At 30.4% G+C, this 144179-nt stretch overlaps 1 protein-coding gene and 1 pseudogene across 1 annotated transcript; both read left to right on the forward strand.

The window, feature by feature from the left end:
* Positions 1-9810: 9810 nt before the first annotated feature.
* Positions 9811-29879, forward strand: LOC142325559 (ATP-dependent RNA helicase DHX8-like). The gene is made up of 4 exons (XM_075367448.1): positions 9811-9950; positions 13853-13938; positions 21340-21719; positions 29829-29879. The coding sequence occupies exons 1-4, from the start codon at positions 9857-9859 to the stop codon at positions 29833-29835; spliced, it is 567 nt and encodes a 188-aa protein (XP_075223563.1). The 5' UTR covers positions 9811-9856; the 3' UTR covers positions 29836-29879.
* A 558-nt stretch (positions 29880-30437) lies between these two features.
* LOC142325784 (activating signal cointegrator 1 complex subunit 3-like) lies at positions 30438-98939 on the forward strand (annotated as a pseudogene).
* The last annotated feature ends 45240 nt before the right edge of the window (positions 98940-144179 follow it).

Here is a 144179-nt window from a genome sequence, read left to right on the forward strand (position 1 = left end):
ATCTATCTGTGTGGCAATGCATCACTGTATAATTACACAGTAATTTTGAATTGATTCATCCATCTCCTTTTGGTGCTTCTCATGAGTAACAGAAACCCATATAATTTTATTACCTACTTAAACTGCTTCAATCAACGGTTTCATCACCATAAACAGCGTTTAAATGACAATGAATGTCATTAACAATGACATTAAAAATTCCATCTCTGCATGTTGTTTTATATGTGTTGACATAACAGGTACTCAACTTTATAATGGTGGCTGACAGAGAATAAAAAGGCATGGGTTAACGAGTATTGAGATGTTAGTAATAAGAGAATGAAACTATAAGATGGCAGCACCTGTCCCTTTATACAACATTTTGTTCTCTTATTATGTTACAGTGTGCATTACATTTCAGTTGTCCTTTGTATTAATCAGGTAATTCTAATTATAAATATACCTATTGTATTACTCATTTTTTGTTAACATTGATATTTTATATATGTTACTTGTGTAATTGTAATTTTATATATGCTACGTATATATATTATAAAATATTTATCTTTAATATTTAAAAAAAATAATTATATGTAATAAAAAATTATTCAAATCTAATTGTATGTATGCATGTACAGGAAATGGCAGAAAAATATGACAGTTTTGAAATGAGTAAAGTAAATCAGAAATATATAAAAGTAAATATATTTATTAACAAATTTTGATGTATTCATTTCCGTTTTTATTTGTTCCATCTACATACTAAAATATTTTTTTTTACGGACTTTGAAAAAAGTACACAAAGTACTGTACAAAAGTACAGTAATACATTCAGTCATGTCTGATTGGGGGGTGAAATTGAATTTTCTTTATGGTTTGAGGTATGAAAATATCATTCATTTAAAATGGAATTTCCTTTTATATATTATACATATATATATATATATATATATATATATGTATATATACACACACACACACGTATAAGCTCATATATAAAATTCATGGCTTGAAAATCTTCAAATCTAATCTATCAATTTTATTGAAATTTGGATATGCTGTGGTAGTGTAACTGAAGTTGTACATGTGAAAATTTGATGAACATTGGTCGAGTCATTCTTAAGTAACGCTCAATTGTTATAAAAAAATTAAAAATGTTGTGGCTCGAAAATCTCCAAAACTATTTGATCAATTTCATTAAAATTTAGATATTCTGTAGTAGTTTATCTGAAATTCTACGTGAAAAAATTTTGTGAGGATTGGTTGAGTTGTTCTTCAGTTATCCTCAATTTATGGTTGACAATAGATAACAACCTAACTCCAATCTGAGGTTTTGTTGACTTTGTATCGTATATTTTTCATATATGCCTATATAGTGAGTTTGAAATTTTTGCTTGAATATAGTGTGTACATTATATTTAACTATTTCATCAAATTGCAGTTGTAATAATTTAATTTTCTTATTAATAAAAAAAATATTTTAATATCAAATAAAAAAGAGATTATATCTCTTTTAGTTTTCTCATTTAATTTATGTTTTGCATATTTCTTGTGCTGAAGATTATAAAAAATAAAATTATGAAAAGTTGGTCTTCTTGCATAGAACTGTGCAAGAATTTTTATCTTTAAATTACATTCAATAAATGACCACCAATCGGTATATATTTATGTAAATGTTACTTCAAGTTTAAAATTGTAATTGTCATTTTAAAAGGTTAAAGTTTTAAATCACTTAAACTTAATCACAAAATAGTTTAAATTAAAATTTGTTAAAAGTTCCATCTGATTGTCACTACTAAAGCAAATTTTAGACGCTTTATTTTAGACGGTTATGTGTACCTTTTTATTATACAGGTGTTCAAAAAGTGATGCAACCTTACGGGAAAATGAGTAAGTTGCAGTAGGTGTTGAAAGTAACCTCCATTATGCGGGGTTCATGTAACCGACTATGATGTTGCATATTCTTAAACACATGTAATGTTTGTTGGGGAATTGCAGCAAGACATCGTTCAATTTTTCTCTGCAATTCAGGAATGGTGAGAGAATGAGTTTTGTAAGGAGCATCCTTAAGGTATCCTCACAAGAAAAAGTCAGGAGTGAATAAATCAGGAGACTTATCCATGAACTTATCACTTATCCGTGAACACCGATTCAAAAATGTCATAGTATTGTCCTGCTGAAACATATGTACTCTAGCTGGTCCTACAGATATAATGTTACACATTGTTCCACTATCTTTATGTAGTGCTCACTGTTCACTGTGTCTTGAGAGTGCCATGAAGATTCACCTATGTGACATCGCACACCAAACACCCACTTTTTGCCCGTGCAGAGGAGATTTGTGCAGCTGATGTGGATTTTCCATACACAAAATGCGTGAATTCTGTGCATTTACTTACCTATCAAGATGGAACCGTGCGACGTCAGACCAAAACCGATCATCAAGTTCTTCCTGATCTGGTGTTATAGATGATCTGAACTGCTGACATAAAACTACATGTTTTCCAGTTTCTGCAGTGAACAATGCAAATTCTGTATGGTTGCATCTTTAAGCTCTTGTGGAATGCCATGTGGGCACTACCAACAGAAAGACCAGTCTGATTAGATAGGCGTTGCAAAACTTCTTGGTACTAACAGAAAATACAGTTTGCACATCAATAACTTTTCTGGTATTAGCACTTTCAGCTGCATCTGCCATATTCCCTGTCTCTTGGAACTCGTACGGTCACTTGATTGAGTATTTATTTGGAGCATCCTCACCGTACTTTTCTGTGAAGGCAGTCTGGGTGTAACTGGTGCATTTAGTGTATTGAGAGACAATGAATATTCTCTACTGCATTGTGTAACCTATTTTTCCTCAATTAAACCTGCAACAAAAGAAGGAAATATTCTTCTATAAGGTTGCGTCACTTTTTGAACACTAGAATTTTAATTTTATTTACCCTCCGAGAAAATATTCACAAACCTGTGGACCAAGTAACCAAATAGTGAGTTCGTAATTTCTTGAAATAATGCATTCCAGAGACATTTTCCTTGCTATGTTTGTCGGTGCTCTTGTTTGTACATTGTATTCATCTTTTTGATATTAAATAACAAAATTAATTTCATGATAAGCTAATTCTGATATGAAGAAGTTATTAGAATTTTTGCATAACAAATTGAAGTTATTAAGACTACTTGTCTGTTCTCTTATAAAATACGGGCTTATCATTCCATAATTAGCTGCAGCACAATAAATTATTACAAATTCACAATAATATGTCCTGTCATGAAATTTACGGGAACTGATAACAGCCCAATAATGAAAATTTTGCTTTTTCTCACACCTGGAAAGATAAAACTTGGCTTTATCTAAGATAGCAATGATTGTTTCATCAGAGAATGTTCAGAATTGACTCGGCAAACTGGTTTTCATATTTCTGATCGTGTACGTTTAGTTCTTGCATTATTACAGATTTATTTTAGAAAATATGAAGAACTAAGTGATGAACCAGTGATATGTTGAATTACAGATTGATGTGGCTCCATTGTTTGACTATTTTTTTATTTTAATTCACCACTAAAGCTCGAAGCTTATGCTTGGGATAATAGAATGAAAATTTTGTAGAATATGAAAAATGCCAATAATGACTGGGATTTGGACCAAGGACTTTCCAAACGAAAGGCTGAGATGCTATCATTCTACAATAGAAGTTGTTAATCAACTCTTGCAACATTTTAAAACTTATGAGAAGTATATGAATTATTGTACATTCTTTTTTTAAAGGTGATTCTATTTCTCTAAAATTAACTCAGTCCGTAATTACATTGTGACTAGATATCTTAGTATGTCTACCAAAATTGCTTCCAAGTGATATAACTACCAAATTTGACTGTAGATTCCCATTATAACTATAATGGCATACAGTGAGGTGTATTAAGGTATTGCTTTAGCTCATCCTATTAAAAAAAAAGTTGATAATTCAGTTGTAGGACTTTGCCGTCACACGCAGCTACAGCCTCGTTCCAGAAAAGTCCTACAACTGTGTTGTTTCTGATGCACGGCTTATATACACAACTTAATATAAAATATTTATCATTTTATTTAAATGTAATATTTTTTTGTTTAATTCAATGATTCTAACTATAGCGCACACGCATACCGTATTTAATTTGTGGAGATGTGGTGGTACTAACGGGACGGTTGAAACTAACTAATGTAATTTCACAACTTACACAGAACAAATTTTACTTGTACGGTCGACAGACTGGTGAAGCTGCGAGGCTTAACACACCAGGTACCAAGTCAACCGGGTGATCAAGTTCAAGTCCTAGGCAGACCGAATTATTTTTTTACACTTTAAATATTATTAATTTATTTAATTCTACGGCTCACCTGTGACATCACAACATAGCAAATGACTAAAACAGCATTGTTTGGGGTGGGGTGTGACTGAAAAAACCTTTTTTGCAAGTATCGTTATTCTTTAATTGTTGCACAAAAATGTGCCTAACAAAAATATGACCTTAATTAGGTGAAATCTCAAGATAATGAGGGTGACCTTGCTCTGCCTCACCCTGAAAATTGATCTTTCAATCTGAAAATTTAATGCATAGAAGTAATCTGACCAAGTTTGGTCCAGTGTTGGAGATTTAGAGGCTAACACCAAACATACACACGTCCATACGAACATCCGGAAAATTTCGATCTGGTTTTTTGGGTTCCTTAGGTGTCAAAACGTCAAGATCCGGTGAAAACCGCATATGCCCAAATTGGACCAATTACAATACTTTCCCCTCTGGAGCTGTAGCACTATCTAGATGGGAAAGTAAAAAGGAGATGTATAGTCTGTTCCAAAATTGCTCTGTTTTTCTGAAATCCTTGTACTTGTTTATTATTTATAACCTGTAAACTTGAATATGAATTTGTTCTCACCAATTTAGTTATTAATTATTATATAAAGTCTAGCCCTTAATATCAACATAATTGTAACCATAATTCATTCTCGTAGATGAAAATTTGTAAGACCAACATCCTTAAGCAAAATTATGTTTGAGATTAGGTAGACATATTTTAATACAACTTCTATTTGTTTTAAATTTAAAAAAAATAAATTTGGTTTTACTATTCTCAAAGCTTTTGAACTTATGTTCTAATTTTCATTCGCTCTCCTCATTTTTATTCACTTCCACAATATCTGTTCACTTAATTTTCTCTATGCAATTTTTTGTGTTCTAATATAAAACTTTATGACAATAAATGAACAAAAATATGAATTAAATAAAATAAATAAATGTTTAAGAGTAACCTATAACCGTAAATACTATAAAATCAGTTCAAAAAAAATTTTTTTTCCAAAAATATCTCCTAGATAGTGCTGAAAACCATACGTACTTCTTTCTTTCTCTGTTTAGCCTCCAGAACCATTCTGAGGCATTATTTCAAAGGATGTTATGTATGAATGTAAATGAAGTGTAATCCTATACAGTCTCAGGTCAACTATTGCTGAGATGTGTGGTTAATTGAAACCAACTACCAAAGAACACTATCCACTACCTAGTATTCAAATCTGTATAAAAGTAACTGCCTTTACTAGAATTAAAACCCTACTAAAAAGTTCTAAATGAACCACTGAACAAATAAGTAGCATAGAAATAGATATTTAACCATTGTCTTATATTACCAATTTTAATAGAGATAAAAGTGTCTAATTTATAATTGTATTGCGACTGTATGAACAAAGTTATTTGTTGGCGTATAAATCTGAATTGTTAACTTATCTTGTTTCTGATTACGGTCAGATAATCGGGTGACAGCATTTTCATACAAATTTTGAAATAATATTTATTTAACCGATCAATTTAAATTAATTAAAAATAATATCTTAATAATTCATACATTGCCTATATGATATGACTGGTGCTACCAAATATAGTATTAGCTGATGTTATGAATGATTCCTTGAGTTAGAAAGATTTATTTTTAGAATACAATTGAAAATTATATCCAAAAAATGTATTTTTCTTCATGTAGTTTGCTATTATACGGAGGCTGTTCAAAAAGTAAATATAATAATGCTCTACAGAAAAAAATATTTATTCAGTCCAAATTTACATGCTCTTTTTCAAAGTAACTCCCCTCAGTTATAATACGCTTTTCCTACCGTTCCTGTCACTTTTTAAATACGAACGCCAGACCAACTTTCTCGGGCTCGTTGCAGCGCGCCTGCACAGCTTTGATGACCTCATGATTGGTCATGAATTTCCGTCCCCAGAGCGAAAACTTGACTTCAGGGAACAGCCAGAAGTCGCAAGGGGCCAAATCTGGACTGTAAGGTGGGTGGGGTACAGTTGCAATGCCGCGAGCGTTGAAGAAATCGACTACAATGTGAGCCGTGCATTGTCATTATGGAATAAAATTTCGTTAGTGTTCTTGTGCGGCCGTTTTTTCTTAAAATTACGCAACATCAGGATCAAAACAATTTGTAATAATCTGTCGTGTCCGTCTGGCCTTGAGGGACAGCATTTTGGTACAAAAAAACTCCAAAATCGAAGAAGTTTATCATCATAACCTTACCGGCGCTGCGACTCATCTTTGCTTTATTCAGAGGTGACTGCGCCCTTTTCTATTGGAAAATTTGTTGTTTCAGTTCCGGATCGTAGTTATACATTCAAGATTCATTTTTTTGTTTGCTTCCCCACCAAACCATCTGTTATTACTTCAGAGGAGGAATGAGAATGATATATATGAGTGTAAGTGAAGTGTAGTCTTGTACAGTCTCAGGCCGACCATTTCTGAGATGTGTGGTTAATTGAAACCCAACCATCAAAGAACAGCGATATCTATGATTTATTATTCAAATCCGTACAAAAATAACTGCCTTTATTAGGATTTGAACGTGAACTCTTGACTTCCAAATCAGCTGATTTGCGAAGAAGCGTTCACCACTAGACCAAGCCGGTGAGTTGTAGAAGGTCACCTGGTTAAAACATCTTCACCATAGTTAATAATTCATACGCGTCTTTTCGGTTCTTCCCGAGTTTCACTAAAATTTTACGTTACAACGTTGTTCTAACTTTTTATCTATGCTGGACATGGTAGGCGAGTATCTAACACACGTTAGGAGAATCGTCACATAGGTCCACACATGGCACCGATCGACTTGAAACTGATCGTTATACATGGCTAAAAGAATGGGATACATGATGGTGTGTAGTATTACCACCCTTTGCAACACATTTTCCCTCAAGGTCACTATTATCATTACTTTTTAAACAGCCCTTGTATTTATAAATTACTTCATATGATGTACGAGTAGTAGATATGTTTTTATGAAATACAAGTTTTTTTTTTTTTACATTTCAAATGAAGTTTATTAAATCAAATACACTGAAGTTATAGTAGGTGGTCAAGGTTGGAAGAGGTTATACAAAAGCAATATTAGTAGGTTGTGTAAATACACTGATGATAATGTCTGCCGAGGCATTTAAATCAGTGGCATCTTGACAGAGGCCAAACTGATGACTGTGTTGTGCTATCAAGTTTAGAGGATCTAAAAGACGACCTTTAGTTAAGTCCATCAGGGCTAGGAATGGAGAGGGTAGTTTGGCGACCAGGATTGTCACAAGGCGATCTTCCCCTACAGAGTTTTGGATGCCAACTTTTTTTTTTGTGGTGAATGTTCAATAGTATATAATGCTTCTGGTTTAACCAGTTTAATAATGCCTTATTTGGTACGTATGGTTAGTGCTATTTTACATGTATTCTAGCAGCTCTGATAAGCTGTTCTATCTTTCTTGCCGTTTTTTGAGTTGTAGTAGGTTTTCCTGTTGATGTTAACCGTTCTTCAGTATATGTATTTAAATATATCTACCCTTTTAATTTTTCCATAATTTGTTTTCATCTCTCTGGCATTATATTTTCTATCTTTAACTTTAGTCTTTCCAAAAGAGATTTATAATCCAACTTTACCAGCTATTTCCTGAAATATTAATATCTATATTTTTTTTGTCTCTGACTTCTAATAGAATTGCCATGTTATCTGCATAAACCAGATGATTTACTTCTAACAGAAATTTTTTTATTGTTATAATAAAAACATGCCCTGTTTAGTGCAAGCAGTTGCATAATTTAAAAGGGCAATGGATCACACTTATATTTCCAGAGATAGTAAATTCCCAGATCCCTTTTTAAATTTTAATGGAGTTTTGTTTTTGAAGTTGATTTTTTTTCATTTGGTTTGGTCAAAAACTGCTACTTATTTTTAAAAAGGCATTCGCAAAAAATTCAAAGGAAAGAAACTTGCCAAAAATATATATCAGGAAAAACTTATGATCAGGAAAAAAATGTAAAGAGACTGCTATCCAGAAATATGTATTATTTTTACACATTAATTTTTTTGAAATTTTACATGAAAATACCACTGTGCTTTAATAACAGGATAATTAACTGTGAAGTCTACAAAAAATGAAAAGTACTTAAAAATATAATAATGTAATTTTCAGTTTAAAAAATCTTTCACGTAAGTTGTGTGAAACCAGTGTACCTTTCTCTTGCAACAAAAGAATTATAAAAGTCAATTCATTTTGTTAAAAATAAGTCTTGAAAAAAGTATTTGAATTTTCAGGCGGCTTTTCCTTGCAGTGATCGATCTTTTTTTTTTGTTAATGGAATTGAAGTTTACTTAATTTTGGCCAGAAGCTCTTAATAAACCATCGGGTTTATGAAAGAATCAATGGTTGTGATGTGCTGCTGATATTAGCATATGGAGTCTCTTTGTACTGTTGATTGTTTTACCATTATGCACTTTGCGTATGTATAATGTTCTCTTTGTCTAGAAGTTATACATTTTCTAAACTAAAATGTTAGAAAGACAAATGTTTATTCAATATAACAACTATGATTCAGAATAAATGATTAATTGTTCCTTGATAATATCGGTTTTGACTGTCTGTTATCTAGACAAGAAATTTGTTAGGAATCGTGTAAAGGAAGTTCTATTTTTTTAATTTTCATCAAATATCTACCATCCAAATGTTATTCTTTTTTCTTTGTAAACATGCTTTTATCAATTTTCACTACAAAACTGCTGCCGCCAAATTTTTTGCTTTAGTTATTAATATAATAGAGAATTCAGGTTTTTTTTTTTAAAAAGAAGTCTAGTATTATTTAAAAATGTCTAATAAAACCAACAGAAAGTAGCTTGTTATTCAACCCATTTAATTTATGTCATCATTTCAGCCAAAAGAAGTATCTTATCAGTCGATAAAATATTTGGCTTGGCCGGCCTCTGGCGGGAATGTTAGCATCTTGGCTTTCATTCGAGGTCCCGGGTTCGAATCCCGGTCGCGCATGGCATTTCCACACGTTACAAAAATTGTCACTTATCTCATCCTCTGAAGCAATACCTAACGGTGGTCCCAGAGGTAAAAAAAAAGATAGTAAAGAAGTAAGTTTGAAACTAGTAAAATGAAAATAAAAACCATGTGACAATCTACTCAGGTATATACAAAAAAATATTAAGTAAGACCTTTTATTAAGGTCTTACAAAAAATATATATTCAATATTTTATATTTTTTCTGCTTTGAGTTTCGCGGACCAGATTAATTAAAAACGTTCCAACCAGTCAAATCACAACTAAGTGTAGGTGTAATTTATTGGTTATAAATTAACCCTACAATCGGTAACTTGATTAAATTATTTTCTCATAAGAAAATAAAAACTTGAAAGACAGAGGAGCTTAAAACTATGAATGAACTAACAGCAACCGATAACTTTTCAGTGTAACCTTTTTAATTAAAAAAATCGATATTTGGCTATCGATTCGTTTTTTGAACTATCGAAGATAAATTATCGTTATGTAGTGGTGGACTCGGGAATGGTTAAAAACGCACCTAATGGATGAGGTACAGAAGCTAGAACATCTTTCTTTAGTTTCAAAAATATGCACGGAACTGGAGAATCATTTAGGATTAAATGATAAAGATCTCGGTATGTAATTTGCTAGATATATTATTAAAAGTAATTGTTTTAAATATGTTTATTTTAGAGTAATTTATACTACAGTACTAACCTAATTTCTGATTGTTTACATTTATACTATATAAAAGATTATTTATTTATTTTCTTATCTGATTTTTGATAGTATTTATTATTCTCCTCTTTTAACTTTATTCTATGCAGTTTTATATATTATGTGGTTTATCAAACGTATTGCATTTTGTCAGTACTCTTCAGTTAACTAAAGTTTTATTAGCAGTTCGTTTTGTTGTACGACCTATCTTTATTAGGGTTTTTTAGTCTTTCAGATTTAGTTGTATTTTATTTTCACACCCCATTGTAAACCAGGTTTGCGTTATACATAATTAAAATTTTATTGGTAACCAAAATAACATTTTGTTCAATTTGTGAATTTTAAGATTAACCAGTTCGTTTTATTGATACAGTTGTTTTCTGAACTTATTTTTTCTATTCTATTTCATGGTTATAAAAATTTTACAGCAAAAACAACTTTGAATGAGTCTTGAGTTGATTAAAGCCTGTGTGTGATTGCTTCTAAAAGTAGCATATTCATAAATAAATGTAATTTTCATAAAGAATTTTTGATATATTTTATTTACTTAAAAAGGTAAATTTTATGATTTCTTTAAAAAAAACAAACTGGTCCTCTTGTCTCTTACAGACTAATGTCAGATGATCAGAAATCTACATGTTAAATTGCAATACCATGGTGGTAATCTTTTTTCCAATTTGCATAGGCTGTTATTTGCACCTCATTTGCAATTTGAAACGATATTCTATGTTGGTTATGGTTACAAAAATTGTGAGCAACTTTGTGTTGTTATACTTTAGAATTTTATTAGAGTTAAGAGATTCTTTAGTACTGCTTGGCAGAGCAAGGAAAGCTTATGGCAACTTAAGCAAAATTATTAACCTAAAAATTAACTCCTACGAAATCCAAAAATTGAATAATTTATTTTTATTTGTTAAAAGACAGAAAAAATGGTGATTGGTATTGTAACTTACTAAATACTAAAATTAAGTTAATTAATTTTCTCACTATGTTATTTCATTTCAGTTGAATATATAATTTGCCCTTAGCTTACACCCTTATAACATTTCAATGAATTCAGTAATTCGATTACAGTCATAAATGCTTGAAAAACTAATGTTCATTGTTTAAAAAGTGGTGAATTTTGATAATGTACAGTTTTTTTATTCAGGAGTTTACAAGTTGAGCTAGAAAATGTTAAGCGTATGACTAAATATGGATAAAAATATTACATTGTGCTTCTTAGATAGAAATATCGTTTCTCTGAGATAGAATTCTCATTATTGATAATATTATTTGTGTATTCCATGAAGAGAAATTTGTGGGTGATTTATTAGATGAGCAAATTGATTATTTTTTATGACAAAATCAAACCGTATCGTTTTGTTTTGAATCGCCTTAATAAAAACGCTAAGCACTTCATTGTTATTAAATATTTACTATGCTTACATATATTCTCATCAGAAGTATAACAACACCTATTTGGACTTAAGATACAAAATGGCTGTCAGAATATTTTTTGGTGACGATAAATATGCCGACCAATAATAATTAGAAAATTAAACTTGTTAATTTTTTCATGGGTTTATATTTATAGGAGAAAAGCCTTATTATATTTCTATTGGAATTTTTAGTTAATTACCAAATTATTTTAAAAAAACCAATGTATTTGAAACACAATTAATCAATTTCCTTTTTGCAGAAACAATATTACTCATAGTGGGTTTTAATTCGACTGACATAAGACTCCTAATCTTTTTGTATGATATGGTAGTTTAACCCCTTAGAAGTAATTCACAAAAAACTTAAAATCTCTTGGCTACTTATGTATTAACGCCACCGCAGCTACAGCTGCTGTTTAGGTTATGTTGACTTTGTACGTATATGTTGACTTCGTGTACTGACAAATCGTACGTATATCAAAATAACCTAACTAAATATAACCTATGCTCGCTTCGCTCGCTAACCTCTTATAATTAACATTAAATATGCATAATATATACAACTTATTAATAATATAACCTTAATGTTATAGCACTGAAATCCGATTGACCTACTTTATTTTTAAAGCTGAAGCTGCGGTGGCGTTAATATGTAAAAGGTTAGCAAGCAAAGCAAGCGTAGGTTATATTTAGTTAGGTCATTTTTATATACGTACGATTTGTCAGTACACGAAGTCAACATAACCTAAACAGCAGCTATAGCTGCGGTGGCGATAATATGTAAGTACCCTCTTGCTACCTTTTAAAAAAAATTGTTTTAAAAGTTTTTTAGCATGAATTACGCATATATTATTTTTCATTTCAATTATGCCCTATAATAAAACTGGTTATAATATTTTAATGACAGGTTTACTATGTAAACCTATTAATTATTCAAAAATACATTCGGTTTTCGATACTAATTGTTTAAAACATAATAGAGTTCAATTATTGATGTTAATTTTTCCACAAATAAAATTGTCTGTTGGAAACTTTATGAAAATTTTTTGTTTTGCAATCATGAAGATACTGATGTTCTTTATGTGTAAATTAATTATCATTATGTGCAAATTCAATTAGAGAAAGTAAATTATTTATAAGGAGAGAACACTGTTTAAACAATTGTTAGGAACAACGAGGTATTACTCATTTTAAATATTTCACTGCACGTGAAAGTTAGGTTATTTAATGAAACACTAATCAGTTTGCATTATAAATATATTAACCGATCGACAATACATTTATTTTGTATTTGTATAGTAATTTAAAATATTCAGTTCTATTGAAATTAATGTAAACAATTTATCTTGATTTTTTGAACATGAAGACTATTATATTTATTCAGATACAGATCGTAGCAACTTATTTTTATACTCAGAATGAGATGTTACTTTTCCCTTATTCAAAGTCCACTTGAAATCTGAATACACTGATTTGCTGGGCTGTTCGCTGTTGCTCCTGTATTAGTTCTGGAGCAAAAGTCAGCAACGTGGAAAAAAAACAACAGCTTAAACCTTTAGTGTTATGTTAATTTTTAATTTAGAATAACTTTTGCAAAAATTATTGATATTATTCATATAATCTGGCTTTATAAGGGTGGAAAAATGGAAATTGACAACTTCTTAGGAAATCTGCGAAACACTTCACAGATGGCAAACATTCTGCTCTGGTTTCCAATTCACTTGCAATAAATCAACTTTAACAAAGTTTTACCATTTTGATACGTTGTTTACGGTTAGAAGGAACGGTGTTTTTAGCGAATTTGTTAGCTTAATTACTCGTCAACCCCTTTGAGTAACAAAATGAATTTTATATGGGTTTAAAGTAGTTAGTGCTGTAGAAATTTCAGATTTCTGCCACCTGTCCCACATGTGGGTTTTGGGTTCCAAAAATTAGACATTTTCAAAATCTTACTATTTTGCAGTCCAATTAACAATCCTTTTTTTTTTATAAGTACTTCTAGTACCGAACAGTTAAAATGTAAAAAACAGGCCTGTTACCCTAAGCCTTTCATTATTTATTTTGGGCCCAAAATTTGAAAAAAAGCAACAATATGTAAACGTACAGACAACAATGCAGTGTGTACATTACTATTGTGGCCATGAACGATATAGGTTCGCCAACCTTATGCAGAGAAATTTCCCAGCGGTCTTTACTTTAGAGATATCCCTCGTGTATATATACATTTATTCAATTGAATTTTTTTTACTTGACCTGAAGTTAATTTATTGATAGCCTTGTATATGGTATTAAGGTTAAATTTCTTATTTCTTTGACAATTATTATTTTTTCTGTTAGTTTTTGTTTATAAGTTTATGCTTATTCCTGATTATTATGTTTTGCTTTTTTTTTTGTTACAGCCGAGTTCATTATCAATCTTGCTGAAAAAAATGATACGTTTGACTCTTTCAAGAGTGTACTTATTGAAAATGGAGCAGAATTCTCTGTTAGTATTATTTTATTATTATTACCATCTTTTTTTGATGTGCAATTATAATTCTTAAATATAATTTTATAGTAAAACTTGACCCCTTTTTATTTTTTGTTTTATAAGGATGTAAGCCTATGTTGGGTGATTGCTTTGTCTAGTAAATACTGGATGACTGTATTATTAGGGGGCTTTAATAAGTCTCTACAAAAATAAAGAAGACTTTATAATATTTTTTATTTCTCAAATTAATCTCCTTTCAAGTTTATACATTTAAACAAACATTGCTTTAGGTTTTTGATCGATCCTTATAATATGATTTATTAAAAATAGGCAAATTAACTTCATTTCATGTAAATCTCTTTTCATCAAGCCTCTTCTTCATTAGAAAGCGGTAAGTATGGAGACATGGAAGAACTTTGTAGTGTAATTCAATCAGTTTTTTTCTGTTACGGTTGCAAAAGAGTGAGGGGTACATTGACTTGGTGAAAAATAGACTTCTTTTATTTCAAATACGTTTTTTTTTCTTTATTTAAGCAAAATGGCTTAATATTGCTGGGTTATAGTTTTATTTTTGGTCTAGAAAATCGATGAAGATTATACTAAAAGCATCCCTAAAGTTAGTGGCCTTCTTCTGTTGAAGTTTTCATCTTTTTTTTTTTTTAAGTTTTCAGCAAGTTGACTGTTTTGGCTGTTTGTTTAGCTGATCAACAGCCAAACAGGCTTTCTGGTTGATAATAATATGTTCAAATTTCATTAACTGTTTAGAAATGTCCAGTTGTTTATTAGGTAGGTTAATTTTTTAGGCAATTTTTACATATTTAAATGTTGCTGTGAAATATGATCCGTCAATTCATTTCAGATTCTTATCGTCATAGTGAATTCACATGTTTTTGATCTTTTATCCTCTATCACCATTTCGTACTCCTAATGCAGAACTATTGTAACCCAAAAATTTACGGTTTAGGAGTCATTCCGCAGTACATTTTCGGTACAAAAATATCATATTTTTACAGTTATTGAAATTCACTAAAGCATATAAATATAAAATTATGTTCTGTAGTGTAATTAATAAATGAGCTATGCTGAACTAATGTTATTGTAAAAAAACTTCTATCCCTGTTTTCTCAAGATTCACTTGTTTAGTCTTGCATTAGAGGTGCTATATCTTTTATTTTCCTATATTCTCTGTTGTAACTGCAACAGACCATCCAGAAGTTCAGTTGTTTTTGCTCATATGATCGGTCTGAAAATAATCAAATCGCTTTTAAATTGTTCTGATCAATGGAATTGACTGATCATAATATTTATCTGAGTTACTTTTAGTTTTCTCTGCGGTTTTTCCTTCCATAAGTAATATTTGATCATCACACAAAGCTCTGTTTTGTCCATTTTCTCTTACCAACAATATTTTATCAACTCAAACGACTGCCAACAATAACAGAGTTATGAATGTACTTGACTGAAGCTTGGTGTATGCTCATTGCTGGTTGTTTTAAACTAAGAATGATTTCAAAAATGTACTATGAATGCTACCTCATAACTTTGCGCAGATGAACTTATCAAACCGTCTTTGTATGTATACAGTTATGGTGGATTGTTGCTGTATAGTTAAATAATCATAAGGAAATGTTTGCTCTCGTGATTAAAAATCTACTGGTGAAGCAAACGTATTTGAGCTAAGTAAGTGGGTAGTTCAGCTGTGCAACTTCCAATGATTCTACTTCCCATCCGAGGCTTGGAGAAAAAAAAAAGCTGAATTAGTGATGGAGCTGCCTGTGGGGTAAAAGCAGGTCTTTTATTCCTATTCCCAATTAGTCGATGACCAGTAACTAAATCTAGTTTAACTCAGAACCTCTAAATGAATTTGACCTGAAATCCAACAATTGGAAAGTACAGTTATCATAATTGACGGTTGTTTTTTCTGCTTAAAATGTAATTTGATCTATGATGCGTTTGAATTCATCCCTCACATTATGGCAAATTTAGACATTAATCCACATTTGTATGACTCTTAGGTGAAAATTAATTAATTATTCAACCTTCTAAATACTAAAAAGAAACATTTATTCCTAAAAATTAATAAAATTTATCTCTGACAAAGGAGACAGAACTGTATTTATGTAATACGGTACAATCCTTTGGATTGTGAAATTCTGTATTATTTTTTAAAGTAAATTATCCATCCTTTTAAAATGTTTTAAAACAATCTATAAAAGATTGTATAATTAATTATTCATTTATATAATTAATTTAAATAAATATATAATGTCATTTAAAGTTATTCTTATTTTAACATTATTATTGAAAAGTTGCTGTCTGATATTATGAATCACAATTTTGTTTAAAAAAATCCATTTCCTAAAGATAACTTCCTGTAGAGACTACCACTCATGAATACATATTCTTATATTCTTAAATGCAAATTTTCTTTATCTCGCATCAACATCTTAGTGGAGATCGCATCATGAAGCCTAGCTTTCAGTTCATTAGTGCTGTGAGAATGACGGTAGAATAATTCGGCATTTTAAAAATCTCAGTAAAGAAAAATTACATACAAAATATCTATTGGTTTCACCAAAACATATCACCTTTTTAGAATGTTTCTAAAAGATCTTTTAAAGCAGTAATGGATATTCTCACATTATGGGGTGTAGACCCATCCTGCTGTGAAACCTTATGGTGTCATTCATTGAATAATTTTTCAGTTTATTGTTGAGAAACATCTGATTTATGTTGTTGCATTATTCTGAAATCATAGTTACCACATGGCGGTTGTTATTGTCTAAAATATATTGCCCTATAATTCCATTTGATGTGATTACAGTGTTCACTGTATTATCTATTTTTTACTTTATAACTTTTTTTTTTCTTTGAAATAAATGGTTTTGTTTAAAACTTGTTTGTTTTGATAAAATTAATAAATATTTTTTAAAGTCTTTTCTTAATTTGTTGATGTGATACTAGTTTCTACCCAAAACTTCTATAAATTTGTATGAATGAGTGGCTAGTACATCCTGACTACCCCCCCCCCCCACATCTACTGCATAGAGGAAGCCTCTTCACTATCATAGCCCTATACCAGAGGTCATCTTTTAGATCCTCTAAACTTGGTAACAAAAAATAGTCATGTTTGGCCTCTGTCAGGTTGCCACCGATGCAAATGCCTCAGCAGACATTTCCATCAGTGTATTTACTCAACCTATTTTTGCCTTCGTATGATCTCTTACAACCACAACCTCGGTGGTCAGAACACCACTAATAGCGGTGTAATATGCCCTTCACAAGTCTGTATGTTTAGTGGCTTTTATCTAAGTGTTTGTTGTTGACAGGCAGTTTTCCATTGTCCATTGTTTAGTTGTGATTTTTCAGTGACCGATCAGGAGAGAACAATATATCTGTATCAAGTTCTATTTTAAAGTTGATAAAAACAGTCGTAAATATTTACAAAATATTAACTCAAGCATTTGTTAACCGTGATTTAGGCCAGGTATAAATGTATAACTGGATAAAATATTTATTTTAAAAACGGTCAAACATTTAATGTTGATTATAAACAAACATTCAGGATAACTGGTATTACACTGGAAAATGTAATTTCTATTCAGAATGTGATTATGAAAGATCATAGATTATTGAAAACATCTGTAATGTAGTGCGGGATTATCATATGGGATGTGTTAGTAAATTTTTTCACAAGAATTCAACATTAGGACGCTGAGTAATGAGAAACAGCAACGTATAAATGTCTGTAGTGAACTGAAAGAATGTTAAACTGACTTAGATTCTTACCAAGATCATTACAGGTGACAAAAGTTGGGTTTACAGATACGATACTGAAATTAAGCAGCAATCGTCCCATTGGAAGAACCCAGTTTCATTTGCGCCAAAGAAATCTCATTAAGTGAAATTACAATATGAAACCCTTATTCATCTGTTTCTTTGATACTAATGGAATTATCCCCAAGTTTGTACCTCCTGGTCAGATGGTTAATAGAAAATTCTCTGAAGGAAACGTCCAGAAAAGCGGTAAAGGATGGGCCGAGTCCTTCATCCAATAATGCAAGGCTGCATATTAATTTCATTGTGCCGCAATATTTGGTGAAAAAAACTTAGCGGTTGTACCTCATTCACTGTGTTTGCCTGACAGTTCTGTATGACTGCTTTTTCTTCTCCAGATTATAAATCAAGCTAAAGGAGCCAAGATTTGCCAGTAGACGAAATTCAAGTGTAATTGCAGGTGGTGCTGATTACAATTACCAAAAAAGAGTTTCAGGATGCATTATGTTTATAGCAGAGCTCTAGAATTTGTATCTGAGTTTCCAAGGGGACTATTTTGAAAGTTATGGCACTTTTAAATCTTATATACATTTTAAAGCTCTTTGTTCCATTGTTACAATTTTCTGGTTATGCTGTTATTTTAGGCAATAATGAAACATTTTTATGTTAGCCTAAGTTGGTAATGGTTTTTATGATTTCATTGTATATTTGCAATTATGATTTCTTCTTTTTCAGATGTTTCTCTTTTCTTTTCTCCCAATATTTTCTAAGCGCATGTGCTTTCTTTCATTCTTCACTCAATTTTAAATTTGGATTTGATTTTTTTCTGTTCAACCTGAGGTTTCATTATTTGTTTTATCATATCGCTATAATCTCTTGTGTTTTTACACCTTTAATTTTGATATTTCCTTTTCCCATGTCTTCCTTAACTACTTTAAACTGGTTTTTTTTTCTTTCAGAATTGTCCTCTAGTTTCGTCACTAATCATCCTCAATTTAATGTGACAGAATATTAATCTTTTCATTTTGAATATTGTTGAAATCTTTTCAACTTCTTTTGTATAAATTTTATTGTTTCTTAACTTGTATTCTCCATTTACTCTAATTAATCCTAGAATCTTCCTCAAAATTTTCCTTTCATTCTTTTCTTTTCAATCACCTCCATCACCATCTTCTTTCTTTGTGCTAAACATTCTATAGCATTATTTTAACGATGATGAAGAGTGCTTTCTTGTGTACACACAAGGTCTCCTCAGAAAATAATCAAACTTTATTTTTTTAATCTTTATTATTACTTTTACAGATTATTGGTTCTTGTCCCCTTCAAAGTACTCCCTTCCTTATTCACACTATTTTCTGAGTATTGTTTCTGCTTCATTCGAAATGGATTTTAAGGTATGTGATGAATTTGCTTTAACGTCATCAATAGTCTCAAAATGGCATATTTCATCGCTGATTTTAATTTTAGAAAAAAAAGTCATAAGAAGCCAGGTCTGGCAAGATGGGAGGGTGAGGGAGGACAGTCATCTGATTTTTGGCACAAGACTGACGAATTGACAAAGCTGAGCGTGCAGGCGATCATTGCAGTGAAGGAACCATGAGTTGTCTCGCCACCAGTCCAGTCTCTTTTCACGGATTTTTTCACATAACCATTGTAAAATCCCTTGATAGTATGCACGATTCACCGTTTCACTTTGAGGGAAGAATTCAAAATGCACACTTCCATTAAAATCGAAAAAACAGAGAGCATCACAGACATCGGAATGAGGCTGACGTGCTTTCTTGGTGTGTGGAAACTCTTTGCCAATCCGACCGATTGAACTTTTGTGTCGATGTTGTAGTTGTAAATCCAACTCCCGTTATGATCCTTTGCGTGAATGTTTCAAGGTCATCTACTTGTTCAGTAAGTTGCAGAGAAATGTCCACTCGATGTTCTTTCTGCTGTTCAGACATCAAATTAGGAAAAACCTTTGTTGCGACTCTATGCGCGTTCAGTTTTTCAGTCAAAATGTCTCAGTATGATTCGATCAAGATGCTAATCTCTTCTGTAAGTTCTCTGACGGTCAATAGGACCAGATCGTTGATGCCATCGGTTGAAGTTGAATGCCTTCCTGATCGACGATCATCTTTAATCGATTGATGATTGCTTTTAAATCGTGAAAACCATTCGTAACATCGCATACGATCCAGAACATCATTTCCGTAAACTTGTTTCAAAAGTTGAAATGTTTCTGTGAAAGTTTTCCCCGGTTTGACGCAAAATTTTAGGTTACATCGTTGCTCCTGAAAAACGCACATTACAAAAATCACTACTATTGCTTAAACACGTTACACTCAAATAACAATAACAAGAGAAGTAAGTGAGATATCAACAATCCTAGAACGTGTGGTTACAGAGGAGATTATGTGGAACATAATACTGCCAACCGCACATCACTAAATATCTTGCTTGGTGTGTTATTAAAAATGTTTGATTATTTTCTGAACAGATGTCGTATTTTGGTAGATCCTAAAGCAGTTTATATCTTTCTTACTCTTTCTTTCAAAGGAATAATAATAGGTTTTCGTGTTGGTATTAAATATTCTTCTAGATGTTTACATTTATCAATAATTATAATGTTTCCATAATTTATTTTCATCTCTCTGCTGTTATTTTTTCTATCTTTAATCATAACTTTTATCTTTTCAAAAAAATTTGTAATCCAACTTTACCAGCTATTTCCCGTAATATTTTATCTGTATTTTTGTTGTCTTTTAGTTTTTTTGATAGGATCACATCACCTTCCTCATCAGCCAAACAATTTACTTCTATCTCTGATCATCCTAATATTATTTCTTTAATTATAATTCTTTTCCATATGCTTTATTATTTACAAACCTTTTACTGTGAAATAAATATAATAAATTACTGGCCAAATGAAGTCTTATTCTTACTTAATTTTTTTTTATGTTTGTGTGTTTGTAAAACAGATAAATCAAATGAAAAAAAATAAAAAAATAATTTTATATATTTTTTTATTTAAAAAAAAAATTAATTTCTATTAAATTTTTAAATAACATTGAACAATTTATGTGTAACAATTGTTCGTTAAATTTTCAATTTCAAAATAGTACTCTGTACAACTGTTTTTCACTCACTGAGCCTTTCCCTATCATGTGTCCTTAGTTTACTAAATTTAACAAACTAAAATGAGAGTTCTACCATTTGCTCAGCTACTAGTTAATAAATGGGTATAACGTAATAGAATTATACTTTATTTAAAAGCTACATTTTAAAAGTTCAGGTTACACTAAAACATATCAATAGATATTGCTACTTTGTATTTGTATTTAGTTTCTGTTATATAAAGATATTGTAGTGAACATACATCTTGTAAGCTGTATTTCATATAGTTAACTTCATTTTGAGACAAAGTAGTACGCATTAAGAAATCGATGTTGCTTTTTAATAGGTGGAATTGAAAATATTTACCGTTGGTGCTTATAAGGTTGCGTGCTATTCGTCGATAAAGGAATACCCGACCGATCTCTACCGTAAATATATTTATTTTGTATCTTTATAACATTCTGAATTGTATATTTGAGATTGTATGTATACGTTTCATATTTTTATTAATGTTTGTTTTTTTTGTTGTTGTAGGATTCATTTATTTCAAATCTTTTACGTATCATACAACATATGAGACCAAATAAGTCATCATCAAATATTAATAATGATATAGATAAAACACCTCCATTAATGAGTGCCGATAGACTAGCGAAAAAGTTTCCAGGTCTTGCTATACCTAATGATTCATTTAAATCGATATTAGATAGTAAAGACAATGATAATAATTATGATGAAAACGATAACGATAAAAAGAGTAAAGGGAAACATAAAACTGATAAAGATAAGATTGAAGATAACGATGACGATGGCCATAGTAAAAAGAAACGTAAGAAAATGAAAAAATTATACAATGAAAATGATATGGTCGATGATGCGATAGCAGCTTTAGAGGCTCTGACACCTTCTCAAGTGTACGTATTAATTAATTTATTTTGTTTTTCTATTATAAAATTAAATTTTTATTTGTTTGCGTAGGTTGGTTTATATAAACATGTTTTTTCTTTTTAACTTATTTTTTTAAATTATTTACAGTATGCACCTTGGTTTTAGCTTTATTAAATTCTGATGTTATGTCTTGGTGACATTATAAAAGAGATCTCAACAGAATATTATTATTAAAAATGTGTCATAAGGGTGAGTTTTCAAGATACAAAATTAGGCTGTCAGATCAATATTTGGCACCCAAAAATATACGTGATTTACTATATAAAATATGTCTCTTATTGACACTTAATCGTTGACATTGAAGATATGATTAGGAATTTATTAGAAGAAAAAATATGTAAAGGAGAATGAAGAATAAGAGTTGCCGATGAGACGGTAATTTTAGCCGATAACACGCGTGTGCTTCAAAGATTTTAAGTCCTGGAGGAAGGAATGAAATATAGGAAAAACTAAAGTAACGGAAGTAAACGGTAAAGATAAGCGAAGGAAGAATAGAAAAAGTAAAAAAATTACTGACATTTGGGAAATATGGTGTAAGAGAACAGGAAAGCACAACAGAAGTAAAAGGAAGGATAGCAGTGGCAGTGGAAGCTTTCAATAAGAACAGGAAATTACTGTGGAGTTAAAAGTCTGAATTTTGAGTTAAGGAAGAGGTTAGTCAAACGCTATGTGTGAAGTGTCTTGTTGATCGGAAGTGAAACACGGGTGATAAGGAAAAGGGAGAGGGACTAGATTGAGTTTTTTGAGATGCGAATAGGAAGAAGGATGGGAAAAATAAGATGGACGAATAAGGAGAGGATATGCAGTTACAGGAAATGGAATCTTAACAACCGCATCAAAAGAATTGGAAGAAGGAGAAAGAAAGGGGAGGAAGAAGAAGGATGTGGTTAATAGGTAAGTTGAAAATCGGAACTACAGCAAGTGAAAGAGGGTTTGGGATAGATTTGGATGGAGACTGGTTGCAGTAAGGGACCTACACCGTTAGGCAGAACACCAGATGATTAATAAGTGTTATGTAAATCGATATTGTGTTTATATTTATAAATTTACATTCTTTGTTAAAATTCAATAATTTCTTCGTTTTAAAACGATTATCCACCTCTATCAAACCAGACAGCTGAACTGTTTTCACGTGATGAAACATAATACTACAGTTTATGTGAAAGTAGCTTATTATTCTTCGATTGCCAACTTTACTAAATTACTGAACTATCTAAAAAATCTTTACACTGATTTATTTAAAGTACAATTAAAAAAGTTTCTTTTATAGAAACAATATTATCTGCGTATGAATTTTAAAATAATAGTAATTAACCCTTTGAAGACCAGCTGATTTTTTGTTAAGCTCAGTTTTACGGTAAAGAAACCGACCGGCAATTTTTCGTCAATCTCATTTTACATGAGAAAGATGATTTTGCGAAATTTTGTCAGCATCAAAATGATGTTTGTGCTGATCACATGTTTGATTGTCATGTAGACATGGAAGTCTGCTTGATAGAGGTTACATTTATTACTGTTTAAAATCGCACGTGACATTACAATTAATATTCAGATGGTAAACAAAAATAATTATTATTTTGCACTTAACGACCGTTTGTGTTTTTATTTTAGAGAACATTTAATCGTGTTCGTCGTGTAATATGTAAATGTTGTTCATCGTTATTGTTTTACATCGGCCGTGAAATCATAGTACTTTCAGAGTGAAAAGGAATGCTTTATTTTATTTATTTAGTCTTTTACAATACTGTATTTATTGGTGTATCGAATAGTACGTAAATGAGCCGAGAACATTGTGCGTTTATCATTGTATACGTATTTCATCTTATTGTTTTATTTTCTTTTTCCCAGTAGTATTTATTAGCGTGTTGCTATAATACGCAAAATGTGCGGTGTACTTAGAACACAGAGTGAAATAGATCGGGAACTTAGGAAAGTTCAACCTGATAGTGATTTGTGTACCGACTTCTAAAAATTTTATAAATTTGATAAAAATTTATCAATTTCTCCCTAAAGATCATGGAATTTTCAGGTTTAACACAAAACAGGACAACAATTCTAAAAATTATGATTCCCATCGTAAAATTGTTTCTTGATTATGAGTTTTCAAACTCATTTTTTTTCATTTTTTGGTTTCTTTAATGTTTAGAAAACTTTTTTAATAAGATATGACCACAAAAATATTTCTAGTTGATAGTGCATTGGTTTTCCTACTATTAAAAAAAACAATTAAAAAGTATTAATAATAAAAAATTTTATAAATATTTTAGCACACGCTTACAAATACTCACCGTAAGGCACTGTGAGTTTTTTTAACAACAATAATATGAGCATGTGTTTTTTTTAACCATCTCCAAAAAAGGTCTGGTCCTCAAAGCGTTAAACAATGATCCCATTCAGTGTGTGCTTAAACAATTTTAATTAATACCTTCTGAACTCCGATTTCTTTTTAATTGTTTTTATATTTAGTACCATCATGTGTTTACTTTAACATTATTTAGTGTTTATATTTTAAACAATTAATATAGATTTTAATCGCATCTATAAAATAGATGCGATTAAAATCACATATTATTTTATTTTATAGTTAATATAAAATTATTATAAATTAAACATTTTTTAATTAACTAGTCTTATGATGGTGGTCTAATCAAGGTTTTACCATGGTTTCCCTTGATCCATCCATGCAAATATTGAAGAAGTTCTATTTTTTAATTTGTGAAGTAGCATCTACTCATTTCTGGTATGTTCTGTATAATATACTAGCTAGCCTGTCTAACCGGAACCTGGACCCTTGGATGAATCACGAGCTAACTTGGGTTTGTGGCTTTCGGGTAGGCCAAGGAACCTACCTCCATGGCCGCAGAGCTTGCTTCACTTGCCATTACCAATTTTTGAGAAGGACCAATTTTTGCCCTGGACACCTGCACAGCTTGCTTAAGTCGCCATTCCCATCTACCCAGAGGGCGCCACTTCCTGGACCCCTACACAGTACGTTATCCTCATGGTTGTTAGAATAATACCGATAAATAATATAGTATTCAGGCTTTAGATGCCTGTATGGCAAAGAATTCATAACTTATTTCTTCGTCAGTGTAGCAGAAATATAAAAATGAAGTAAAAGGATTAATCTACTTTTTCCTTAATGAATATCCTTAATTCACAACTTCACCCTCGTCGGGCGAGAAGAAATAATGAATATTTTTAATATATTTACCTTCAAAGGAGCTAGAGCCTCGGTCGACAGCTTAAAACCTTCCCTGGGATAACTCGAATACAAGTTTATTCTCAAAATTTGAAAGTAATCGGTCGGTTGGTTCTCATGTGATGAGAAAACAGACAAACTCTATATATACACATTTCCGAATAACCGTGATTTCTTAGATCAAGAGTGTACCTGGTGCATGCAAAAGTTAGTATTCAACATACTATCAAATACCCGGTTTAAATTTTGAAAATCGGATAATTATTTGCAGAAATATTATAAGAGCACCCTGTTGCACCTCCCAAAACAGGCACCCTGTTTGTTACAGTTGATGGTGATGATTGGTCTAGCCTCCCATGAGGTGCTTGCATACTTCACCTCTCTAGCCTCAGACACAGTCTTTATGGCATGCCCATTATTGTTAAACAGAAACTTTTAACATTTATTTAATATTATTTTATTTAACGTAAATTCTATTAATAATTCTGTTCTTTTTGTAATATTATTCAATCGATCGATTCAAATCATTCAGTTCCAACCCAGTTCACACGGTGATAGATGATCAAGTTCATAGTTCATTAAAGTTTACGCTTCAGCCGGCAAATCTCCACTACTATATATCTATATATATATTTTAGAGATTTTTTGAGATAAAATATATCGAAAAATTTTTTCAGTTATGCCAAGAAACATCGGTAAAAATTTGGTTGTGATTGATCGAGTAGTTTTCTCTTTTTGTTTATCTTGAACAAACAAAAACCCTCTTCCTGTCTATATAATAGTATAGATGTAAATATAGATATGTATTGGGACATATGGCATCACAGTTCTGTGTTTAATTTTATCGTATAGAATTACTATTCTATTGAATGTTACTACACCGTTATTTTATTTAAATCGATTATCCCATCTCATTCTCTCTTCTATAGAATTCTATAGATTTTTTTATTTCCTCTCTTCTTATAGATGTTTAATTTTTATAACTGGTAAAACATTTGTTTGCATTCATACATTTAGTATGTCTGAGCCTCTGTCAATGATGCCGTTTCATTATTTTAACATTTCTTATTTTAAAATGTCCACCTCGTGCGAATATTTATCCTTGGAGCTTCTCAAAGTTTCTCACAACATCTAAATTATAAAAGCTTATTTTAAGTTCACCAATACTTTGCGGTTTAGTATTGTAGAGACCCTACTTTTCAAAACCCCACAAAATAGTCATAGCACTTGAATCTGGAATTCATACCGTGTAATGTCTCCATTTCTTGAAGTGGAACCGATGCGTACTGTATCATATTCTTTTTGAAACCAAGGTAACCTACCAAATTTCTTGACTATTTTTTAAATATGTTTTTATCATATTGACTGTATCAAACTGCAGTAAAGGTTTTTGCGCTACTACTCTCATTTTCAAAGAAATGGGGTCAGTAATTCCCTGGGATTGGACAGCTTACTAACATGGTTTCCACAGGTAGGAAAAGTCAGGAAATATAAATTTAGTCAAGAAAAGTCAAAAACTTTTAGAAAATAATCAGGAAAATTTGCAAAAGATTTCAGAGAATTGCATTATTGTTACCGAATTAAGTTTAATAATATTAGTTATTAATAAAGTATTTTTTAAGTAATGCAAAATATATTTGATATACTTTCCTGTTGCGGGTGGCAACCCCATCAGCAGCACGTTGCAACTATGTGCATCAAGCGGTCATTAACGTGTACTGATCTTACTCACGTTCCGCAATTATTTTTTCATATTGAAGGAGGAATATTCCAAATTGAAGTTAATTTTTTCACCGGTAAAATTCTAACAAAATGTTACCGTTGGAGAAATTTAAAGGTTGTTAACTGTTTTGTTGGAATTTTTCTCAAACTACCAAGATTTTTTTGTATGTTAGGTAATTAATCGCTTTTAAATGTTATCCAAAATTTTTATCTCCCACTGGTACTTCAACTCGCCAGACAAAAATTTTGAACAACAGTTGTGAGAACGGTGGTTGTGGTACATCTGCGTGATCTTTCCTGGATCTTCTGGTCAGAATTGCTATAGCATTTTAGCAGAAAATGATAAATTTGAATTCTCGACTTCTTTTTGTTATAGACGATGTGTCTATGACGGCAGAGATTATGTGTATATTCTATGTTGTAATAATGTGTTAAACAAAGATGGTACACCGATTTATAATACGAAAGGCAAAGTCGATAGGCGGGTGGAATATGTTGAAGAGTTATACGGAGGAAATGAATTAGAAAATGGTGTTATAGAGGAAGAAGAGGATGAAAGGGGAGAAACAATACTGAGATCTGAATTTAAGAGAGCATTAAAAGATTTGAGTGGCAGGAAGGCTCCTGGAATAGACAGAATACCTGCAGAATTACTGCAAAGTGCAGGTAAAGAAGCGATTGATAGATTATACAAACTAGTGTGTAATATTTATGAAAAAGGGGAAGTTCGTTAGACTTCAAAAAGAGTGTTATAATCATGATACCAAAGAAAGCAGGAGCAGATAAATGTGAAGAATACAGAACAATTAGCTTAACTAGCCGTGCATCAAAAATCTTAACTAGAAATTCTATACAGAAGGATTGAGAGGAGAGTGGAAGGAGAAGACCAATTTGGTTTCAGGAAAAGTATAGGGACAAGGGAAGCAATTTTAGGCCTCAGATTAATAGTAGAAGGAAGATTAAAGAAAAACAAACCGACATACTTGGCGTTTATAGACCTAGAAAAGGCATTTGATAAAGTAGACTTGAATAAAATGTTCAGCACTTTAAACAAATTAGGGTTCAAATACAGAGATAGAAGAACAATTGCTAACATGTACAGGAACCAAACAGCAATATTAATAATCGAAGAAAATAAGAAAGGGAGTCCGACAAGGCTGTTCCCTATCCCTGTGACTTTTTAATCTTTACATAGAACTAGCAGTTAATGATGTTAAAGAACAATTTAAATCCGGAGTTACAGTACAAGGTGAAAAGATAAAGATGCTACGATTTGCTGATGATATAGTAATTCTAGTCGAGGGTAAAAAAGATTTAGAAGAAACCATGAACAGCATGGATATTCCGCATTTTTTTAAACTTTTCCTTAATAATTCTGCGGAAATACCTTCCCGAGCGTCTTTTATCCAAACACAAATCCGGTTAAAATCGGCGTTTGATTCTTCCTGCAGGCGTGAGAAAGAAATTTTCATCAGCCATCCGTTTACCGTACAGTTGTTTTAATGCAGATTTGAACGGTTTATTAATGCAGACATCTAGTGGCAATATAGATGTCAATCCGCCTGCAATTATTACTTGGTCTGTCATACCCTTTTTTAAAATGCCTTTCGCTTTATCGGTCGTATGCCCCCGATAACTATCCGTTACTAGCATTCCGGTATTTTTTTTATCAAGTAAATCTCCCGATCGCTTTATACGCATACGATCCATACGCCATACGCAGCTGATCCGATCTAACATTAAGAGTTTCGTCCATCCGACCCGATTCCTGTGCTCTGAAAATAACTCTACGGTAGGAAGAGCTTTTCTTTTAAAAACAATGTACGGAGGTAATTTTGATCCATCAGAAATAATGCAAAGCGTAACAATACACCTTTGTTTTTCATTACCACCGGTGCGAATCGTAACGCTTTTTTTACGGTTTTGTCAAATGGCATATCAGAATATGCGTTTGATCATAGTTTCCTATTTGAAAAGGCAAATAGCCTTTATCTTTTCCAAGATTTATTATGTATTTGTGAAAATGTAAACTTTTTGTTCATAAGCGTCTGGAAGTCGTTGATAAACGGTCGTTTTTCGTCTTATTGACAAATCATTTCGTGCAAAAATCGTGTTATCCATCCACGGCTTGCTTTAAAATCAACTTTATTCAACGATTTAGGGATTTCACGAGCATTTGATCGACACATTTCTGTCGTGACAGCATAGCCGCATTTCCTTTTTTTCCATAACAGAGTCGTAGAATTTTTTTAATTCAATAATTTATTATTATTAAATAAATATTCGCTACATTAGGTCGGAGGTTGTGTGTGGAAGTACGATATTGAAATTTTGAAATGAATTAAAATTTCAGGCCTGACCGGGATATGAACCCGGGACCTTTAGGATGAGAGGGAAGATATTAATACTCCACCTCGGCGACTGGCGACGTCATTAGTTGATACGTGCTGAAATAATAATAACATTAACTTACTCATAAACTTAAAAGAATTGTAATAAAAAAAAAAAACGCGCAATACATGTGAAATTTTATAGGCTATGATTTTTACTGACGATTAACAAAATAATTAAACAATTTAAATAAAAAAATTTTGCTTTCACGGGCTTATTTTATTTATTTAATTTGTTTTCTCATAAGCATTATACGTAGATGTAATTATTGAGAAAATACTAATTCTAAACCGAAAACTGAACCCGAGATTTTCAGTTTATTCTTATTTTTAATATGTGAAACCTGGCTAAACAAATTGTGATCCGGTGTCCAAATCAAGAATCAAACCCGTGACTTTTAGTATATCACTTGGTTTCTTTATTGCGTTACTGAGGTGACAAAATCGATCACAAAAATTAAATGAGACGCGAAAAATTACTTTGTGATTTCTAAGTATAATTTGTGAATAAATCCTTACTAAATGTGTATTTGTGCGTTCGAGTTCGCGCGCATATTTGTTTTATAGACGGCTGGATTGTACTGTGAAATACGGTAGTCTGCTTGAGATAAGTTTAGTAATAATCGTTTTATATCGTGAGTCCCTTATGTACTATTCATTAATATTTGTTATTATCTATATTAAAACAAATGTTCCTGTTGTGTGTTTTTTCTGATTAATTACTAAAGATTGTATGGATTAAGTTGTAAAATTGTCTTCAGATCCTGACAAGGAATCGAATCCGACGCCCTTGGCGTAGCAGGCAAGCACGGTACTTTCTGTGACACTAAACTGGTGACATAAGATTTTTATTTTTAATTACACTATTACATTTTTTAAACTTGTTTTTATATTAAAAGAAATAATAGCAGTATTTAGTAAAAAAGCAAAACATTATAACGGACGCTCAGTAGTGTTTTATTTTATGTCCAAGTGCAATTATAAAATATGCGTCAGTGTAAATTATATCGTAAATTGAATATTAGGTAAAACGAAATAATTTAAAATCTTATCATTACCGTTTGGGTATTGTTGGTTACGTTCCTTTGTTAACGTGTGCATAAGTTTAAGCGAAAATTTGGTTTCTATTATTATTTTAGATAAAAGTTTTCAAATCTGAAAAAAATTAATATTCAGTTATCGGTGTCGGTTGTTATTATGAGAGATGAAACGGTGTAGTATAGGAAATTCATTTTACAGGGCGCGCTTATTTTCATTTCTTTCTGTGGTAGTAGCATAGATTTGTCATTTGAACGCAACGCTAGTTGCAGTGGTGGGGAACGACAGAAAAAATTAAGTGTGTGAGAGAACGAAGCGTATGATATCCTGCAGTCTCGGGATAATTAGAAAGAAATTACAGATGGCCTTACAATACGCAGTTCAGTTTGGATTCTTGTGTCTGTCGTGATTCTTGTTTACCGTTATTATTTCTTAAACATTGTGTATTTTAGTTAGATGATCTCATTATTCATTGATGTAAGTCTTTTTTATATTAATATTATTGTAATATAGCTTAAAATAAGTGTCATTATTTTTTTTTGTTTTATCCATACTTATCACGTAATGAATTTTAGAATGCAATTTGCACTCTTATTATTTTTACAAAATAAATTATTACTATTTATCTCTTATATCCTAACATTTCTAACATTGTTTTCTACTTTTAATACCAGCGAAATAATATCCCAAAAATAAACAGAAATGAAACATTTATTAATTTATAGGTTGGTTATACATTTTAGGTTAATCGGCCAATAAATAATTAACCAAGGAAATAAAATTATTGTATTGTATTCGTGGGTTAAGCAAAGTATGAGCAAATATCAAACCTCTTTTTGCCCTAAATCATTATCAAACTAAAGAAAAATTTACGCTCGATATACTCGTAAAAATAATAGTACGCACTTTACATACTTACAATGTAGTATAATCATGAATTTGTAACTCGCCAGTTTGATTTTTGTATTGTGCAAAATTGTTGATTAGGAAAAAAAGATTACGATAACTTTTGTTTTTAATTTTGTAAAAGTACTTTTTAAGAAATAAATAATTATTTTGGTAGAGTAACTGTCTGATAGTCTTTAATTACTACTCTACATTCCACACAGACTGGAGGCTTGTGTGTATTACAACATAGTTTCTTGAAGAAAGAGCTCATTAATTTGTCGCATTCTTTCTTATGATTGTGATAAGTGTAAACCGTCTGCGGTGTAGGTGGCACTAATAAGTATTACTTTCTTTTATAGTAATGATGCTCGATATTGTTCAGATTCATTTGTCCGCTTGTTTAAATGTAAACATCTGTCATTTTTTTTCTTAATTGTTAATTAACGAACTTAATTATTAAAATTATTAATGTATGAATCTTTAATTTCTTTTAAAATGTTGAAGGAATAACATTAGTAAGTTCTACGTCTGTTCTAGCTAGGCAGCATATTTAATATACGATTAAAAATGTGAACTTAATTAAAAGTATGAAACTATTGCAACAATATAATGAATGATTAATTCAATGTAAATTTCAAGTAAGATACTTGGTTACCCGGCAGTTATTTAATGTATACACAACCAACGAATTACTCCGCGGCTGGAATTGTTGTACAGGTATATACAGCCTTCCCTGCGGTGAAAGAAGTAAAGTTGTCATTTGTACGACTGAACTTCATTTCCGTTTTCAAAAGGGTAGTTACGTGAAACTGCTTCTTCCTAATTCTCCTTAGCGAATTCGCCAGCCGTAACTCTATAACAAATTGTTTTCGGACATAAGTTTGTAGAACTTCTTAATTTCAAGCTCTGGAATCGGTTCCCAAGTTTTTTCACTTTCTTCCTATATCATTTTGTGTAGGTATATGTATATATAATTACATAAATTAAAATATAAAATTTATACTTTATATTTTTTATTGTTTTTAAAAACATCATTTACGGGAAGATATTTTCTTAACTAAAAGTTTGAATAAAGTTTATAAATTCAATGCGTCGATGAACTTGAACGTTTAAAAATATCTAGATGGGATTGCTCTCCTGTCACAGTGAGTAATATAATTTTTTTTATTTTACGAATTAATTTCAAACAATCGGTACACGGTACATAAAAAATGTGTCAGATTAAAATTAACTTTGATTTGGCTATATTTATTCCTTATAATATTTAACAGAACTATGATTAGGCATAAATATGCTGGAGGTCCGATAACGAAATTATTGCTGGGAGTGCATTTTTGGTAAGGAATTAAATGATCTTTCGACCACTCAAAATTTGCGCGCGCCCACACGCACCGAAGAGAGAGAGAGTGAGCGAGAAAATTCTCGCGCTGTCTGAGGTAGACTAATGTTTAAGAAAGGGGGTGATGATACTAACTGTGATGTTACTTTTACTTTCCAACAGGGACTCTTACTTTTATAATTGTGGTCTCTTAAGTAAAGTATACGTTTTCATAATAAATTCTTACAGTATTTTGTATTTCATTTTATTCGCTTGTAAAATATTAAATCTCGCATTTTAAAATATTTAAACGTACCAGAATGATAATGTTATTACTTATATTTACGAGAGTAAACAGTAAAAAAAAAATTTGTTTACTGTAGTAAAAAAGTAGTACTAAGTACTTACTACCGGGTTCGAATTCCGGTCAGAATTGGCTTTTTATCCGCTTTATTAAAATTTAAAAAATAAAAGTAAATGACGAACTGGATGTCGGTATATTGTCGATACAAATAAATATATAAAAACACGTATTTGATATTAATATATATAAGAAGCATTAATAAATTTAATATGAGATGACTAATAACCGTTAGTAGCCGCGTTATTATGGAGACAATACCGCCCTTCTGTCGGAGACTCGCGGACAAACTAATAGTAGAGCGTTAAACAGCCTTCAATAAACACATGCCTTACACGATGCAATATATCAACAAGTGTTCTTGTTATCGATTCTAAAATTAATATCAACTGAATTCGCACTTTGTGTAACTCTTTCATTATCTCGTGTTAATATTTTTTTTATATAAATATAAAATAAAAAAAAATAATATAAATAAAATTTATAAAAATAAATTATAATATAATAATAAACATTCTTTCTTTCTTTCTTTTTCCTGTTTAGCCTCCGGTAACTACCGTTTAGATAATTTTTCAGAGGATGAATGAGGATGATATGTATGAGTGTAAATGAAGTGTAGTCTTGTACATTCTCAGTTCGACCATTCCTGAGATGTGTGGTTAATTGAAACCCAACCACCAAAGAACACCGGTATCCACGATCTAGTATTCAAATCCGTGTAAAATTATCTGGCTTTACTAGGACTTGAACGCTGTAACTCTCGACTTCCAAATCAGCTGATTTGGGAAGACGCGTTAACCACTAGACCAACCCGGTGGGTTAATAATAAACATTCTTATCTACAAATATTATCACGGCACAGATGAAGTCCTACGCAAGTACTACGGCATGAAAATAAACAAAACAAAACGAAAGTAATGAAATGTAGTAGAAATAATGAAGATAGACCTCTGAATGTGAAAATACGAACAGAAAATATTATCGAGGTAGAAGAATTTTGTTATTTGGGAAGTAGAATTACTAAAGATGGACGAAGCAGGAGCGATATAAAATGCCGAATAGCGCAGGCGAAACGAGCTTTCAGTCAGAAATATAATTTGCTTACATCACAAAATTAATTTAAACGTCAGAAAAGATTTTTGAAAGTATACGGTTGGAGCGTAGCTTTCTATGGAAGTGAAACTTGAACGATCTGAGTACCTGAAAAGAAATGATTAGAAGCTTTTTCGAAATGCGATGCTACAGTAGAAAGTTAAAAATCAGACGGGTGGATAAAGCGATAAATGAAGAGGTGTTGCGGCAAATAGATGAAGAAAGAAACATTTGGAAAAATATAGTTAAAAGAAGAGACGGACTTCTAGGCCACATATTAAGGCATCTTGGAATAATCGCTTTAAATTTGGAGGGACAGGTAGAAGGAAAAAACTGTGCAGGCAGGCAACGTTTGGAATATATAAAACAAATTGTTAGGGATATAGGATGTAGAGGGTATACTGAAATGAAACGACTAGCACCACATAGGGAATCTTGGAGAGCTGCATCAAACCAGTCAAACATACCGGTGAATTTATTATTCTGAATCAATACGTTATAACCTAATCTGAAATTAAACTCTATGTCATCACCGATCCAAGTTCGGTCGATATAATAATTTGAAACTTAACGTTACTATTACTTAAGTAAAAAACAAATCCATCAAAAATTTTTCTTGTAATTTTTATATTCATATGAATTAAGTTTAGGGTTAAAATACAATCAAGGATTAAAATTAAAAAGATCATTTACTTCTACTGTATCGTAGCAGTCATTCGCTATCAAATCATCTAATTCATTATTTTAAGGCGTAATAGCATAAATAGTTAAGCTAACATCATTAACATGTCTCATGAGAAATGAAAAATAAACACAATAGCAATAATAACAACACAATTAAATAATAAAACTTAAATACCCGATTCCTGTCGGGCTAAAATTAATATATGTTATCTGAACAATCAATTAAATACGTAAAATATTAAATTTTCTGTTACCCGTTAAAAAATTAACGCCTACACAATTATAGTGAAACATAATGAAAAAGAGTATATCAGAATCAACGTATTTTATTCATCTTTTTTTACTTCGTTTTTTTAATCCGTTTTACAGTCTTTATAGGGGATAATACTATTTCGCTATAAAAACATCTATATCTGTTTATAGTTTTCTTCGGGTCATTTTATCAAATAATATCGCAATACTAATTTTACGTAACATTTGCATTCTATTTCTGTTTAACGTACGAGAAAAGATAAAAGATTTACTGAAAGTGAAAAGAAATGTAATAAAAATTATTAATTACAAATAATAATAGTAAATTAATAAAAATTACCCGCTTTTAATATTTTAAAAACCATCGTGTCCCTTCCACGTTGTACGCTTGGAAATACAAAAAATTTGTAATTGTTTAATCTAGAACATTTATAACACAATATTCGTATAGATAATCTAGTATTAAAATAGGTCTACAGTCTTAAACATTTTTTGCTTTGCCTCTGCGCGTACGTGTGTATGTATTGAGACATAATGGCGCACAATTAGACCTGTATAAATCATATACAAAAAACCAAGAGGGTTAAAGAAGTGAACAGATTTGTTAGTAACTCATAAATCGTTTCTACTCGCTCAATCACTCTTCCTTTCTCTTTTCACAGATATATATGTATGTATATATGTATATATATATATATATACACACACACACACATACATACATACATACATACATATATATTAAAACGTATTACACATGTACAAGAGATAGGGAATTTCAATCCGTCTTTTTTTTAAAAGATAATTTTTTTTGGACAGCTGTCATTTTGTGAGATGATTTATTATTGCATTTATGTCGAATGCTTTGTCTTGGATCAGTTCGGTTTCACTTCTTTTTTTTAACGGTTTTTTTTTTTGTATTACACTAGTTTGCAGCTGTTTTATATCTTTGCTAATGTACTTTACTATGTACAGGTCATATTCTTTGTAATAAATATTATTTATACCATTTCTATCTAAAATTTTCCTTCAAAGATATTTTCACTCCTATTTGAATTATTAAAAAAAAAACTACGTAATCATTTCTTTATTTTTTTTCTCTAAAATATATATATTTTTTCAACTTATATATTGATTTAGCTATTTGTCAATGCAAAAAATGCAAATACAGTATTATTATTATTATTTGATGGAACAGAACAAGTACTTAAGATAGTGGAGAAATTACCTATTATATCATCGATTGAACCGATTACAGATATTTAGTGAAGTGAATAAACTATACTTTTTACTTTAAAATAAATACCGGTCAAGTAAAGTAAACCCTTGAGACTAAGTGAATAACCTTTTACTTATACTTATAAGTAAACACTTGTAACATTCGTAGTTTTCCCATTTTGCTTTTACTTATCCAGTATTCTCTTTACTTATCAAGTAAACACTTATACGATTAATATCCTGTACATCATCATGTTCAGACACGTTTGTCAATACATCAAACGTTTCATTTGTTTTAATCTTTTCCCATCACAATGATCCGCGGTTGATTGGTATCCGCGAAAATATGTTGGTATCTGATTAATTGGAGAATTATTTTGCGCATTTCTAACGCGTTTTTTATTAGCGATTTTTTTTTTTTTTTGCTTTCTGTTATGAAACATAGTTTGCTGATTTTAAAAATAATACTTTCAATCAAATCGGTTGAAAATTGGGCAAAATATGATGAAAAACCCGTGTCATAAATCACAGATTAGTAACATATGTTAGTATAAGTGAACGTAGATTCAGAAAACTACGTTGTATAAAAATTCCCACCACTCAAAAGGCTATTCATATTGACAAAAACCTATTTTTACTGTATCGATATGTGTTACATGTTTACCGATATCATTTGTCAGAAAATATATTTATAGACCTCAAATAAAGTGACGTATTTATTTCTAAGTGCGTGCAATCCACAGCACCTATTACGCTCGGCATTTTAAAGCGAGAACTCCATTTTCTCTTGGCTTCATTTAACTCGTGAGCATTCTGTGGGAAGCGAATCCACTCAGATGCCTTTTCGTTTATTTTATTCAGAACGTAATCGAAAGTTTTGCATACTGTAGAACGGTGAATCCCGAAGTCTTCACCGACACCGTTTTGAAATCCAGGGTCTGATAAGTACCGCAAAAATACTTCCATCTTCTGTTGCGATGACAGAGCACCTCCTCGCTTTTCATTACTTTCTTCCAAAAAAGCGTTCGTCAAAAATTCAACTGATTCTTTTGTAAAACGAATTAGTTCTTCATATCTTCTTGGACTCAATATTCGCCTTTCTTTGTAAGTTTTTGGTTGACGAATGTTGACAAAGGCAGCCATACCAAGTATAAAAAATTAAATGAAAGTTTGATTTTTTTTTTTGTCTTCAGTCATTTGACTGGTTTGATGCAGCTCTCCAAGATTCCCGATCTAAAAAGTTAATCTAGAAAGTTTGATAAGGTTACTAAATAGCTACCTTGAAATTCTACCGGTAAATACTTGAATACTCTTCCGAACTTAGGATTTTATTCACTCGTTTTAAGTAAAGTCTGACCGGAATCAGTAATTGCGTATAGTTACAAGTAAACGCTTGATAAGTATAATTGCAAGTAAAAGTAAATACTGGTTTTTATTCACTTCACTAATAGTTGATAATCTATAGATCTCCTTATAACATATACGTACGATGGGTAAAGTTAGTTTAAAATATAATCAAAAGAATGATAGTTTGTTTTCAGATGAAGCAAAAAAAAAAACAAAACAAAAACGCGTAGTTGTTAGCCATAAATTATTTACGATGACCTAATGTGTCAAAATGTATTTTTTTTATTATTAAATAAAAGAAAACCTTTTATTTCATTTATTAATTTATAACATATCCGTGTGATTTTTTTCTAAATTCTTATTACAAAGAAATTACGCAACGTCAATGTATTTTTCGTAATAACGGTCATAAATATAAGGGGAAAGGAAACATTAAGAAAAAATTATTAAATCTATCGAATGAGATTACGTGTGTTTTGCGCGCACGCGATATTGGTAAAGAATTAGTTTTATGTAAAGAAATTAAATAATAGTTCGTTGTTAAAGTAATTAACTTAAAAAATATTTTTTCAGTCCATACGTGCATAAACCTTTAGGAATTTTTTTTATCGCAATTTAAATCGAATTCAAATAGGCCATTTCTTTCTAGCTTTAGTTTGTTCCATTTTTCAATAATATACAAATATATACTAGCCGCCGGAATATGCTAAAATGTTTTCCATTCTTCACTACCATCCACCATTCACAAGCTTTCGAGTTTTGTATTTATTATCGACTGAGAAAAAAACCAACAAAAAATCTCAATTTTTTCTTCGGTTGTAGAACAATTTACCCTACACTTGACACGCTTATTTCATGCCGTTTGAAAATTTAGCGTATTAGTCTTCGAACAGTCGTGGTAGGCAGACTATCGATTAGTTTCTATTGCGTATTTCCGTAAACGCATTAGATGTAGTTAATATGCCAAGGTAGATCTAGAAACTGTAAGGACTCTGAAATGAAAAGATTAGCGCAGAAACAAAAGCGTGTAGAAGAGCGTAAAACTAATAATATTTGATAAAATCAAATTATTTGTTATACTTCTTTCTGTATCAGATTTGACGGAAAAATTTTCACGATTATTCAGTAGAATAATCATTTTTATAGATTTGCTAGAGGGGGTAGGGGGCGATCGTGTTGAAGCTTATTTTACTGTATTAATATGAGTACAAATTAATCGGGGTTAATTATTTAGTTGTTTCGAAGGCCGTGAAAATAATTAAAAAAATTTTTAATTAATTCAGTCTAAAATTAAATTACTTTAAATCGAATTATTTAATAATAGTAACAAAAAAATTCTATTAATATTTAATTTATCTGCAAGCGGGCATATAAAGGATTGTCTTCACCCGTAAAAAGTAATTTCAAATGCGGATACTATACGACAAAGAAATTAAAGCCGAGTATGACCTCAGATTCGTCTTAATTACATAATATATCGAGGGAATCGTCCGTATAGTTTGATTTTGTGGTTTTAACCTAAAATATTTTGTCGATAAAGAATAATAGTTTTCTAGAAGCCTCCTTTTTGCGGTTACAATTTTTCATTCCTGAGCGTCTAATAGATGAGAAAATTTGCGACTTTCGTGTATCTTTTTTACCTGAACATGCACTCCACGAAAAACTATTATTAACATCATAAAATCCCACCGATCGTAAAAATCATTCTTACTCTTTTAAAACGTTTTTGTCCGTATGTTTTTTAGGTTATAATTTTCCTAATCGGAATTATTGGGGAATTAATTAGTTACATTAATTTTATTTATATTTTAAATATTTACTTTTTAAAAACGTAAATATCCTTCGGTTATTACAGCTAGTTAATTAAATTAAACTCCTTGAACCGTGATTTTTATTTCAACATAAACAAACTACGTATTTTCTACTTACGTTAAAAGTAATTTTATTTACGTCTAAGTTAGGAGTTTTTTGAAGTTTGAATTATTTTTGCTCCGAAATAAATCTATTGTGTTTTAAATAGCGCGGGCTTTGTGATATACCGGGGCGATTAACGATTCTAGGTTTCGTAAGTGGGGTTTTTCTCTTTTATATATGCTTTTTTGTACATCATTCGTTTAAAATATTTATAAGAGTCTCATTTTGACTGTTTTCTCCGGTATTGAATTATTTTTTTGTGGAAAGTTAAAAGGCAAATTGTTTAAAAGCAATAAGAAATATTTTCTGACTTCCTTAAAGTTTAGTAGAAGTTAACCGACTACCTTGAGCGATATTCTTTTTATTTTAATCGGAACGCTCGCTTTCGCTTCACTTTTACGTTTCTTGAGAACGGTCTATACGGACATTTTTATTTTTAATACTGCTTATATTACAGATAAAAATAATTTTTTTTTTTTTTAAATTGATGAACGCTTATAAAAAACTAATAAATAATCTCCGCCAAATAAACAATTTGAAAAAGTTTCTGAATCAACCGAATTTCACAAAGTCGAAATTTAAAGAATTTATGAATAGTATTATTTTTTATTTTGGCCTTTTTTAAAAAAAAAACCTTTCTTGAAAGAAAAAACTGATTGAATGTGTTATCGCTCTCTTGTCTCGTTTAATATTGCTATATACTCCGATAACTTCTTTTATTTTATTTTTTGCCGTCATCACTTCGATTGACTGGTGTGATGTTACTCTTCGCCTTTTTTTGGACCTTCATGTATGTATTTTCTACATTCTACATTCTTAATGAACTGTTTTATATATATATATATATATATATATATATTTATCTTCGTATTACTTTTTTACCTTCTACCTAACCCTATAATATTAAACCAAATCGGTTAAAACAAAATACGTATAAGTTCACCGACCGAGTCGTTTATAAGATACTGCCACAAAAATCCCTCTTCTGCCTCCGTTTGGTTTGGACCTCTTCGACCCGTCAAATTTTCGAACTATTTTCATAAAAAATAGTATCGTTGATTTTCAAAGCTTTTCGTCCAGCGACCGCATCGAGAATCAAACATTTTCTACCGGCCCCCAAATGTAAAAATAACAATTGTAATTGCGGGTTTTAAGATGCGCTATTAAAAGCGGCAATTGAACAGCATTCTCGGTCGTTAAAATCTCGGCATAAAAGTCAAAAGACCTCACGATTTTTCATTAAGCTAGATGAAAACCCGTTAATGTCCTTATTCGTATCGATACGTGGACGTGCGGCATTTAAGACAAAACTGGCCTTTTCTCATTAAAGCGGAATAATTTGTTTCAGAAAAATTGTACAGACATAAAAAAAAAGAAATTGAAGCTAAATTGCAGTAATGTACCGACTGGGTTACTCGATTTGTTACTTCTTACCGGTATTTGTATAATACTTTATCGTCTGTCGCGGTTTGTCAGAGTTGATGTAACCTAAAATATAGCTGCCGAGTAATCAATTTATAAATAAGTCGATTCGGTCGGCGCCGAATGAAAACATCAAATAAAAAAACGATTCGTTTCTACAGTATTTATTGTTATTTACTTTTATTAGGCTATTTATGAACCAAAACGGTCTTAAAAGTAATCGAATCGTTTGGACTTATAAGTCTAAAACTTTTACGTAATGTAGACAACGGAAATGTTACTCGCAATATTTGTCTTCCTGAGAAGCGGATTGCAAAAATTTTATTCGTATTTAAATTTAGGATTTGTTTGGTGCGGTTCGTAGCTATACGTAAGAATTCTGTTTCGAGGAGGTTTTAAAAGTTTATTTTGTTTTGTGTCCTTTTTATTTTTTTATTAATGCGTGTCCAATTTGCTTTATACAGTAGAACGTAAAGCAGATACTGCAATTACTCTCAAATCGATATCTAAATAGGTTTACAAGCGATAATACTTATTTTTAACAACGATATTACTAAGTTAGCGATCGTATAAAATTCCTGAAAAATGCTTTTCTAAGCGTTTTTGTAAAAAAAAAATGTTAAGAAAAATGTATTCTCTTTTTCGATAAAAAGGTAAAAATTAATATTTTTATTTGCGATAATTTAATGTAATTATTTATTCTCACGTAAAAAGAAAGAATAACGATTAAAAATTAATTAGGATAAAAACGAATTAATAAACAACAATGAAAATTGATATTTTAACATACCAAAGATATTATAAACACCGCTTCTCTATCGACGATATGAAGAGATCTGTCTGAAGAACACCTTTAAAAAAAAATAAGGACCTGTAAATAAAACAGTATTTCCTAATAGGGTTTTTATTCTGATGGATTTTTGTTAATTCACTAATTACTGCTAACAGTCGAGTTATTTTAACGGGTCAAATGTAAAGAAAAACGTTTAAACCGTGCAGTTCTATATCGGATAAGGTCCATTATATTTTATATGAAAGAAAAAAAAATTATTAAATAATGCAGTTTGGATGTAGATTAATATAACTGTTATAAGCAGTGGCGGCTCGCGTATAGGCACTGGAACTGGAGCACGCCACATTTCCCCCTGATATTTTCGATAACAATTAATATAATTAATCTTTTTTGATTAATTCTTTCTTTATACTTAATCAAACGGCTAATGTCAGTAGCCATCGCCGGTTTATGAAAAAGATACAAAATTCTTTGTACGGAATCGTGCGCTTCACAGTTCCAGCGGCGTGATGTTTTGCTGTTTCGCACGTGTGCGTATAGGAAGCTGCACGCGAGACCGCGAGGGATAAAGCAGTCTATACCGTAGTGCCGACCCTGGCGTGCTGAAGGTAGTATTTTTTTTTTACTTCGCGGGTTTATGTGTAACGATCTTTGTTCGTTTCCTTTTCTAATTTAGTCGGTGGAAAGAGTATGAAAGCGATTTAATTGTTTTTTCAGTACCGATGAGAGGATGGCGTAAACAAAGGTCTCTTCGATCGTCAACTCTACAAAAATACGCTGACAGGGCGAAAGAGAATGTAATTAATTACTACAAACCGCTTTCTGTGTACACAGAAATTTAAATTTAGCCGTCGGTCTATGGTGTTTTTAAGCTGACATTTTATCAAGTTATCTATTAATACCAAAAATATCTGTTTCTCTTTTGTCTTCGGTCATTTGACTGGTTTGATGCAGCCTCACCTACCTGCACATTTCATCCCGCGTACATGTCCCTCCAATATTAAAGCGACTATTCTAGGATGCCTTAATATGTGGCCATACGTCTGTCTCTTGAAGCCGTATTTTTCCAAACGCCTTCTCTCTTCATCGGTTTCCCGCTTGTTCTATAAAAACATCATTAACTGCTGGTTCTATGTAAATATTACAAAGCAGCAAGAATAGGAAACATCCCTGTCAGACTCCCTTTTTTGTGAAAACTTTTTCCTATGTTGTTTGATTATTACTGTTGCAGTTAGGTTCCTGTAAGTGTTAGCAATTGTTCTTCTTTTTCTATACCCGAATTTTAAGTTTTTTTAAATGTTGAAACATTTTATTCCGTTGTACGTTATCAAATAACTTTTCTAAGTCTGTGAAAGCCAAGTCCGTCGGTGTTTTTTCTTTAATTTTCTTTCTACTATTAATCCGAGTGCTAAATTTGCTTCCCTTGTCGCTATACTTTTTCTGAAACCAAATCGGTGTTCTCCTAACACTTCTTCCACTCTCTCCTCTTAATTGTTGTGTACACAATTCAAATTAAGATTTTTTTATGCACGAGTAGTTAAGCCGGTCGGTCTGTATTCTTCGCACTTTTCTCCTTTTTTCTTTGGTATAATGGCAATAACACTCTTTTTGAAGTCTGATGGAAGTTCTCCTTTTTCGTAAATATTACACACCGGTTTGTGTAGTCCCTATCTATCTTATTCGACCCGTACAGCGCAGTAATTCTGCAGGTATCCTGTCTATCCCAGTAGCCTTCCAGCCGTTCAGATGTTTTAACGCTTTCTTAAATTTAGATCTCGGTATTGTATCTCCCTTTTCATCATCCACTTCGGCCTTTTCTACTTCCTGTAACACCGATTTCTAATTTATTTCCTCTGTATAACTCTTCATTATATTCCGACCTTTATCGACCTTTCTTTTCGTAATTCCAGCGATTCGTAAAATATAACGACCTAACATCTCGGTCGAGTTTGTTAACGGCCAAAATCTGACCGTAAAAACTGGTAACGGGGGGGCTTTTTCGGAAAAAAAATTATCCCTTTAACTTCGTAGTTAATGTAAAACATCGAATCGGTTTAGAAGTTCCTACCGTTATTTGGATAAGGGCTTAAAAATTGTCTGATAAAATATTTTGATATAACCAACCTTCGGCCCAGGGGGTAAAACTCGTGGGGTTTGGAAGACCAATCGTATTTCCTTTATTAGGCGCAGTATCGAATCGGTTTAAAGTGGTAGTCGGTCTACTAAACGTTCCCTTTAACTAATTGTAACATGTTGGGGCTTCTCGTACGCTAAACTTGTGAGCCTTTTTTCACATGCAACCGTTTTGTCGTATCTAGTAAATTTTAAGTTAGTTTCTTAAGTTTAAGGTGGAAATATTTTTTATCTCCTACTTAGCAAAGCTGAAATTTACCTCCGCCTTCCGGTGTCCGAAAAGGGATTTTTTTAATCGACAGTATTCCTTATATATAAAACCCCAAACTAAAGAAAAGGACAACTGATAGTTTTTTAATAATTTTATATTTTTTTAATGTTTTGGACAAAATGGATTTTAGAGCAGTAAAATTGAATATTAACGATTTTAAGAACCGCTTATGTTTATAATCGAGTAATTGTAATGTTTAAAGGCATTTATTTATATTTTCTTTTAAATTCACAGTTCAGTAAGCACAAAACAGTGTAATTCGCTATTTTCAAAACTAAGTAACCGTTATTATGTTAATACAATATAATTTTAAAAAGTTATAAAGGTTAGAGTTAAAAATTTTAATTCAAATTTAATTAACTTGCAATCTTATTTTAATAAAAAAAAATCCCATTATATATTAGAAAAGAAATATACAATTATCTTATACGAACTAATTAACAAACACTGATTTTTAATATTGTACTCGTTGTTCTAATGAAACTGAATTACAATAGATAAAGAAAACATAAATAATAATAATTGTAAATTAATTCAAGAATATATTAAAGGAAAAAAAAGTAAAAACTCAAACTAAATTAATCTATACGTTTTTTTACAAACGTATTACATTTTAAAAATAGATTTGCATTTTGCAATAACAAACCTCTAACTTCCGTATAATATTATTGAAATGTGTAATGTAAAGTGGTTTAGGTTTTTTTATAGCTCCCTTGGGTTCGGTCCAACTTGCAGGTATAACGCGACCCGTGTGTGTGTGTGACCAACGAGCCTCCCCGCCATCCGGCATGGCAGGTCGGCTCGTCAGTCTTTCCTTGACTTTTATTGCCCGTATATGACATCTTGCCCGAACATATCTACGCTAAGGACGGCGTCTGATCTTTTTCACATTTGCCCTAACATTCCCCTGGAGTCCCCAGTCGATCATATAAATTCACATATCGGAACATCCCAGCTTTTACGACTGGGGCTGTCCGCCCTACCCGAAACTAGTAACCTCGTTGTCGTTCTTCATTGTCCTTGCCGAGCTGAATGAAGGGTTAGAAAGAAAAATGATAAGTTAGTTTGGTAATTAATATTCCTTAACGTTAAACGGATTCATTATACCGACTTTTATTCTTTTTTTAATTTCTTATAAAAGAATCATTTTTTTTTATTACATGTGTTTGATAAAATAAAAACTTTATTATCCGAAGGTTTTTAAAACTCGAATGCCGAGCATTTATCGTACAGAAAAAAAAATTGCGAATAAAAATTTCGGTTTAAACGACACATTTTTTTTTAATATAAAAATCTACGATAATCCATGAAAATTTTAACAAAATAAATGGAAAAATAGCTTAGTTTGATTTTGGAAGTCTACAAATGAACGATTCTAATATTCCGGCATTAAAAACAACATAGGTATTTATTTATTAAAGGAAAGTTGATTTTACTGTACACCGTTATAAATCTACGATTCAATAATTTCTCTTAAGTGTATGTCAACCACAACACAAAATTAATTATACTCGGTTTTTTTTGTATTTTTTTTTTTATTGTATTTTAGCATATACGTGACGTAACTCGAGCAAAAAAACTAGCAAAACCTTACTGCATTAGATTGAAAATAATACTTATATATAATGAGTTTTGATATAATTAGATGTAATTAATTAATAACGCAATAAGAACTTGATACCTTTATGAGCACAATTTTAAAGTATCTTAAAAAAACTGATGTGCAACACATGACTTCCTTATATGTCTATTAAATTACATATACACATTTTTTGTTTTTTTTTAAAATGAAAAGTAGATATTTTTTTATTTTTAATTTTTATTATTGAATTATAATTTATCGTAAACATTTTTACAGTCGGAAGTTAATAAATATTTACAAATCAATGTACGGGTATTCAAAATTAAAAAAAAAGGAGATTAAGTCGGATTCGGACCGATGTGCCTTGAAAGATTCAAATATTTCGTTATTAAAATTTCATTTGGCTATAACTCTGTAACCGATGCAAATAAGTATCATTTATGATATATCGTTGAAAAGTTCTCGGCAAGGTCTTTTTAATACAGTTTCGGATTTTGAGCTTTTTGGACACTTTTTTAGTCAATTGCAATCAAAAAGGGTGGTACACAGCCGGTTCTTACAACAGTCTTATATACAAAATTTCAATATCCTACGGCTAATAGTTTTGTAGTTAGTAGTTAGTTGCGAGATGTAAGTAGAGACGTTACACCCAAGCTAGTCGAAATGTATATTTTCGTTGAAATTTGAAATTCGAAATTTTTCGCGACCACAATAATAATACTTCCTTTACATCGTACAAGGAAGTAAAAATATACCCGCTTCTCTTCTATCATCGGTGAAGAAACATCTTAACTGGCAGAGTAATATCAAGATTGAGCGACTCAAACCTTGATGACAATTTTCTGAGAATTAAAAATGCCCCTGAATTCAGATTAGAGTATATACTTTAATTGAATAATAGCATCAACCAGGAAATAAAGCAGTTTCTATTGTCTTCCTTACTGAGCTGAATATTTTGTGTGTATCACCAAAACACCATTTGCCACTAAAATGTAGATGATATTCCTAGAAGTTCTAGAACTGAAACATTCTTTCATCAGAAGGACCGACTATATTATGAACATCATTAAAAACAAAGAAAGCATCTTTAATTAATGCTTATAATTCCTCAGTCGGTTTCACATATCACAGTTACAAGAAATACAGATTCAGATACCAGAAAATTACAATTTAATGTTTCCTTTTTTTACTGAAAACAAAAAGAGAAGAGATAAGAAAGTTTATTATACATTTGTATTTGGAGGAGGGGACACAGATAATGATATATACTGATTAATATAATTCAGTTATACTGAAGAGTGATAAAATTGAATGATATTAATACATAGCATGTTATACCAAATTTTACACATTTTTAATTTATAATCTAATGTTAAGAGTTGCTTTTATAAAATTTAATTAATCAGTTAACTTCTAAAAACAAATTATATTCCAAAATAAAACTAATGTTGTAGTTTTTGGTCTTATTAATAACTGCATATATTACAGTTTTTTTTTTATTAACAGGAATAGATAATTATTTATGTTTAGTTTAGTTTGAGTTATTACAAGAAAAGGATTTTTTTTATTTCAGAATTTTTGATTTCAAGCCAGATCAAAGTCGTCTCAATTCAAGGTATTTTCAATAGATAAAAAACTTGTGATACATATATATATATATATATATATATATAACCTTTTTGTATGTATGTAAAACTACTGACATTTTAAGAAATAAGTTTGAAATATGTATTATGAATATTCAAGAATTTACCAGTCTGTTTTTAAATTTTATCTATGGTATGGAAAAGTATATGAGCATACACACACACACACACACACACACACACACACACACGCGCGCGCGCGCGCGCGCGCACAAAATTCACGATAACAGCGTCACTATCAATATGCTTTTGCAGTAATGGATAAACACGCACTGTTATACTATGCTGCTTAAATTAAAATGAATTTTTATTCCCTTAGGTACATAAGACTGTACAGTAGTACAGTATGCACATCTTCCAATATGATGCAATGATATGTTTTGGTGATTCAACACACAGACAAGTATGTGTGTACTGCATGCACATACATGCAGTACTGTAGTGTGTCAGGTGTAAGTTGGTCGGATATGGGGGGTGCTACTGTAATACTAATTAAAAAAAAAAAACAGTTCTGGATCCTGTTAACGAGCATATATTGTAAATATGTCCTTCAAATTATTTTCAATAGTCCCTTCTGTAATGTGAATTATTTTGTAATAATTTTTCATGTTTAATTTTTTTTTTTTTTGTCTTCAGTCATTTGACTGGTTTGATGCAGCTCTACAAGATTCCCTATCTAGTGCTAGTCGTTTCATTTCAGTATACCCTCTACAACCTACATCCCCAACAATTTGTTTTACATACTCCAAACGTGGCCTGCCTACACAATTTTTCCCTTCTACCTGTCCTTCCAATATTAAAGCGACTATTCCAGGATGCCTTAGTATGTGGCCTATAAGTCTGTCTCTTCTTTTAACTATATTTTTCCAAATGCTTCTTTCTTCATCTATTTGCCGCAATACCTCTTCACTTGTCACTTTATCCACCCATCTGATTTTTAACATTCTCCTATAGCACCGCATTTCAAAAGCTTCTAATCTTTTCTTCTCAGATACTCCGATTGTCCAAGTTTCACTTCCATATAAAGCGACACTCCAAACATACACTTCAAAAATCTTTTCCTGACATTTAAATTCATTTTTGATGTAAACAAATTATATTTCTTACTGAAGGCTCGTTTAGCTTGTGCTATTCGGCAGTTTATATCGCTCCTGCTTCGTCCATCTTTAGTAATTTTACTTCCCAAATAACAAAATTCTTCTACCTCCATAATCTTTTCTCCTCCTATTTTTACATTCAGCGGTCCATCTTTGTTATTTCTACTACATTTCATTACTTTTGTTTTGTTCTTGTTTATTTTCACGCGATAGTTCTTGCGTAGGACTTCATCTATGCCGTTCATTGTTTCTTCTAAATCCTTTTTACTCTCGGCTAGAATTACTATATCATCAGCAAATCGTAGCATCTTTATCTTTTCACCTTGTACTGTTACTCCGAATCTAAATTGTTCTTTAACATCATTAACTGCTAGTTCCATGTAAAGATTAAAAAGTAACGGAGATAGGGAACATCCTTGTCGGACTCCCTTTCTTACTAGGGCTTCTTTCTTATGTTCTTCAATTGTTATTGTTGCTGTTTGGTTCCTGTACATGTTAGCAATTGTTCTTCTATCTCTGTATTTGAACCCTAATTTTTTTAAAATGCTGAACATTTTATTCCAGTCTACGTTATCGAAAGCCTTTTCTAGGTCTATAAACGCCAAGTATGTTGGTTTGTTTTTCTTTAATCTTCCTTCTACTATTAATCTGAGGCCTAAAATTGCTTCCCTTGTCCCTATATTTTTCCTGAAACCAAATTGGTCTTCTCCTAACACTTCTTCCACTCTCCTCTCAATTCTTCTGTATAAAATTCTAGTTAAGATTTTTGATGCATGACTAGTTAAACTAATTGTTCGGTATTCTTCACATTTATCTGCCCCTGCTTTCTTTGGTATCATAACTATAACACTTTTTTTGAAGTCTGATGGAAATTCCCCATTTTCATAAATATTACACACCAGTTTGTATAATCTATCAATCGCATCCTCACCTGCACTGCGCAGTAATTCTACAGGTATTCCGTCTATTCCAGGAGCCTTTCTGCCATTTAAATCTTTTAATGCTCTCTTAAATTCAGATCTCAGTATTGTTTCTCCCATTTCATCCTCCTCAACTTCCTCTTCTTCCTCTATAACACCATTTTCTAATTCATTTCCTCCGTATAACTCTTCAATATATTCCACCCATCTATCGACTTTACCTTTCGTATTATATATTGGTGTACCATCTTTGTTTAACACATTATTAGATTTTAATTTATGTACCCCAAAATTTTCCTTAACTTTCCTGTATGCTCCGTCTATTTTACCAATGTTCATTTCTCTTTCCACTTCTGAACACTTTTCTTTAATCCACTCTTCTTTCACCAGTTTGCACTTCCTGTTTATAGCATTTCTTAATTTCCGATAGTTCCTTTTACTTTCTTCATCACTAGCATTCTTATATTTTCTTCGTTCATCCATCAGCTGCAATATATCATCTGAAACCCAAGGTTTTCTACCGGTTCTCTTTATTCCGCCTAAGGTTGCTTCTGCTGATTTAAGAATTTCCTTTTTAACATTCTCCCATTCTTCTTCTACATTTTCTACCTTATCTTTTTTACTCAGACCTCTTGCGATGTCCTCCTCAAAAATCTTCTTTACCTCCTCTTCCTCAAGCTTCTCTAAATGCCACCGATTCATCTGACACCTTTTCTTCAGGTTTTTAAACCCCAATCTACATTTCATTATCACCAAATTATGGTCGCTATCAATGTCTGCTCCAGTGTAAGTTTTGCAGTCAACGAGTTGATTTCCAAATCTTTGCTTAACCATGATATAATCTATCTGATACCTTCCAGTATCGCCTGGCTTTTTCCAAATGTATATTCTTCTATTATGATTTTTAAATTGGGTGTTGGCAATTACTAAATTATACCTCGTGCAAAATTCTATAAGTCGGTCCCCTCTTTCATTCCTTTTGCCCAGCCCGTATTCACCCACTATATTTCCTTCCTTGCCTTTTCCAATGCTTGCATTCCAATCTCCAACTATTATTAAATTTTCATCTCCTTTTACGTGTTTAATTGCTTCATCAATCTCTTCGTATACACACTCTACCTCATCATCATCATGGGCGCTTGTAGGCATATAGACGTTAACAATCGTTGTCGGTTTAGGTTTTGATTTTATCCTTATTACAATGATTCTATTGCTATGCGTTTTGAAATACTCCACTTTCCTCCCTATCTTCTTGTTCATCACGAAACCTACTCCTGCCTGCCCATTATTTGACGCTGAGTTAATTACTCTAAAATCACCTGACCAAAAGTCGCCTTCCTCTTCCCACCGAACCTCACTAATTCCTACTATATCCACATTTGTCCTACCCATTTCCCTTTTTAAATTTTCTAGCCTACCAACCTTTTTCAAGCTTCTAACATTCCACGCTCCGACTCGTAGAATGTTATTTTTTAATTTTCTGGTGACCCCTTCCTTAGTAGTCCCCACCCGGAGATCCGAACGGGGGACTATTTTACCAAGGAAGGCGCCTCCATTATTGCTATGTGAAAATGCAGAGAGCCACATTTTCTTGGAAAAAAAGCAGCTGTAGTTTTTCATTGCTTTCAGCTGCGCAGTACTCAAGAGGACTGAGTGATGTTGATACGGCCGTTTAAGTCGTCCTGACTCACGCCCCTAACAACTACTGAAAGAGCTGCTGCCCTCTTTCAGGAATCATTCCTTAGTCTGTCTCTCAACAGATACCTCTCCGATATGGTTGCACCTTCGGTCCAGCTACTCTGTATCCCTGAGCACTCAAGCCCCCTCACCAACAGCAAGGTCTCATGATTCATAGAGGAGGATTCATGTTTAATATATTTACATTAACATTATTTCATGAGTTTATATTTAGGTAATAAACTGGATTTTAATCATATTTATTTTTTATTTATAATGTATGTTTTTATATTTATTATCTGTATTATAATGAAGTGATCTGTATAATGTATCATTATATATTGATCAAAATAAAAGATTGTTGGTTTATTTATTTATTTATTTATTGAACTTTTTAGGAATATTAGCAAGAGTTCTGACAGTTTTTTCTTTTAGAAAGGTTTTTTTATTATTCAACTATTTATAAAATGCATTTTATAATCAATTCTAGAGAACTATTAACAACTACTAATTTTTAATTCCACTGAAGAAGCTGTACAGTTACCTCTGAAAAGATCTTATGGAAGTGCAGTTTCCAGCTAATTTTGAAAAAAGACTGATGAATAAATTTTTAAATAAAAAAAATTAATAGCGGTCAGATTAACTAAAGTAGTCTTCTATTTGGATTTCTGTGCTTGAAACTGTAAAAGTATTTAATTTAATGATTTTGAAACAGTTTAAATCCTTGGAAAATGTTACTTATGTGATAAAGTGATTATTCATTCTGTAATTAAAAAATACAGATTAGTTTTAAAAGACAATATTACATGTTAAAATGATTATTTTTCTTAATAAGCAAGATTTATTTTTTTACTTTACCTCAGTTTTCTTTTTATATATAATTTTTCTATAATTATTTCTTATGAATATAAAGAACTAATTTGAAAAAAAAAATTAGGACCTTGGTTTTAAAATAGTTATTAATAATTATAATTGTAGTGATTTATTAATCTGATTTACTAAAATTACAATAGTAAGGTCATTCTATAATATATACAACTACATTTCAAAATGTATTTTAAGATTATAGTGTTTTCTCTGCGGAAGAAACAAAGAAGTTTTAAAATTGTGTAGTTTAATAGCTAACAGACATATGCAGTGATATCTATTATCTATGGCTGCAAACTATTATCTATTTTTCAATTATCAGAATAAAATCAAATTTTGTTCCAGAGAATTGTTACTGTTCTTGTTTCTATTATTTATTTTTAATTTACTGGTCTATTTCTGGCAACAAATGTTGCAAAATTACGTTATCAAAATTTTAAGAACATTTTAAGTAAAATATTGCAATCAAATCATTTTTAGTGGTGCAAAAATGAAGGTTAATTTTCATATTTAAAAACTTAAAATATAGAGATAATTTGGTGAAATTACTTGCAAATATGATTTAATCGTTATTGAGGTCATTAAAATTATGTAAAATAGGGAAACCTCTGCTTTTGGTCTCAGGATGTAGAAGTAGATCTCATCATTGAATGAACGGATTGTTTTAAGTATCATATCTTTCACTTAATTTTATTTCTCATCTCAAATTTCTTCATCTTGGAAAAATACTATAGTTAACTTTTTTTTTAACTTGACTGATTAGGTCCATTTATTGAAATTGCTTGTCTGTTTTAATATAAAGAAAAAAATGTTTGCATGTAGTTTATAAAGTAAAAGTATAATTTTTAAGTGTGAAATATTCAATTTTTTATATGGTTGCCAAATAGTAAGTCGATTTAATTTGAATGGTTAGTAATAACTATGCTGACCAGCAACAGTCATGCATGTTTTTGTTGTTATTATTCATTAAGTAATTATTTTTAATGTTGTAAGTATTAATATTTGTAGATCCTGATATATTTAAACATCATTCATTTCAGTTGTTTATCTGAACATTGCATGGAGTGGTTTTTTAAAAATAATTTTTGAAGTTTTTTTATTTACATGTGAATATTTTAATTGTATTGAGGCATAGCAATCTGTTATGAATATTCATTATTAAATACTGTTTATTAATGTTCGTATATGTATGCATAGAAAATCTTGTTGTAACTTGTGTTTCATAATATGAGGTAGTTACCAGGCTGCAGACATAGTAAAGGAAAGTACACTGGAAAAATATTATAGTAATATATATTACCTACGGCTGTAAACCACATATACTGTAAAAATGTTACAATTAAATAAAGTTTTTCCTGATTTTTGTAAGAGAGGTCTGTCTTCATGATCATATTAAATATTTTTTTTATTCAAATATTGTAATGGTAGCTTGTTGTTATAGTTACATTTCACGCCGCTATGGCTGACCAGACACGTGCACTTCTTTGTTACACATTCGGAGTGTGGACACGTTGCAAGATGGTGTAGTGGGTCGGTAACATACAATGCATTTAGTTATTCAATCATTCGTTTACGTTCATTAAGATTCAATATACTTCAAGTACTCTATATTATTAATATTCAATGTGTTATTACTAAACTGAAATCAAATTACAACAAACAAGACTACCAGATATATCTAATCAAAAATGTATTCTACAAATGAATAAATACTACATAAACTCAATATGGATTCATCTACTTATTCAAACTTCAACTAATCAACATATTTATTGGTGCATTTATAATGAATTAAAATCCCTTTACTGTTTATAATATAATTTATAATTTATTGCAACATTTCAACTCTTAATAACAACCACTTATGAAAAAAAATTGTTAAAATTATAAGTGTGTTTTGTAGCTCAAAGTCATTTAAATGTGTAGAATAAACATTTTTCCATATTCTGACACATAATTTATGATGTGTTACAATATTGCAACTCTTAGAATCTACCCTAATGACAAAAAAATAAAATTAGTTTTCAACAGCTTAAAATGTTGTAATTGTGCATTTATAATAAATTATAAACTTTTTCAGTTGATGTAATTTATAATTTATTGCATCCCAAACCTTTACAAACCAACCTTGTGATTAAAATTAACAATCATGTTTACTTAAAATTAAAAACTGAAATTATAAAATAAGTAAAGTAGAGAAATAAAAATTTTATGTGCATTGCAATTATGTCTCTTAAATATCCAACGATTCAAAAATAGTATGTGTAGGTGAACTGTAAAAATATGAAATGTATATAACATTTACCCCAAAAAATATGTGCATATAACCTTAAATAATACATTATAGAATTTGTAACAAATTTTATTTAATACCGTGTATTTAACAGTAAAGTACCAGAGAGAACATTTTGTTCTCTCTGGTACATTCAAAAATCGGTACCCGGTTTCCATAAATGCATCTGTGAAAGTTGGAAACTATATAAAATAGTTTAAGGCTGCAGTTGATGAAATTAAAATAAATTAAAAACAAAAATCAATTTATAATTTTTTTTAATAATTTAATGATACTTTTCAAATATGGTTGGTAACATTCCAAATTGCCCAAAGTTTTTTGATAACACCAACAATTGGCCCAGGGGGTGGAAAAAATGAGGTTTTGAAGACAAAAAAATCATACCTCCCGTAATAGGCACAATATTGAATTGGTTTAAAGTGGTCGTTAGTCCTCTAAACATTACCTAAAACTTTTGTCTGAAACAATTTTTGATGACCAATGCTTACAACAAGGGATGACCAAAATGTTGTTGGGTTGTAAGATGGGGCTTGTCATATGCTGAACATGTGAAACTTTTTTTCACATACAACCATTGTCACCATGAGTAAATTTGAAGTTTTTTCTTAACTTTAAGGTGGAAATCTTTTTTATCCCCTACTTAGCATCGGTGAAATCTACCTCCGCCTTCTGGCATGTCGAAGGGAATTTTTCAATTCTTCCTGTACATTTCAGCAAGATGGGAAATGAATCCCTGTTGATTTATGATTACTGCAATATATCTTAATATATTCAACAGCCATGTTGAAATTCTGCCAAGACTACAATGAGATCTTTCTAACACTAGCACGGATGGAATGTGCAAATCATTTTCAATTTAAAAATAATACATTATCCTATCTGAATCAATTTCAATTGATTTTTAAAACAAATTTCTAACAGAGAAGATAAGAGTATATTATAGCCATGAAAAAATTTAAACAAATTATTTTATTTTATTCTTTGGGAATAATAGAAAAAATGTACACTGTATTGCAAACAAAAAATTAATAAGGTTTTCTGATGTAGTGTGGCAAAAGGATGGTAATCTGCGTCTGGTGAGAAAAATATATTCATATAAATAAATAAATGAATATATTACTATTGGTTTAAATTAATAATTAATTTACTAAACAAATTTATTTTTTGTTTACAATGACTGCTTTATTATTTTATTTATTAGTAATTTTCATATCAGGCTGACAATTTCCCGCGCCATAGCTCATGGTCCTCTGCCATTTTAATCTTTCTGAAGAAATGTCTAGTGTTTTTCCCAGTCGCATCTTCAATTTGGTCCAGCCATTTTTGCTGCTTTTTATACATAAAGATTTTTAAACTTCAAATATAATGGATCATTTGATGCCATCTTGTGCAAAATAACATTTTTCTCTTCTTCAATATAAATGAGACTTATAACATGTGAGGTATACATTTGCCTTTATTTGTTTAAAAGTTAATGGAACAAATTAGAAATGACAATCTTGTATTATATTAATAAATATTTTGTTCCTAAATAAAATTACTAAAGAAATAGAAAAATAAATAATTAAAATGTAAAACCCACTTACCAACAATATTTTAATGTGTCCTAGCGCTTTCGGAAACGAATTCATCTTCAGGAACTTAATTTTTTTTTTTATTAATTAAAATTTAAGTCGTCAGGAGTAGAATTGTTATATAAAGTGTGTAAGATATATAAAGGTGGTCGTCATGTGTTAAAATTGTGTCAACTTAATGTCCTGTCATAATGAATGTCTCTAAATAATGATAAAATGTCTCGTAATGGTAAAATGGGAATGACTGGTATGGTCAGCTCACTTTATAGTTATTGTCTAGTACTTGTTTATATAATTTATCATTTTCAAATCTTGTTTGTACATTTATTAATTAATCGTTATTAAGATATATATATATATATATATATATATATATATATATATATATCTTTTCTAAGTTATTGGTAATGTGTATATTATTTGAAAAATCAAGAATGTTAATAAAATTATCTGGTTTATAATTATGGTTGTTATTTATAATATACTTAGCAAAATTACATTTATCTATTTGACTTTTTTTTTATACCATTGATATGTTTTCTCGTATTCTAATTGAGAATGACCGATTGGTCTTGCCAATGTATTTTAATTCACAATTTGCACATTTTAAGCTATATATGCCTTGTTATCTAAAATTATTACTGTAGATGGATCTGTATTATTTAAATATTTTATTATTAGTTATATGTGCAGTTTTTAAACCAAATAATTTAAGTATTCTGTTGAAATTTCTATAATTTATGTTATACTTGATTTTAGTGTAGGCATTATCACCGTTGCTTTTGTTTAATTTTATGTTATCTTTTATGAAAATTTTGTATTTTATTATGTAATTTATCTATTAAATTACATAATTATAATTAAAAACTGCATACTAATTGAATGAAAAACTAATGTTTTATTGGTTGTTTTTTTTTTTTTTTAACAAAAAATGTCTAATGAGTTTCTTTGTATAAAAAATTTTGTGTTGTTGGCATTTCTTAGTTGCTAAACCTGTGGCAACCAATGCCTGTTTGGAAAGCAGTAGTGTGTTGATAAGAAAAAAGGGGAAAGATTTCACACTTTCCATGATCAGTACTAGATTGTGAAATGTATTAAAATTATTATAAGAAAGCCATGTTTATTAATTATATCTGCAGTTTCTGGTATTATTTAATACTGTAGAAGATTTATTTGTTTATATCTTGCTTCTCTATGCAGTTCATTCATTAGTTTGTGAAATGTATATACCTGATATGCTATTATATTACTCCAGGTCAGAAAAAAGTTCCAATTACAGTTACATTAGCTTTGCAAACCTTGTAGCTTTTAGTTTTACAGAACTCCCAGCTTACTAGTTAGTTCTACAGAATAAAACTTCTTAAATAATTACAGGTTTTTATATTTTTTCCAATTTTGATTAAAAAGTAACTAAAAATATATTTCAGAACAGTGGTAGTGGCTTCAGAACAGTTTGTTACAGGGGATACTCCATAATTTTGATTGTTCAAAGGAAATATTTTTACATAATTTTCTCATCTACTGTTTATAGTATATATTTTTCATGAAATTTCTGAGAAACAAAAAATCTATTACTTGAAAAAAAAATACAATATTTGATTAATAAAAAACCCGTTCTCTTTTTTTACTATGTCTAAAATGGGATAGAAGTGTTGTTACTACTAGAATTGTTTAAAATAGGGGAAATCCCCTCTTTTATTAGGGGCAATTTGGAATGTTACCAACCATATTTGAAAAGTTGATTTTTGTTTTTAATTTATTTTAATTTCATCAACTGCAGCCCTTAAACTATTTTATATAGTTTCCAACTTTCACAGATGCATTTATGGAAACCGGGTACCGATTTTTGAATAGTCTCATCTTAGGTATAGCCACTTTTAAAGCAAATATTTCTGTACTGTTCTCTTGTTTTCATTATTGTCCTTAAAATAAAAGCTGGTTTTAATTTACATTGCCATGAAACACTTATATCTCTTCACTATTAAAATTGTGGCTTAAGTCTTCCACCCTATACTTCAGCAGAATGGTTAATACTTGCCAGCTTATTTAGTTTTGTGGTGCCGAGCAGGCACCTTTGGTATCTTGCATGAACACAACTTTGAGTTGCCCAAATGGTATGACACTATTTCATAAAGAACTGTCCTTGAAATTTCAGAAAAAGACAAGACAAGGGAGGAAATAATGAACCAACTGTTCTTAAAAGCAAAAATCAGTAATCACAAATGACTGCCTTGCTATGCTTATTCTCCAGCTCTCCGTTGAATTTTTCTGGCCCATTTTCTTAATTTTCTTTCACTCATGGGGGTGTTTGATAATATATTTACATATCTTATCAATGATGAATTTCAGCCATTGTCATATTTCACCCATTTCTAGTAAAAAACTGAAATTTATAATTGCATTACCTTACTTAAAAAAAATGGAAAGTTGGTACACATGCATAAAATGGTCATTGCAATGCTGTTTTGGAGATATTAAATGAACTTTCCAAAAAATTTTATGTATGAAATGTGTTGGTACAGATATCATACTGCGTGCTACTGAAGTTAGAATGAAATATTATGCATGTATGGCATACTGGAAATCAAATTTTATTGCTTGTCATTGTATTAAAGTTAAAAGAAATAATGTATTAATTTTAATTTGATCAGTATGTTTATTAATAAAAATGTTGCATATTGTGTTAAGTTTTAATTTGTATTTAATGTCAACATACATTTTTTTTAAAAATGTTACACACTGGTGGAAAGGTGTTTAATTTATCATATCTGTTATTACTTATGTTGATGTTCTGTAAATACAGGTTGGACAGATGGCATTTAATGGTGTTAAAAAATTGAACAGAATACAGTCTGTTGTGTTTTATTCAGCTTATCATACAAATGAAAATCTATTAATATGTGCGCCCACTGGTGCCGGTAAAACGAATGTTGCTCTACTGACAGTTGTACATACAATTCGACAATTCATTGATAAAGGCGTCATTCAAAAAGATAAATTCAAGGTTATAATCTTTTTTATGTTTTTTAGTGTAATATATTCTTCTGATATATTAAGTAAAACTTAAAAATAGTAATTTCAAGTTTTCTATTAATTTTGTAAAACTTCAGTAATCTAGAGTATATTTAAAAGGGCTTTCTTTCTCTAGAAAACTCTTCATGTGATATTACCATTTTTCATTTATCTTTGTATCTAAGTCAGGAAATACATCTCTTGGAATATTAAAGTAGTTATTCTAGGGAAAAATCTTTTTGACAAAAAATAAAAGCTACTGCATAAATTATGTTTAGATGCTAAAATCTAATGCTTAGGTTTATTATATATTTAAAATTTGTATATTTATGGAATTCTTTGCAGCTAACGATAGAAGATATTTTTCACACGAAAAAGTAATCTCTCACATGAAACACTGTCCTGCTCCAGTATTTGGGCTGATCCTTTATGCAGGATGATAATTTTCATCAGCATTAAAATATTTGTTGCCATGTTCCTTCTTTATGTTGATCGTTAATTTATAATTGAATAGTTAATGTATATAAGTGTGAATTAGTGTTTTATTTATGAAATGGATGAATTTGTAGGAGAGGGACACAAGTAATTCATTATATTTTAATAAGGTGAGAGTTTGCCCAATGGTTCAGAAATTGCACTGGAATAACTTTTGTTTGTTGTTGCTGTATTATTTTTTGATTGTAGTTTATTCATTTTTAGCAATTCAGTTTTATAATTACATATTTTTTCTGGAGTTATTTTATCAGTGAGAGCAGTTGATAATCTCAATATTGAAATTGTTTTATCCAAATCATAGTGAAGTTTTATTTTATATTATTTAAAACATTTTGTTTTAATTTGTTTCTATAACTTATGATTTGTATTTGAATGTTTGGCTTATATTATGTAATGTTATATATAAAGCTGATAGTTTCATTATTACTCATTTTTTGTTGTCAAAGGTGTCTGTACGTCTGTTAACATAGTTACTACTATTTTGTCTTTTGTAGTTTAGTTTCTCTTTCAGGTTTTTTAAAGCCTGAAATTAAGTTGTTAATTATCATTATTATTCTCAGACTCATGTGGGTAATGAACACTGCAGGAGTCCAGGGTTGGAGCTCTCTGGCTAGACGGTCAGGCGAGCAAAGTGAGCCCTGACTGGCTAGTTAAATATATTTTTTTAACATATAAGTTGAATAGACTCAAGGGGATATATATTTTTTTATATTATTATATAAGAATAAAAGATTATGAATTTTTTTTGGTTATGTTATGAAGTAGATTGTTTATTTGGAAAAACCTAAATATTATTTATTTTTGGTGGTATTGATAAATGTATTTAGATTCCTAAAATTAGTATCAAGATCACAATAAATTTAATCAACTATTAAGTTGGAATCGTAGCACTATCAAAAAGATAATTCAAAAAATGAATGATCAAATGATAATTCAAAGATTTTTTTTTGGTGGAACTTTCAAAAATTACTTGAGTGATATCTTTTGATGAAATGATTATTGAATTATCTTCAGTTGTAATTCTTAATTGTTAGATATGATGTTATTATTTGAGTAATGATAATAATATTTAAAATTATGAACTAAGAGAAAAAATTGCATCTGATTGTTTATTGAGAGTAATCAGATTTTAAGGTCTGGGACTCAGAGTGGAAAATAAATATACTTATTACAGTTACAAATTCCTCTTAATATTGTATCAATTTAAATAAATTGTCCTGTGAAATTATTATTTTTACATTAATTAAATATTATAATTATTTGTAAATTTAATTTGACACCTGTTTCAGTACCATCAATATATTTGTAAAGTATATTTCTTATAAATAGAATATTCATATTCTCATTCTCTTCAGTTTCAAATGCTGGTCTCTGTGGTGCGAGCCTTTCATCCAGAGGGACCAGGTTCAAATCCTGGTCAGTCATGGGATTTTCACACAATAATTGTCATTCATCTCATCCTCTGAAGCAATACCTAATGGTGGTCTCAGAGGTTAAAGAAAATGTACTCATAGTTGATTTTATTTTGTAAATTACAAATATATCATCCACATATCTCATCCAGAATTGTATTTTATTTTGTATGTCGTTTTAAAAATTTATCTGTATAAATTTCAGCCTTGACTACTGGCAGAAGCATTCCTATTGATATTCTTTTGTTTCATATAAATTTACTGTCAAAATTAACATATTTTTGTGTTATATGTTATCTGTTTTGGTCACATTGTTCACTTCTAGAAAATAATGAACCACTAGGTAATTCATGATCTTAAGGTAGTGTAATGTTCATAGAAATTTCATTCTGTTATTGGGTATATTTACATTTTACAATGTTGTTAACTATAATTTTACTACTTTCAGAATAAAATATTTATCTGTAGAACTGATAAGATGCTTTTTTTTCATTTAAAACTATTATTACTGCATTTGTAACGTAATAAGTTACAGTTAAAAATTAAGACTATAAATTAATAAAGACTCAAAAGACATCTTGCAGTTTGTAAATTCTGTATTTTTACATATAATATATTTATAATGTGTAACACCTGTATATTTTAGAATTTTTTGGTATTTTATTTGATAAAATTAATAATTTTGAATTTTATAATGTTTTGCAGATAGTTTACATTGCTCCAATGAAAGCATTAGCTGCTGAAATGACTGCAAACTTTAATCGGAAATTAGGACCATTAGGGGTTCAAGTATGTGAATTATGCAGTTAATTAAGGCAGAAATATTACAAACTCAGATGCTTGTTACTACACCAGAAAAATGGGATGTGGTTACAAGAAAAGGAACTGGTAATTTTCAGTTATGATTATAGCAGTTAAATATTAAACTGACTGTCTTTCTATTAAACATTTATTTCTTTTTTTTAAAGTGTTATTCTAATAATTTTCTTTTTATTAACAGGTGATATAGCACTCACAAGTCTTGTTAAACTATTAATTATTGATGAAGTACATCTATTGCACGGTGATAGAGGTCCTGTTGTGGAAGCCCTTGTTGCTCGTACATTAAGGCAGGTAATCAAACAAATTATTGGTAAACAGATGTGTTTTTTTGTAGATTAAAGTTTGAGTAAAGAATGAAAAGGATTGATTGTTATTTGTATTTTGCTGTAACATACCACAATAAACAAAGTTTACCTTTTCATTTTCACTGCTTATTAATTTTGGGCTCTTTCCTGTACTGTATTATTGGCAAAAAAAATTACACATGGTTTTTTATGGATTGATTCTTGATGCTTTTAATAATATTAAAAGTTAAGATAAACAAAAAAAAGTATTATTAATACTTTTAATATTATTTTTGGTTTCTTCCATTTAACATAGTAAACAATAAAAATCAAAAACTTTTCTTGGAAGGTGATTTTGAAGGAGGTGGGGAGCATAAAAAGCAGATTTTTTTTAATTTTTAAAACTTTTTAGTTTAGTTAATTAAACATGTAATGATAATTTTACAATAAAAATTTATCATAAATTACCCCCTCACCCCAAAAAGAAAAATCTTAGAAAACTTTTTTTTCTGTAAATTACTTTTTCACTATATAAGAATAAATAACCAATGCCAATTATTACAACTTTGTTGTCAGCTTTTTATATAAAAATTTATATAAAATGCCTTTTTAAAATTATACAATATTTGTTGTATAAAACATCTTTTGTGATGCAGTTTTTTATAGTTGTTACTTTTAAAATTATATTGAATAGGAAACCTATAACAAAATAAGCAGTTTATTATTAAAATGTAAATAAAAAATTGTTAAAAACCTGTTCATATGTAAATAAAAATAAATAAAAGTTTCTGGTTAATAATATTTTAAATAACTATTTATCACATCTAAAACAAAACAGAAATATCACTTTATACAAAATTAGAATTGAAACAAACAAAAACAATATGACTATGAGCAGCTGACTGTTCAAAAATGTAATTTCATAATTTTTTCAAGGTAGCAGAACATGTCAGAAACTTATTAGTGTTATTTCTGTGAACTCAAAGTTATAATCAAATAAAACAAGAAAAGGAGAAAATTAACAGACATGGATTAAAGTCAAATTAAGTGGTGAAGACAGATTCTGTCAATTTCATTTGAAGTTGAGTAAATGAGTGAAAGAATTAAAGTATTTTTTTTCTTTGTGTGAAAAATTGAATTTAAAGAAATAGAATTTGTTAAAAATTATAATGATTTTTCATCAAAAATATATGTATAATAAGCAACAAATACATGGATACATTGCTGTTGTGTAGCATTAGTGTCTTGTTTTTCCACAGTTAAGTTGTTTTTTTTTTTAATTTCATCAAATTCATTACCAGTAAATAATAAATGGCTTTCATTATTCTTTTGGTTTTATTGAACAGACTGTTAAAGACACTCTTATAATATAATAATAAAAAAACAACTGTGATTATTATAGCCCTCATGTTTGAAATGCTTCTACATGCTGTTTGTGTCTAAGAATTTGTGAAACTGTGTGGTTGCATGTAATTCCCTCCATAAATATTTTGCTGCAAATTTTTATAAAAACAGTTTTTTTCCATTTTGAAACAAAATTTCACTTGCATTGCTCCCCAAACTTGATATTTAACTGAAAAATTTCCTTAACAGTTAGCATCAAACAGAGTTTTGCAAACATTCTTTCTCTTCTGAAAGATAATAGTGGTAGAGAAAGGCGTCTGTGCTTGAGTTTAAATCTAGATTTCCTTCTAACAAGTTATTTACAAGATACCATTTGCATGATTCTTTTTCTCGTTAAATATAGTACTACTGGAAATTGCCATTTTCTTAAACAAAGTAGTTGGTTTCAATTGATACAAACAAATATTTTAGGTTTCTGGATGCTTTTAATGTCTTATAAAAAGTTCAGACCCCTTATAATCCATACAGAGCGAGTCAAAATTATGGAAACCCCTCAACAACTTTAAAACTGTTCCAGAAGAACACTGTAACTTTCAGCATAATGTATCAGTCAACTACTTTACCTTTTGACAAGAAATAAAATTTCAGCCCCTTCTTGGCAGATAGTAAAAGTACTGTAACTAATCATGCTGATTAGCTGATCATTGATGGTCTCTTACCATTGTTGCAAAAATGAAGTTTACTTCATTGTATAATTTCTTTTAGAGTGTTTCATTATTATTCTCTTAGTTTCTTATGAGAATTCATTGTGATCGGTTGGATAATGATTTTGACTTCCTTTATTGCATTTATTAAAGGTTATTTACATGTTTTTTTACGTTCTTTGTAATTGTTTTTTATTGAATTTTTTCTGTACTATCTGCAACATTACTATTAACTTGTCAGGTAGTGAAGAGTAGAGAGTCGCACTTTTAAGAATGAGAGGCTTTGGTAATAGTTAGGTCTTATAATGAAGAGTTTATGAGTTGTTCAATGCAACATTTAATAATCATAACCATATTTCAAAGGGTACAATGTCAAAAACCATCAAATGATTTGAAGAAGTGGAGAGCATTAATAATAGCAGAAAACCATGGAGGCCTAAATCTACAACAAATAATAAAAAATCATTAGAGATTATGCCAGAATTTATTGAGAATCCTCATTCCTCAACATGAACAGGAGCAAGAGAACATATTAGCCAAAGTTCAGTGATTTGAACATTAAAAAATGAAATTTCAAACCCTTTAAAATTCGTCTGGTGCAAGAACTTAATGAAGATGACTTACGATCAAAAACTTGAGTTTTGTGGAATTATGATGAACAGTATTTGTGCAGATCCTAATTTAGCAATAGGGCCACATTTTTTTTGAATGGCAATGTAAACTGTCATAATTGTTAATACAGGACTGATTAATGCACACACTAGTATCGTGAGGCACAATCACAGTATCCAGTCAAAGTAAATAAAGTTAATGTTTATTTACAAAGAAATAAAGTAAATGTATATGAGATATTGTTGGAGAATTATTGATAGGGTCTATATTTATTGATGGACATTTAAATGCAGTGAATTACGAGGCTTTGCTTCTTGTCCATATCATTCTAAACATTAAAAATGTTGTTGGCCTCAACTTCTGAAATATTTGGTTTCATCAAGATAGTACTGGTACCTTATTTTTGGTTTTCAGGTTCGTGAAATTTTAAATGCATTTTTTTTTGTGGAAGATGGATTGGTTGAAGGGGTCAAATAGAATGGCCAGCAAGATCACTTGACTTATCACAGATTACTTTCTGTGGGGCCACTTAAAAAGTGTTGTTTATCGTAATAAGCCCCAAGATATTGATGACTTACGAAGTAGAATTCGAGAATTAGCGCAAAATATCACTGGGAAACATTGAATAATGCATTATCCTTTTACAACTGACTGGCACACTGTCAAGCAACAGAAGAAGGACAATTTGAACTTTTATTAAAATGAAATATAAGTAAATAAGCAAACTTTGTACTTAATAAAACTTTTTTAAAAATAAATTTATTTATCCATTTAATCAAATCTCTATAAATTTATTTATTTGTGATAACAGTTCCTCGATAATTTATCAATATAATTTTTTTTAAATCCAAACTTTATCCTGCTGCTATTATGGGTATAGACATGGTACCAACCTTTTCTTTATACAGTTTTCTTTCTTAAAGAGACCTTTAAAATGATGTATTACACAAAGGATGTTATCATTTAAAATATCGTGAGTTGGCCCCAAGAAAAATTCTGTTTCTCATCAAAAGGTAAAGTAGTAATTGACTGATGTCTTATCCTGAAAGTTACATTATTCTATCTGGAACAGTTTTAAAGTTGTTGAGGGATTTCTATACTTGTGACACGCTCTGTATATAACACAAAATTGTTTTACTCATGTTGAAGTTTCTTTAAATTTAGAAAGATTATAATCTTAAAACATTGAATTCAGCTAGTTTCTGAAAAAAAGAATTAATGCATGAATAATACCTGTCGATGTTTCACATCTGTTTCTGAATAATACTTGTCAATTGTATGAAATATATTCATTTATACATTCTTAATTAGAGAAGTTTGAACTTTTAACATAATAACAAAACAAGTTTTCTTTATCAGTACATGTCTGACAATAAACATATAAGTGTGGCTCTGATAGATTCATAGAATCTGTAGAAACTAACTGTGAAAATGCAGTCGGCTAACTGTATAATTGTGAAAATTTACTATGTCATCGCTGTCAATATATTTTCATTATTGAGTTGTTAATATTTAATGCTCAGTTATGAAATGAAACAAATGTTTGACAATATCAGTAAATTAATACAGTTTGTTGAAAGTAATATGACTATCCTATAAACATATGAAACTAAAAATAAAAATAATTGACCTTTTAAGAAAGGTTTATTCTTAAAAGGTCCTTTTAAGGAAGAAGAAAATAAATTCTCTGATCTCCAAAATGGAATGGCTCATCTCACCCTTTTATTCAGAATTTCCTGATTTGAATCCTAATGAGCTATGATGTTTTTCATTTACTATAAGATTTTTATTTAATATTCCCCCATGTGTTAATTATCTACACAAATAAAAAAAATTGAATTTAAAGAAAATCTAAATCAGTAAGTTAAAAAAAATTAAATTAAATTAAAAGAAAAATTAAATTTTAAGAAAAGTTAAAATAAATAATACTAGAGTGATGAACTACATATAATAATGTACTGAGTAAATATATATTATTTATTGCATTATTTTACCGTAGAGCACAGTTTGTTATTGGCATAACTGTTTAGTACTCATTCACATGCTTGCTTATATCTTTTCAGGAAGTTTAGTTTGTTTACTTCTGGATTCAGGTCATAATAAATTAAATTTATTATGATAAATTTCATTCCATTTCTAATAACTTAAGTTATTTTAAATTGAATTTGTACTTCTACAATTATTTAAATAGAAGTCTAATTTGTTCTTACATTTTTTTCTAAATCAGAGAGATTTTTCAGTTTCTAAATATGTTTTAAAGTTTAGGAAGCTCATAAAAATGTCTTTATTTTTAATCCATACTTTCTATGATTATGAAATAATTTAAACAGTATTTTATGTGAAGGTATTATTTTTAGGTTGAATCCTCGCAGAGTATGATACGTATTGTTGGATTATCTGCAACACTCCCAAATTATTTAAATGTTGCTAGATTTTTAGGTGTAAACCCATATGTTGGACTATTCTACTTTGATTCATGATTTCGTCCTGTACCACTTCAACAGACGTTTGTTGGTATCAAAGCTATGAAACCTTTACAACAGATGCAGGATATGGATAATGTTTGTTATGAAAAAGTAGTGTCTATGGTACAAAAAGGACATCAGGTAATATAATTATTTAAACTTAAATTAAAACATGTAAAATAAGATCAATTTCTACATATTTATTTCTTCAAATTTTTATTCCTCATTTGATTGACTTATGGATGATTCAAGGTTTTCTATTGGAAAATTTGTTTTGTAACAATTCAAACATTTCATTTTTTCATAAGAAAAAATCCTGAAAATTAAAAGCAAGGTGAGTTATGCATACATGGACAATTTAAATACAAATGTGGAATGAAATGTTTGAATTGTTACAAAACAAATTTTCCAATACAAAACCTTGAAATTTGTATTTAAATTGTCCATGTATGCATAACTCACCTTGCTTTTAATTTTCAGGATTTTTTCTTAAGTTATTCAGAAATATCATTTGTGACATTCATATGTACAAAGGGCATTCAATAATTAAACATTTTTAGTGAAGGAGACACTTAATGCAGGGGATTGAAACCTATGTAAGTATTAGTTGGCAATCTTGTGAAGAGCTGTTTGATTAATATTTACATAAACATAACCTCTAAAGTCTTAGTTAAGATGGCATATCTGCTCGAAGAAAGTACTTTTGAAGAACACCATTCTGTGATCTGATTTTTACTTTCGGAAAGTGTACAACCATCAGAAATATTCTCTTGGATGAACAAACAATATGGCAGTAGTTGCATGAACTGTGCGAGTTTTTACGCATGGGTGGAAAAGTTTAAAAGTAGCTGCAAAAGCGTGACCGATGAACACCACTCCGGGTGTCCGGTAACAGTGTCGACCACAACGTTAGATTCTCATATTGATTCAGTAATCCAAGAAGACTGATGACTTACAGTTGAACAAATTGCTGATAAATGTCAAGTAAGTGTAGGTATAACTCATTCGATCATTCAGAACAAACTGAACTACTGTAAGACTTGTGCAAACTGGATTCCCAGAGAGCTTACCATTCATCACAAAGCTGAGAGATTTCACATTTGCAACAAACTCAAAAATTGTTTCAGTAATGAAGGTGGTGCATTTTTGGACAGATTTTAATATGTGATGAAACTTGGATATATCATTTTGGGCCGGAGTCCAAGCGTCAAAGCATGCAAGGGAAACACCCTGAATCGCCTGCCCGTAAAAAATTCAAAACACAACCATCATCGGCTGGTAAGGTCATCTTTTGGATTGCCGATGGTCTGATTTTCTGTGATTATTTGGAGGGGCAGCGCACTGTCAACAGCCTATACTACTCATTCATGATAGAGAACAAAGTCAAGCCCGCGTTGAAGATAAATTGTTTAGGACGGCAAAGGAAAGGCAGGCTTGTTCTTCCAAGGCAATGCTCAATCTTATATGGCACAACTGATGCTGGAAACTATTGGCAAAGTGGGTTGGGAGCTCCTACCTGATCCTTCTTATAGCCCTGAATTTGCCCCCTTTGGAATTGTATGTGTGAAGCTTTGTGGGGCATCAAGTTCAATGATAACAAAGGGGTAAAGAAAAAAGTACAAAACTAGCTCTGAGATCAAGGTAAAGAATTCTTTGCTGAGGGGATAAGAAGACTCATAAAAAGATGGGACAAATATAGAGAAGTTGGTGGGGATTATGTGGAAATGTAGACAAAAAATTGTATTTATTTAATAAACTATTTTTGCTATATAGCTATTTGTCTGTTTAATTATTGAATGACCCTTATGATGATGCTTGTTTATGTTTAAGCACAGAAGAGGAATTTTTCCAATCCTTTATTTACAAGCATGATCAGAGAAGAAAGCGATAACAATTGTTATACTGTAGCTTCTGATAATGATTATCAGGAATTAGTGGGGGGATTATACAATTAATTATAGTTACAAAGGTTGTACACAGCCAAGCTGACTTCCCAGAGTATTTGGTAAGTCTACTCTGAAGTAAAGAAAATAAAATTTCTCAGGAAAATCTTTTTGTTTCTCTCAACATATGTATTCTTTCAAATCTACACATTTAGTCCAATGATTCTCAGTTTTCTTGACACTATCCTTGTGATGTGATTTATGTAAATCTTCAAAATAGGTGCAGGCTTAGGCAATAACTTCATCATTTCATGCAAACCATTTCTTTATCACTCACTTTCCAGCAAGCATTTCTTCACATTTGCAAATAGATAATAGTTTGATAATAATGCACGGCAAATAGGTGAAATGAAGAAGAATTTTGTAACATAATTTAAACAGTTTTGCTACTGTAGATGAGTGAGGTGGTGCATTGCCCTGGTTGAAAAAAAAAAAATTTTTTCATCAAATGTGGAAGTCTTTTTTCTTTATTTCCTCACTCAGACAACTCAGTAAGTATGAATAATTTTGCCGGGTTATCATTTTATCTTTCTCCAAAAAGTCAATGAAGAGAATGCCATGACCATATTAAAAGACTTTACTGCTAATGGAATGGTTTTCACCTTTGGAACAAGTGCTACAACTTTTTACATTAAAAATAAAAAGTATTTTACTTTTATGTAAAATATTTTATGTAAATCTGAATGTTTTGACTGTACTTTGTTACAGATCTGTTTCTCAAATGAAACTGCAAAAATATTCTTCTCAATTGAAACAATCCCAAACCATGCTTAGAAATATTTAATTGTTCACATATTTTGTTAATTTGTGATCAATTGTGGCTCATCTTCAGGCAGTTTTCACTAGTATAGAAATTTGTGTGAAATATGATGCACTTAGCCATTTGAAACACCTATTACTTAGCAAGCTCATGCACTTTTAATCTTATATTCTCCATTACCATACCATAGATTGTGTAAAGGCCAAATCCTGATTTATGCAACATGAGTGTAGATTTTAATGGGATAAGTCAGAGCAAATATCAGTAGATTTAATGGCAGAAATGTTTGTCAATAATTCAATACTTACTAAATAGTTGAAATAATTTTGTTTGATCTTTAGATTGTACTGCCGCACTACCATGTAATTGGCCTAAGTGTATAGCAGTTAACGCCAGCTACTAGCACAAACATTCAGACCAAACTGAAAGTAACTGCTTATTTAAATAGATTTCAACCGGGTTTCTGTTGAATTATAAATTAGCTAATCATGTTAAACACTAACAAATCGATTGAAATATGTTACTTATCTATCTTCAAGAATATTATTCTTAACAAAAAAATATTTTTAAAAATGAACAAATTTTAACGGCGAAAATCAAATTTATTAGTTCGTATTAGTTGCATAGTCTGTTGCAGCCATTCAAGTTAGTCGTTTCCAGAAACACTATATCTTCACACAAATATTTTTAAGAATTTCTTTTTAATTCATCGACCTGTATTTCAAGTATTAAGATTTTTTTTTTTGCATGAAAATTTCCTTGCTTGTGCCAGTTTGCTTTTGTATATCTCCCATTACTTTGTTCAATGCGTGCAATTTTACTACCTAAATTAAAAAATTGCCTCACAAATGGTATTATTCTTTTTTTTTAACCCTCAGGACCACCGTTAGCTATTGTTTAAGGGGATGAGATGAATGACAAGTTGCGTGTGAAAATGCCATGCCTGACCAGGTTTGAACCTGGGACCTCCGAATGAAAGGCCGAGATGCTATCACTTGTGCCATGGAGGCCGGCTCTGGTATATTCCCTTATTTTAATTTTTGATTATTTTCCTTTCTTGAATCATATCTTGCCCCTTAGTACCTTTTCTAACTCTTTTTTGATTTCTACTCAAAGAACATTATCATCAGTGAATCTTTTTTTCCTTTGATAGTTTATCAGCTTCAGCATACAACTTTTGTAGCAGTGGGAGCAAGCTAAATCCTATCATTACTCTTTTCTTAATCAGAGCTTGCATTTCTTCATCTCCTACTCTATTACTAATGCTTCTTTTTATACACGTTGAAGTGTAAAGAAATATTGGACTAAATATTTATTTTCACAAAGGAGCTATAATAGCCTCCCTAGTGCCAGTCCTGTTTCTGTAACCAAAATGATCTTCATTTAATACTACATCTTCTGTCACTTGTAGATAACTGGTTAAAAAACTATTAAAGGGAGATGAATAGTAAGTGATAACTTGAGAGAACATGGTAATGAGTTTGTTCACATTTTGAGTTAGAATTTCTTTTTGTTATTCTTTTTTAATGTATTTAAAAATTTTTTAACTTATCTTTTTAATAATTTTTTATTGTAGGTTATGGTTTTTGTTCATGCACGTAATGCCACCATTCGTACGGCAATGATTTTAAAAGAAATGGCATCACAAAAAGGTCAGCTAAGGGGTTGTTTGAGCCAGAAGATGGACCTTCTGCCGGTAATGCAAGAAAAACATTTCAACGAGCTCGGTCTAAACAGCTTGCAGAATTGTTTCAGGCTGGATTTTCAGTTCATCATGCCGGATTATTACGTAGTGACAGGTGACAAAATTGTTTGATTTTTATACAATTAAATTTTTTATTTTGATAATTTATTTCATTATATTATGCTGTTGATCAACTTTACAGCATGGCAGTTGGTCTTGCTTGTTGTCAGGCTAGTCCTGGAAAAGTATCACAGGTTAAATGCAAATAACAAAAGTGTATTGTTTATATAGGTGTTAAAATTTAATTAAAAGTAAGTGCCATGATCTTACAATCTTTGAACACATGTTATGTAACTGTATTAGAATTATCATGATTACTGTAATTAAGTTTTTACTGTAACACCTGCTAGTATTTAGAAGGTTGTGATTTTATTTTTTTACAATTGACCATTAACTATTTAATGGTCAATTGTAACACAATAGAGTATACATTTGGAAAAAGTTAACCTTTTATAGAATAAAATATCTAATCTTAATAGTAAAAAAGAATTTTAGTTTAGAAGTTAAAGTAAAAACAATACAGTTTAATAGCTTAATAAATAAAATATCTCTAAAAATTAAGTAAATGTGAAAAATAATCAATTAACCTTGAACTCAACAGTAATATCAATACAGTTGTGCTTTTACCATGTGGACATTGTGAAACTATGCCGTGCATTTCCTTAAATTTTTAGCCAGGTATTTGATACCATAAAATTGTGACCATTGAGCCAGAAAGCAATTTTTAGCATTTGATTCCTTAGTGTTTCATAGCATTTGAACATTGGACAAAAATGACTACTGAAGATCTGGCTTGTCCAAACTAGTTAAGTTAGTTTACTCATTGTCTGGCTTGTTTATATGTGATTAAAATTGTACATATATTAATGATGACTACCCAAATTTTTTAAATATTGCCTACCTTTGACAAAGTTGTTTTTAGAGTATACTCAATTTTTTAACAATTTGAGCTTTCATTTTTATTTGCATTCAGATCTGTATGTATTAAGTACCTTTTCTTTTATGGATGTTCTAATCTATCTTGTGGACAGTAAATGTAACTAATTTCTAAGTTTCTTTCACTACTGTGTGCTTTCACAGTTGTCAGTTGGTATACCAGTTAGTGTTATAATAATGGCTTCTCACATTATTTTGTGAACAGGCATGTTGTATGGAAGGGAAAAGTATGCATTTCATAAAAGTAAACGTCTTCTGTAGGATAGGTTACTCTACCTGAATAATTGAATAAATCAGTGTAAACAAAAATAGTGTGCAGTTGTTATGAGCAAATTGTATAATGATAACATTAATTTTCACACGAGTAAAATTGAAAAGATTGTGTCAGTTACTTGATGGTGGGGTCATTATCCTCTCACTTCATTGTTATTACAATTGCCCAGGTGTTAGAACAACCTTTTTGGAATTTGTTATACTTAGACAACAATTCCTAAATAAACAAATAAAAGGATTCAAGGAAATTTTAAATATTTTAACTTTATCAGGGGTGTAAAAATCATTGTATAAGCAAGGAAGTCTGATATAAGTCAGTTGGACAAAACTTATGTGAATGTTGTCAAGAATTAAGGAAATCAATTGTGTGAAATATTAATCCTTAAAAGAAGTTTTACTGTGTTATCTATTTTACGATTAAGGCAGTAGTTACTTTACTGGTAGAGTAAGGTGATCTGTAAGAATAGAAGAATAGTTAATTAGCTATTTTGATGTGATTATTTGGTGCAGGAGTATATGAGGGGGACACAAAAATAACTAGAATTTGTACTTTGCATGTAATCTAAACATAGTTGTGAATTCCACCTCTAGCTGTAGCAAGCTTACAATGTTCTGCGATGTTCTTTCAAATGGCTTTGTTCTGTATTTTTTATAAGGCATTTCGTGGTGGTTTTTCTTGATACTTATTAGAAAAACATAGAGTCCGTGTTAAGTTTTGTTTCCTCTTTGGGAAAGCAGCTGCTGAAACATTTTACTAGTATTTAAAAATATTTTTAAAGAGGAAGCTTTAAGTAAAACAATAGTCTGCAAGTGGTTTTTGTGTTTCAAACACAACCACTTGAAGACCAACCAAGACCTGGCTAGCTTTTCACAATTAGAAATGACAAAAATCTTGAAAAAGTTTGTAATAGAATTATGAAGATTGTTGTCAGACTGATAAACAGATATTTCTGAATTGAGTTGTACGAGTATGTTTATGAGTTCTTGCCAATAAATTTTAATAGGCGATTTGAATTTGGAACACGTTGTAATATTTGTGTCTCAGCTGCTCATAAAAAATCAGTTTTGTTAATGTGTGTTATGATTTGAAGGATGAACTTCAAAATGGCTCATACTTTCTTTCTAAAGTTGTGGCAGGTGATGAAAGCAGGTGCTACAGTTATGATCTGGAAACAAAACAACAATCAAGCAAGTGGAAATCATAGAGTTCTCCAATAACACAAAAGCATGGCTAGTTTGATCAAATGTGAAGACAATTTTGTTTTGTTGAACAGGATTGTTCACATAGAATTTGCTCATGCTGGACAGTGAATCAGCATTTCTACGTGGACATGTTGATAAGATTTTTTGAGACAAAAATGCCTGGTGATATGGGAAAGTAATTATTGGTATCTACACCATGATAACAGCTCTATCCATACTGCTCTATACTCCAAACAGTTTTTGTTACAAAATAAGATGACCATTGATCCTCACCCTCCCTTCTCACAAGATCGTACTTCATTTGATTTTTTCCTTTCCTGTATATGAAGAAAGAGTCCAAAGGAAAGCATTTTTGTGCCATGGAGGAAGTCAGAGATAAATTATTATAACCTTTGGGCAAGTATTTAAAAAAAAAGAGTTCCCAGTATTTGGAAAACTATTAGGTTAAGGGCAATTGAGTTACATGATAACACTTTGAAAGAGATTAAATTTTCAGAAAATTAAAATTATTGAACTTTTTTTTTAATGATGATAGTTATTTTTGGGTACCCTGTCATATATGCTTTGACATGAACAGTTGGATTTACCACAATGGATATGTTAATTTCTTAAATTAAGAGTTTGATTAATTTGTAATGATGTGATACTTCATATCTTCTTTTCAAAATTGTGTAATAGTAGGATTTATTTTATATCTTTTGTTTAATTTCCTTAATTTTTAAACATGTACTTAGTTTTATAAATAAATTTTCCTATCTTACTATTATTCCTGTATTGTATGAGTAACCAAATCATTAATTTTCAGTCCAGATCATTAAAAGCTACTTAAATTTTAAAATTTCTTCATTTAAAACTTTAGAGTGATTGGCTTATTGCAAGATTATATGAAAATTGTTCAAACATATTATGTGAATATATTTTATAAATAATATATATATATATATATATATATATATACATTTTTTATTATTTTTTTTCCAGGTCGATGGTTGAGAAATATTTTGGTGAAGGGTTGATAAAAGTTCTAATTTGTACTTCAACATCAGCATGGGGTGTTAACCTTCCTGCTCACGCTGTTATAATTCGGGTCAGTTTTTTAAAACTAAAATACAATTCATTATTATGAAATAATGTTGATTAATGTAAAATAATGTAATTAGTTGTCGTAACTTATTGCACAATTTTAAATATTAAATTCTTCAATGTTCTAAGGGCTTCTCCAAATCTGTGGGTTGATCCATATTCAGATATTCAGGATCTTAATTTACTGATAAGTTGGGTTGAAAATGAATATTGGCATATTTGTTGCATAAAAGGCTGGGTTCCTTACTTCTTGAATATAAAAAAAAAAAAAAAAAAAACTAAGAAATTAGCAGTATAAGTTGCTTTCTATGAGAATTAAGGTACCATTTGTAGGCCGAATATGCATCATTTCAGTGGGCTTTGTCACATTGATACACATTAGTATATTCAATTTAGTGAAAAAGTAAAAAGTAAACCATTTTACCTAAAACACTATACTCCTTGTAACAAGTAAATAGGTAATTAATTTGATGATGACTAAAAAGAAGAGAGATCTTATAAAAAAAGATAGATACAAATGTGCAGTTTTGTACAAATTTACACAATTATTTAATTTTTATTCCTTAAAAAAAAATTGATATAGAAAAATTGGAACTGCAAAAGTGATAATAATATCAATAATTATAATAATAATATGATAGTAATAGTTTATTTGTAAAAGGAACTGAGTATGCAGTATGTTTAACTTATATCATTTTATGTACTTACTATATTGTAACTTATTTACTCATTCTAATAATCTCCATTTAAAGCCTTTTACTGTTTAACAATCAACTTAAATTCATAAATCCTCTTTCATTCTTCCCTTTTTGTCCATTATTATAAATCAACAATAAAATAAATATAACAGTACTAAACGGAGAACAAACAATTACAACACAATTACACTGATTTAATGCCTCACTAATATACATATACACAAGTCAAGCTGCCTTTTATGTTTCACAACAAAAACTGTGTAGTTTCTTTTGGGTTTTCTTATTAACAAAAGGCTCAAGTATATCTTGATTGTAGCGTAGAAAAAACTGAACTTACCAGCAAAAATGTGTCTTCAAGCTCTTGCATATTACAGATACAGCAGTTTTTGTCACCCTCAAAATTATATAACTGCCTTTTCAAATAAATTTGAGGTCTACAAGCTTTTGGCATCCTATGTTAACCAACAGATTTTTTTTTTGAGACTGGACACCCTTAATTTTATGTACTTTTCCCAACTCCAAGAACATTCCATAACTGATAATCAGGGTTTTAATTTGAATTCACAAAAATCCCTTTCGGCACGCCAGAAGGCGGAGGTAGATTTCTGGTGATAAAAAAGATTTCCACCTTAAATTTAAGAAAAACTTCAAATTTACTCGATACGACAATGGTTGCATTTGAAAAACTTTTCACTTGTTTAGCATATGACAAGCCCCATCTTCTTACAATTACAGCAACATTTTGATCATCCATTGTTGTAAGGGTTGGTCATATCAAAAATTGTTACAAATTCAATACTGTGCCTATTAAGGGAGGTATGATTTTGTTTGTCTTCAACTACCATTTTTTCCACTTCCTGGGCCAAAGGTTGGTGATACCAAAAAACTTCACTTACATAAGTTTTAGGCCCGTATCTAAAGAATAGTAGGAATTTTAAACAAATTCGATATTTTACTTTTTAAGAAAGTTATAGCAATATTTTGTTTTTTCGAAAAAGCCCCTCCCCCCATTTCCATCGCCATGGTTTGATTTTGACCATTAACAAACTTGACAGAGATTTTGGGATGAGTTATTTTTAAGAAACAGTTTGAAAGTGATTGGCACAAAATTACGGCAGTTATCGTGTCCACAAGAAAGTGAAATATATATATAAACTTTTGAACTGACGGTGGTTTTGGGGTCAGGGGGATGTGAAACGCAAAGATATGTCAAAATTTTCCACAAGTCAAATCATGGTACCCTTTACAATAGGTAGCTTTCTTATGAAATCTACCTAATACTATTGACATCACCTACAGACTGAGTAAAATAGGCTTCTTAATCTTAATATTTCTTTTCTGAGATTTAAAATATTCTATTCATATAATGTGTTCAGCCAACACCTTCTTTCATGTTTCTTTCAGATATGTTAACTAGTTTAAAACCACACTGCCTTTCCAATCTTCATTCAATACTATCAACATTTTCAAATAAATATTTGGCAGTCAATTATCAGCTATTTGTTTTCACCTTCAATAATTATTTCTGCACTCTGTGATTCACTTGAACTTTGATCTATGAGATTCCCATCTTTGCTCTAACAAAATTTTTGGGTGTGGTGCGGCCAAAGTGGAACAATCTTATAAAACCAACATGAATGCATTCAGTTTTCTTATACTAATGAGATGCCCAAATTTCCATATTATGCAGTATTCTGCTCTTCACTATTGATCTAAACTGCACCCATTTCATATCTTATTTATATTGTGGAGTATTACATTATTACTTGCAACGGCAGCTTTGCAGTTGATCTCCTTGTGTTCATTGATTCATACTTATTGCATTATCACTTACTAATCTAATTTTTACTTTAAAGCAGCAATTGAAAAAAAATATATCAAATATATCTCCATTTAATAATTAAGTACCCTATTTATTGAATTTAAAAAGTAATGCAATATATATTGTAACAGCCTATATTCAGAAATAAATGTAAGTGTGGAACTAGAGAGTGAGTGGTTTAGAAAATAAATGAAAAAATAAAAAATGTATATATATTTTTTGTGAAAAGATAATTGAGGTATAATAGATAATATATTGATAACAAATAATATATAGATAATAGATAATTGAGATAATTTGTATTTTGTTTATTATGTAACAGGGAACAGAGTTGTATGATTCAAAACATGGATCATTTGTTGATTTGGGTATATTGGATGTGTTGCAAATATTTGGTCGTGCTGGCAGACCTCAATTTGATACGTCAGGTCATGGTATTATTATAACATGTCATGATAAATTATCACATTATTTATCGTTGTTGACAAATCAGTTTCCTATTGAAAGTAATTTCACTGCCTGTCTTGCAGATAATTTAAATGCTGAGGTATTTATTGTTTATTTATAATTTTTTTCTGTCTTTATTATTAGTTATTGGTAAATAAAACATCTATTCAGGCGATAAAAATTTACTAAACCAACTAAATTATTGGTTTAGCTGGTAAAGTTATTTTCATTACAGTTTCATTAATAATAGTGGTTTAAAATTGATGGCACTAATAAATAAATAATTTTTTTTTTTCATGAAATAGTTATTTTAAGTAAGTATAAATTATTTCAAAGGAAGTATCAAACAAAGGAAGTGTATATAGTTGTAGAAAAATTAATATTAAAAAAATTATTGTTAGTATATCTGTTTTATTTTATAAAATATTAAAAATAATGGTTGTGTATTTAATTGTACAGTAAAAAAATAAATCTCTGAAGCTTGATAACAGTAAAATGTAATATATTTTAATTAAAAAGGAATATAGTGCCAGTTTTATTGGTTGTCACATAGTACTCGTAAAGTCTTTTTAGAATTAGAAATTTCTTATTTATTAAACTACTTGGTCTAAATTGCTTGCTGTACTAAATTCCTTTTAAAATTTTACTCGTCATTTTAATCATTTTTTTAGAAATACAGCAGTATAGGTGCTGTTCCTTTATGGGTTTTAAGATGTAACATATTTTAGATCTGAAGTCTGTTGCCTTATCCTCAATAGAAAACGTGCACTGTAGTTCAAAATATCAAGGCTTTTTTGAGTTGAAAAGGAAAATTGAATTATTTATAGAAAAGTATCACCTTTTTTAAATTGTTTTCTTTCGTTTTTATATGTATAAGTAGGTTTTAGTATTTTGTTGTAAATGTAAGGAACATTTAAAAAGTAATGAGTGCATCATTAGGTGAAATGTTAACACAATATCCACATCAGTGATGTTGGTTCATATGATTTTAGTATCTTAACAATGAAATATAATATTTTGCACAGTTGTTGATTCTTGTTGACTTTTACAAACATTGAACAATTATCACTGTTGATCACGCTAAGGATCTCTCAGAAATGCATTAAAAAACAAGTGTTCAGACAGGGTCGGACAGGGACTGTAGAGAATTACTTACTCAAAATCATCTTCAAAATTACAAGTAGAGGAAAGAACAGAAGAGGAAGCCTTCTGTTGTGAATCTGACTGTAGATTCACGATTGGGCTAATATCTGAGTGGGTGTTTGATCACCACTTGCTAGTAAAAGTAACGATTCTTACATAGATTTAATACAATTGTGGCCAACTGAGGACCTGTACGACCCTGCCATCCACTGTGTGGTGTAGAAAAATATACTACTGCATTTGAACATAAGTTTGGTCTCTTAATGTGGTTATCCATATTCAAGGGACTCCTTGAATTTTATTCATTTACTCGTTCTACCCATAAATCTTTACACTTATTTTCATGAACCAGATGTATGTATCAAAATGCAGTTGTAAGTTTTGGTATTCGATAGGAAAAAATTTACTCAGTGTCCAGACTGTCAATTTAGGGCTGAAAAGTAGGAGTAGAACATGTAGACATTATGCAAATAAATACAGTAAATGTTAGTGACATATTTCATAATACTTGACAGTATGCCATTTTTTTTATTTTTGCTGGTCCTCCTCACCATAATGCACCCACCCCAAGGCAAACTTATGAAATTTAGCTCTGTGACTGTATCTGCAGCACCTGAAACATCTTTGGACATCCACGTACTCTTTTACTCAGCAGGACCCAAAATTGATAAACAGTTAGTTTACCCCTGCAGAGGTAGATTTTTAAAAGAAACCAGAACCCACTTCAAAAACTTTGTGATATTGCTGTGTATCACGCCTACCTGTTTTAAAGACCAGCCAGCAGTCCCGTCGAAAGGCGGCTTCATCCAAATCAGTGTTCTGTTCCCTAATGAGGGACAAGACATCCTCATTGGTAAGGCTGTGACTATAATGCAGGGCCTATACATTCTTTCTGGGTCTGTTTTTACTTCAATCGCTTAACCGCAGTGAAATCTCTAATTGCCTGAATGGTCTCTGTGTTATCTGCTACTACAACTAATCCCTTGTTGGTCTCTTTGATTTTTCCGATTTTAAGATCCTTCCAGTTACCCCGAAGTGCAACCTGGAGGTCTTTCTTCAGCTGACTGCTGGACAGTCGAGCCCTCTGCTCTGCTGACAAATGCATCTTCAGGTTTCTTGGACTGGCTGGGTTTCACGTCTGCTCCTAATCACCTCAGCATACCTACGCGGCTGCGCTGGGGCCAGTTTCTGAACTGCAGTTACCTCCTTAGGCTTTGAGGCAAGATTTTCAAAACCCTCCATGAGAGCTGTGAAAGTCACTCGAAAGAATTCTTGACAGGGCAATAATCTCCCCTTGGTAGGTGCATTGGTACTCTTGGGATTTGCTAGATAGGAAAACAAGTCATCAAGTTTCGCCAAAACATCATGGACCAATGGAGCAGAGCTGTCAGGCCTGCCTCCGGCTTGTGAAAACTCTTCAACTCATGGTCGGAATCAGTAAGCTTTTTATATTCAAGTCTGCCTTTTTAAAGTTCCAACGTAGGGGTTAGTTTTCATTGTATGGCACTTTTGTCATGGCCAACGTAACTATAAGTGCTCTGTGACCACATCCACCAGCATCGTTGAGTAAGAGGGCCTTGGTTTTTTCAGATAAGTGTGGGAGGATAACAACCAAATCAGGTCGAATATCTGAATATGAGATATCTGAATATGAGAGGTAGGTAGGTGGTGTATCCACAACATCCAGAAGGTTATCAATCATCTCTCCAAGGCACTTTCTGGATGGCATTAGTCTTGAGTAATCCCATCTTGGAGAAGGGCTGTTAAAGTCTCCAACAAGAATAGTATTTGATCATTTGCATAATTAGGATAGGTTCCTCCAGATCTATGTTGCTAGAATGTACCACACAGCTGTATGCCTCATTCTGAAGATTGATATTAATGAAGCATAGAAGAAATTTTAGGTAGGAAAATGCTACACTTACTCACAATTTTCTCTTTAAATTAAAGAACATTGATAAATTAAACATTGCTTGTCTTGCAGTTTTCTACTGGAACTGACACAGTTTACTGAGATGAAAATGTTGATGTTTTCAGAGATTAATTTTTTAATTTCTGTAGTTATTTAAAAAAATCCTGTTCTCTTGAAAAACTGCAGTTCTTGTAATGAGGTTACAGTTAAATTTTGCAAGCCCAGATGTAAATGCTTTGGTTGCTCTTTGATATTATATTTTCCCTTTTTTTACAAATTAATTATTCATTAATTAATGTTGTGTTGTGTTAAATCAGTTATGCTTATATTAATTGATTGAATCAGAGGCCTGTAAGCAGCTGTGTCACTTGTTCATATAGTGAGTGTACTTGTAGTTTACTATATCCCTGGTTTACTTGATTACCAAGCAAGAATTATTGTTTTTAAATTAAGAATAATTTCTCATTGTAAAGTATATATAACTATTTATATTATTTTATATGTTTGTAGGTGATGTAACACCTGATGTAAAAGCAATTGCCAGCGCTAATGTTATAGTAACAACACCAGAAAAATGGAATGGTATATCACATAGCTGGCAAACACGTGGCTATGTTCGTGCAGTCTCTCTTATTATTATTGATGAAATACATTTATTAGGTGAAGATCGCGGTCCTATTCTCGAAGTAATTGTGTCTCGTACAAATTTTATTTCTTCACATACTTCTAAAACATTACGGATTGTTGGTCTTTCTACAGCATTAGCAAATGCTAGAGATCTTGCTAATTGGTTGGGTATTGGACAGGTTAGTTTTATTATTAAAGCCAGTAAATATATTTTATCAGTGTTAATAATAAATTTCTTTCATTATTATGTGTTACTTATATAATTGTAATAAATAATTAAATTTTCTCCAAATTGATATGAACACCTTATTAACTATTATGTAGTTAATAATATTTTGTTCACATGTCAGAGACATAAGAATGTGAGAAAGTTTTCTGGTCAGAAAGTATTTTGTTTTATAAAATAAATGACAAGAATTACTTTCTTATAAACAAAAATGTAAAAAGTTTCTTTATCATCAAAATAAAGCTCAACATCTCAAATGTATCAATAGAGTTACATTTAAACCAATTTATTTTATATTGTCAGAGTAATTATTTGAAAGCTTGTTTGATAAAAATAAATAATTCAAACATAAAGGATTTAAAATATATGAGAAGATTGTAAACATGCATTAAATTATGTAAGCTAGGTGGAAAAAAAGAAAGAACTGTTATCTCTTAAACAATTTTCTTTGTCAGTAAAAGAGTACATCTGTAAATCTATTATAAGGATAAATATACAGAAGTAGATGTGGTCTCAATAAATTCTTATTATAAAGTTATCGAGGAGTTTATCGTCTCCCATTTGGTATGTTCTCAGGTGGTGGATAGGGCAATTCCCAGCAGAAATGCAGGGTAGATGGAAAATAAAATACCACCCAGAGACCAAAGTGGTACCTCAAATACACTTCGTGTCTGATTTGCAACATGTGGCAAAGTGGTTGCAGTCTGTTCACCAGAGGTACAGCTGGGAATTTCTCCTAAGAGCTACCAACCTTGAGATGTATCTTAGGGAACTTGTTCTTCTAACCCAACAAAAAATAAACGTAGATGTGCATTTTGTACAGAAAGCTTGGACTAATTTTGTACCAAGTAACTTTGATAGAATCTGACTTTTAAAAGAATAATACAAGGAACTTTTATAAAACATCCAAAACTAACTTAACAAGTTGCACACCACCAACTTTACATTTTAAAGATCCAGAAACTCTCAAAACTGCATATAATAACACAGAATATTACAGAATACTCAAAAACTACACAACTGCGACCCTCCACAAGAAAACTTTAATTTTGAAAACATCATTCCAAGTCGAGCAGATTCAAACCCACCAACTTTTGAAGAAATTAAAGAAATGATAAAGTAACTTAAAACTAACAAACCATCTGGATAAGACAATGCTATGGAAACGTTCTAGTGAAAAGATGAAAGTGTTGATGGAGTAATCCAAGAAATCTGTGAGACAAAACTCTACCATTTGGATGGATGGGCATCTGTGTTAATACATCCACTGCACAAGAAGGGAGACAAAACAGATCAAAGTAACTACACATGAATATTCCTCTTACCACTGATATGTAAGACCCTATCCAAAGAACTCTTAAACTGAGCTAAAACGGTCTCTACCTGCAAAAAGGACAGTATTAAGGAGGGTTTAGGAAAGGTAGGTGGTCCTGTGCAGAACAAATCACAAACCTAAAAATAAAAAAAAACATCTTAGAAATTGGGGAAATCAGGAGTTTGAAATGTGTGGTTACTTTTGTAGATTTTAAAAATGCTTACAATTCAATTGACAGAAATGTGCTTATTATCAATCTAAAAGAATTGGACTGGATAGTAAAATGACTGAAATAATTAAAGCAACCTTAACAAACACATTTTTTTCTAGAGGAGGGGAAACCTTTTATAAGCACCATGTGGTCTCATACTCCATAGTGTAGTGTGGGACTCTCCCTTGCAGGCCTACTCATTAAATCCCCTCCCCCAATACAGCAAGGGATGCTGGGCCCAACTTATGGTACTATCACAGCATCGCTGTGTGTTTGTCTCCATTACTGGCCCCATGTCTCAAACTTGTCAGGATCTTGTGGTTTTTTTTTTAATTTGGTCTTGGGGTTGGCTGCCTGCACCAAAGGAAACTCGGACATTCATCCCTGGACATCTTCCATCAACATGGTTCGGATGATCTTAACCAGCATCATGCATTGTTTGGTCTGTAGGATTTTCCCAGTGATGTTCTTAGGGGTAAGCATGCCAAATTTTCCTTTGCGTGCTTCCCTATGCTGCAGGAACTTATTGCACTTGAACGTCATGTATTCCACGATCTCCTTCTCCCAGCAGTAATTGCAATCCACAGAAGGTCTCAAAATCCATGACCAGTAAGAAACTGTGTCAACTTGTACCCTTTCTTTCTGTTCTTGTCTAGCCTCTGGGAATTACTATTCAGGTATTATTTCAGAGGATGATATGTATAAGTGTAAATGAAGTGTAGTCTTGTACAGTCTTAGTTTGACCATTCCAGAGATGTGTGGTTACTGGCATCCACGATCTAGTATTCAAATCTGTATAAAAGTAACTGCCTTTATTAGGACTTGAACGCTGGAACTCTGACTTCCAAATCAGCTGATTTGGGAATATGCATTCACCACTAGACCAACCCGGTGGGTTGTCAACTCATACCCCATTGTTAAACTAACTTGAATACAGCCTTTACTGGAGTCCATCTGCCTTTTGTCAACTGATCCCATTTCTACTGCCCTCTGCATCCACCTTATTCACTCCCCTGTACATCTCCTCTCTTCCAAACGAGGAAATCCGGGGATGCAATTCTCACTATGCTGGCGACATCACCTGAGATGCTGTTTACCCATAGTATACCTGAAAGGGAAGGGATAAAGATTGCACATCTGACTAAGATTGCATGGGCTCTCCCCCTCTGCAGCAATGGACCAGACTGGGGCTCCATTGAGTAATTTCAAGAGTATCACCTGAGACAAGACCTTCCACTTTGATGTGTGAGGGCCCTGATGTTGGCTGTTGTCTTACTGAACACAACAGGTGTTTTTTCAGCTTTGACCAACATATGCCTCTGGAATGTAGCATTTTTGTTTATCCATACCCCATGGTATTTCATTGCCTGGGTAGGGTGGACTATCATGGTACCGACCCTTAACAAAATTAGGGTCAGCTTATGCCTACCCAAGACTACAACCACTTAGGTCTTCTCTGGCAAAAGCTGAAGGCTGATCTCCTGCAAGCATGAAACAATAATGTTTGTTGCCTTGTTTCCAGTGTCCATCACTGCCCGTTCCAACTTTGCTGTTAACACAAGTGTCAAGTCATTGGCAAACCCAGTAAAGACTGCCCCAATGGGAAGTGCGAGGGACAGGACTTTGTCATATGTTATATTGCATAGTGTTGGGCTCAACACTGAACCCTGTGGAACATTACAACTTATCCTGATCCATATCTCTCCCCCCAGTGGAAATTACCCGTCGCCAATTTTTTGAAAGGTAGCACTGGGTTACCCTTCTTGGTATAGACTAATGCCATAACTCTTCATAGCCTGGAATATTGTGTCCCATGAATAAACTGTTGATGTAACCTGTTACATCAAAAAGGTTCATCACCGGAATCAAACATGTATGTCTTGAGCTCAATCTGGCCTACTGGCCGTTGGTCATGACTACGTATGGCATCTACAGTCGACCTGCACCCTCAAAAAGTTTACTCAGGTAAATTGAGCAAGCAGATCAATCTAAAGGATGCTGGTTTGCTGGCTTGCCTCCCCTTCTTCCTGAGGATCACATGCTGGGCAGACTTCCAGGAGTCTGGAAACCATTCCTGGGTGATGGCATAATTGAATGTGTCAACCTTGCACCACAGAGCAAGTTTTACAACAAGCTTGACCACCTCCAAACCATGCCATCCAGGCCAGGGCTCTTACTGCGCTTGATATTATAACTGGCCACCATGAGCTCTTCTGTGGTGATGAGTGGGATATTAATGGCAACTATTTCCTTGTGGTTTGTCTTGCAAAACATAATGCTAAAGTTAAATTTATGGGGAAACTCAGAAAATTTTGAAATAACATAAGGTGTAACTCAAGGAGATGGTTTATCCCCTCCTTTTCAATTGTGGGTTAGAGAATGTAGAAAGTTTATAAACAATAACAACTTTAAATAAGATCAAGGTGGATTGTCTAATTTTCGCAGATGACATGGCATTAATTACAGACTCACTTGAAAATGCACAAGAACAAATCACAGAATTAAAAAAACAAGCAGGCAAGGTCGTTCAAATATCATTTGAAAAACACAGTTTATGACAAACATCAGCTATGCACTTCAATACGTTAAGATAAATAATAAAACACAAAATGGATTGCATTAAATATCTTTGAGAACGGATATCAAATGCCACAAAAAAGCGATAGAAACTAGAACACAAAAAATGGAAAGAGCATTTACATTACAAGAAACACATAACAAATTTCTATCATGGAATATAAAACTGAGACATTGTCAAACAGTGGTTAGACCCAAAATACTTAATGCGGTAGAAACACTTAAACTAATTGGAACTATAGATCTTGAACAATTAGAAAAGATTTAAAGGAGAGTTTTGAGTAGAATACTAGGACCTAAAAGTAACAGGGAATTTGAATTCAAATTATGACCTTATAGAGAACTATATTATATTTTAACTATATTTTAAACTATATATTAAACTGACAGATGTGGAAAAGATTACAATTCTATAGACATATATGTAGGATGGGTGTTAACAAAATAACTAAATGATGTTTTGATTTGCTAAGAAGTTACAAATCCAAACCCAAATGGTTTCAGGAAATAGAAAAAGGCAAGAAAAACACTAGAATCAACAGACACAATAAATGACAGGACTCTTTAGAGAGGTAATTCAGAAACCAGGTTTTCAGGAAAAATCTACCAGTGGAAGGAAGTGGACACAAGAAGAGAATGAACAACTCTTTTTAAGGATGAAAGAAGTGTGGGTGCAAAAGAAGCATAACCAAAGTTGATTTATTGTACCCCCTAAAAGGGTATTTGAAAAAAGTTATCAGCAGAACTAAAAACCTCAATACATAGGAATATAGTACTTTCAGTGTTGGTCAATGTGGCTGTTCGATTCTAATAAGAGTCTGAAGGGGGAGAGAGAAAGAGAGAATTGAATGAGTGAGATGATGGGAATAATCATGTATGAAAATCAAGTCTTTTCAAAGCATATGAACTTGTAATAAAAGAAGATATTACCAGCTTATAGAGATTGTGAATGAACAGGGAATTAAAAAAAGCTCTATGACTACCCTAAAATAATAGAATTAAGAAGAGAAAGTTGAAGTGGACAGAATGTATGACAAAAGTGAGAAAGGAAAAAAAAACATTATATGTATATATGTATAATAAATGTAATCTGCAATTGAAGTAAAGGGGGAACATACAGCTGGGCCAACAATACTAAATTGATTTTTGGTGATTTGGCTTGTTTTGTAGCTCCTTGAAATTTTTTACGACTTAATTAAGTATACCTAATACAATTTTATAAACAAAAGGTTTAAAAAAATAGTATTTGGATGTTGTTTAGCTTGATGTAAATGTTGAAACATTTACACTTTTAAAATTGAGAATATTTAAAACTAAGAATTCAAAGTACAAACAGTCTGAAGTTTCAATTCAGAAACTTTTTAGAAAAGTAGAGAAAACGAGTAAAAATTACTTTATTATTTTGAAGTGCTTTTTTTTTTGAAGAAAACTATTTATTTTGTTAGTGAATGTTAATTTGAAGTAACTGCCCATGAGCAAAAAGAAAAAAGTAGATAAGTAGTAAAAAAAGTTATTAATCTTTACTAGTAAATGTTTTGTTAAAGTTTTAAGTGAATATTTGTGAATTTTTAAAGAGTAACGGCTATTTTCTTCCCTTAATCTTTTTTGTACATAACAACTGGTGTAAATATTTTTCCACACAGGAGACATGAGACTTTATAATTATTTTATTAAATAGCTTTTATTCTTTGTTTTGTAAAGCTCCTTTAAATTTAACATTTATTGCAGAAACTAACTTTAAGTAAATGTTTTTTGTTTCGTATATGCCATTATATCTTTTAATCAAACAGTAGATGCTATTTAATTTTTAAATTAACTAATTATTGTAGTCCAGAACTCTACTTTACCAGACTTTCCATCTAGTTTAATTTTTCTTTTCCTTTTTTTGTTTTCTGTTTTGGATTTCAAAATATTACATGTAATACCATAAAGCTAAAATCTATTTTAGTGTACATTGATGTTTATTTAGTTAGTATGAAGATTGTGTGTGTATGTTTTATTTTGTTTGTAGATGGGATTATATAACTTCAGACCATCTGTTCGTCCAGTACCACTTGAAGTTCATATATCTGGATTTCCCGGTAAACATTATTGTCCGCGTATGGCAACTATGAATAGACCTACTTTTCAGGCAATACGGCAGCATTCTCCTGCACAGCCAGTTTTAATATTTGTGTCGTCTCGTCGTCAAACACGATTAACAGTCCTAGATCTAATTGCATTCCTTGCTGGTGAAGAAGAACCAAAACAGTGGTTACATACAAATGAACAGGTAATTTTATATCTCTAAATACAGTTTAACTTTTTTTTATTTGGTAATTTTGATTAAAAATGACATGTTTGTGAGGGGAAATAGAACATACAGTTTTGTATACCATTAATTATCTTATCTTCTATTTTAAAAATATAATGTTTTTAAAGTTACAAGATAAATTAGGTAGCTCAAGCACTAAAAATAGATATGGACTCCTTTTATATAAATTAAAGTCCTGTGAATGAAAAGATGGAAGTTTTCTAATTATGTGCATGAATGAATGAATGACTTATATGTAAAATGCTTTAAAAAAATATAAAGTTGTTTGGGGGGGTCTTCCTTTCTAGCTTTCAAAAGGTGCCAGTTTTATTTTTCAGAAAATGATAAAATCATTTATTTTTCCAGTAAAGGAAATTTCATTACCCACAATGTATATGCATGATTTGTAACGTTTTGATCATATATTTGTTAAAAAAATTACCACTAATTTTAAAATACATTTGGAAGTCTAATTAAAACAAAACTCTTGAATTATAATTTCCTTCTGTTCATACCCATGTTTTATATTATAATGATAATGTAAATTCATTTTTATCCTAAGAATGTTATCTATTATTTTGAAAATAATATAAGATGGAGCAGATGTAAAATCAATCAAAGGTCTCATTCGGGAAAAAAATACTAGGATGGTAAGTTATGATCAAATTAAGTATCCTAACATACCTATTGAAAAAACAATTCATATAATAAAAAATAAACTAATAAATAATCATGAAGACTTAAATTTATTGATAACATCATCGCTATTATAAGGAATATATGCCAACAAAATTACTTACCGACAGATTTAATGATAAGTGTTTTGCACAGGAAAATACCTTGCCTACGGTATTTCCTTTGTCAGCTATCATGTCTGAAATTTACTTACAAGATTTTGAGAATAAATTAGTTTATGGCATTATTCATACACGTAATGTTTTATTATGGACTCTTCATGTTGATGTTTTGTGTTTAATACGGTTATATATAATGAACACTTCATAATTATAAATAAGCTTAATTCATATATAACAATTTAAAATTTCCTTTAGAAATAAATTTTCTAGATGTTAGTATTGAAATTACCTCCTCTATGAATCATGAGACCTTGCCGTTGGTGAGGGGGCTTGAGTGCTCAGGGATACAGAGTAGCTGGACCGAAGGTGCAACATATCGGAGAGGTATCTATTGAGAGCCAGACTAAGGAATGATTCCTGAAAGAGGGCAGCAGCTCTTTCAGTAGTTGTTAGGGGCGTGAGTCAGGACGACTTAAACGGCCGTATCAACATCACTCAGTCCTCTGAGTACTGCGCAGCTGAAAGCAATGGAAAACTACAGCTGCTTTTTTTCCAAGAAAATGTGGCTCTCTGCATTTTCACATAGCAATAATGGAGGCGCCTTCCTTGGTAAAATATTCTGGAGGTAAAATAGTCCCCCGTTCGGATCTCCGGGTGGGGACTACTAAGGAAGGGGTCACCAGAAAATTAAAAAATAACATTCTACGAGTCGGAGCGTGGAATGTTAGAAGCTTAAAAAAGGTTGGTAGGCTAGAAAATTTAAAAAGAGAAATGGGTAGGACAAATGTGGATATAGTAGGAATTAGTGAGGTTCGGTGGGAAGAGGAAGGCGACTTTTGGTCAGGTGATTTTAGAGTAATTAACTCAGCGCCAAATAATGGGCTGGCAGGAGTAGGTTTCGTGATGAACAAGAAGATAGGGAGGAGAGTGGAGTATTTCAAAACGCATAGCAATAGAATCATTGTAATAAGGATAAAATCAAAACCTAAATCGACAACGATTGTTAACGTCTATATGCCTACAAGCGCCCATGATGATGATGAGGTAGAGTGTGTATACGAAGAGATTGATGAAGCAATTAAACACGTAAAAGGAGATGAACATTTAATAATAGTTGGAGATTGGAATGCAAGCATTGGAGAAGGCAATGAAGGAAATATAGTGGGTGAATACAGAACAATTAGTTTAACTAGTCATGCATCAAAAATCTTAACTAGAATTTTATACAGAAGAATTGAGAGGAGAGTGGAAGAAGTGTTAGGAGAAGACCAATTTGGTTTCAGGAAAAGTATAGGGACAAGGAAAGCAATTTTAGGCCTCAGATTAATAGTAGAAGGAAGATTAAAGAAAAACAAACCAACATACTTGGCGTTTATAGACATAGAAAAGGCTTTCAATAACGTAGACTGGAATAAAATGTTCAGCATTTTAAAAAAATTAGGGTTCAAATACAGAGATAGAAGAACAATTGCTAACATGTACAGGAACCAAACAGCAACAATAACAATTGAAGAACATAAGAAAGAAGCCCTAGTAAGAAAGGGAGTCCGACAAGGATGTTCCCTATCTCCGTTACTTTTTAATCTTTACATGGAACTAGCAGTTAATGATGTTAAAGAACAATTTAGATTCGGAGTAACAGTACAAGGTAAAAAGATAAAGATGCTACGATTTGCTGATGATATAGTAATTCTAGCCGAGAGTAAAAAGGATTTAGAAGAAACAATGAACGGCATAGATGAAGTCCTACGCAAAAACTATCGCGTGAAAATAAACAAGAACAAAACAAAAGTAATGAAATGTAGTAGAAATAACAAAGATGGACCACTGATTGTGAAAATAGGAGGAGAAAAGATTATGGAGGTAGAAGAATTTTGTTATTTGGGAAGTAAAATTACTAAAGATGGACGAAGCAGGAGCGATATAAAATGCCGAATAGCACAAGCTAAACGAGCTTTCAGTAAGAAATATAATTTGTTTACATCAAAAATGAATTTAAATGTCAGGAAAAGATTTTTGAAAGTGTATGTTTGGAGTGTCGCTTTATATGGAAGTGAAACTTGGACAATCGGAGTATGTGAGAAGAAAAGATTAGAAGCTTTTGAAATGTGGTGCTATAGGAGAATGTTAAAAATCAGATGGGTGGATAAAGTGACAAATGAAGAGGTATTGCGGCAAATAGATGAAGAAAGAAGCATTTGGAAAAATATAGTTAAAAGAAGAGACAGACTTACAGGCCACATACTAAGGCATCCTGGAATAGTCGCTTTAATATTGGAAGGACAGGTAGAAGGGAAAAATTGTGTAGGCAGGCCATGTTTGGAGTATGTAAAACAAATTGTTGGGGATGTAGGTTGTAGAGGGTATACTGAAATGAAACGACTAGCACTAGATAGGGAATCTTGTAGAGCTGCATCAAACCAGTCAAATGACTGAAGACAAAAAAAAAAAAAAGTATTGAAATTAATAATAATTAAACTGTAACTTCAGTATACAGGAAACCTATAACCGATAAATTCACAGTTCATAGAAGATCAGATCAGCCTTGGGCTCACAAAATTAACATACATACAAATATGATTAATAGAGCAATCCATTATACACAAAATAATAAAAATAAATTAAACATGGAAATAAATACTATAAAACAAAACGTATTACAATTCTTAATAGATACAGTGATTTGTTAATTGATAATATATAAAAAAAAACAATGTCAAAACTTAATAGTACAATAACTTTAAAAACCAATAAATAACTCACAGAAGGTTGAAAATGTTTACTTAAAATATTCATACTCAGATAGCGTTGTTGAAAATATAACTAAAGTTTACCATAATAATAAATTTAAACCTGCATATAAAACAAGCAACCACATAATAAATTACTTAAAAAGCAATAATAATAATAATAATACTGATTCATGTAATTTATACAATTTATGTGGGGTTTATAAGATAAAGTGTAATGATTGCAAGAATATTTACGTAGGTAAAACCAATAGATCTTTTAAAGCCAGATTTTTTTAAACATTTTAGGCATTATAAAAATAAAAAGTTGGGTTTCTCTAATGTTGCTGATCACCTCATTAATAATAAACATTCTATTTCAGATATTAATACTAATTTAGAAATATTGGAAATTAAGAAAGGAGATATAAAAAGTAATAATAATAAAAATCTAGATATTTTGGAAAAGTATTACATATTAGTTGAAAATCTCTTCCTTCTAAGCCATTTTTTAAAGTTAGGAATCAGGTGTTAATCACTGGAAGACAGATCAGGTGAATATAAAGGGTGTTGGAGGAATTTGAACCATAATTCGTTGATTCTTGCCATTATAATGACAAGTGTGATCTGGATATTTCATCGTTGAGATGCTGCAATTGGTTTGCATAATATTATTTGCCACTTATTGTTTTACTCATCTTTAGATAATCAATGAAAGTTCCCAAAAAATCCAAAAAAACAGTTGCCATAACTTTTTCATGAAAAAAGTCATTTTCGCTTTTTTTGGAGCAGGTTGACCTTTTCTAACCCATTTTTTTTACTGCTGTTTTGTCTTGGGAGTGTAATGATGAACCCAAGTCTCATCAACTGTCACAAATATACCTAAAAATTTAATAATTATTAATCTGTGTTAAAATATTAATATTTTCTTGTGAAAACTGGGTAGACTAAATTCTGTGTGACTCATAGAGTCAAAATACCTTAGATGTGTGTGTGTGTGTGTCATGTTCAACAATCCATGGTGCTGATAATTCTGGAACATGATAATGCTCAGCCATACATATTGCATGCAACCACCAAGGTTATTGTGAAGTTGAAATTTGAATTTATTCTACACCCTCTATACCATATGATTTGGCACTCTGCGATCTTCTTTCTGTGGTTAAAGAGGCTATTAAAGGTATTAATTTTGCCATGGATGATGAACTGAAAGACATAGTGAGATCATGAATGAAGGAAGGACCACCAGCATTCTTTATTGACTGAATAAGAAAACTGATACATTGTGGAGGTCGGTATGTATATCTGTAAATTGTGATTAAGTGGAAAAACAAATGTAAGTTTTTGTAGCAAATAAAATGCACTTTTATGCTATATTTGTTTCATTTATCTGTCTCTCCATTTGTGAGTTATGAGCGACAGTGCCTTACATTTCACTCACCCCTGATATATATTTTTTCAAAAAAATTGGAATCATGTAATCACGTATCATAAACATGAAACTCAAAACATGGCTCTGGAAAATATATAAGCACATTTTAATGAAGTATAAAGAAATAAATTGCGAATACATTTATGTAATTACATTAATTTTTAAAGTATTATTTCCTAATTTAATTATAGCAAAACAATTTCATGAATCAATGAATGAATGAATGAATGAATGACCATGAAACTCAATTTTTATGTGAACTTTTTGTATGAATGACAGTCTTAATGAAATGAAAAATGATCAACATCTGTGATTAAATGGTGGCATCTCTTAACAGTCTTGGATTCAAATCCACTAAAAAGAATAAATAGTAATGTAAAAAAATATTAATTGAAAATTAAACAGAAATTATAAAAAGATATAACATGAATATTTTCAGTAGGGATTTTGTATTTGGTATATTTATTTGTTATGTAATGTTTAAGTGTGCTAAGATGGGGTATTTTTTGTATTTATTTTTGGTTTTAAATTATATGTTCATGAAAACATACGACATTTTAATGCACTCAAACACTGATTTACTAATGAACAGGTGGAATTCCAATTTATCTTTCAATTATATTCTAAATATCTTATCTGCCTTACTGGAAAAATACTGCCGTCAGTAACATCAGCTTAAATTGTGTTAATTTTTAATATTTTAACTTATTAAAATGCAAGTTTAATTTCTTTTAAAGAACATTATCTTTCTACAGATATAATTTTTCTTAAGTCACCAGTACTATCATTATAATACTTTGTTTGTCATTTCTTAATTTGTAATAGCAAATCTTTTTGTATTATTATTATTCTTATTTTCAGGAAATGGAACAAATTGTTGGATCTGTTAAAGATCCAAATCTGAAACTGACATTAGCATTTGGTATTGGTATGCATCACGCTGGGTTACAAGAAAGAGATAGAAGAACTGTTGAAGAATTATTTGTTAATCAAAAGATTCAGGTTATTAATTAATTCAGTTTATTAACTATGGTTGACATTGACCATTTTTGGTTGATATTAATTGTATTTATTTACTACTGTAGCAGAGAAACTAAGCACACTAGGATTTTTCTTGGACTTGTTAGGCAATTTGTCTTTTAACCATCTTCTGCAGCTATGTCCTTTTGTGCTCTGAATATCCTGAGATTCTTCCTCTCCATAGATCTTTAATCTCTGGAAATTTCTCTTTTTATGATGTGCCCAGTTTAGTGTAAATGCAAGTTCTGATTTTAGCGGTAATATTTTGGTCTTTATATCATCTCTCTTCCTTTCTATCCTCCATACCTCACCTTTAATTTCTCTTGAGGGAGTGCCCTCTTCTCAAACACTATCAATCATTTTGATTTTACTTGAAAATGATATTTTGTTTATATTAGTAATGTTATATAGTGAGATCTGTTAACATTAGGTTAAGTAAATCCATTATAGGTATGTTTATTCTAGTATAAGTATAATTTTATATTTTACAGACTTAAATTTATATATAGCATTAATGTATTTATATATGAACATAACTTATTCAATCAACTCTAGGCTCTTGGGTCTACGTTATAAACAAGAATCATCCTTATCATCATCTATCCCTGCTGTACCACTCTTTTTCCTTGTCTTCCACGGAATATTCCTTTTCTTCTCTGCTCCTTTTACTTATCTTCTGTGGAATATTCCATTTCTCCTCATAACTTCATCCAGATGAAATTTTTCATTCAGTTCAAGTTCATTCAGTTTTTTCATTCAGATGAAAGGCAAATACTTATACAAATCAGAATGTGGTCAAATCTATAAATATTAAAAAATTATGTAGAAAACACTAATTATACAAAAATTAAAAGTTGATTGTTGTACTGTATGGTACGAAGCCTTAGTAAGAATCTAGAGCATTAAACAAAAACTAGACATTACGTACCTTACATTATTCGAACGAAATGTAAAATCATCATAGAAACTGCAATTTTTTTTTATCTGAGTATGTTAAGCGATTGTGAAGTTGATAGATAATGAAATAATTGTAATTTTTTGATGAATATGATAGATAATATAGTATAAACTTCAATAATAACTTTAGTCTGGGCATAGGAAATTACATCTTTATTTTCTTTTAAATTGAAGTCTACTATTATGCTGCACTTATAAACTAGTGCTAATTTTATTTATACTTTTGTTACAGTTATATAATGTATTGTTCTGTATAGCATCATCTTGCTATGTAAAGTTTACATGCTCATAACTAATTTTTCACAGGTATTAATTGCAACTGCTACATTAGCTTAGGGTGTTAATTTTCCAGCACATGTTGTCGTTGTTAAAGGGACTGAATATTATGATGGTAAAGTCAAAAGATATGTGGACATGCCCATTACTGATATATTGCAAATGATGGGCCATGCTGGTCGACCACAGTTTGATAATCAGGGAATTGCTGTTGTTCTGGTAAATAATATTAATTTTATTTTCTGAGCCACTTAAATGATTCTGCTTATTTTATTCTTTAATGTTTGTGACAAAAACATAATTAGAACTAATTATGTTAAATGTAGTGTTGATAAGATACTATTGTATTTTTAATGTTACTGCTATTTCTTGTAAATTTGATAAATAGATTTGTTGTACATGTTAACTACAGATCACTAGATCTGTAATATAAGTATAATAACAAATTATAATTGTGGCAAAGGCATACTGACATCTGCTCATGTGTTTTTCACACAGATGAAAGATAAATACTTAGAAAAATCTTGTAATTTCTAAATAATTGGCAGTACACATGTAATTCTAAAAATGTGGTCAAATCTATAAAAATTAAAAAATTCTGTAGAAAACACTAATTGTACAAAAATTAAAAGTTGACTGTGTACAGTGTGGCAAGAATTAGAGCACTCTCAGTATAATCTTGTTTTTGTTTAATGCTCTGTATTAAACAAAAACGAGAGCGTTAAACAAAAGACTATACCTACCACACATTATTCAAACCAAATGTAAAATCATCAACTATACTTTTTATTACTTGAATGTGATAAGAGAATATGCAGTTGATAGATAATGAAATAATTGTTAACTCTCTAATGCCAACAATTCTATAGTCTTCCTTGTTATGTAAAAATTATACTTTTGATGCTTTTTTTTATAATTTTTTCCAGTATGTAATTATTTATTCATTTAAGAAAGATATTCTATTCAAATTATAATATAGTCAATTATATTATTATTAATTATAATTTTATTAATTTTATTATTTAATTTTATTATTAATTATATTATTTAAATTAAATTTCTTGATTTTCTGAATATCAGATACAGAATATTTTTTATCAATAAGGTAACATTACATAAACCCAGTTTACCGTTTTTATAATTTCTAATGTGTTCTAAAAATCTAGTTTGATGCAGGATCGTGTGAAAGTGCTATTGGAATAAAGAAAAAAAAAGTCACTTCATTTGATTTATAATTCTGTACTTGGGTTGTTCAAATTGATTTTTGATTATAAAAAATACAATATATTGGTGTAGAGGAATGTGGGTCATAAGTATTGACTTAAGAAAAATATATATTTGTTTGTAAACTACCCAATTTTGTTTTATTTTTAAACCATCCTATACGTTTAATTTCTGTATTTTCTCAGTTTTTACTGCATTATTATAATATCTAAGAAAAAGATATTAAACTATTTCAGCGAAGAAAAAACTTTTTTCTAACGTTATTGATTTGAATTGAATAAGCCCACATATTTTTAAAATATTCTGAGATTTAGGATTTCTATGTACAATGTTTTTAATTAATTCAATTGAAAATATTCTATCTTAAAGAAATTCTATAATCGTTTTTTTGATTTTCGCCTAAAATATAAGACATCACACATTTTTTTATATGCATCATTACATTTTAATTTATTACTATATCTCTTATATATATTACATCAATTCTTTTGTTTTGTTTTTAGATATATAAAGTGATAAGAGAACTACCTGATCTAAAATTAGAGTTTTTTGTTCGTGGCTGTTGGGAAGGTGAAGAAGAAGATAAAGACAGAAAAATTAGCAGAAATGATAAAGGACCTCCTACTGTTCTTCATGCTGATCAAGAATATACACTTTGCATTAAAATGATTAGGTTAAATCAAACTAGGTAAAATAAATTTTTCACAAGCATTTAAAGATTTACCTCTATACTAATTAATAAAACTAGCGAGTTACTAAGAGAGTCCACATTAATAATGTTTACCTAATTCAGTTGTCTGTAATTATAACTATACAGAAAAGACACTTTTCCATATCTAAAACTTAAAGCAGTACAAGTTGATTTTAAGAGTTTTGACATACATACTGTTATTACAGTTATGTCAATTGTATTTTTTTTTCCTTTATTAGTATTGTTTCCTCATACTTGAGGAGACAAGTCTAACCCTGTGCCATCTCTGTTAACTGTGCAGGAATATGTAGTATGGAAAAAGTGCTGCTGTTTTTGGTTAGTTTAAAAATTCAAAGTGCATAAAATATTGAAACCATCTAAACATTATTATGAAGCGAGTTCATGATTATCCGGTTACCAATGACCACTAGATAAGATAAAATGATCTTATTAATAGAAGTTTGAGGTTAAATCATGACATTATACAATCATCCCCCAATATCATCGTATACTGTGATGATTAGTCCTGTACATATACCTTTTTAATTAAGTTGTTTGTTTTGGTAATGACAGAATATTGCTGCAGTAATTAAAAATACTGTGTGATATATTCTATTCAGCCACACGCAACTTGCTGTTGAAAACAAAATTATCCGTAGTGATAATTATTTATATTAGAAACCTTTCTTTAAAAATGTGAATGAATAATTACTAATTAATTGTTAATCAATTCATGGTAAAGATTCATTAATTTTGTAGATTAATTATATGTAAACTTATAATGTCTGCTGCATAAAAAATGTATCTTTCAACACAAAACTTGCCAGTTTTTCACTATATGTACATTCAGGTTTATAATAATTTATTAGAGCGCTTATTTTATTAAGCATATCATATTTAAAACAAAGCTAGTTATTTATTTTTTCTAAACTTGTATATCTATTGAAATTATTTCTAGAGAGAGAAAAGGACATGCACCTAAATTTTCTAAAGCAGTAGAACCTGGTTGGTTCCTAGTACTTGGCAGTATTGAAACTCAAGAATTGCTTGCATTGAAAAGAGTAATGCCTGTTACACAACAGCTTCTATTTACAACTCCAGCAGCAACAGGTATTTTACTTTTTTTTTCTCATTTCATTGTAATTTATGTTACAGGGGATGAAAGATATTTTAAATTTTGGTTTTATCAAATAATTTAGTGATGTAACCTCAGCTTACAAATCTCCAGTCTGTAATAAATTGAAAAGCATTTGCATTTTTGCTTGTCGGTTCATGATACTGATAAATATATGTCGTCATAAATAAAAAGATATGGACGAGAATGTGTCACCATATTTTGTTGTGAATGTTTCTTTAATTTTCACTTTTGGCAGTTTTATGTGGTTGTTCATATATATTTTCTGAAAATCCTGTTTACATCTACAGTGGTTATTATAATCATTTGTTGAATTGTAGGCTGTATGTTTAATTGGATCCAGCTCATTTCAGTAATCGATATCATTGAATATTTATTCATCTAACTGTAAAACTCTCAGTAGAATCGTTAACTTGCATTAAACACAATTAGATAGTGAACAACATTTAAATAAATGCCATAATCTCAAAAAATTAGGATATTCTTATTTGAGACACATACTAATGCAATAACCTTGAAGTATTAAAATGAAAGTACTTGTAATTGACATTTTTGATATAGGTAAATTAAATTTTTTTGTATATAAACTGAGTAATGACAATTTCTTTTTGTTTTAGGCCGTCATGTACTTACACTATACATTATGTTAGATACATACCTGGGACTAGATCAACAGTACAACATTAAGATGGACATACTGCCACCAATTGCAGCAAAAACTGTTGATATGTATTAAATAATATTTTGTATAGATAATGTACATAAAGTTTTGTAAATATGTTATTTAATTATACGATTTAATTATTATAATAAAAGGTAAAACAATATTTTTTATAGGAAATAAAAATAAATAAGAAAGAGTGTTTTTTTGTTTTTTTTTTTATTAAGTGAACATGAGGTACAGTTTATTGGGTGCTGCTTTTTACTTTTCTTAGCTTCTTCATTCATTTATTGTAGAAGTATTTGAATATTTGAAACCCATTATCAAAACTTATTGTACACTTTTTTATTTTTGTTTGTTATTAATGGTTGTACTTATCTTTTAATTTTACTTATTTTCTGTAAATTTTCAGTTCAGTATAGTACTTGAAAAGTACATCCACTTTTAATTAAATTTGTTATCAAAAAAAGAAATACTGAAAAATAATTGTGTAAGAAATGAACAAATTTTACCATAACATTAAATATACGATGAAAATAAAAGAGTTTTGAAATTCAAAATCTAGATTATTTCTTTTATTGATAGCTTTAAAAAATTAATAATTTCATCTTTTCAGATGAAATTTCAGACCTAACAATAAAAAGAAATTATCCTGAATATTTTTAAAAAAACTTTTAGATAGATGATAGATAGAGACTACATAATAAATTACCATTAAAGAAACCTACATATAAAAAAGAAATTAACACTGTGAGTAAATTTACCCAATTAAACAGTTCTTTAGTAAATATAAAATTGGTTATAAAGTTAAGGCTATAAAAGTTAAGCTTCTTTAAAATAAAAAACAAAATTCTAAATTATCAACACAGATAATTAATTAATAAAAGAATATATCCCAATTAATATGTTAATGAAATTAATTCACTTTAAACAATGAACAGATTAACAATAAAGCAGATGTCCTTCTCAAGAACTTCAATTTACTGAAAACAGGTAATAAATAAGAATTAAAAGATAAGTACAACCATTAATAACAAATAAGCATGAAGAAGGCCAGATAAAGACATGACGTCAAAAAGGGAAATAAAGAGGGCCTTGACTAAATGCTATAATAAGTTTTGACTATGGAGTTGTTCTGCTGCATCAATATATTGTAAACGAATGAAGTCAAATAGTTTCATTTCTGTTCCATCTCAAATCAATTTCCAAATCAGTTCCATTTCAGTCAAACAGAACATTTATCAATACATAATTTAAAAAAAAATTAATTATGATGGTTTATGTGAAAATTATACAAAATTCAATTAAGCTGTAGCTATTACAGTTTTATATAAAACTGCATATAAAATTTACTACTATATATATCTACACATTATTAATGATGAATCTGCCATACCTGTAAACAAAAAAAAGCTTACTTCGACTATATACATAGAGAAAGAGAAAGAATTGATGATCACAAATTTATCTTACATTTCAACAAGTTAAATGTACCTACAATACAAGATATCATATTTTCAAGCAATTACTACCATCTAAATCTTTAATAATTCTTTTTTTTTATTAAAATAATATAGCAAATAATAGAATAAACATTAATAATTTTCAAAGAATTAATATCAAATGACTTTTTAATAAAATATTAAATATCTTTTGAGTTTTTATAATATACATTAAGCACAATCAGTTTTGTAAAAATAAAATTTGTTTTAATTGAGAATTATAATGTTAATTAAAAAATACTTTCATACAAGAGATAATTTTTTATTATTTCATTAATTACAAGGCACAAAAAAATATTTGTTTCCCTTTTTCTATTAACTTTTTTAATTTTATTTAAAAAAATATAATTTTTAAAGCTATACATCTAATTGTATTATTATAATTATTTTTTTATCAGTTTATTTCATAATAAATAATACACAATTACTTGTATGGCGCATTAAATAATTTTAAATATTAATAAACAAACTGAATGAGTTTATTTTTAATAAGAAGGATCTGTAATTTAATTTACTATATTATGTATTTAACAAAACGACAATATTATGTAACAATGCAATAAATTATTTGCTACATTTTTCATGAATATATGATACATATAAGTCCTGATAGTTAACTAGACTTTACTTCAAGCAGCATAGTCATTCTGTCTATGAAGTGCCAACAATGTGTATAATTATCTATACATCTGTATTGCAGGAAATCCTACCTCCACTTTTTTTAAAAATATGTTAATAAACACCAATCTTTTTTGCTCAGAAATCTTACAGAATTGTTATGCAGCTACATTGGCTATGCTAATCTTACATAACAGCCTATAATAATCCTTCTTGTTTCTATGAAACATTGCTTCTAGTTAAATGACACATGCCAGCCTTCATAGCACAAGTGGTAGCATCTCGGCCTTTCATCTGGAGGTCCTATGTAGCAAAAATATAATATTATAAACTACCTAATTTTACAATTCATTATATTTAAAAAAGCACAGTGAACTATCAGGAAAAATTGACAGTATTTATATGTACTAGATAGGAAATATATAAATTAAACAAATAATTTCTATCCATATCTATTTACTTATTTCTTGAAATATCATTATTTAGAAGTACTTTCTCAGCAATTTAAATGTAAGAATAAATAAATATTCTGATTATTCATTAATTAGAGCAAATCTTGCTTTTTAACACAAATTTACACAAGATATGTATATTGAAATAATATTATTAAATAATGCATTATTAAAATTCAGACAAATGCTAATAACATTTTTCTTTTTTAACAGTAATTAGTGGGTTATAATAATGCTTCTAACCAAAAACCCAGAACTTAAATTTTCTTCATGTCAGATTTATATACACATGCATACAGAGAAATAAAACTTTCTAAGTTTATGATAAAATCTACTAGTCTATTATTACATTTCATTATTCATTAAAGATAAATTTGTGACACAAATTAATTTTTAAAAAAATATCAATCTTATCTCCAAAGATCATTAATCAAACGAGAATTGCTCCTACTGAAAAGACAGATTTTCATTTTAATTACATAATATGAATACACAATAATAAAATTACAATTTCTGTACACAATATTGAATGTCAATATCCACGCATAAAAAAATAAAATATTTATATTAATATTACATAATATTTACTGTACATTATAAATCCATTTGTTTTATACTTAAATTTATATGTTTCATTACTTTTATTTTAAAAACAAAAATTTAATAATATATCCCTTTACCAATTATTGATAAGACAATTTGCAAATAAATGAAAAATAATAATAAAGATTTTATTTACACTTATTGCATGGAAATGCTATTATAATTTTTATATTTGTAAATGTTGGAAGCACTTAAAATATTACATAAAAAAATAACAATAACAAATGCCAACTGTAAATATCATGTTAGTGTTTCATAATTTCATAAAGAGAATAAATAAATTTAAAAAATAAAGTATTTATTGCTATATAACAGCATTGCCAGACAATCTGCTGTACATACATACACATGTGCGCATGCACACACACACACAATAAATAGAATATTGTAAATTATCAATTCTACAAAAAAAAAAACAATATTTAATTAATATATGTAAACATTATGCTCTTTAAAATAGTATATACTACTTAATTGTATAAATAAATATTATTTTTTCAAATACTTTACTAATAAATGCATTATTTAAAGGTCATAAATGAGATATAATTTTTTATATACTAGCAAAATGGTAATTCATATTCCTTCAAAATTATTATTAGCAAAATATGACGAACAAAACTGTTCTATTATCATAATTATTCTTGACCAGACTGAGCTTCAGAATAATCAAATCGATACATCTGTAAGACACTTTTAACTTTTACAAAAGAGAATTAATATTAATTATTGTTTTGATAATAGTTATATAATAGCTCTCAACAAATTTGAAAATAATATTCTGTTAGATTTTACATTTAGAACCCTATGTTGCTTGAGATTAAAAGATGTGAAAATAAGGATAAAATACCCCTATTGCATTAATAAACCATTTAGAAAAAATGAAAGAAAACTAATACAACACACCTGTGGAAATAAAAAAATCACAAGTTAGCATCTTTTTTATTGGGTTTGTTAAACTAAAAAAAATTGTCATTTAACTTAACACTGCCAAAAATAAAATCCTATTTGGAAAAGGATTGCATGTTTGAATAAATTTATTGATATAATAAAATAACAATATAAATGGTTAAAATGGAGAAAAAATATTTTGATCTAAATTAATATTCATTGCAGCCACAAAAAGAAAAGCCTCATGAAACAGAATAATTAAAAGTAAATACATTAATTATTTAAAATATACAAACATATATTCAACACTAATTATAAACCAAATATTACTGTAAAAAACTAATTTAAAGATCATTTATGACCAATAAATGAAAAATAAAATAAAAACAATAATAACAACATACAAAAAAAATCTTTAAACAAAGATAACACAATAAAACCATGTACAAATTTAACTTAAAAAATACAACATAAATTTTTTAAAATGCACCATTGTACTGTAAAATAGTAATTAAAAAATTTAACTACAAAAATATAACCACAAATAATTTGTCACATTCTTAACTCAATTATTTAACTGTCTATATATTCTTTTAAACCTTCATTTACTATACAAAAAACAAAATCTATTTACTTTTAACAATTAGTCTCAATGACGTTTCATCATAGATTTAATATTAAAACAAACAGATGAAGATCATTATAATCTAATAATGATGAGTGATGCGTCACTAACTTTAGTACAAGAAAAGTTTTAATACTTTTTCCTTCAAACCTGATTAAATTCTCTTATCACAAAAAAAATTAATTAAAAAACCGAAAACTTTAGATTGGTGAAAAAGAAAATTCAGCTAATACAATGTTCTTTGTCAACTGTCACAATTATTATTCTGAATTTAAGAGTAAATAATGGTAACTGTTTAACTCCTGACTGAAATAGAAGTGACATTTGCTGCTTTTGTGTAACAAAAATTCCTGATCTGGTAGAACAATTATATTAAAAAAATTTAATAAAAACTTAATCCATAAACTATCCTTAAAACTTGAGCCCATGGCAATAAAGAAACATTCAGTAAATACAGCTATAAAATTAATTCAGACCATTCTATTTCATCTTATACATTTTTCACATTTGGTCATTTACTGAGAAACAATTACCAGTGGTGCTTCTTTTAACAACAAAAAAATAAGTAGCAAAACCAAAAGAATTATATATTTTCTTAGCAGGCTGTTATATAGTATTATCTTGAAGGTTATGTAAATAAAAAAGGTTTATGTTTTACAAGAACAAAAATGAAGAAAAAAAATTATGTATTTCTGTTCATACATTTGCACGACTAGTAATGCACTATATATAATGAATGAGTGATAGTCATTGTTACTCTGAATACTATTTATATGACTAACACCTAGTTTATAAAAAAAAGTAAATTTTAAATAAGTTAACAAAAACATGCCTAAGTTATCAAAACCTAAGATTTTACGAAGCTGATAGACTTATATTTTGGATGACAGAAATGCATTTTCATACGAATGCTCCTAATTTCTTACTGATAACTCTATGGATAATTTTTATAAAAATAATTATCTCTGACAAGCAGAAATTACTTTTGCAGATTTTATTTTGAAGTAAATAAAAACTTCAAAGAAAAAATAATAAAGCACTTAGTATTTTAAAAACATACCTACAATAAAAAACTAAACCTTATTTAAGAAAAGCTTCATATATTTAGTTGTTAAATAAATAACTGAATGTAAACTTACAAGTTAGTTACCTTATAATATGACTTACTACAACTGAACTGTTAAGATGTATTAGAAAGATAATTAAATTATTAATATCAAGAGCATACAACTTACTTAAACTGTCCTGAATAACAGTATAAAATTGTTTTACATTAAGAAAAACATGCTTCCCTAATTAATAAAATACACACACACACATATATATATATATATATATATATATGTATGTAGATGTGTATATGCACAGATGTACACATCTTATTTATAAAATTGCAGAATTTTTATCATTAATTATTACAACATCCCTGGGCCCACCTACAATGAACTAACTCTCTCTTTAATTTTTTTCTTTTTAATATCACAATTTGTTAAAAAAAAGTTATGAATTTTTTCACCAATAACCACTGTTTTAATAAAATTCAATCATATAATGATATATTAATCAGTCAAAAAAAAATTATTGATAAAAAAATGAAGCTCAAATAATTGTTCATAAAATATTAAAATAAAAATAACTGAATATACATTATAAAACTTTTATCAGCTGCCATTCTCCCTAACTGAATAAATGGGCGACACATAATACTGTTAGAATAAATAATTAAACCGCAGTTTTACTGAACTATGAACTCGCTTTTCCATTGTTTTTCACTTAAACTTTTTTTTAACAATAAAAGAAACAATTTAGTTAATCAGTATGTTATACTTGTGTATAACATTATGCACAATTAAAAAAAAAAGAAATTTATATAAATATATTATAAGAATTATTAAAACTTTATATATACTACATATTATGTTCAATTATAACTAAAAATAATAAAAATAAAAATTATTTTACTTAAATATCATTATGAGTTTTTATAATAATAAACAGACTATATAAAACAAGAATTATTGCAATTTTACAATAAAACAGAAAAGTTACATTAATATAATAAGACCCTTATTCTTTATAATGGAATAAGTAAAAATGTCATCTTTCAATTAATTTATTTGTGAAAACTGATAAGAGAAATAAATTGATAACAAGTTATTTATTCTTAAAGTTAAATTGTTATACAGAAAATTCATAATATATTTAAATAACTACAGTTATAAATATACAAAGTAGAGCAAGTAGCATTTTTTAAAGAAAAAAATTACCGTAATTTTAAATAGAAATTAATACTTTTATCACTAAAACCTCAACTATTAAATTTAAAAGAGTGCATGTATCTGTTACTATAAATGCACTACTAAATATACACTTCACTACTTGCTCTTTTTCAATAAAGTTACCTTAAGTATACCACAATACATATATTGCAAGCATGCATTAAAAAAACAACGGATATTATTAAATGCAAAAATATATATATATATACTACTGTTCATTAAACATATTTAATCATAGTAAATAATAATTTAATCACTGACAACATAATCCATGGTCTTAATGAATTCAATAGCTGAGCAGAACTGGACCCACCAATAACTTCACCTTCCAGACGACTGCCATAAAAACTGTTAATATACTGAATGGTTGATAAAAGAGAAGGAGGATTTGCCTAAGAACAAAATAAAAAATTAAATATTAATCTAAATATTTTTTACACAGAAAAATTCTTATAAGTGTGTGGTCACAAACACAATCACTAGTATACTCTCCAGATGGTACTACTGCTGGTGGTCCATTCCAGGCCTACAATTCTGCAATTTTGTCTTGAAATCACAGTTTCTATTGACTTTGGTAGGGACTAGACATTTTTGGTTACTTTGTAATATTCCATTTAGAACCATTTCTGATATGTCAAAGTGTAATTCATTTCTATTTATTGTTTACTTTTTTTTAATGGATTATACTATTTCTTTTAGTTGATATTTTCTCTCAACCACTTGAAAGTTGTTCTATTTTAAAAGTAAAAATTTAATTAATTTATGTGAAATTATAAATTATAAAAAAAAAATCAGTTAATATTTATGCGTGTGTAACCTTGTTGATTGTTTTTCTTACATTTTTACAATTTTAAAAATATGAGTAATATCTAAAGTAAAGATCGCTGGGAAATTTCTCTCCTTATGGTTGGCAAACCTGTGTCGTTCATGGCCACATCAGTAATGTACACACTGCATTTTTGTCTGTAAGTTGTAGGGTCACCTACAACTTTGCATATAATGCAATTATATTTATCTATTTATTGATCTATATGATAATTTTATATAGTTCTTTGTTAAAAGTTAAAAATATTATTAACTAATACAGAGTTCAATGTTAGATATGAAAGATAAAATATATTTTTAGTGTAATTATTAAGATTAAACATACTTTCATTTCAAAACAGAAATTAATGATTTTTAAAATAATTCTTTCAAAATTCAATTTTTTGAAACTTAGAACTTATGCTTTTTATATCTGAAAGGGAAAAATAACAATAGTCTATAAATATTACATAACATCATTAAATAAATAGATTTATAAATATTAAAATAACATCTATTAAATTTGAATGGTTTCACAAGTTAAACTAGTAGTAATTTTGTGGAAAAAACTGTCCATGTCCATGAAATTCACGTTTGAATATTATGGATTCAGGGAAGTATCAATTAGATTGTTTTACTAAAAATCACTGTTTTCTAGAAAAGAATCAAATGTAACTTAAGTAAGACTTCTTGCGTGAGGTCTTCAATTATTATAAAAAGAAAAATGTAAAAATTTTGTTGTAGAAAAAGACATTTGTTGTAAGCACAGTAAATAAAGATTATACTTAATTTTATGTACTACTACGTATCAATATTGGTAGACACGGGCATACATGTATATATTCACTCAAAATAATTTTCTTGCAAAAGATGAATAAGTACACGTATTATTAATATCCAAACTGGGTTAAAAATCAACAAAGGAAATGCATACATTTGCTTTAAAAGTGTTTGATAGTAAAGATGTTACCTTTTACTGCACTACAAAATATAATATCTTAACACTGAAACATGGATTTTGCTACACGAAATGTATTATAAGGGTCAGGAGTTATTATACAAAGCTACAAATACAGTTATTTTGCATAAGCTCCAAATTTTCTTTCTATAACATACCCAACCCTCTTCAGATTTCATATGAATTAAAAAAGAAAGGCATACAAAAAAAAGAATATAAGTATACATATACATGATATCTTATCTTAACTGCAATAAATATATTAATGCAGGTTGGAAACGTATATAAATTTTTAAAAGCATCACTAACCTCCTTAAAATGATATTTTTCCCCAAACCGAAAAATATGGTTCATATTACCATAAATTAGTCTTAAAATACAGCACCAGAAGGATATATTCATATTATGTTAAAAGAAAAGTATTTCCTACAAGTTGACGGATGTTTTTTTTTCTTTATATTCTCAGAAGTTTGAAACTTTCAATAAATTGTTAAAACAAAGTAAAATTTGTTACCTAAAATAACTACAAACAATTAAGACACTTTTGTTTTATTAATTAAACTTGGGGTAAAACATTATGAAAGTTTCTTCAAATCAGAAAACTCTTCTAAATGAGTATTAATTTTTAGATTATTTTAGTAACTGTTTGTAAGTAAACATGAACTGTATTCAGTAAACATGTCTAATTAGAACAACAGCAGAAAATAAATCGTGACACCAACTAAACTATAATATTTGAGGATAGAACTCAAAAGTGAAGATTCAAAGTTAATTTTGGCACTGTCATCAAAATAGTTAAAAGGAATTATTATCCAGTTCACCTTGTAAATAGAATCAATCTGTTCTTCACAAATATTACCAATCATTATTGGCTACTAACAAAAAAAAAAAAAAGAATAATTATTGCTACAATATGAAAGAAAACATAGTTCTGAATAAACACTCATACCACTACTTATCAACAACTGAAAATTAAAAAGATTATCTTTATTTCTTTATTTTGCAGGTTATCAACTAGACCTACCTACTGTAATTTTTTTTAATTAAATTTTTTCCTTTTAATAATAAATACAGATTATGTTTAAGATGAAGTGTTTGACGAATTATAAAAGTTAACTTTTATAATCCTAATTCCATATTTAATCATACAACTGACTTTTTCATAAATTTTCAGCGAATGATATTTCATAGTTGCAAAATCAGCATTAACAAAAACTAACGTTATAACTAGATAACCAGTATTACAAATATACTTCCATATATTTCAGATAAGAAAATATCTTTACAGAGATGTGATAATCAAACTTGATTTTAATCAACCCAGAGATGATTTGATTTCCATGCATAAATCAACACATGTTTTTTATGAACCCCTATGTATAATTATTATAGTTATGGAATAAAAATATATATATATATTTTATTTTTTGTTTTTTTCACCAACATATTGACCACTGTGCTAATTAAATCCAATATTAACAACTTAACCACTAAAAAAATAAAAATACCAATAGTCAACTTTAGTGGGATTCACATACAGTAATGGCAGTCATCATTGACTCCGGTAACAGCAGTGGAGTTTTGTCATTCATACAGATTTTGTGGTTAATAATAGTTTTATCAGTTAATGTATTTTGGTGGGACACCAAAACCTTTCTGTTTTTTTTTAATACTTTTTTTTGTAATTAAAACCAAAACCTTGAATATTGAAGTATGTAGAGTAAATCAACTCCTTTGTTAAATTGTTAAAAAAGGGTATAATGTTTTCATAATTCTGAATCCATCTAGTAACAGCCTATATAACCTAGAAAAAATCTGCCTTTTGTGAATATAGAAAATCTTATCTTTTTTATGAATAATGGAAATGTTATCAGCCCTGTCTAATTTGACAAATATTCATTGTTTATAGAAAATTTGCCTAACCTTAACATTCCAGAATCTAGTTCTACTTTATATATTTATGATAACTGATTAAAATCTGGCTACATTCAGATTAGTAATTAATTGCATGAAGAAGCATTAATATTCTCAACACATTGAACAAATCTAAAACTGTTAAAACAATTTCATACACATTTCTCTTAATGTGAGTTTTGTTCAGTTACTCTATAAAGCAGTTATTCGTTAATATTAAATATAAACAAATCTAATATAAATGTATGATGTATTAAATAAAGAGTACAGTTACCTTGATGAGAACATACACTAAAACTGGTATAAGATCATCAGCTGCAGGAACACTGCGATCAGATGCTAATGACAATAAATTCATGATAGTAGTACAACAATGAAATACAGTATAACTTATCACGTGGTGTTTTATATGCTGATATTGCTGCTATATCAGCTTGGGCTGAAGGCCAAGGGCACTCATAATAATACATCTTTGGAATTCGTAAATCTTTGTGACTTGGTGTTATAACTTTAGAAAGCTTGTTCATGCAGTACTCTGAAAAGAAAAATACTTTTTGTAGTAAACATTTTTTAAATCAACAAAATAATTATTTCATTCTTATTGTTTGTAATTTATCTTTACTGTAATATTACATTTATAATTTGATGAGTGCTAACATATTACTTTTTGAGGTGTTAAGAAGGCAGCTACTACATTTTTATCCACCAAAATAATTACTAATGGTAATTAAAATATACTTAAAAATTTATTTTATAACAATTTTAATTTATAGCAGTGAGTATTTCTTGCTTACCTGTACTATATTCTAATGTTTTCAAGCTGTTAACTATAAAACATAAATACAAAATTGAATAATATTTTAATACATACATTGCATTACCTGTGATAAAATTAAAATGTGAGAAATTAATGTGAGAAAACTATTAAATTTACCGACTTATTCAAAAATATGCAGATCAAAGATACATGGAATATCGTAGATTGATTCTTAAAAATTTTAGAATTTCAGGTTGGTGTCTACTCAAATACTGTAGTATAATTTTTTTTATCAGTTACTTAGTTACTGGTTGATGGATTTCTCATTTATTAATAAAAAAAAAAGTTTTATGAGACAAAAAACAGAAATTCTACACCATTCTTTTACACATATATCCTGGATCCTACGTTCTAATTTATTACAATTGTCGACCTTCTTTAAAAAAATAAAAATTGGTTTAACACTCTACTCTCTTTTTTTCAGCAAGTGTTTTATACATCTCTATTCTCCGGTTAGTCTCTTAAAACTTACCTTTTCTTTGCTGCTTTCAAGAATGATAAAAGAACTGGCACATCAGTATTATTTCTATGGTGAGAGGTATAAAGGACTTTAAGTAAAAAAAATAAATAATTGTTTTTTTCAATGGTAACAACATGCATAAAAAAATTCTCTTTCAGATGGTATAAAAGGTTTAAGTCAATTATTATTATGATTGGTTTTACAAGCAGTGGCATAAACGAGTTAATTCAATTTTTCAAACTTTTGGTTGGTAATATGGTCTTAATTCAACTTGTGTCTTTTTAAGTCATAAGACATCTTAATTCTTTTTGACCATATTTTTCTAACAATGTGAGGTCGGTATAAAAGACTTAAATCAACTTAATTCTATTTAAACATGTTTCATGTTAATTTTGGTCTGTTCAAAAAGGTTTAAGTCAATATTTTTATTTTGATATTACATAAAATTTGTCAGCCAACTAATTTTTTTAAACATATTTTTACATTCAGTAAATTTTATATACAAAATCAGATGATTTAGTAATGTTAGTATTCCTGATATTGTACAGCTGTTTTCTATAAGGTTACAAAATATTGTAGTGTGAGTATTAAGTTATATTATGACATTTTTTTTTGATAAAATGGAAAATATATTGTTCATTTAAAGTTACTTGTTAAAATTTAAAGTAATAAAATATGGGTGATCGCTCATGAAAGATATAGAATATGGCTTTAAGAAGTAACATTGAAAAAGAAGACTGGTAAATGGCATAATCTTTTTTGTTAATTCTAGGCGATATAATATGTATTCTACTGTTTAGCACAATTCTGCGAATTATCCTTCATTATTGAAATATTTTGATGTACTTCTGTTTCTCCAACTCAATTTTTGGTAAAGGATTTCCTTCTGCCATCAAATGTGTACAAATATAAAGAAAATACTTTAAAAAAAGTTACAACCTTTATCAGATCTGTTAAATGTAAATATTTAAGTTGAATGCAGGTTATTGTTTTAACATGATGTGATGATATATTATAATTTATTTACTAGCCAATTACAAAACCGCCAGAAAAGAATTAATAAAATCAATTATTTTACAAGTACCCGTCAGCAGAAAGTTTTCCCGCCCTACAATAATGCAATTAAAACAAAGTCCGTTCATAAAGGCATTCTATGCCAATTGTAGTGTTCAGATTTATTTTATTCGAAGTTTTATAAATGGCAAATATAAAATAGATAATCTAACAAATTTTGGTAAATAAAGTGAAGACCGACTGGATTAGAATATAGATGAATACAATAAATTATAATTAAAGAGGTCTAGGAAATGATTAATTAAAGATCCTGAAAATAACCTTCTTGTAGAGTGTGGGTAGTTTTATATGTGCTTACTTTTGTAAAGATAACAGAATTAATAAAAATATGTATAAATCAATTGTATTCATTTCATTTACATTTTTTATTTACAGATCTGTTATAAAGTATGACTTTTCTTTTTTCTTGTAAAACAAAACAATTTTCTAGATTACATGAATACTAAATTTTCTTAAAAAAATAAATGTTCTTTTATCATCAGTAGATTTCAAAATTTTTTTCTAAACTACTCACACTCTTCTGGTTCATTTTTACATTCAAAACAAGTGTTTGATTTTTCAGAATGTTTTTATGTACATATACGAGGTGCGACAATAAAGTAATGAAACTGATTTTTCTTTGCAAGATGTGGCAACCCTGCAGCTTGCATAGGCACACCATCTTTGACCTTGGTCTATAAGCTACTTCTAGTCCAAGCGGCACATTGATGCAACTGCTCAGTCGTGAGTTGTGCTGTAATAAGTGAACACGTGTTTGTGTCTCCCGTCACAGAAATGAAACCGCAAAATATTGCGCAACGGTATGCCATTTCCTTTTGCGTTAAATTAGGTGAAAACGCGAAGGCAGAACGAATGTTGAAGATGAAGACCACAGTGGACGATCATCAACCTCATGGACAGATGTCGACTTGACCAGGGTGCATGAAATCGTACGATCTGATCGAAGATTATCCGTGAAAATGATTGCAGAAGAACTCAACATCAATCGAGAAACGGTTCGTCTAAATGAAGAGTTAAAATGGCGGTCAAGGGACACCATTTTCAAACAACACAAGATATTCAAAAAGCTGTGACGAGGGTCTTGGAGGATATTACAGAAGATGAGTTCCAGAAATGTTACCATCAGTGGCAGAAGCGCTGGAATAAGTGTGTGCAATCAGAGGGGAACTACTTTGAAGGAGACAACACCAAGCATGTCTAAAACTGTAAGCAACATTTTTTTTCACATCAGCCTCATTACTTTATTGTCGCACCTCGTATATACTGCACTTTGCGCAAATAATAGTTATTTTACTCGTTTGTTTTTCTTTCTTTGAAGAAGCTTCACTACAGCAGGTATAGCATTGATCTTTCCATGGCTCAGTTATTTGCTTTCTTGAAGAGTTTGTTGTTATCTTATAACTTAAAATGTTTTCTACTGCTGTGATTATTAGTTTTTGTACTTTAAAATTATGATTACTTTATCACATTAGGTTTTATAAGCTGTAATCCAAGTTTCTGTAAAAAGATTCTTCTTATATTTTTGTTACTTTTATTCCATTGTGGATAGTTTTGAATGTATATTGAAAAAACATTTATGCATATAATATTAATTAGAGTATAAAAAACATAAAGTGGCCACCTTCTAGTACTCCTTTTTGTAATGTACTCCATTGCCATTTGATCGATTGAATCCATAGCGCCTTTTGTAGATTGTAAAATATCAGACATCATTTTTCCTTTGCAGATTATTATCATTATTTTAGTAGACAAGAAGATTAGGCTGTTTTTAGGCTTTTTGTTGGTTATGTACGATAGTGAGATTACAGGAGCCTATTAGATTCTAGATCTGTGAATGCAGACATATTTAAATGCAGTGGTTCGTTTCCGGTTTCTTTTAATTCCTTTGGATTGAACTTCCCGTTTGACTACATGGTTCCTACCATTGCTAGATCATGTTCTTTGTAAAGCTGTTAACTTAAAAGAATAGATGTATAAAACCAATCAGTAGTTGCTTTCCTCCTTGACTTTGTGATACAAGTAACCAGACGTTTTACTACTGATATTGAATCTAGGCATAGTCAGCCGCTTTCCACAAGAGATATCCATGTTCAGTATAAAACTGTTCATAATCTGTTAATAGTCTATTTTATTAAAATATTGTTCTTTCCAGGTATTTCTTTTAAAAGTACTTTAAACAGACATCGACCTTTGAACAGGGACAAGATTTCATTGATAGCCGTATTTACTGATTGATAGTGTATAATGTTTGGAAAGCTTATTATTGATAAGTTCAAAGAGTTCCCTTGTTGGAGCAAATTTGTCACTGTCATTTTAATTTGTTTATCATCAAATTGTATGATTGTGAGCAAACTATGAAATCTACAATGACTAATAGGAGCAATATATTATGCTGTTCAAAATTCATTTGACCACAAGTAATGATAGTCTAAATTATTATCATTATTTGCACCAGCTACTATAAGTATTCCTAAAAATTCAATTATTTTCATTTCACTGGTCTTGTTTAAATTTCGTAAAACTGCCTCTTCATTCGAATGTTTCACAAAGAGTGACAATGCATTTTCTGAAAAGAAATTTCTAAGACTCATAAATACTTCTTACTCTACCAGTATCCTTCAAACCTGGTCTTTCATGAAATACATTTGCTATCATTCTACGAGTAGTCTTAATCTTATTAGTTAAATATTTCAAATTTATACTTGATTTTACTTTGTTATTTTGAAGAACCAGATCTAACTCTTGTTCACCTTCAACACTAGGTTCTCCTAAACCATCACTGTGAACGTTGTTGTCATAAGCAAAGTCTTCTGTTTCACTTGAATTGTACAACTCATCTTCATCAATATGTCATCTTAATGTAATATAATTTCTATATCATGGGTAGAAATGTATTCACTTAATTTCAAAAAAATAAAACATCCATTTCACAAAAACTCAAATAAAACTAGCCTAATACAGAAAGTATTATCAACTACAAACACACTGACCTACTACTGATTTAATATAAGCAGGCATGCCAACTTACCACAACAAAATAATCTCATTTAGAAAAACTGAAACATTACAAGGAAAATATTTTCTGTTTTAAAAAAGTTTTTTTTTTAATAATATAAGATGGGTCACTTGTTGGACCAGGGGGGTTAAAAAGTAATCCATTATCTAATTTCTGTTATGAAAATAAACAGCTGGTAGAAATCTGAACGTGATGTTTTCCCAGAAAAAAATGTTATCTTTAATGACACAAATTAATTTTTTTCAGATTTTTTTACTGATGTCATTTATTAGCACAATATTTTTCTAAACTGTGACCATTTTTTGACCTCCCTTGGTCTATCTAGGGTTAATGTACCTGGAATTCATGTTTTGTGTGGGATCATAAAAAGAGTGTTAGAAACTTTATTTGTTCAATAGAAATATAAAAGGGGATTCATCTCTTCAGATGTTATGAGATTTTGCTATTGCTGAGCTATTGAACAACTCTGTGTTAAGTATTACCTATTCGTTTGTTAGGGAGCAAAATCAGGCATGTACTCATTATGCTCTTTAAGTTAGGGAATATCGCAGTTAAAATTTTCCCAAACGAATTAGATGTTGATGAAAATTGAATGATCATGTCATTAATGTGGTGGTTTGATGCCTTATGATTTTTTTGTTATGGAGAATAATCAAAGATGTGGTACTTTCTTTAAATGCAAATGTCCTGAATTGCCTGAAGTTTTTTTAGTTAAAAATTAAAAATTCAGTAGATTTTATAAATTGAGACAAAATTTTGTTAGAAAAAAGATGTAATTTACTGGTTAAATGCTGACATGAATAATAGCACATTAGCATACAAGGAGATTTTGAACAGTTCCTCTGATATGTATTAAAATTTAATGCAAAGTATATTTTATTAACTGTTTTATTACTGATAATAGATGAAACAAATTTTTAGTCCACCCAGTACTTGGTAACAAGTATTAAAAATGTTTAAATTTTATTTTACAGTAATTGTTTTTAAATTAATTTTATAATATTTTGTGTCTATCAAAATACAGACCTGTAATATTTAACTGTAGGTTTTTTCTTATAGTTTGTAACATTTTTGGAACGCTTAGCGAATGCAATGAGTATGGATGAAATTACAAAAGATATTGGGGATGATCTTCATACAGAATCACTTTTATTAAGAGCTAAACAACTAGCAAGATTAGAAAGTGATAAACTTGTTGATAAGGTATTTAAAAATTTTCATTTTTTTACTCTTTCTTACTTTAAGTATTATATCAGTCATAATTTTTTTTTTCCATAAAGGAAATTGTAAAATTGATTCAGTTTTATAAATAATGTTTCTTAAAATATTTTGGTTCATAAAGTGTTTAATGTATTTAAAATTCTGTAAATTACATTAAACGTTGTTTGTTTACAGAGAAGAAAGATTATGTAATTAAAGTGGTAAAATGTTTGTTATTGTACTTTTTTATCTCTACTTTCATTTGCTTTATATATTGGCTATCTCCAAAAGAAATAGAAATGGATGTGAATTGATAAAACTTTGAGCTAAAAAAAAATATTTAGCAAGTCTTATTTTAATATTATATTAATAAAATACCTTATGTGTAAAAATTATACAGGTGAAAAAAAAGTCAGTTGAAATGAAAAAATTGTACAAATGTGTTATGTGTATTGTAACAATAAAGTTAAGAAATAATGAATAAAGAATTTACAAAATCAGTTAGTTGTAAGCTGTTGTTTAAATGTTAATTTTTTGCACTTGTAAATAGATCCAACATGCAATAGTGTAACTTAATGTACAGTTCTTAGAAAATATTGATGTCATTTTTAAGTGTTGTCATAAATTTTGGGTAGTCTTTTGTTTTTAATTGCGTTAAAACCCTTTATAGTTGTGCTTTTAAGCATTAATGAGTGTTTCTTTTTTCTAAAATGAGTAAAAAGGGTAAAAATCCACTTTTTGTTTCTTTCTACAGACTTGCAGTATTTTATTTTTGATATCATGTTTGCAGCCATGAGAATATTTTGTTGCTACAATTAATTTAAATAGTGAGTTTTTCAGCATTATTAATGTTTGTTTTTGAAGCTCATTAAGAAAGAAATAATGTAAAGGATTTTTTTTTAAACCAAGAATTAGGAACTGCTGTTTTCAATCAGCTTATTTTAAAGTTCGTCATTGAATGTGTAGCATTAAAAAAAAGAAAAACATTGTAGACACTGTATAAAATAATACACTACTCTCTTTTCTCTGTATGTGTTTGGTTTTGTTAAAATTATAAAATTTGGGTATATTTAAGCAGTTGAATTTTCCATGTATATTGAAAGAGTACTGAAAAAGGATATTTGATTATAATTTATTTATTTGCCCTTTTGTAGGAAGATAATAAGTATACATGATCCATGATACTATGACTATACAAATAATATACTTTCACAGTTGTAAATCTTTCGCTGCTGCACATGGTGTATCACTCATTGACAACTGCTAACCTGCACTATCAGTTAATATGTAGTATACTTGCAGTTTATAACCTTGACTTAGTGTGAATTGCCATCATGATCCTTGTTCTTCTGTGCGTGATTTACTTATTGTTCTAATTCTCATTTTAGTGAGTGTATTGTTTGTGTGCATGTAAAATCTGTGAATGTGTGTATCTAAAAACTGTGTATGTCTGTTTTGAGTTTGAAAATGGGTGGATAATTTTATGTATTCAAAATGGTGTTGTGTGCTGTTTTGAGTGTAATAACAATAATAATAATAATTATAAAAACTCAAATATAATATTATAAACTTGATAAGAAGGTTATGTTTCACTCATTCCCAAAAGACAGTGCACAAAGTAAAATCTGGGTAAACAAATGTGGCTGACAAGACAATTTTAATGTTGTCAACAGAACAATTTGAATCATACATTTTAAAACTGATTACTATGGTGAGACTTACAAAGTCAACTTTTAAATTATGAACCGTATAGAAAAAAAATTAAAAAAAGATGCTTCTCCTACTGACCACTTACCTAAAACAGGAACTGACAATAGTGACTGGTTCAAGGAACATACATAGTGAAAGTAGAGAAAAAACAAGTAAATGAGGTGCTATCAAGTAAAAAAACATTCCTTCATCACCAGAAAATGATGAAAATTCATCAGTGAATGCTGAAGAGGAAGATCTCACCATGACAGAGAGCCATTTCAGAGAGCCTGAAAGCATTGTAGTAAGTACATCTACAGAAGGTGAAAAATTCAAGTTGCTTAGTGAACTGTATTATAACAAGTTAGAAAGCAAACATTTACTGGAGGAAATATCAAAATTAAAATCAAAAAATTATTCACTGAAGCAGCAAGGTAAATACGTGAAAAAAATATTCACTCCAGGCCAAATTCAAAAAATGAGAAAGAGCGTTGAATTCAATCAAACTAAACGCATAAAGTGGTCTTTTAAAGGTATTTCTTAAGCATTTTCTTTACACTCAGCTAAGTCACATGCTTATACCGTTTGAAACTGAAATATCCACTACCGACAGTTTTGAAAATTGAGTGAAAAGTTACAATCATTCTGGGTGTGCTAAGTGTTGTCATAAATATTTTGAAGGACTGCCATTTGTATCCATTTGAAATGTTTTGTGCCTCATAGCTTATGAAATGAAGGTGAAAGAATATGAATTCGATGAAAAAACCATACACTTCTACAACTTGCTAAATATGTCCAAGTGATCAAAATTCACGGTTTATTCAAAAATTGGAAGCAGCCTGTTTTTTATAATTATGACTGCAAACTTACGAAAGATATAACTTTTAACATAATAGCTCAGAGACTATTGGATTCAGCTTTGTGGTCATGACTTCTGACTCAGGAGGTGGGAATGTAAATTAGTGTTTTATTTATATATTTTTTAACATTTCAATTATGCTACTGAACTCTTGATGAAAGAAATTGTGATTAGTGATAATGAAAATATAATTGTAACAGATAATGGAAAAATATTGTTTAGAAAATAGCAGACGTAATATAGGCCTAATCGTAACTTGAACATGAGGTGGCATTTTATTTGTTTTCCCATGGGAATTTTCAGTATTAGTCATTCATCATTTTTGTAAGTAATCAACTTCAAATAAATAATCCTACGCTACTAAATGTCATTTGTATGTGTGTCTATGTGTGTGTCCCCCTTAGTTTTGCATTAGAATATACTGATCACTAGTGGAAAATCCTGATGTATACTAGTTATACATGGGTGTATACTTGTAATATTAAATATTGATATACCATATATATATATATATAATCAAATAAAAACAGGATTTTATTTAAAAAAAAAATTGTTTATTGAAAAATAAAAGGAAAATTAATTTATTTTTCTACATAGTTTCCTGATTTTGAAATACATTTTTCCCAGCGAGAAGGAACGTTTTTTATTGTAGCACTGTAGAATGAAGCTGGTTGCATCAGGAGCCAATTGCACACGGATCCCTCCTTGCTCTCACCATCTTCAAATTGTTGCCCTCTTAGAGCTTCTTTAAGTGGCCCAAACAAATGAAAATCACAGGGTGATAGGACTAGGCTGTAGAGAGGATAATCGAGTCCAGTGCATTTCTTCTAGTTTTGAGACTGTTAGAGCTGCAGTATGGGGTCCTGGCGTTGTCATGGAGGAGGGTGGCCTCTCGAATTTGGTCGAGTTGGTCTCATCTGCAGCTCTCACCTCGTTCAACAGCTCGCAGAAGTAAGCAGCATTGATTGTGTGTTGCTCAAGCAAAAAATCAATGAGCAAAATGCCATACCGGTTGAAAAAAACAGTTGAAAGAACCTTACCAGCTGAGTTTGTAAATAAACTTTTGAGAAAATTAGGTGCCTTACAGAAGTAATTAGTTAAAAATTTACTAGTTTAGTTATTAAAATAAATTAAGGCCTCTCCAACTTCGTTAATTTTGAGATCAAATTGGTGGAAAATTTGACCTAAAAAATAAAAATATTAATTAAAAATAATTTCAGTTAAAATAATTATCAAAATGTAGCTTGGCTGAATTAGGATTTTTTTTATACTTTCATCAAACTGATGTTATTCTCAATAGTTCACTATCTTGACATTATATTACTGGCTTCTCATTTAATAAAAAATATAAATTCGCAGTGATAAAAACATTATGATGTTTTTATAGTTAAAAAAAAATTCTGCAAACAAGTTACATTTTAATTACTTAGATTAAATACTTCTGCCAATTTTGATATTGTACAGTAACTACCAGAATTTTATATTTTTAAAAATTACATGCATGTTAATTAAATATTTGTCTCATTTATTACTAATTACGTTAAAATATGACATTGAATTGCAAGATCTTTCTGTGTTGTATAAGGGACTTCTTTCCTCTATATTGTTTTTAGCTTATCTTTATTTTGAAGGATGTTTTTAATATTTATTATATTTGAATTATATTAAATTTTATACATAGTTCTTCAGTCAGTTACCACTTGATTTTTTCTGAATCTAATTATGTAATGTATTTCTATATAATTCTTCTAAATCTTGTATTATAATTTAATATAGTGTCTATACCTTGGTTGTTGTTTTTATTTTCTTTCTCTTGCTTGCATAAATCTTATATCAGAGGTGTTGTGTGTGTTATGGGACATTCCCTCGACTTCGAAGGGAACGCTCTTGTTGTGACATCCCAATGAGAGAAGTAAGATTCATATTCCTCTTCTTTGTACTTTGCTTTATTATTTTAATACTTTTTTTGGCTTTTTTTTGCTTTAAAAGTAGTTTTTTGTAGTGTTTTATTTTTACTATTAAAAAAAATAATTTCAAGTACTTAATTCATTTTTTTCATTTTACAAGAAATCTTTCAAGAATTTAAAGAGTTATGAATTCTCTTAAGTTAAAATACCAGCCAAATAATTTTAGTAAAAACCATATTTTTTTGTTTTTATAACTCAAACTGCTTATTTTATCAAAACATGATTAGAGAGAATTAGAAACATTTTTTTATGTGTTGCTACATATGAAAATTGACAGTAAATGTAATGTTCTGCTGCAAAAAATTATCATTTTTTTTTTATTCTTCCTCCACTGTTAAAGAACTTCCATGCTAAAATTTCATTTTACCATTTACTGTTGTAAAGATCAGAATGTCTTCATTAGCAATCAGCTTACAGGGAATTATCCAATTAATTTTATAAATTTTTATTAAGTTTAGTTTATAATTATTATTATTTATTTAAAATTAATTTTAAAAACTTCATTTATAACAAAATTTTTAGACAAAAAACAAGTTTTTTATAAATTTATATATGATTCAATTTATCATTCAGTAGGTAAATAAAATAGTTCAATAAATTTTTGTTGATTGGAAACACCCTTAATCCAGATCTGGTAACTTTGAATGATTGAACTATACTAAAAATTTTGTGCCAGAAATAATGAATGGTTTACTTGTTTATGTTGGTTTGAAAGTGGGTTAAAACCTTTGTTGTTGGTTGACATGTAAATGTTCTGCTTTAATAAAGTTTTACATATTTTCTGTTATTCTCTGCATGTTGACATTTATTCCAACTGCATAAATGCTTCATTCTCTTTACACTATTATTTTTGCTGCAAAAGTGTACAAAGATTTACCAGTGATAAAGATTATTTCTCTATTAACAAAACCAAGTCAAGTTGAAACTAAATAAAATTTGAAAACCAGCATAGATTTTTTTTAATTTCATGATTTAATAATCTGTACTACAGTCAGAGTTGATCTGTCTTGAGTTGAGTTGAGTAGTCAGTGGAATAAGAATTATCAGATCCTACTGAATTGAGGGTATAGCATGCAGAAAGGATATAACAAAGGATCGTCTTGTTTATTGTTATTGTAGCAAATGTTAATGTGTGGCTTCATTTGCTTAATTTGACAGTAATTTTTTTTTTTAATGAGTTTGATTAACTTGGTTTATCTTTCTCCATTATATTTAAAAACAAAAATTTTTTAGACATAGGTTGGCTTAGAATATTGATGCACCACAAAACAGCTGGTGTATAATGATTCTAACCTCAACTCCATTGGTGGATATAAGATTCCCTTGTGTTTTGATGTACTGCTTTTTGAAATGTTCAAGAAATAGTGAAATCATTGTGTTTGAGGAAGGTACGGTAAGTTAAATTCATTTTTTGGTAATTTTTAGGAATTTGACAACAAATAAAATAAAATAAAAATTTGATTTAATTAATGTAAAATAACAATAATTAACATTATTGAATTTAGTTTAAAAATTACTTTTGTTATTAATAAGCTGTATGTAATTCGTGTATTTAGCTTAAATTAGATGAGGTTAGTGAGTGAAGCAAGCATAGGTTATGTTTTGTTAGTTTTTTGTTGATATTTGTTCATTAGATGTACCATTAGTCACTACACAGAATTGTAACCAACATAACCTACGCTCACTTTTGCTTGCTAGCCTGGTCTAATTAATGTTAAATATACAAATTATATACAACAGTTGTAAATAAAAATGTGGCTGTAAATTCCAAAAATGTATCCACCTTTTCTGCAATTATTATTTTTTAAATAATTGTAAATGACACTAATGATAATTTTCATCTCAAACTGTTTAATGTGAGATATGTGGTACACAAATTACTGAGTCTCTTAAGCCAGTCAATTCTATTGTATTTTTGTATATTTATACCAAGTGATTCAAAAAGGGAATTCACAACTTTAAAAGCTTATAAAAATTTATTGAGATAACTTACAGAATCAGTTGAGCTCTCATTTCATAGAAAAACAAATTGCATTTGTCACCCAACATTCAGTTTGGTTAGATATGGCTTCTGTTTGTAATATGATACATCCCACCTGATTTGATTTCTATTTGAATTCATTCCAGACTGTTGCCAGCAAATCAGAAATTAATTCGAAGTTCTAGCTTAACAAGATCACAGACAAAGGTGTTACACAAATTCATTCTTTTATGAAATACCACAAGAAAAAATCTAGCGGGATGAAATGTGGGTAGGGAGGTGTCATATAATTGGACCTTCACGATCAGTCCACCGATCTGGGAATCAAGTATCAAGAAAATCTCGGACTTGTAGGCCATAAGACTTACCTTATTGCGTAGGGCCATAGGAAAGAAGAAAAGCTTGTTATTTAAAGCTATTACTTAGGTTATTAATTGTATTAAAATGTAATAGCTAATGGTAATTAATTTATGACAATAGATTTTTAATTTCATTTCTTGTATTAATCATTTTTCTTTCTTTGTTGAATAGAGTAAAAAAGTTGAATAAACAGCTTGATAAACTTCAATTGCAACTTGCAGAATCCAGGTCATTAAGTAGAGATTTAAAAGTTCAACTTACTGAAGCCTGTGATTACAAGGTAATAATAAAAAGTAAACACCTCATTAAATTTAATTTGTAAGTATTAAAATTTTCAGTAATTGATTTATGTTACTAATACCATAAAATGCATACAAGATATATTTCTTCAAGTGTTATCATGCCTTCGCCTTTATTATTAAAATTAATAAATTAATTATGCTTGGAAAGTGAAGGTTTAAGTTTGCTTTTTATTTATTGTCTTAAATCTGAATTTTTATATATAAAGAAATTTATTCAAGAGTAGTAGTTGATTTGGGATGTTAATATATGGGGAATATTCCTGTAAACATAAGTTAGAAATTGCTTTGTTTTAGGAATGCAACTAGTGAAATATTTCACTCTGATCATTGCACCAAGAATAAAATTAAGGTATACTAAACAGTTCTTGGGATTCAAAATTAAAGGGCAAATTAGATGGATTTCATTTTTTTTTACCTGAAAAATTGAATAAAATGGATCCCAGAATTACATCTCTAGTCATTTTCAAGAAAACTTTTGCAGTCTAAAAAGTTTTATTTGAAAAAACCTTTTTTTGGTTTGTTGAAATTAATTTTGCTAAATTACAACCGATAAATAAAAATATAATAAATAAAAAAAGCAAAACTTGTTGAAAACTCTATTCTGAGAAATTTTACATAAAATGAAAAGAAAACATTTGATGATAATGGAAAAATTGAAACCTTCAAAAATGGTAGGGTTATTCTTCTTTTGTAGAAACTGCTGATAGAAGGTGGTTTTTTTGCTCACTCCTACACAAGAGAAATGAGGAGCAAAACTATTTTTATTTATTTATTTTTGTTCATTTGAGTTGAGAACAACACTAAAATTTGTTAGGAACACTTTTCCAAGAAGGTTAACAGAATATTCAATTTACTGTCTCATCTTTTAAATCACTTATGATAGATGATGTAAATTCAGCAAAAGTGATAATTCCAACATTTTATACATAAAATGTATGTTGGATTGTTTTTAACCACCTCTAAAAGGGGGAAACTGGAATTAGAGTATATTTGATAATTTTCATTGATGTTGTGGTCTGATTGTCACCAAAACTCGAATTCAGTTGTGAAATTTTGTTTGGAAAGTAAATATTGGGGTAAGTAAATATTGAAATCTTGTTAATAGGCAAAATAGGAAGGTGCACTCTAATTTTCATGGTTTCAGGAATTCCCTTTTATATTTTCACTCAAGTGAGATAAATTAGTTAAAGGGGTTTTGCATTTTCAATTAATATTCTATAAGTGCTGGGAACATTCAATTGATATTTTTCTACTAATTGTTGAGGTACTAATTCTATGTGCATATAAAGAATAAGCCAACTAAATCACTCATTACAATTTTCTCAATCACACTTTCTCGCATTCTCTCTCTCTCTCTCTCTCTGCTTGCGGATGTGTGTGTGTGTGTGTGTGTGTGTGCGCGTGTATGAGATAATGTATATGTACAGTAAATTGTCAATTGTCAAAGTCTTTCTAACGGTAATGTCGCTCTATCACACTTTCTCACATTCTCTCTCTCTCTCCCTGCTTGCGGATGTGTGTGTGTGTGTGTGTGTGTGTGTGTGTGTGTGTGTGTGTGTGCGTGTGTGTGAGATAATGTATATGTACAGTAAATTGTCAATGTCTCTCTAACGGTAATGTCTCTCTATCACACTTTCTCGCATTCTCTCTCTCTCTCTGCTTGCGGATGTGTGTCTGTGTGTGTGTGTGTGTGTGTGTGTGTGTGTGTGTGTGTGTGTGTGTGTGTGTGTGCGTGCGCGCGCGTGTGAGATAATGTATATGTACAGTAAATTGTCATTTGTCAATGACTCTCTAACGGTAATGTCTCTCTATCACAATTTCTCGCATTCTCTCTCTCTCTTTCTCTGCTTGCGGATGTGTGTCTGTGTGTGTGTCTGTGTGTGTGTGCGTGTGTGTGAGATAATGTATATGTACAGTAAATTTGTTAATTGTCAATGTATCTCTATCGGCAATGTCTCTCTATCACACTTTCTCGCATTCTTTCTCTCTCTCTCTCTCTATGCTTGCAGTTGTGTGTGTGTGGACGGTCCTCATACTCCCTCATGTTAGGATTCTTAAGAACTGGGTCAAAAGCTGGGTGATTCGGCTGTCCGCTGAGATAGCCAAATCATACTGACATCTGTTGTTGCCTACTACAGAGCTTAAAATTATATTCAGTCAAAATTTCAATTGTCTATACTGTGTGTTGTGTTCACACAGTTATTAGTGTTTTGCTATATTTTCATAAATTCTTTATAATACTGAAGAGATTTTTTTCTCATTTTTATTTGCTACATGGCCTCTAAAAAGTTGATGGATGCTCAAATCATCCAGACAATTATTGTTACATTAGAGGTAAATGTACGCATAAATCTCAAAGAAAAACTTATTTCTGGATTGCGCACTCAGGGATCAAGATAAAATCTGGGTGCCTCGTGTTATTTTTATATGATGCTCAGTAACTGAACGGTTCATGACGAGCCCTGTTATTTATCATGCATTAGCTGCATGGAAGTCCTTCAGAGACATTGTTGGTGTTTTTTAGGCAACAGAAAAGATGAAAACTATGTTTATGGTTAATAAGCTGTTAAAAAACTACAAATATTTAGTACGTAGGATGTCATTAAAGATTCATTTCCTACAGTCTCACCTAGACTTTTTTCCTGAAAATTTGTGCTCTGTCAGTGATGAGAAAGGAGACCGTTTCCGTCAGCATCACTACAAAGGAAGATGGGACGCTAGAATGATTGATGACTGTTGTTGGTTTTATTTAGAGAAACTGATAAAACATCGTATAAGCGAGAAAACATTTGTAAACTTATTTTAAAAACTTAGTTCCAATGATTTAATCGTTTAAAAACTCTATTGAATATATTTCAATTCATCTGTATTTGAATAACAAAAACTTAGCTGATTTGAACAAATTATAAATGAATACATAAAAATAATAACTTTTTTGAAATATTGGTATGACACTGATTATGCATTTATTGGTAAATAAATCGTATGTATTTAAAAATGCAATGTATTACACAAAATTTTATAAGTTTTGAATTCAGCACCCAATATTTGTTAAAATACCATGCCCAATTCTAGATGTGATTTTTATATTTTGCTGCGTTTTAAAAATTCTATTAGACATTTACAGTACTTACTTTTTATTCAATCCAGATTTGAAACTACGGTTGATAGTCACTTTAACTAAAATTTTCTTTTATCTTCCATAACCATTTTCCGCTTTCAATATTATATTTGAGAATCAGTAACCATTTTTTTTGTCACAGCTTCCATGAATTTAAAAGTACTCCCAGTACAGCACCTACAACTCAAAATCACTTGGCAAAAAGATTAGTAATGCACTTAATATGAACTGTTAATTTTTTTTTTTTTTTTTTTGTTTTGCGTAGGAGGAGGAAAAGCTCTACCAGCCACCGTCTGCGCCCGCAACAGACGGTAGTGTCGGGCTCTCACCGACTAAAAACCTCCCCCTTAGGGAGGAGGACCCTATTAGGGATTGGGATCGTGGACGCGACTTAACTAACTAATAATAAAATAATATCTACGTTGTACCTGGAAAAAAATACAGCATATACAAAATTTAAATCTATTTTCATAAAACTTAATTTACACTGCTTATCTAAGTAATTTTAATGTAAAATTTACGTTGAACCTGAAACAGAAACATACACAAAAATAGACATAAAAATTTCCTACAGGAAAGTTCCTATCAGGGGACCCTACTGGGACTAGGCATTGGGATCGCGGATGCGACTTAACTAATAATAAAATAATATCTACATTGTACCTGAAAAAACATACACAGCATATACAAAATTTATATCTATTTTCATAAAACTTAATTTACACTGCTTATCTAAGTAATTTTAATGTAAAATTTACGTTGAACCTGAAACAGAAACATACACAAAAATAGACATAAAATTTCCTACAGGAAAGTTCCTATCAGGGGACCCTACTGGGACTAGGCATTGGGATCGCGGACGCGACTTAACTAATAATAAAATAATATCTACATTGTACCTGAAAAAACATACACAGCATATACAAAATTTATATCTATTTTCATAAAACTTAATTTACACTGCTTATATAAGTAATTTTAATGTAAAATTTATGTTGAACCTGAAATAGAAACATGCACAAAAATAGACATAAAAAATTCCCTAAAGGAAAGTTCCTATCAGGGGACCCTACTGGGACTAGGCACCTACCGCGATTTTATAAGAATATTATACTATCAACTTAAAAACTACACAACTTATTTTTAACATGAAAATTTATAATATTAAACAATAATAACAAAAGTAAGTACCTTTAGTAGAAAATTATCCTACAATAAAAGGGAGTACCACAATGTAAGGAGGGCCACTTACATGGCAGCTCTCCCTTAGAATATTAAATGAACCGTTGAGTTACCTGAAACAAAAGAAAATAAGACAAATTCAATTAGCGGTTGTGAAATTAAATAGTTTTGTTTTAGTTATTTAATTCATTTCATGTATGATAGCACTTAACTTTTTTTAACAAAAATATTTATTAGGAATGATTAGGTGGTCCATTTTTACTTCTTAAATATTTAACCTGAGGTACAAGTATTTATATAGACATTTTTTACAGAAATAGAATCACTAGCTAGGTAGGTACACAAGAAAAGCTATACCTTCTTCCAGACTAGATAGATACAAAGAACACTGAATTTTTTACGGACCCCGCATCGGGTAGATATCCATTGAGAAATCATTGAAAAACACCCTTTTAATAGATCAAGGTAGAAGAAAATAAAGGAAAAAAGTTGAAGTTAGAAGGTGAGAAAGGAAGATTGCTAAACAAGACAACTCGCTCAAAAAAATTCTAAGCCCCTTTTAAGGCAGCAAGGATTCCTCTCGTACAAGATCAGAGTGCTTTACCAAGAATAAATGCAAAAACATTATTCTGAATTAAGGTTCACTGATGTAGATGGTAACAAATCTATATCGCATCCAGGAATGTGTGTTATATGAACCTACTTGGCCGAGCTAAAATTTTCAGCTAAGAATAATGTTGAATGGTAACAAAAATCGATACAGGATATCGGTATACCACCTGATCCTTTTACTAATTTTTATATTATTTTTTTAAAATCATATTTAATATTTTTATAGAATGAAATGAATCATTTATTTTCTTATTATTTTTTACAATTTTATATAGGTTTCCACTTGCTTTGATTGCTCTGGTATTTAAAATTCATGAAATATTTATGTGCCATCTACTTTATAAGTATATTCAAAAAATTTTGACAAAGAGGTGCAAGCATGGTTTCATTAAATTTTCAAGCCCCCGTCAGGCAAGAGATTCATTGTCAAAGCAATTAAAACAATAAAGGACTAAACAGAATTTCCATTATCAAAAACAAAAAAACTTGTGAAATCACTTCTAAATTTTTACACAGTATATTTTCTATTAAAATAATACGTTAAATGAAGATATTGCTTTGTTTCATCTATCAAAACCCATTCTCTATCTGTAAACATATATAAAATTCATTTTTATTATAATTAAGAAGGTATCTAAGTGAAAAGATGATTGTCACGACAATAATTTGATTCTTATTTCATTTATTTTACACATGAAATCAAACAAAATCAGTTGCTTTTGATGGCTATTCTTTACATTATAAAAGAATAATTGTCTTCTACAAAAAGAATAATTGAGTTAAATTATAAGTACATGTTGCATTTCAATTTTATTAACAATGATGAAAAAAAATCAAATGATGTACAGTTGTTAACTGATAAATACTCAAAATATTCTTGAAATATTGTAAGCCAAGAAATGTACATAATAAGTTATTAAGTTTAATTGCTGTAACAAAATTCATAAAAATTTGTATATACATATATATATATATATATATATAAAATTTAACATTATATGAAATTTAAATCACCTAAACACAGTAATTAGATTATTTATACTTATGTTCCAATAACCGGTTTGTGCAGTATCTTACACCTTCACTTGCTATTATATTCTATCTTATTCTTTTTAATTTATTTGTATTATTTTTGTGTAAATTATAAATATTTTATTTAATTAAATAATTATAAATTATAAATTTTCACAGTACATTTATGTTCATTTTTTTGTCTTAGGTCATTTGACTGGTTTTTGATGCAGCTCTTTAAGATTCCCTATTTAGTGCTAGTCGTTTCATTTTGGTATACGTTGTACCTGTACAATAGGGTATGTTGTATACCCTAATTATGTTCGTAATATCATTTAAAATTTCACAAAAGATAACATTATAATTTATCATAAAAAATAGATATCATTAAAACAAATAAGTTTTAATGTAATAAAAATAGAATTTAATACATACTGGAGATGCAGGGTACTGCAAAAAAACAGTCGGTGGAAATTAATATGGCAAGTGTAACTTATCTAATTACTGTGTTTTGGTGGTTTATATTTCAAATAAAATATTTATCAGAGACAAATTAGGCATTGACCAGATACTGGCATTTCTTGATATGTAACACTATTAAGTTTCTTTTCTTTATTATACTGTTTTTTCCTTTATTGCATTATGTTGTAATTTGCCACACAAAATTTCTGTGTTTCGCATGACATTTAATGACAGATCTACCTAAAATTTTTTAAAAATTTAGAAATAAAAGTACCTGCAGTATCAAAAGAGAAAGTTACCTATCAGTGATATAAACTGGAGTCTAAACTAATGGACTGACCCGCTCTTTTTCTGTTTAGCCTCGGGAACCACCATAAGGTATTACTTAAGAAGATGATATGTATGAATGCAAATTAAGTGTAGTTTTGTTCAGTCTCACATCGACTATTCCTGAAATGTGTGGTTAATTGAAACCCTACCGTGAAAGAACACTAATATCCACAATCTAATATTCAAATCCATTTAAAAGTCTTTACTAGGATTTGAACCTTAGAACTCTCAACTTTGAAATCATTTGACTTGCAATGACGAGTTACCACTAGACTAGCCACAGTGGGCTAATGCCCTGACCTTGGCCCCTGGTACAAGGCAAGTGATAATGGCCGGTTGAATTCACAGAGTGAGTATCTCCAATACTTGGTTGCTCTAACTGAAGCTAAACATTACATAAACGGATGGAGTCTTAATAAATACTAGTATTATCATGAAATTATATGGTGTAGTAAAGAATTAGTAGTACCTTAATATTTTACCATTTGGTAACACAGCTATACATTTATCACCAAGGCTAATCCAAAGATCAAATCCATCGAGCAGCTGAAAGAATCGGTCGATCTGGTAGTCTGAAGAAATAGGATGCAGCATGAAGTGAAGAGTTGATGAGATGTGGAATGTAATCTGGTAATCTGTATTATTTCTAGTCTCATTTTTATTTATAGTTTGTAAATTTTTGTAGTGAGGAAGATAACGTTAATTTCAAACTTTGATATTGATCGCACTGTAATTTCACACTTTATTTTCACCAATCACTTTATTTACCCCACAATTTCAAAATATGTGAAAATAAAATAATTACACACTAAAAACCAGAATCAGTACACGCCTTTTTAATATGCAAGGCAAATATATTACATAAAAAAATTATTAAATTTTGAAGTAATTTGGATTACTGTTATGGTAGATGGATTTTTTCAAATAATCATTCTACTTAGGTTTTTACCACAAAAAATTGGTAAATTTTGCAACTAAGTTAATTGTTTTAATAAAAAAAAAGCAAATAAAGTGAAATAATTTATTATGGCACCTCTAAAATCAGCTGACTCTGGTTTGAAAAAATTAAACTAACATGCAAGCATGCATCTTCTCTGAAGCTGGTTGGCTGAATGCAGATTGGGGAATGCAAAGGGTATTCAAAATTTAAAATATTTCAAATAAAATAAAAAATAAAAAATTCTTAAAACTGTAATTAGATATAAATATGCTCTAACCTTCAATTTGATTAACACCTACCAAAAAAATTTAAGAAAAAGCTTATGTAATATAATATATATCAAATAAAAAAAAATTAAAAATTAACATTATATCCTACATGAACAAGATTTAAAAGCTGCATTTAATTAAGAAATTGCCTCTATATATATATATTTACTTATTTTTTTAATTTCTTGAACTTATTTAAATGATTAATTTTGTCAATGAAATGAACAAAATTTAAATAATTTACAAAAAAGGTAATTTTAAAAACCCACTCATTAATATTTCAAATAAAATTTTATAAAGCAATTTAAACTAAAAAAAGGAATTTTTATGCGATTAAATTTAAAATTAAAATAAAAATTAAAATTATTAAACTGAATTTTTTATGAATTTAAATTGAGTTAAGGAGGACTTCAGCCACTGGTAGTGAAGTGATGAGCTGAAAACACAAAGAAACATAATAAACATAGAATAACTAAATATTATGAATTATATGAATAACTATTTCTAACATTAACATATTTATATATCACCCCCCAATTATAGACACATTTATATACACAGCACCCCCCAACCGAATCCGATGAACGATATCGGGATGATGAAGTACGGTCGCGACGCGGTTGACGCGGCACGAATGTTTATGTACCCGGCACTTGTGAAAACTATTCATTGCATACAACATAGATATTTACAATGTCAATATGTAATCAAGAATTATAATTAAAAGTAATTGTGTATCATATTAGGTAACTGATAAGCTAAGATGAGAATAATACACCCGGAACTGTGCAAGAGCACATTGAATCTCCTACCCGTTAAGGAAAACGTTGAAATAATATACCCTGAACTGTCACAGCATATAAGATTTGCTTCGTGTGAAGCAACAATCTAAAATAATACACCCTGAACTGTTTCAGAGCATATCTGACTTGCTAAGTTGATAAAAAATTTATAACAATACACCCTGAAGTGTTTCAGAGCATATCAGATCTCCTAAGTTGATCAAAAATTTAAAACCATACACCCTGAACTGTTTCAGAGCATATCAGACTTGCTAAGTTGATCAAAAATTTATAACAATACACCCTGAAGTGTTTCAGAGCATATCAGACTTGCTAAGTTGATCAAAAATTTAAAACAATACACCCTGAACTGTTTCAGAGCATATCAGACTTGCTAAGTTGATAAACAATTTATAACAATACACCCTGAAGTGTTTCAGAGCATATCAGACTTGCTAAGTTGATCAAAAATTTATAACAATACACCCTGAACTGTTTCAGAGCATATCAGACTTGCTAAGTTGATAAACAATTTATAACAATACACCCTGAAGTGTTTCAGAGCATATCAGACTTGCTAAGTTGATAAACAATTTATAACAATACACCCTGAAGTGTTTCAGAATATATCAGACTTGCTAAGTCGAACAAAAATTTATAACAATACACCCTGAAGTATTTCAGAGCATATCAGACTTGCTAAGTTGATCAAATATTTATAACAATACACCCTGAAGTATTTCAGAGCATATCAGACTTGCTAAGTTGATCAAAAATTTATAACAATACACCCTGAACTGTTTCAGAGCATATCAGACTTGCTAAGTTGATAAACAATTTATAACAATACACCCTGAAGTGTTTCAGAGCATATCAGACTTGCTAAGTTGATCAAAAATTTATAACAATACACCCAGAACTGTTTCAGAGCATATCAGACTTGCTAAGTTGATAAACAATTTATGACAATACAGCCTGAAGTGTTTCAGAGCATATCAGACTTGCTAAGTTGAACAAAAATTTATAACAATACACCCTGAAGTATTTCAGAGCATATCAGACTTGCTAAGTTGATCAAAAATTTATAACAATACACCCTGAAGTATTTCAGAGCATATTAGACTTGCTAAGTTGATAAAAAAATTATAACAATATACCCGGAAGTATTTCAGAGCATATCAGACTTGCTAAGTTGATAAAAAATTTAAAACAATACATCCTTAACTATATGACATATCAAATTTTCTGTCTGTATATACAATCTAATCTGTGTGCTGTTACAGTTAAATAATTTGAAACTGTATTTCTAAAAATGAAACCGAATTAGAAGACTGAACTAGGGAAATATTAACCAGAAGATTTTTGTTTCATAATTTCAACAGAAAAATGTTATCGATTTGAAGAAATATAACTTAAGGGATTTTTCTATTATTTTCAATATTAAAAATAGAAGATTTTTCGAAGAAATCAATTACTCAGAGAGTCTTTAATCATAATGAATTTACTTGTATTTTTCATATTTCTTTTTTTCCCTTTTGTACCTGTGCAGGTGTATGCATTACTATCCAGACCTCTTGATTATCCCATTTAAGATTCTCTAAGAATGCATTTTCACAGCATAATATTGCCAATCCTGGTTGGAATTAAAAGTCTATAATTTATATTATTGAAAAAAAGGTAAAGTTGCTAATGAATAGCAAATGGATCAAGTTATGATTAATGACAATGCAAGTGAAAAGGGGGTAATAATGCAAATACTAAATGTAATATTGAAGTTACCTGTATCTCTAGGATTATAGAAAAAAATTAAATTTTATTATTCAGTAATCAATAAGGAGGTCTTTTTCATCAACAATATGAAATATAATTACAAAGAAATTCTATATGTGAACAGTGGGAGGTGCAGAATGATTAATAGCAGGTGACGGGTACCAATTAAATTACAAATTCTAATCCCGTATAAGATAGAGAATGTGCTCGATTTCAGTTTTACATGGTTTTGGAAAATTGTTTATAAAAAATATACATTTATAGAAATAAACTAATAATTTCAGTGGATAACCACCAGGCGAGATATGGCATATATTCTAGAAGACTAAAACCAGGGGGTTTATATATATAATTTGCTCATATAAAAGGTTTAATATAGTGTATTTTTAGGTTGTAAAAATGTCAACAGTAATAGTGATAGGCCTTTTAAATAGAACTAAAATGATTCCTGATATACTGTAATAGTTCCTTGATGGTTCTCTGCAGAAGTCCAGTATACTTTCAAATACTGTTTGATGGTGTCAAAAATAGTTTTATTTAACATTAGATGGTTAGGGTGAAAAGTTTTTTTTAAACGAATGCCAAAAAATCTGATTTGTATTCTTAAATTTGTTTATATGTAAATAATCAAAGGGTCATTTTAGAATTAATTTTTTTGTTAAATATGGTTATTTATTTAAGAAATTACTTAGGATAATTATAAAATAAAAGTGAATCCACAAAGAAAATAAGATGCAAGGATGTTTTACATAAACAGATCAAATACGATTGAACAAAGCCAATACTATGAATTAGCAAATCACAAATTTCTCCTTATTTAAAAAAAATTGCTGTAAAAATAATTAATTTAAAGAATACTGGAAAAATTGTATAAAAAGCCTGTTAAGTGGTCATTAAAATCAATTATAATTTAACCTCTTTGAAGACCCAGTTATAATTTAATAATTGATAATCAATTTATATTACATTTAAATTTAGATATTCAACTCAAATACAGCAGAATGAATGATATACATAAAATACCCATCAACTAAACTTAAATTAATTAGTGTAATTAATGTTAGTCAATGTTAGTAAAACTATTTTTTATGATAAAACAGTTATATTTCTAAGCTACATAAAAAGAACATGCAATTACAAGCTACATGAAATTACTAGCTACATAACAAGTACATGCAATTACAAGCTACCTAATTATTTTATGTATATTATTAAAATTACTGTTTGAGCCAACAAAACCGTGTAAACATAATTTGTATACGAAATATACATAGTAAAAACATTTATCTCTCTCCAAAGAGGTTAAATTTAAATATTTAATTAAAAGGTTAGGAAACTAATATTTTTGAAAAATTGTATTATTTGCATTACATTACAAAATAGAGAATTCACATAAAGAACAAAATTACAGTGTACTACTTGTTATTATGAAAATAAATGGAACCTTTACAGTATATGATCATTTGACTATTTTCTTAAACGTAGGAATATAAACTGGGATTGTATTTTTCTTCCTGTATGAAGTTTTACAAATGGCTATACATAAATTCAGTAAAATAATTGTAACTGAAAGAAAAAGCAGAGTAAAAAATTGTAAATGATTTCAATGAAGAAATTATTTTGAATAATTCGCTAACTTTTTTATATGAATGTGGTGACAAAAGAGATATATGACATCAGTACCTTAACCGCTAAGGTATCTAACCTAACAAAGTTAAGAATTACATAAAAAATATATTAAAGCGTAGAATAAAATTCACTTAGAAGAAAAATGAGTAATTAAAAAATTATGCCCTTATTTTTTTCTTTCTACCTAGTCATCTGTATAATCAGAATAAATAAAAAATTTGCACCTGCTTGAAAATAATTAAAAAATAAGATTAAACTTTTTTGATTGTATTACAGTATTCAGAAATTTGAGTGCCGGTTGGCAATTCACTACAAATGGTAATGGATCAAATGAAAATGGATTAGAACAAGTATTATTTGGATTTGAATATTCTGTTTTTATTTATTAGTGAGCTGAAAAAAATTAAAATAAATTTAGCTAAAACAGGTTTGGTTGATTACACAATAAAACAGCTTTACAAAAGATTTCTTTTTCAGGTTACAATCGAGAGACCCAGAAATGAATGCAGTTAACTACAACTGACGTCCAGGAAAAATTTAGAAATATGGGAAACAAAAATAAATTTTAAATTATCTTTAATTAAGATAAAAGATAATTTCTTATTATTATAAACTCTTGAGAAATAAATGAAGAATACCTATGTAATAATGGAAAATATTTGTACAAGTGATAATTGGGGCTTTTATTTCTAGAATTTTCTAGAGAATTACAGAAAAAAGAAATTGAACATCGTAGATGTGAAAATGTGTGGATCTCCAAAAAGATTTAGTTCAATGATTTTGTATGAAAGAAGATTCTGATTGTTCTAGCGGGGAGACAACACAATTATTATGATCTGAAAAACTAAAAAGGAATAAGTGTATTTTAAATATGATATAAAACTGCACATTGTTATTTTCCTAATTCAAAATACAAACTGTTCTTTTAATACAGTTTCTAAAAAATATTTCCTGTTTCAGCAATAATAATTAAAGTATTTGATACATGAAACTATAAAATTTGATAGTTCCTACAAGATATTCATTGTACTAAGGTATTTGTAGTTATTTTCAGTAGACATTAAAGGTAGCCAAGCGCAAGAAAAAACTTGTCTATTCAGTACATATAGATTACACTTAACTATTTATACAAGTAATCTATCCAGATGTAATATAAAAATTAGGCAATTCCTATAAAATTATTGAAAATATTAATACATTTTATAGCATTTTCTTGAATAAAATTCATTTTAGTTCCTACATAAAATTCATCGGTAATTAATTTTATAAAAAATTTGCCACGTTGATGTATCCATTTCAAAAAAGATTACATCACCCCTTTTTTTTTTTTTGAATAAACCAAATTTTGTAAAATGGAAGATTATTATTTATCTAGAATAGATTTTAAACTAAAAAAAAAATCATTAAAAAACAAAATTTCATGCAAAGTAGATATAAACTGTGGCAACGTGCTTTCTACGTTAAATGTTAATTTTCATTAAACTGTAATAAAGAAAAAAAATGTTTAATTAAAAACCGATACATAAAAAAAAATTAAACTATGTTGTATGCAATAAAATAAATGTCCCTCACTTTAAAATAATGTCCTAAATTATGTGGTTTACCTTTCTAGAAGATTGTTCATAGTTACCACATAACGACATGCACTCAGCAACGGTCAACGGCGAACTGAGAGATGTCTTACTTCGTACGACGTCACAAGATAGATTCAAAACAAGTTAATTACAGTTCTGCGTTTCTGATTGGTCAATCATATCGGAGAGTTTCGTTACAGACTCGAGCGACTACCTCGTGACATCTCTTAATCCGTCGTTAAAAGGATAAACAACTTTGTTATAAGAATTGAAAACAAGTTAATTACTTTTCTGTCTCTGATTGGTCAATTGTATTACAGTTGTTTAATTGTTCTAATGAATCCCTCCTGCCGTAACTTAGTAATCTTTAATATATAATCGCTTTAAAATATATATTTGAATTTAAAAAAAAAGAAGGAACCAATTTCAAAACGATTTTTTTACTTTTACATGTATTAAAATACTATTTAATAAAAACAAATTACGTCATCAAAATTGCCGATGTAGTCGAAAATTAAGAGACTTTGTGTGTGTGTGTGTGTGTGCGTGTGTGAGACAATGTGTATGTACAGTAAATTGTCAATTGTCAATGTCCCTCTATCGGTAATGTCTCTCTATCACACTTTCTCGCATTCTCACTCTCTCTCTCTCTGCTTGCGGATGTGTGTGTGTGTGTGTGTGTGTGTGCGTGTGTGTGAGATAATGTGTATGCACAGTAAATTGTGAATTGTAAATGTCCCTCTATCGGTAATGTCTCTCCATTACACTTTCTCGCATTCTCTCTCTCTCTCTCTGCTTTCGGATGTGTGTGTGTGTGTGTGTGTGTGTGTGTGTGTGTGTGTGAGATAATGGATATGTACAGTAAATTGTCAATTGTCAACGTCCCTCTATCGGTAATGTCTCTATATCAAACTTTCTCGCATTCTCTCTCTCTCTCTCTCTCTCTGCTTTCGGATGTGTGTGTGTGTGTGTGTGAGATAATGGATATGTACAGTAAATTGTCAATTGTCAAAGTCCCTCTATCGGTTATGTCTCTCTATCACACTTTCTCGCATTCACTCTCTCTCTCTCTGCTTTCGGATGTGTGTGTGTGTGTGTGTGTGTGTGTGTGCGTGTGTGTGAGATAATGTATATGTACAGTAAATTGTCAATTGTCAATGTCTCTCTATCGGTAATGTCTCTCTATCACACTTTCTCGCATTCTCTCTCTCTCTCTCTCTCTGCTTTCGGATGTGTGTGTGTGTGTGTGTGTGTGTGTGCGTGTGTGTGAGATAATGTATATGTACAGTAAATTGTCAATTGTCAATGTCTCTCTATCGGTAATGTCTCTCTATCACACTTTCTCGCATTGTCTCTCTCTCTCTCTGCTTTCGAATGTGTGTGTGTGTGTGTGTGTGTGTATGTGTGTGTGAGATAATGGATATGTACAGTAAATTGTCAATTGTCAACGTCCCTCTATCGGTTATGTCTCGCTATCACACTTTCTCGCATTCTCTCTCTCTCTCTCTCTCTGCTTTCGGATGTGTGTGTGTGTGTGTGTGTGTGTGTGTGTGAGATAATGTATATGTACAGTAAATTGTCAATTGTCAACGTCACTCTATCGGTAATGTCTCTCTATCACACTTTCTCGCATTCTCTCTCTCTCTCTGCTTTCGGATGTGAGTGTGTGTGTGTGTGTGTGTGTGTGTGTGTGTGAGATAATGGATATGTACAGTAAATTGTCAATTGTCAACGTCCCTCTATCGGTAATGTCCCTCTATCACACTTTCTCTCATTCTCTCTCTCTCTCTCTGCTTTCGGATGTGTGTGTGTGTGTGTGTGTGTGCGTGTGTGTGAGATAATGTGTATGTACAGTAAATTGTCAATTGTCAATGTCCCTGTATCGGTAATGTCACTCTATCAAACTTTCTCGCATTCTCTCTCTCTCTCTCTCTCTGCTTGCGGATGTGTGTGTGTGTGTGTGTGTGTGCGGGCGTGTGTGAGAGATAATGTGTATGTACAGTAAATTGTCAATTGTCAATGTCCCTCTATCGGTAATGTCACACTATCACACTTTCTCACATTCTCTCTCTCTCTCTCTGCTTGCGGAGTGTGTGTGTGTGTGTGTGTGTGTGTGTGTGTGTGTGTGTGTGCGTGTGTGAGATAATGTATATGTACAGTAAATTGTCAATTGTCAATGTCCCTCTATCGGTAATGTCTCTCTATCACACTTTCAAGCATTCTCTCTCTCTCTCTCTGCTTGCGGAAGTGTGTGTGTGTGTGTGTGTGTGTGTGTGTGTGCGTGTGTGTGAGATAATGTGTATGTACAGTAAATTGTCAATTGTCAATGTCCCTCTATCGGTAATGTCTCTCTATCACACTTTCTCGCATTCTCTCTCTCTCTCTCTGCTTGCGGAAGTGTGAGTGTGTGTGTGTGTGTGTGTGTGTGCGTGCGTGTGAGATAATGTGTATGAACAGTAAATTGTCAATTGTCAAAGTCCCTCTATCGGTAATGTCCCTCTATCACACTTTCTCGTATTCTCTCTCTCTCTCTCTCACTGCTTGCGGATGTGTGTGTGTGTGTGTGTGTGTGTGTGTGTGTGCGTGTGTGTGTGATATACAGTAAATTGTCAATTGTCAACGTCCCTCTATCGGTAATGTCTCTCTATCACACTTTCTCGCATTCTCTCTCTCTCTCTGCTTGCGCATGTGTGTGTGTGTGCGTGTGCGTGAGATAATGTGTATGTACAGTAAATTGTCAATTGTCAATGTCCCTCTATCGGTAATGTCTCTCTATCACACTATCTCGCATTCTCTCTCTCTCTCTCTGCTTGCGGATGTGTGTGTGTGATTGTGTGTGTGTGTGTGTGTGTGTGTGTGTGTGTGTGTGTGTGTGCGTGTGTGTGAGATAATGTGTATGTACAGTAAATTGTCAATTGTCAATGTCCCTCTATCGGTAATGTCTCTCTATCACACTTTCTCGCAGTCTCTCTCTCTCTCTCTGCTTGCGGATGTGTGTGTGTGTGTGTGTGTGTGCGTGTGTGTGAGATAATGTGTATGCACAGTAAATTGTGAATTGTAAATGTCCCTCTATCGGTAATGTCTCTCCATTACAATTTCTCGCATTCTCACTCTCTCTCTCTCTCTGCTTGCGGATGTGTGATTGTGTGTGTGTGTGTGTGTGTGTGTGTGTGTGTGTGTGTGTGTGTGTGTGTGTGTATGTACAGTAAATTGTCAATTGTCAATGTCCCTCTATCGGTAATGTCTCTCTATCACACTTTCACGCATTCTCTCTCTCTCTCTGCTTGCAGATGTGTGTGTGTGTGTGTGTGTGTGTGTGTGTGTGTGTGTGTGTGTGTGCGTGTGTGTGAGATAATGTGTATGTACAGTAAATTGTCAATTGCCAATGTCCCTCTATCGGTAATGTCTCTCTATCACACTTTCTCGCATTCTCTCTCTCTCTCTCTGCTTCCGGAAGTGTGAGTGTGTGTGTGTGTGTGTGTGCGTGCGTGTGAGATAATGTGTATGTACAGTAAATTGTCAATTGTCAAAGTCCCTCTATCGGTAATGTCCCTCTATCACACTTTCTCGTATTCTCTCACTCTCTCTCTCTCAATGCTTGCGGATGTGTGTGTGTGTGTGTGTGTGTGTGTGCGTGTGTGTGTGTGATAATGTGTATGTACAGTAAATTGTCAATTGTCAACGTCCCTCTATCGGTAATGTCTCTCTATCACACTTTCTCGCATTCTCTCTCTCTCTCTGCTTGCGGATGTGTGTGTGTGTGCGTGTGTGTGAGATAATGTGTATGTACAGTAAATTGTCAATTGTCAATGTCCCTCTATCGGTAATGTCTCTCTATCACACTTTCTCGTATTCTCTCTCTCTCTCTCTGGTTGCGGATGTGTGTGTGTGTGTGTGTGTGTGTGTGTGCGTGTGTGAGACAATGTGTATGTACAGTAAATTGTCAATTGTCAATGTCCCTCTATCGGTAATGTCTCTCTATCACACTATCTCGCATTCTCTCTCTCTCTCTGCTTGCGGATGTGTGTGTGTGATTGTGTGTGTGTGTGTGTGCTTGTGTGTGAGATAATGTGTATGTACAGTAAATTGTCAATTGTCAATGTCCCTCTATCGGTAATGTCTCTCTATCACACTATCTCGCATTCTCTCTCTCTCTCTGCTTGCGGATGTGTGTGTGTGTGTGTGTGTGTGTGTGTGCGTGTGTGTGAGATAATGTATATGTACAGTAAATTGTCAATTGTCAATGTCTCTCTATCGGTAATGTCTCTCTATCACACTTTCTCGCATTCTCTCTCTCTCTCTCTCTCTGCTTTCGGATGTGTGTGTGTGTGTGTGTGTGTGTGTGCGTGTGTGTGAGATAATGTATATGTACAGTAAATTGTCAATTGTCAATGTCTCTCTATCGGTAATGTCTCTCTATCACACTTTCTCGCATTGTCTCTCTCTCTCTCTGCTTTCGAATGTGTGTGTGTGTGTGTGTGTGTGTATGTGTGTGTGAGATAATGGATATGTACAGTAAATTGTCAATTGTCAACGTCCCTCTATCGGTTATGTCTCGCTATCACACTTTCTCGCATTCTCTCTCTCTCTCTCTCTCTGCTTTCGGATGTGTGTGTGTGTGTGTGTGTGTGTGTGTGTGAGATAATGTATATGTACAGTAAATTGTCAATTGTCAACGTCACTCTATCGGTAATGTCTCTCTATCACACTTTCTCGCATTCTCTCTCTCTCTCTGCTTTCGGATGTGAGTGTGTGTGTGTGTGTGTGTGTGTGTGTGTGTGAGATAATGGATATGTACAGTAAATTGTCAATTGTCAACGTCCCTCTATCGGTAATGTCCCTCTATCACACTTTCTCTCATTCTCTCTCTCTCTCTCTGCTTTCGGATGTGTGTGTGTGTGTGTGTGTGTGCGTGTGTGTGAGATAATGTGTATGTACAGTAAATTGTCAATTGTCAATGTCCCTGTATCGGTAATGTCACTCTATCAAACTTTCTCGCATTCTCTCTCTCTCTCTCTCTCTGCTTGCGGATGTGTGTGTGTGTGTGTGTGTGTGCGGGCGTGTGTGAGAGATAATGTGTATGTACAGTAAATTGTCAATTGTCAATGTCCCTCTATCGGTAATGTCACACTATCACACTTTCTCACATTCTCTCTCTCTCTCTCTGCTTGCGGAGTGTGTGTGTGTGTGTGTGTGTGTGTGTGTGTGTGTGTGTGTGTGCGTGTGTGAGATAATGTATATGTACAGTAAATTGTCAATTGTCAATGTCCCTCTATCGGTAATGTCTCTCTATCACACTTTCAAGCATTCTCTCTCTCTCTCTCTGCTTGCGGAAGTGTGTGTGTGTGTGTGTGTGTGTGTGTGTGTGCGTGTGTGTGAGATAATGTGTATGTACAGTAAATTGTCAATTGTCAATGTCCCTCTATCGGTAATGTCTCTCTATCACACTTTCTCGCATTCTCTCTCTCTCTCTCTGCTTGCGGAAGTGTGAGTGTGTGTGTGTGTGTGTGTGTGTGCGTGCGTGTGAGATAATGTGTATGAACAGTAAATTGTCAATTGTCAAAGTCCCTCTATCGGTAATGTCCCTCTATCACACTTTCTCGTATTCTCTCTCTCTCTCTCTCACTGCTTGCGGATGTGTGTGTGTGTGTGTGTGTGTGTGTGTGTGTGCGTGTGTGTGTGATATACAGTAAATTGTCAATTGTCAACGTCCCTCTATCGGTAATGTCTCTCTATCACACTTTCTCGCATTCTCTCTCTCTCTCTGCTTGCGCATGTGTGTGTGTGTGCGTGTGCGTGAGATAATGTGTATGTACAGTAAATTGTCAATTGTCAATGTCCCTCTATCGGTAATGTCTCTCTATCACACTATCTCGCATTCTCTCTCTCTCTCTCTGCTTGCGGATGTGTGTGTGTGATTGTGTGTGTGTGTGTGTGTGTGTGTGTGTGTGTGTGTGTGTGTGCGTGTGTGTGAGATAATGTGTATGTACAGTAAATTGTCAATTGTCAATGTCCCTCTATCGGTAATGTCTCTCTATCACACTTTCTCGCAGTCTCTCTCTCTCTCTCTGCTTGCGGATGTGTGTGTGTGTGTGTGTGTGTGCGTGTGTGTGAGATAATGTGTATGCACAGTAAATTGTGAATTGTAAATGTCCCTCTATCGGTAATGTCTCTCCATTACAATTTCTCGCATTCTCACTCTCTCTCTCTCTCTGCTTGCGGATGTGTGATTGTGTGTGTGTGTGTGTGTGTGTGTGTGTGTGTGTGTGTGTGTGTGTGTATGTACAGTAAATTGTCAATTGTCAATGTCCCTCTATCGGTAATGTCTCTCTATCACACTTTCACGCATTCTCTCTCTCTCTCTGCTTGCAGATGTGTGTGTGTGTGTGTGTGTGTGTGTGTGTGTGTGTGTGTGTGTGCGTGTGTGTGAGATAATGTGTATGTACAGTAAATTGTCAATTGCCAATGTCCCTCTATCGGTAATGTCTCTCTATCACACTTTCTCGCATTCTCTCTCTCTCTCTCTGCTTCCGGAAGTGTGAGTGTGTGTGTGTGTGTGTGTGCGTGCGTGTGAGATAATGTGTATGTACAGTAAATTGTCAATTGTCAAAGTCCCTCTATCGGTAATGTCCCTCTATCACACTTTCTCGTATTCTCTCACTCTCTCTCTCTCAATGCTTGCGGATGTGTGTGTGTGTGTGTGTGTGTGTGTGCGTGTGTGTGTGTGATAATGTGTATGTACAGTAAATTGTCAATTGTCAACGTCCCTCTATCGGTAATGTCTCTCTATCACACTTTCTCGCATTCTCTCTCTCTCTCTGCTTGCGGATGTGTGTGTGTGTGCGTGTGTGTGAGATAATGTGTATGTACAGTAAATTGTCAATTGTCAATGTCCCTCTATCGGTAATGTCTCTCTATCACACTTTCTCGTATTCTCTCTCTCTCTCTCTGGTTGCGGATGTGTGTGTGTGTGTGTGTGTGTGTGTGTGCGTGTGTGAGACAATGTGTATGTACAGTAAATTGTCAATTGTCAATGTCCCTCTATCGGTAATGTCTCTCTATCACACTATCTCGCATTCTCTCTCTCTCTCTGCTTGCGGATGTGTGTGTGTGATTGTGTGTGTGTGTGTGTGCTTGTGTGTGAGATAATGTGTATGTACAGTAAATTGTCAATTGTCAATGTCCCTCTATCGGTAATGTCTCTCTATCACACTATCTCGCATTCTCTCTCTCTCTCTGCTTGCGGATGTGTGTGTGTGATTGTGTGTGTGTGTGTGTGCTTGTGTGTGAGATAATGTGTATGTACAGTAAATTGTCAATTGTCAAAGTCCCTCTATCGGTAATGTCCCTCTATCACACTTTCTCGTATTCTCTCTCTCTCTCTCTC

Source organism: Lycorma delicatula, chromosome 5, assembly GCF_047948215.1.
Source record: "Lycorma delicatula isolate Av1 chromosome 5, ASM4794821v1, whole genome shotgun sequence".
In the NCBI taxonomy this organism is placed as follows: Eukaryota; Metazoa; Arthropoda; class Insecta; order Hemiptera; family Fulgoridae; genus Lycorma; species Lycorma delicatula.

Coding starts and splice junctions, on each gene's coding strand:
- LOC142325559 (XM_075367448.1), top strand. CDS start 9,857: ATGGATGAGGTACAGAAGCTAGAACATCTTTCTTTAGTTTCAAAAATA. Junction 9,951..13,852: donor ATTAAATGATAAAGATCTCG/GTATGTAATTTG, acceptor TTTTTGTTACAG/CCGAGTTCATTATCAATCTT. Junction 13,939..21,339: donor AAAATGGAGCAGAATTCTCT/GTTAGTATTATT, acceptor TTGTTGTTGTAG/GATTCATTTATTTCAAATCT.